This window comes from Myodes glareolus, chromosome 19 (assembly GCF_982192425.1).
Source record: "Myodes glareolus chromosome 19, mMyoGla1.1, whole genome shotgun sequence".
Classification (NCBI taxonomy): Eukaryota; Metazoa; Chordata; class Mammalia; order Rodentia; family Cricetidae; genus Myodes; species Myodes glareolus.
This window is the reverse complement of record NC_142044.1, coordinates 51,227,599-51,349,494: the sequence shown is the minus strand read 5'-3', so window position 1 is coordinate 51,349,494 and position 121,896 is coordinate 51,227,599. Positions and strand designations below refer to the sequence as shown.

Below are 121,896 nucleotides of genomic sequence, written 5' to 3'. Positions count from 1 at the left end.
GAGTCTCCTCCTCTGTATGTTCATGTCATAAACGAGATGTGTTCTGTTGAATTAGTTAGGGGTCTGGTTTAGTTCTAGATTAGATTTTTAAATTTTTTTTTAACTACATCAGATCTGTGAGTTTAATTTACACTCTTCTTGAGAGAATGGGAGAGAACATTTCTTTCCTTAAACATTTGGAGGCCTGTCATAAAGGCTTCCTCTTGGGTGTGTTGCTGGGGATACATGGGTAAAATGAAAAAGGACCTGAGAATTTATAGGGCTGGAGTTACCTTCAGAGACAAAGGCTGGACACACCACCAAGCTCCCTCTCACGGGGTATGGTAGAAGTACTGCCTTTTAGGACTGTTAGTGGATGTGGCCAGCCTGAGCTGCTGCCCTAGATCAGTCTCTTCTGCTTTTCCATGCCATTGTATCTGTCCATCATATCTAAAAGAAAACGTGATGTTGCTTCTAGACCTTTCTCCCTGATGGTCTAAATAGCCCACAGTACTGATCGCAAATGGGATGGATTGGCTCTTCCATATCTACCTGGAATTTGATCCCCTCTTGTCATTTTGGGTCACACCTCCTCCCCATCCCCAGCCTGTTCTCCATCCAGCATCAGATGTCAGTCCGCCTCAGGGTCAAAGTCAACCGGCTCCCATGCCCACAGATACCTTGTACCTGGATGGCCTCTGCATTCCATTTCCCGGAATCCTCAGTTCACCCCCCCCCCCCACATGCTTCTGCCTGCTCCAGGACACCTAGGAGACCTTTGGCTTTTCTGCCCACCCTCTGTGCCTTTAGTTCCATTCACTGTCTCCGTGAAGTCTATTCAAACTCACACAAAGTCAAATGTGTTGCCATATGACACAGAAGAACTGTGGCCTGTAAATATTTGGTGGGCAGAGGGAGGAAGGGCAGTTGTTTGAAGATTATACTGAAAAACAGGACTTGCTCTAGAAACTAGTGTAGGAATAACAATGAAAACACACTTCTGCCAGGCGATGGTGATGCACGCCTTTAATCTCAGCACTTGGGAGACAGAGGCAGGCGAATCTTTGTGAGTTTGAGGCCAGTCTGTTCCACAGAAAGAGTTCCAGCACAGCTAAGGCTGTTACACAGAGAGCCCCTGTCTTTTCTAAGTCACTGTAAGTTGGAGTTCAAGGAGTGTGCTTACCCTCTCTGATTCAAAGCAGCTTGTTTGCGTTTCTCAGTAGAAAACACCTTTGAAAGTCACAACAGTCATGCAATTTGCCCACCATTTTTTCCCCAAAAGAAAACACAGAAGAGTTCAATCCAGTTGGATTGATTCCCACAAATTATACTGATTTTAAAACTCGGTAAATTTGGGAGGTTCCTCAACCCATTCAAAAGAAGTTCCAGATGTGTCAGGAACAGTTTGAGTGAATTGTTTCTTGTTTGAATTTATTTTTATTTAATGTGTGTGGGTGTTTTGCTTGCATGTATATGCACAATGTGTGTGTCTTGTGCCCACACAGGCCAGAAGAGGGTGTTAGATTCCCTAGAACTAAAGTATAGACGGTTATGAGATGCCACGTAGGTGTTGGAGTTGTAACCTACTATGTGGATGCTGGGAATTGAACCCCAGATCCACTGTAAGAGTAGCCAGTGCTTTTAACCTCTGAGCCATCTCTCTGGCCCTGGGTAAATTGTTTCTAACCCTTCTTGTTTGGTTGAAAAACTAAGATAACTGAACATCCCTGATTAGAAACCAGTGATTGAACCCAGACTGCGTGTTGTTCTGCTGTTCAAGTTCCTGTTTTTTCCAAGTACTTTGGGCTGAGCCTCTTTGCAATGTGCGCAAAGAAATTGTTGCTGTAATTGCCGGGACACCAGTGTTTCCAGGCAAACGAAACACATTCATGTCCCTTTTCTCTGCCTAGTGGGCAGAAACAAAGGATGCAATGGGACAATTTTTGCCAACCCTTAGGGCTACCATGGGAACCTGTGGTGGAATTCCCAGCGGAACAGGGGCCAGCCTTGCCAAATCGAGAACATAAAGGTTTATAAGGCCTGACAAAGGAGATTTCCATCGCGTGATAATAGGAGACAAAGAAAGACTGCTCGAAGAGATGTATGATGTGACCTTGGAGCAATTTTCTGTTTCAGGTCCAAGGCTGGTCAGGACCCACATCCAGTGATGGACTCTGTCTTTAGCAGTACTTCTCTTTCCAAAACACCCTCCTGGCTATTATGCAGGGAGTGGAACCAGGGGCTCTTCCTCTCTGCTTGTGTTAGGAAAGCCCCAAGCCAGGGTTTATGCAACCAAAACGGACATTTCTAAGATCCACTCCCTTAATCTCATTGAAATTCAGGAAGCTGTGTGCCTGCTCCTGGCTGCAGCGCAGTTTGGCTGAGCTTTTGTTCCACTTATGAATAGTTCTTGCTGGAAGTCCATCACCCAGAGGCCAGCTCTCCCAACAACCGGACAGCAGCAGAGGTAAGCATGAAGACATTAAACTACAAAGTAAGTACATCCTTTGTAATCTCACATTACTACTTTGTGTTGCCCCTCTGGTTGAGACTCATAAAGTTGCTGGTGGAAGTTGGAACATACTCTATCTGAAGACTCAGATGAAGTCGAAACGCCCTGAATCCGGTTGGGTTTGGGTGGTTTTACCCACTTTGAGGATTAAATGCTTCTTCCTTTTTAAGTTCACACCCCTAGTGTATGAGCATATTTCTTTGTGTAAGAAAGTGTTTACTTAAGCCAGACATAGTAGTGTTTACTTGTGTAGAAGTTTAAGGCCAGCCTGGGCCACACAGTGTGATATTTTCTCTCTAAAGAGAGTTCTTAGAGGAATTTCTTGAAAGAGACTTATGACCAGAGGTTTTTCCCTTGTTGAGACTGTCCAAGATGGGGTCATTGTATAGGAGGGAATGGTGGTCCACGTCTATTATGAGTCTCAGCTTGGCTGAGTGTCACCCTCAGTAGTATGCCTGTTTCTAGTGCCATGACACGGGAGGGGCAGTTCAGGGAGGAACTGGGTTACGACCGGATGCCCACACTGGAGAGAGGCCGGCAGGACACAGGACGGCAGGACCCTGGCAGCTACGCACCTGACTCAAAGACGAAGGACCTGCAGCTGTCGAAGAGGTTGCCCCCGTGCCTCAGCTACAAGACATGGGTATTCTCGGTGTTGATGGGGGTGAGTAGCTCAACACTGTTTCAGAGGACTTCCGGTGCTGGCCTTGTTCTGTCGAGTATGTGACCCCGTAGACTGGGAATCAATCTGCCTCAGGTGGGCCAGGCAGGAACAGGTCTCATGTTGGTGGGGGGCCCCTAGAGTGCCGACATATTATTTTTTGTTTGTATTCTGTCAGTTACTTTTCTCAATATCTGCTAGGCGGAGGGTGTTATGTCCCTAAACCACACTTACCCTGAGCCCACAGGTCACCCGTCAGGTAGCTGGCATGAATGGTGGTCTGTGAAGGTTGGAAGCCATCTCATACTTCAGGGTAGCTCTGTGGAGTGAAGAGCTGTAGCCAGGGCTGGGGTCAGGACTATGGAGCAGGAAGAGCTACAGCCATAGGATTTTGGGGACCATGGGGGACCATGGGGAAACATGGAGAAGGCTAGGCTGGGTATAGCTAGAGAGCAGATCTAAGCTAGCCCAGGGTAGGGCAGTGCCATGTGGGGCCCCAGGACTCATATACACAGTCTTGCAGATAACCTGGGTGCTTAAAGTGTGCACAGTAGCTGAGGACCAAGCCACTGCATGCATTTCTCTATGACAGGAGCTGAGTTCTGTGCAGCCCTGGTCTGAGAATCTACATTTAGATGGGGACTTCTCCCTTTCCCCAACTCTAAACCCTTTCCAAATCCCAGTTTGGGTCAGTTTCTGCAGAGGCAGTAGGGCAGGCAGTTGTTTTACAAGTCTATGAACCTGCACATGGGGTAGGATCCTGAATCCCCACATATTACCCCCTACACACACACACACACACACACACACACAAAGAGTGTGGCAGTTTCTGCTCTGGCACCAGAGATGGGAAAGGAGAGGTCCATTCCTTGGGTTATGCTGGTCCTGCCAAGAAGAGCTGCAGTCATACAGGACCCATATATAGGCAAAATAAATATGGGAGGGTGTTGGTTAGTATGGGAACAGTTAAGTTGCAATCAAAGGGCTGGGTACTGCCTCCTTAGGTGTCTCATCATCTAACAGAGCCAATAATAATCTGAATCTCTGTCACTGTTTTGCAGAGCTGCCTTCTTGTGACTTCTGGGTTTTCGCTCTACTTGGGGAATGTGTTCCCCTCTGAGATGGATTATTTGCGCTGTGCGGCAGGCTCTGTAAGCACACTCCTCAGCCAGCATCCTAATTCTCCCAATGTGGGTTTGAACCTCTGTGACCTGGGGTTTATAGGTTGCTGGTAACTACTCATGTGACTAGTTTTGTTTCTGGTAACTATTCGTGTGACTAGTTTCCTCTTTGGTAACTGCTCATGTGACTAGTTTTGTCTTGGTAACTACTCATATAACTAGTTTCCTTTCTGGTAAATGCTCATGTGACTAGTTTTGTCTCTGGTAACTACTCATGTGACTAGTTTTGTTTCTGGTAACTACCCATGTGACTAGTTTCAGTAGCCTGACCCCCCATGTCAGAAACAGCACTTTTGATCCAGTGTGTTGTGGTGTCTTCCTGCTCCTACTGTCTTGGGTGCCACTAAACCTCCACTCTTGGTAGTTAGGAGACTGCACCCTTGCTCCTCCCAAATCCTGGTGCCATGTTTCTAGAATCTCATCCATTGCCAAAGGATACTGTCCTCAAGGAGGGAAGGAGAAAGACACTAACATCCCCAGACTCTGTGTCTCTTGCCTCCCCAGTGTCTGTTTAGCTTAAGCACAGGGTACACTATCATCTATGTGATAGCTGGGCTGTGGGGACCTTCTCATGGTATCTGTTAAGAGACTCCATGACCACAGAAACTCTTATAAAGGAAAACATTTAATTGTGATGACTCACAATTTCAGAGATTCAGCCCATTATTGTCATGGCAGGGGGTGTGCAGGCAGACACAGAGAAAGAGCTGAAAGTTCTACACCTTGATCCACAGGCAACAGGAAGTGAACTGTCTCTACACTGAGTGTAGCTTGAGCAGAAGAGACCTCAAAGCCCACCCTCACAATGACATACTTCCTCCAAAAAGACCACACCTTCTCCAACAAAGACACACTTCCTGTTAGTGCCACTCCCTTTGAGGGCCATTTTCTTTTAAATGTCCACACACCCTAAGGTCCTTCGAGGTCCTGGATCCCCAGGTTCACTCCCTATGCCTTTCCTATTCAGCTGGTGGCTGGCCAGCACAGGTCAAGGTCCCTGGGAGTCTTTGCTTCCCTAAACCCCTGCTAGGATCCCCTACCCCTCCCACAGGACACTGCTACCATCAGGGGCCTGAGTTATCTTAAAAGACAAAGGACCATGTGGGGCTCAGCAGTTAGGAGCATTTTCTGCTCTTGCAGAAGACCAGGGTTCACCTTCCATCATCTGTAATGGCTCATAACCATCTGTAACTTTAGTTCTAGGGGATCCAATGCCCTTTGCTGATCTCTGTGAGCACCAGGCATACACGTGGTACATAAGGACACATGTAGGTAAAACACTCCCACTCATAATATACAATAAATAATTCTTTTTAAAAAAGAAGAAAATAAAGACTGAAGACACCAGTTTCTTTTAGCGCCACACCCCAGCCATGTGTCCAAGCTATCATTGGCCTCTTTGCTCCTTTGAAAGAACGTGAACCCCTTCCTGCTGCTCCCTCTCTGGCTATGCTTACTGTGTCCTCATCATGGGAGCAGGATCACTGTGTTTCTGACAGACACTGCTCCAGGGTGGCAATGATCCCTCAGTCTCAAAGGTGGGAAAAACTCATGCCTGCCTTGTTACACCCCTGGCAGCTGTCTTCCCAGAAGCTGGGGTTTGATCTTTGGGTTACCTAAGTAGGTCCCAAGTCCTACCATGGGCCTCAACACAGGTTTCCTTTCCCTTCCACACCATCCACTATATGTGTTACGTAGGCATTCCCATTGACCACTGTCCCATGAGCCATATCCTTTTAGGTCCCATCTACTGTTCTAGGGGACTAGGATCCCATTGCCCACATGATTGACACCATAAGGCTTACCAGACCCAGACCGGTCGGTCCACCTCCAGCTCCCCTGACACTCTCACTAACCACCTCCCCTGGTTCTTGATCTGGCTTTGGGTCACAGCAGGGTCAGACATGACCTGAATGACAGCCACCAAGATAACGGGACCTCTAAATACAAGAGGACACTTTTGTTTTGACCACATAGATACATTTCCCTTCTGGGTAATTGTTCAACAATACCAAGTTATAGTATGACTTCTACTCTCTTCCAACTGAATGTTGTTTGAATTAACTTTTGAAGTATAACATTTTTGTAAATTCTTTGAGAATTTCACACACATGCATACAATGTATTTGGACTATATTCTACTTCCACTCCTTTCCCTATTCTCTCGGATCTATCTCTGACTTCCCTACTCCCCACCCCAACTTCATTTCATTTTTCTTTTTAGTAACCCACTGAGTCCAATTTGGGCTGAGTCAACCCACCAGGGGTCATGTCATTAAAACAACAACAACAACAAAAGACTCTTTCCCTTCCCCAGCAGTCAGCAGCTCCTCAGCGAGGGGTGGGGACTGGTGAGCCCCTTCCTCCTAAATACTGTTTTTAAATAAAGTTACTTTGAAATATCAAGGGACTTTCAGGGTTGAGGGAGCTCCTTGTATCAAGTAGACTGACTCAGATCATTGTAGAAACTTAAAACATTGTAACACATGGTTATCTTAATGATATGCTGAGCTGGAGGTAAAACCCAAGGTCTGTAGCGCCATAGGCAAGAGCCCTAGCTACCACTGAGCTACGCCCGGCCTGCCATGCACTGTTTGAAGGTTGACACCATGTCCAGGGCACAGGACTCAGGCGAACTCTTGGCTCATCCAGGTTCTGACTTCTTTTCAGTGCATCCCCTCCGCAATCGTGAGCTTTGCTGTGGGGAGGAGAAACATCAGTGCGGTAAGTAGGCTTTGTACTTTTTTAAAAAAAAATATTTAATTAATGCATATATGTGTGTCTTCATGAATTCCTGTGTACTGTGTGTATCCAAGTACTTGTGGAGGCCAGAGGATGTCAGCTCCCCTGCAAGTGGAGTTCTAGGTGATTGAAGGCACCTGAGGTGGGTGCTAGGACTCAAATCCGGTCTGATTCCTTGGTAAGAACAGTGAGCACATCTCTGCAGCCCCACACTGGACTTAAGCCACCGGGGAAGCCTCCCCTGCAGACTTGGAGAGCCCACAGCACTGCGCTGTAGAAAGCAGATGGCGTCTTGATTTCATTAGTATTTCTAAAGAAGGAAATGCCTTCCTGCTCTGTTTTCCAGATTCCCAACTTCCAGATCTTGTTTGTCTCCACGTTCGCTGTTACCACCACATGTCTGATCTGGTTTGGGTGTAAACTGATCCTGAATCCCTCAGCCATAAACGTGAGTCACATGGATTTCATGTTTTGACCCGAGTCATATCTTCCCACTGATATCAAATGCTGCTCCCACTGAGCAGGGGCAAGCCCTGGTTAGAGAGTCGCTGTAAGATGCCTTTGCTGGCGGGTGTTGAGGATTTTTGCCTATGCTTCTGAAGGAAAGAATCATCTCTATTGAATCCTGAATTTCTTCCATTGGACAAATCTATTGACATTTTAGTGTCTATTTCCCAATAGCAGCAGGCTTGGGTTGCAGCTCAGGGACAGAGCATGTGCTTCTAGTATGTGCAGTGCTTCACATGTTAGTCCAGTTCCACACATGTTAGAAAAGACAGTAACTTACTAATGTATCTTATCCAATCTGTGATATTGCTGTTTATGAGGCATTCTACCATCTTTTCGTGCCACTGAGAAAAGTGGGAAAATATTACATAAATTGTGATACTCGATCAGAAGAAAAATCTCACCAGAATTAAGGATGCTCTATCTACTCTTGTGAGAACACACAAGAGTTCAAGGACCATCCAGGCTGCTGTGGATAGAAGAAACGCAGCCGACTGGACACTGTGATTATTGAGTGCATGTGGTAAGTTGCTGGATATGAAAAATAAACATAAAATTTTAATTGTGTCACAAAATTGAAAATATTCTCTAAACACAGATGCTTTCTAGAATTACATGTGTAGAACTGGTTATGCTAACACCTGCCTGTTATTCCCAGCACTTAGGAGATGGAAATGGGGAGATCAGAGGAGTTCAGGGTTAGCCTTGGTTGTACAGTTAAGTTTGAAAACAGTCTGGGCTTTATGAGACCATGTTTCAAGAAACAAACAAAAAACAAAAACAAAACCCTAACCAACCAAACAAAACATATAAAGTTCCTGGGAATATGCCTAACAAGAGATTAAAAACTATTGCAATAATCTTTTTATTATTATTTTATGTTTACCTGAATATCTGTCTGTGCACTGTGTGTGTGCCTGATGCCAGTGGAGGCCAGGAGAGGGTGGATGACAGGTACACACCCCAGACAAATGGAGGGTGAGCCCATGAGACAATGCAGGACACAGTGAGAGGCTCCTCTCCAAAGTCTGTATAGGGCCTGGTTCAGGGGAGCACAAAGGACAAAGATCGCTCAAGGACAGGTGGGGACACGTCCTTTCACAGCCAAAGTACTGGAAAAGGGTAAGCTGGGCATGGGGTTACAGAACTATCATAGTCAGTCAGACCAGAGTCACATCGTGTTGGGGGCATCAGGCTATGATCTGAGTTACAGCAAATACTCAATTGAATTATCCAGACAGACCCCTTACCTCTTACCTGCCACATAGATGAAGCTTGAGCTGTGTGGGTGCAGCTAGGAGAGACTGCTCTCTTCCAAGCATGGAAGCACCCTGAGGGTGGGAATAGGAGATGCAGAAGTAGCAGAGGGATACCTCCAACACACTAGGATCCCCAAGAGAAACTGGTGCCCAAGGAGGAGGAAATCACACAGCAAAGTAACTCAGCATACGCCGAGAGAGCCTCTCTGATGACAGCAGCAGGCCCTTTGGAGGACTATTTGGTACTTGTACGTATTTTCTTAAAATGAAGACATTGCACTATACCAAGTGGAAACCTTGGAGAAACACTGGTACAGCATGGATAAGAAGCATGCATGAGGGGCTGGAGCCATGACTCAGCAGTGAGAGCACTGGCAATGGACCAGCAGCCCCAACCTCACCTGATGCTTATATCTGCAGAACTTCAATCCCACCTGGGCTAGAGGTCAGACTCCATAAGTAACTAGGCCCTCCACAGCCTCAACCACATTGAGCCCTGATGATTATTGAGCCAATAGTAAAAGCTACTTGGGGTAGGAGGAACCCGAGGAGCACAGTATTTGGCCCAATCCTGCTCAGAAACTATGTATGCCTCCTTCAGGGACATCCATGTGAATGGTGACGTTCAGGAGCATGCCTCCATCTGTGTGGGTTGTGCCACACTGTCCTGCAGGCCCTTCCTCAGATCCTCTGGGCTCTGCTCAGTGCTGGGAAACCTGCATCAACTCTGCCCTTGACTTCAGAACTTCAGTTTCTCCAACTTCACCTATTGTCTAGTATGGTAAACACTCAGTTACAGGTTTTTGTCTCAGCTATGCTATAGTCTTCCCTAGATTTTGATGAAAATTCTCATTTTCAATGCTATTTGGTTCTCCTTGGCCCTGAAGATCTGGGGGGCGGGGGTTAAGTGCGCTTGTCTACCAGTACCCTCTAGCCTGGCCTCAGAGACGGCTGGACCTATTTTTTCTCTGGCTTTGTCCTCATTGGTCTGGCAGGGCTGGGTCTGCAAGGCAGGTGGTCTCAGTTGTAACCACTCTGCTTGGAGCTCCCCGGAGAAGCTGCAGTCCCTGAGACAATCTGCTCTAACCGTCACGGACTCCTCTTGTCCAAGAACTCACTTTCATGAATTAGCTGCCATGGAAATGAGTGTCCTGACTGTTCATTGTCAAGATCCCTAGGAAACAGACAGATGGAATTATCTTTAAATACCATCTACATATTATTATTTCTGATACCATTATGTTACAACATGAATGCATAGTCCAAGTGCATTAATTCTTTGACATTTACCAAGGCTCACCATGTGGCAAAACAGATTTCTCTTAGTGTTCCATGTTTATCAAAGAATGAACTGTCTGTTTTATTTATACAGAGAATTGCATTTGTTTTTTAAATATTGGCTTTATAACTGTCTAGATATGGTGAAGACAGTAGTTCAGGAGACACTTTCCGTTGAAAAGAGAGTTATTGCTCACAGATTCTAATGGAGGAAACACCCACACCATCAGAGCCACCAGGGGAACAGCAGGGCAGTGTACAAACAGAGGTAGTAATGGGGAAACAGGCAAGCATTTCCATTGTGGCCTCCACAGAAAAGGAGAGGTCAGACGGGAGAGACAGATGACCCTCCAGCTTTAGCTTCCAAAGGTGCTGGACTCCAGGCCATCCCTAGTTGCCTGGATCCTGCCCTGGGGTGACAGGCAGATAGATAGTAGCCAAGTTAGGGGCCATACGGGGTTGGAGGGTTGTATAAACTTTTTTTTCCCAACTCTAGTGATTTACCCGTCCCTAGGAAGATCAAGGCTGTCCAGGGTCAGCATGACCACATCCAAGCATCAGAACACAAAAAACAAAATGTACTTAACATAGCACATTTCTGGTTTTAAGATGGTGTGTGTGTGTGTGTGTGTGTGTGTATTACCCTGTCTCACTGTGTAACCATGGTTGACCTGGAACTTGATTTGTAGACCAGGCTGGCCGTGAACTCACAGGGTACTGCCTGTCTCTGCCTCCCAAGCACTGGAATAAGGTATGTACCATCATGAATAAGAGTTTGTATGTGTTTGTGCTTTGCTTCAGTTTCTGAGAAAAGTAAGTTAAATTCATTACCTGCAGTTGTTGGTTTATCTATTTCTCCCTGAAAGTCTGTCATTACTTTGTATATTCTGATGTTCTGTTAGTCAAATATTAGTGCATAGTCTTTCCCTTACAAATTTACTTTCAAAGCTACACATATAGTATACAACTATCATCCCACAACTTGGGAGGCTGAGAGAGGAAGACTGTGAATTCTAGACTAGCCTACTACATACAGAGTGAGTTCAAGTTCAACCTGGTCAACTTGGTGAGACTATTTCAAAAGAGGGCTATGGCATAGTCAGTGGTAGAGTACTTATTTAACATGTAGGGGATCTCAAGTTCATCTCCTAGTACTGCATAGTGAGGGCGTCCATATCAGTTAAGTATTTATTTATTATTTATTTATGTAGGGCCAAGGCACAAATTCCAGTCCTTGTGAATGCTAGACTTGTGCTCTGCAAGTGTGAACATTTACGTAACTGCTGACACAGTCGCCCTCAACGTGGTTCTGTCAGCCTTCCAGCCTTGTATTTGCAGTTTCTAGAAACTGCCCGTGGAACTGAGAGCATGCTGTGGAAATCTGTGCTCGTGTTTTCTGTGTGCTTAGAAGAGCGTGGGAGCTTAGAGTGGGGTGGGGTGTACAGTTCAAGGGCTTGATATGAGGCAGTTTTGCTCCAAAACGGATCAAATGTAGTTTATCATGAGCAAGATAGAGGCAGCCAAGGCCCAGGAACACAAACTCAGGATACCTTGAATGACGTTCTACTGTGGAAGAGGTTATATGAGCCATTATAGACCCACAATAAGTGAAAGTCCTAAGTCAGTGCATTTACCAGGAAGGCAAGCGGTGGACAAGTGGGGGAGTCACTTTTATACCTTGCAGATGTTATAACATATTTAGCTTTATGGTATTGGAAGCTAGAGGTCTTTTACGTACACGTTCCAAATGTTTTCCCTCGGGGTCACGAAGATGTTAGGTCAGACACAGATATTGATTGTGAGGGGCTGTTCAGGGACTAAAGACAGGCCCATGTGACTGGGCTCTTTGTCTGCCACATTTCAGTTCTCCACGACCATGAGGTTCTAGTTATTCAATCCGTATGGGAGACTTCAGCCCAGGTGAAACTTCTATAGAGAACTTTGGCTTCCAGGCCCAGTGGCCTCTGTCATGTCTTTGCATAGCCAGTCACTAAGAGTAGTTTTAAAAACAAGAACTTGGGGCCAGCGATGTGGCTTAGCAGATACAGATGCTTGCTGTCAAGCCTGACAACCTGAGATCAATCCCCAGGACCTACAGGTGGAAGAAAGTAACTGACTCCTGACTCCAAGTTGTCCTCTGACCTCCACATGCATGCTGTGACTGATGCTCCCTCCCCCACAGTGAAGAGATGTAATTAAAAAATTTAAATATCAAAAAGTTTAACAGTGTGGGAGGGGGAGAAAGAGTGAGTGAGAGAGGGAGATTGAAAGAGAGAAAAATCAACCAAGCTAAAAACAAGACCCACACAAAAGAGAAGCAGTTTGTCGCCCATGGCTTACTCAGGCCTATGAGAAGGAAAGAAGGAAAGGAGAGCTGGGTTAAGCAGCCGAAGGAGGATGGTCGCTTTCTGGGGGAAGGACTAGGATGGCTGAGGCACATGCTCCCTTTGCAGATTAATTTCAACCTCATCCTGCTCCTGCTGTTGGAGCTCCTCATGGCAGCCACAGTGATCATCTCGGCCCGGTCCAGTGAGGAGTCCTGCAAGAAGAAGAAGGTGGGTCTCCCACAGCTATCTCCTCATGTCCTTGAGCTGGGCCTGGCTGCGGGGGAGGCCACGAGTGCGAGGGCACAGGTATGGGTTGGGGGAGCTGCTGGCTGAGCCTGGGGGCGAAGGTACAGCCCCACTGCCTTCCCAGTGTCCTTCCCCACCCGTACTGTCTTCAGGACTGTCACTGGAAGACCAATTCTGCAAAAATGTTGGTAAGCTGCAATTGCAGTGATTGGACACATCCACATGCAAGCGGAAATGTCGGCACTTGCATTGCTCCTCCAGACAGAAGGGCGCCAACACTGAGGCTTTTAGAAGTATAACTCTGCCCATGCAACCAGCACCCTTCTCCAGCATTCTATGGCTCCACAAGGCTTTCCTTCTTCCTAGGGTTCTATCTCGGATGGCACCAACATTCTGGATGAAGTGGCTTTTCCTGCTCGGGTCCTAAAATCCTACTCTGTAAGAAAAACCCCCTCCTCTTCATTCTCTTACTTTGACCTAGGGCTTGGCTATATAGCCTAGTTCGCACTGAGCTACCAGCCCTCCTGACTCAGCCTTCCATGTGGTAGATACAGCATGAGCACCTCTGTCACTATGTTGGGCTGGTGCTCCTAATGGGGCAGCTCCAGGTTCACCCCCCTCAGGCTGAGTTCTGCCCGTGAGCCTCACTGTGGGTCAGGTTGCAGCTCCCACCACCATCCACCTCCTTGGCCTTGTCTAGTGGTCTCTCCGTGGTCAATGTGAACAGGCCAAAGAAGGGCACCGACTGAGCCCATGGCCCCTTCCGGGGAGGTCTGTATCTATACACTGCATTCGGAGACTTCCAGAGTGTCTCTTACCCCACCACAGGGGCAGACCATTGGCGTGGTGGCCTAGCAAAGTGACTGTGTCGTTTTCCCCGCAGGTGGTAGAAGTAATTGCTGGTGTCTCCGCTGTCCTTGGTGGGGTGATCGCTCTAAATGTAGATGAAGCTGTCTCGGGCCCACATCTCTCAGTGACGTTCTTTTGGATTTTAGTGGCTGTGAGTACTATCTGGCTATCTGGACGGTCACCTTGTCTATGTATATAGCTGACTAGACATGGTTATCGCCAGTTTTGAGCTTCCCTCCTTAGACCCTACATGGCTGGGTTTCTTTTCTTAGCACTGTGTTGGTAACATTCAGACAAGAGGGTACACAGGAGAGTCCCCATCCCCCAAAGAATCTGGGAACCAAGGATTAAATGTGTTTCCATAAAATTTTATCTTAACTGTTGCCGTTATATTACTTTCATATTTTTCTAAGAAATCAAATTATATTAAATGCTGCTATGGTAAACATTTAGCACAGGTTTAGCATGTGGGAATGTGTGACACTTGGCCACTCCTTTAAACACGATCTTTTTGCCATTTTAAAACATTCTAAGTCTACCCGTGTAATTTATTGTCAAGAGTCTTAACAATGGGTTGGGTTCGGACGCAGCCAAAGCTCGTTTGAGCTCATGACATGCCCCAGAACAGTCAGCCTAAAGCAACTCCTCAACACTCAGTATTTCTACACATCTCAGAAACACATACCCAGGTTTCAGTGGGTATGCTGAAACCATACCCACTGTGGCTTGTGTTCCCAGATGTTGGCTAAATAGTCATTTTGCACCATGCCACTAGTAACTTGCTGTTGGCTGCTGGCTTGTTCCATTCTGTGTTTCTGGCTAGGCAGACTTTTAGATTAAGCTCTTGCCATCTTAGAGATGTGAACAGGGTCTGATGAGCATCCTCCACTTCCTCCATGGGCTTCTGAGTCAGAAGTGGGTTCTGAAGCTGCCCAGGGACCATGCCCTGGGCTTGGCTGCTTGCCTTCTGTGCCAGCTTGCTTTCTATTGCTGCGATAAGAACTGTAACCAGAGGTAGCTTGGAGAAGGAAGGGTTGATCTGGTTTGCACCTCCATGTCACAGTCCCTCATTGGGGTAACTAGGGGCAGGAACGTCGAGTAGGAACCTGGAGGCAGGAACAAATGCAGAGGCCATGGAGGGGCACTGCCCACTGACTTATACCCCACAGCTTGCTCAGCCTGCTTTCTATAACCCAGGACCACCTGTCCAGGGGCAGCAACATAATGGCCTTGGCTCTCCTATGTCAGTTATTAACGGAGAAACACCTCATAGACTTGCCTACATGACAATTTGGTAGAGGAATTTTCTCAATTTAAGTTTCCTCTTCTTAGATGGCTGAACTTGTCAAGCTGACAAAAACTAACCAGTACACCTTTTTAATCTTTTTGTTAAGCCATGATGAGGCAAAATGCCCACCAAAGCTGTGGTTCAGCTCCCTTCCAAGGGCCCAGGGCACCTGTGATCACCTCAGTGAGCTTCAGCCTTGGTTGTGTGCTCATTCTAGAGAGCCCTGGAGACAGGTGCAGAGTCATCCGTGGACACAGTTGCTCTCTGGAAGAGACAGGAATGGGCCATGACAGAGATAGACATCTCTTACATGTTCAGGGTGAGCCCTGAGCCTGTTGCTCTCAGGGAGACAAAACAAGGAAGACTCATCTGTGTGGTCTGCACTGCAGAGATGGCTAGAGAATTACACGCTGAGCTTCTTGGGGACAGAGAGTTAAACCAATGAGCACGACCTTCCCTTTAGACCTATCCTCCTCCAGGATCTATATGCTAGAATGCCCCTTTATCCTTCCTGGCAAAATATCCCAGGTTCTACCCAATGTTGACCCCCCTCTCCTGGCCAGTTATACCTCTATGCAACATGACCTCACTCCTCCAGGGTACAAGCAGCTTTGAAATGGGTATGGGGGACCCAAGAAGGAGGCCTAAGATTGGAGGGGAAGGAGAATTCCTGGAATGGTAGTGAGTCAGTGCTATTTTTCTGCGTACTGGCCAGAAGATGGTCAGAGAGACCAAGGATATAGACAGGAGTCTGGGATGGGGGGTGGGGTTGAAGCCTATCCTTGGGGTCCACATGGATGAAGGCAAGAGCCTTACCCCTGCTTGTTGGCTTGCTAGGGCCACTTCAGTTGCTTCCTGACTGGTGGCTTTGTATCCTGCTCCTGCTGTTGCCAGAGGGCACTTCTGGAAATGCCACCCTCAAAAGAGACTCCTGTGCTGACACATTGCGTCAGGCCCTGCTCACGCACGTGCAGCCACCTCAGCCTCTCTTGCCAGTTCCTCTGCCGTCTCCACTCACCTTTTCTCTAGGGCCTTGACAACTGCAGACCCCTTCTTGGTTTATGTAGACTCAGGTATCCTAGGGCCAGTGCTGTTATCCTGGGGCATGGGTATTTACTTTATAGTTGCTTATATGGATAAGAACCTTTGAACTGGGAGACAGTTCAGAAGCCCCTCAGACTGTTTAGGGTCCTTGGAACTCCTGGGGCCATGACCCAGAAAGATAGTCAAAGGGCTCCCTTTGGCCCCTGCCATCTCCACTGTCCTTGCTTATCTGGAGTTTGGAAAAGACATTTTGGTATCCAAAGGAAGAGTCCCACACTGTCCCCAGCCCAGGATAGGCAGACCTTCCTGTCTCATCTTGAAGAGGTACCCACCTAACCCAACAAAGGCTTGTGTGCAGCTCAGGATCCATGTCTCAGAAAAGTCTGCCAAGGTGCCAGAGGTTAAGGGACATCCCCGCGAATAGAGACTAACTAGGGGGCACAATGAGGAGGCCCTAGCTTCAGTCCTGGATCGCGAAGCAGATTCCTCTTTATATTGCTTTTGGGCCCACATTTGCATATGCTGCGCTGTGCTGCCCAAGTGTGTAGCAGATAGTCAAATAACCAGACTGGAAGCACAGAGCACAGAGATGACAGGTGTCAGCAAGGTCATCCCAGGGGACTTGGAGACTTGGCATGTCACTCTGCCATTCTTGCAGCTTTTCTACTTGGAGTCTTAAATGTTTATAAACAAATAGTTGAGGAACAAGAAGATACCAAACCTGTGAGATGCTTCCCTGAGCCGAGGCCACTTGTGTCAGGCAGTCCTGGCCTTCCTTCTACCAGACAGAAGGGCGCATGTCATAAGAGCAGGAGTACAAGGCTAGGAGATGACTTCCTGGACACCCATCTCTAAGATGTTCTCTTCTTTCCCCAGTGTTTTCCAAGTGCCATTGCCAGCCATGTGACAGCAGAGTGTCCCAGCAAATGTCTGGTAGGTGAGGCCCAGCCCTTCTATGGTGGCATGGATCACACTTGGGTGTGGCTGGACAGGAGCTGAGAAAGAGAGGCCCTTAGGGACCAGTGAGAGAGCCAGGGCAGGCACCACTGCCCTGGAGAGGATCCACAACTGTCCTGGGGCTCCAGGGGCCCAGTTACCCATCTCTGAAAACAAGACATAAGCACTTCATGTTTGGAAGCCAGAAATTCCTGTTGCTGAGCAAAGATGAAGGAAGAGACTAGTCTATCTTTGTCCCACCTCCTGTGAAAGCTGGTTAGATGTTAGCAACCACTGGTCTTTGGGCCTAACTGTTCTGAAAACGAGTATCCATGCTGGGTTGTATGGCCCTAATACACGGGGGCGTTTAGAACAGGGCTTAGAAGAGTGGGAGAAATGGATAACACACAAGAGCTGACTCTTCATCAGCTTTGATGGTCACAGGTGAAATTCAAAACCTCACATGCCATACACAGCACTGAGTGAATGAGCAGAGTTTGTCCGGGGCCACAGAGTGGTCCAGCCTCACAAATTCCCAGGCAGGTAAGCACTGGCCACACCTCCTGCCCAACCGCATCTGCTTGTCTGCCAGGTGGAGGTGCTGATTGCCATCAGCAGCCTGACCTCCCCACTGCTATTCACTGCCTCTGGATATCTGTCCTTCAGCGTCATGAGAATCGTCGAGATTTTTAAAGATTACCCACCAGCCATCAAAGTACGTATCCATTCTATTTTGAGACTCTTTGTTAACAAAGTCTGGGGAGGTGGCTCTGGGGCATGCACTATTTTCCTGACAGTGGCCGGGACAAATGGGCATCCACCTGAACAAAGTGGCCTTGCCCAGTTTGCTCTGGGTAGGGTGGGTTGTGTGTGGATGGGGGAGGATCTGATTTGCTTTCTCCATGTTGGTTCTATCCCCACGGGCTCAGAATCTGCCTCTATGTGCTCTCCCTGCTTCAGGTCCCTTCTGAGCCCTTTCCCTGAACAGAGCTGGAAAGAATTGTATGTTTACAGACAGGCTTTTGTATTGTTTCCAATTCAAGTTGAACATTCTCTGTTTTTCTTCCTGAAGTTCTTTTTATTTTATTTTTTAAAACAAACCATCTTTTTTCATTTTACATACCAATTGCAGTTCCCACTCCCTCCTCCTATTACTTCCTGAAGTTCTTTTCCTTGATGTTCTATAGACTGGGCTGGCCTCCTCAGACTCACAGAGATCCTCCAGCCTCTGCCTCCTGAGAACCAGGATTAAAGGCGTGCGCCACCACAACCTCCACTGAGGGTCATTTTTTTAACCCAATAATTTACCCTAGTGTTTGGTAAGCACCCAGAGGAATCAGGACTCTCCTGTACTCTTTCATTAATCTGTTCAAATGTTGCCCCACTGACCTGACAAGTCCCTAGTGATGGGAACTGGGTTATTTCCTCCACCTGCTGTTATGAATAGCTCCTGGTGACCAGCCTTTGTGCACATCTCGTATGAATCTGAGGATGAACACCCAGGAGAGGGACTATACAGACAACAGATGTATCTGGACCCCTGAGTCCTCACTAGACGACTTTCCAGCATGAGTTTTCCAGAGCACAGCAAAGCCATGCACAACAAATTGGATCTTAAGATGCTTCTCTTGTTGAAGCCACATTTGTAAAACACCCCTTGTTTCCATCAATCGTTTCATGTTCTTTCTCATCAACTATGCGTCTGCCTGCAAGGTCCTCTCTTTATATCCCAGCACCTGCTCCAACCTGTCGCTATGTACTGGGATTGCCCTGTGCTAATGGGAGAGGCTGTAAACTTGCCTCCTTCCCCTCCAGACAGGAGAGCTCCTCTCTGTGCAACACACATAGCTTTTGCTCTTATGCATGAATTTATATTTTAATTTTTGAGACAGGGTCTTGTTGTATAGTCCAGTTCACCCTTGAATTTGAGAGCCTCCTGCCTGAGCCTCCTGAGTACTGGGATCAGGGTCTCACAGCATCATGTCTATCAGCACTATGTCCTTTATGTGTTAACATTCAGTTGCTCTGTGTTTTTTGTGAACTGGTGGAAGGCTTCCATCTGGTTGCTTTGTGGATATTTCTGAAGCACTTCTTTCTGTGTGAAGTGCATTTTATTGCCTCTGGTCCCTGGGCTCCCAGGACAAGGACTCTTGCCCTTCTTCTTGTTCTCCCTTATTGCCTCCCCAACAACAGCAGCTGGTGTTCAGGTCTCTTTGCTAGTAGGTCTGGGCCCATGACTTTCCTTCAGCCGAAGGCCCTTCAGAGCCAATTGTACCAATCTCAGGATTGTGTTTCCTGCAGATATATAGAGGAAAATTTTGATTTTGCCTGCCCTTTGCACACCCTCAGCACGAGCCTCGAGAGTCTCACATGAGGCTCTTTAGCCTCCCTATGGTTGTTGGATCCGAGGGATGGAAGGAACACAACCTGGGGCCTTTTTATGCTTACTTGTTAAAAGCAAGCTGGCAGAATTGGTTGATCTGGAATGTTCTGATTCAGATTACTGAAACAAGAAAGCATGTTTGGGTTTCTAGGGCTCGGTGGTCAAGGCAGGGGCAGGTGTTTTGACTCTATGGAGGCCTGAGGCAAGGTGGAGGATTTGCAGTCTGCCTGTGGACCTGCTCACGTCTCTGTCTTTCATCCTAGTCCTACGATGTGCTCCTGCTGCTCTTGCTGCTAGTGCTGCTGCTTCAGGGGGGCCTCAACACTGGCACAGCCATCCAGTGCGTGAGCTTCAAGGTCAGCGCCCGGCTACAGGCTGCATCCTGGGACACCCAGACCTGTCCCCAGGAGCGCCCAGCAGGGGAGGTGAGTGGCCTGCCTCCTAGGATGCCCATTCTGGGTCCTCAGAGGGACCCTCCACTGATGTCCTTCAATATTTGTTGTGACATTTTGTGTCACATTTTTTTTTCTTATTTGCATTTTTAAACACCCAAGAGAAATCCTGGAGAAATAAATTTCAAACTAGGTTATTTTTTAAATGACTAAATGAGTATCAATCCATTCATGAAAAAATACCATGGCCATAGTGCTTTAAGCTCTGCTTTCACAGACACGGAAAGAGCCTTCCAAAGACTTCCACAGAAGGTGCCATGCTCCATCCTGTGCAGAGGAGGGCTACCCCTGCCTGGCATGTGGGGCTCCCTACAGCTAGACATTCCTATTCTGTGGTCAGTGGGCTGGGAGTGGCCAGTCCACAGTTACCTGGACAATACTCTCCCTGCCCCCACCCCATCTTAAGTTCTGACACTCCCACAACTGAGGTTGGGTCTGCTAATGTCTCCCTAAGCCATCTGACCCTGCAGTGTCTTCCTGGACAAATTTGCCCACTGCCATCACGGAAGTGACCACCAAGTGCCTAGCTGTTCTGTGCCCAGGAAGATGTCCCCGCAGGTCCTGCCTGGCAGGTCTTTCTTTGTCTTGGGCCAAATGAAGTCCACCTTGGTCTGTGTCCTGACCAGCAAGCCACAGAGCCAGGTGAATAAATTGTTCTTGCCAGATTCTAGAACTGTCCATCTACGGAGCTCTGAATAAGTGTGCAAGCGAGAGTTACCCCATCTCAGGCTGGAGGTGTGTCTCTGCCTCAGTTGTCCACTTCTTTTGCTGCCAGGTACACCCCCATCTTAAAGCCTGTCCCATCGGACACCTACAGAACTGTGGGAGGGTGTGCAGGCATTTCTAAGATGCGCTGTCCCTATTCTAGCGTCCACTCCCCTCAGATTGTACATGTAAAGAAGCTTGCATACAAGAACACAAGACGCTGCACAGGCCGAGCTGAATCTGCCTTCCTTTCAGGTCTGGCCCTGATGAGGTAACCCTGTCCTTGTCTCTTACCACAGGTGGCCAGAAGCCCCCTGAAGGAGTTTGACAAAGAGAAAGCCTGGAGAGCCGTGGTGGTACAAATGGCCCAGTGACTACAGCATGAGGAGACGGAGTCTCAGTGTCTGTCTGGCCTCCGGCATGGTCAACCGTACAGACTCTATCCTGCAACAGCTGCTTTCTAACACATGCTTTTGCTCCTGCGGCAGCCAGGCTGCAAGGCGGTTCTCACTTTCTGTAGTAATTTAACTTTGGAGCAGGCAAGCGTTGAAGGTTGCGCCCTGTCCAGCGGGTCAGTTCTGTGTCTCTCAGATGACCCTGCTGGCCTGGGTAAACCCTTGTTTTCCAGCCCTCTTCACTTCCTGATTTGATCCTCACTCACTCATAGGATCTGATGTTTTGGCCTTAGGGCACTTCCATGCCTCTGCATGCTTGCCATAGTGTGGGGATAGTTTGATTGTGAGAATTACATTGGCTTTGATTAAAATCATGGCCAAGAGATGGTGTATATGCCACCTCCCCAAACGCCAGAGGACACTTGGATTCTCTCAGCTGGCAAGAGCACCAAGGAATCTACAGTAGGTTGGGTACCTTGTGAAACAGGGAGCCATTTTAGGAATTATTTTCACTGCATCTGTTTGTCACAGAGGTTTGGTTCCTCCTCCGGGAGGTGAGCTGCAGTGTTTCTTTCCTGAGCTGGGATGTATCAGTGGGTTCTAAGGAGGCTATTGAAAAGACCAGAGGTGCATTTTGTGCCCCCGAAGAGCTGCCAGGGTCAGAGAGATAATAAAAAGCCTTCTAGGCTTCTCACTTCTAAATGCCCATGACTCTGGCTACCAGGAGTTGTGAAAAGTGCGGTAGTTATTTTCAGTCAAACGGAAATGCAAGTAAGATACGTGGAAGGTGGAAAGTACCCAGTAAAGCAGCTCCATCTCCAGCCTCGGGGAGTCCCCGTCCTATCTTCATCTTCTGCGGCTCCAGAGGGCTGGAGCCTGCACCAATAAGTACCATGAGAGGTCATTTTTGACTGCATATGTGCAGAGCCCTATAGGCTTTGGGCTTACTGCAGCTCTGCTACACAATATTGAGTGGGAAGGGAGCCATGAGTAAGCTGGGATGGGAGGCCATCTGCTAGGAGATGAGAGACTTGAATGTTCAGGACCAGAGTGAGGCAGCAGGGGATTGCTGCGGACTTGCACTTTCTCATTTTAGAGAGCTTAAAAAAACCAACTCAAATAAATGGGGTCTTAAATTGCCTCTTGTATACTTTTGTTTGGTATAGTTTAATATGCTTGGGCAATAAATGCTAACATGCAAATGTGGTCATAGCCTGTTAAATGCTTCTGAAAAGAAAGAAAACAAACCAAAACCAAATCAAAACAACAACAACAACAACAAAAACCCCAGGGGTAAGAAATAGGACCCTAAAGTGGAATGCCATTTTTAATTTATTCTTTGGTTTGTATGATAAAAGTTGGGTCACCAGTCAGGGAGAAGCCTCCTACACCCATGAAATAAAGATGCCTTTGATCCAGTGGTTCTCAACCTTCCTAATGCAGCTCCTCATGTTGTAGTGACCCCACCCATAAAATTATTTCACTGCTACTTCATAACTGTAATTTTGCCACTGTTATGACTCCTAATGTAAATATCTGGTATGCAGAATATGAGATACGTGACCCCTGCAAGGGGGTCATGACCCACAGGTTGAGAACCACTGCTTTAAGCCAAATGAAACGATCTGAAGTTTGGGCTTTAAAATAATGACTCTGTGGATGGGTGGGCCTTCCTCACCACTGCCCAAGGCGTCACATAGGAAGGCAGCCTGGAGCAGCAAGGACACAGCATAGGTACCCCACTAATGAGCCAAGGGACAAAGGCCCCTCTATGTTCCTCTGGGCACAGAGGACTTCTTTGGCCGCCCTGATCTCGAGGAGACACTTTTAGCTGACAAACGGACTGGGGAGAACATGCGCCTGGAAGCACCGTGGGACTCGGTCTCCACCTCAGGCCTATGAGGAGGCATCTTATGGACAGTAAGGGAGCCGGGAGGGAGGAAGTTGAGGGTGGGGCAGGGTGTGACTCCCTGGTCTTTGTGACTTGGAGTAGTCTGTAGTCTGAGTGCCAGGTTGTCTGTGTGATCCTGACAGGTGCGTGGGACATGTGGAGCAGGAGCTCATGACCCTGGCGTGGGTAGAAGGCACTTAAGAGGTAACCCTGACTCATGGCCCGCCCCCGTACCCGCTCCGGTACTGGCCACTCCCTGGAACGCAGCATGGGACTAGATCCAGAACCAAAGCTCAATAAAAGTTCCAGCAACTGTGTCCGGACTATGTCTGCTCCTCGGGTATCGACTGTGCACCGCAGCCGGCGGCCTCTCCTCCTGCGCAGCCCTCCGCATCCCTCACCGCCTGCGCGTCCACGAAGCCCCACACCCCGAGTGGGGCGCCGCTCAGCATGCCTCAAGCCCCGCCATCAGCGCCACGGGTCTGCACAATGCGCCGCGCAGCCAAGGCCCGTTGCCAGGGGCGACCACAGGACGCCCAGTCGCGATGCCCACGGCTGGGGCAGAGCAGCACGCGCTTCAAGGCGGGTCCCAGGTGAGCAGTTTTCCCTCCGACACGCCAGGCCTGTTCTCGCTGGCGCCCAGGTCCCCCTCCCCATCCCGCGTTCCGAACCCCGCCCCGCCCCCTTCCGATTGGAACCCCAGACCTCGCTCCTTAGAACCGCAGAACTTCCCCAGCCTTACTCTGACACCTGTCCACTTTCACCCCACCCTGCCCTTTCAACCTTCTTTCCCTTACCTTCCCACCTTCCTCCAAACTCCCTAACTGCCTCCCTTCCCTGACCCCAAACCTGTATCCCAGTTTTTGACCGGTCTACCTACCTTGACCTCCCCTTCTGAGCTCCGGACCCGTATTCCACCTCTGACTCATTCTCCCACTCGGAGGCCCCTACCTCTGCTCTAAACCTATCTTTTCAACCTCAGACTTATTTCCTTGATCCTTAACTGTCCCCCTACTCTAACTTACTCATCTCACCCTCAAACCTGCCCCCCACTGGCCCTTTCTTCTTATCTGACTTCTCACCCCCAAACCTCCTGCTCATGACGTGTCCCATTACCCCAGACCTCTTCCCCAGACCTCCTTTCCACACCTTGGGTCTCAGAACCCCACCCTTGCTTCCCTGGGTGTGTCTGACCTCTCCACCCTTGTCAACAGGGGCTGGGGGCCAAAGGAACCAGCTACGCGAGGCTAGCATGGAAAATGGCGAAAGGAAGAAGCTGTCTTTCACTTCGCCGGATGAAGATCACAAAGAAGAAAATAGTCCGTACCGTTTGTGTTCCACGTTTGCAGTCAGTCTTACTCAAAGGAGCAGGCATGGGGGTTTAGGGATAGAGGAGGAACCCAGACTTTACCGCCCACCCCGGGGTCCTGGAGCTTTTGAGGACTGTGTAAATCAGTTTATGTTGGTCCTGGGAAACTTCTGGGAGTAGAAGGGAGAGCCCTTTATCCAAGCGGATTCCTGCGATTGCCCTTCAGACTTGGTTCACATTCATCATGGTGAATACCTATAAGTAAAATCACGTGTCATAGATGGGTACACATTCAGTTTTAGAAGATATAGTTCATGCTTACCAGCTGGGGCACTCCCCATCTGCCACACAGCTTGTACTGGCCTTGTCATTTGGACCATTCTGTGAGTGTTACCAGTCTCTCTCTTATGGCCATGATGGTGGAATGTTTACTTCAGATCTTGGCCATTATTGATAGTGAGTCTTACCAATTCTGTGTTAGAACAATGTATTATAAATACTCAAGATCTGTGGCTGGCCAGCCATTTCGGTCTTAATGATTGCTTCCATAATCTTAAATTCTAGGAGTTTGGTTGATTGGTTTTGTTTTTCTTTTGGTTTTCCATGGCAGGGTTTCTCGAAGACTGACTGTCTTCGAACTCATTCTGTAGACCAGACTGTCCTCAAACTCAGAGATCCACCTGCCTGCCTCCTTAGTGCTGGGATTAGAGGTGTGTGCCAGTCCCCCCCCTTTTTTTTTGAGACAAGATCTCACTACGTAGCTCTGGCTACCCTGAAACTCTCTGTAGACCAGGCTGGTCTAGAACTCACAGATACCCTCCTATCTCTGCCTCCCCAGTGCTGGGATTAAAGGTGTACACTATATATATTCTGGCTGGCCTGGAACTCACTATGTATCTTAGATAGCTTTGAACTCACATAAATCCACCTGCCTCTGCATCTCCAGTGCTGGGATTAAATAATGAAATCACAACTACCCAGCCAGTGAATTTCTGTTTTTAATGAGACCTACTCACCTGGCAGTGGTGGCACACACCTTTAATTCCAGCACCCGGGAGGCAGAGAAATGATCTTTTCATATATCATGAGAGCCCTTGTATCGTAAAGACTCTACCCACCTTCCTTTCAGAAGGGCACACCCTTTTGTTTCTCTTTTCTTTTAGAAGCCTTGTCACTTCACTTTGTACATCGCAGGTCCGCCCCCTAAGGGGATTGAGGAGGACAAGGCTTGGAACTCTCCGCCCAAGTTTGACTATTCAGTGACTCAGCTTCTGCCTGGCAGGGTCTCTGGGGTCAGCCAGGTGTAGGTCTTCTTTGGGGCTTTCCATTCTGCTCTCCTGGTCTTTCCGCTAATTCTTTTTCTATGCCACTGTTGTAATTCCAGGGGCTTTATAATGAAGTACTTTGAACTTGTCCTTCAAGGTTGCTTAGGTTCTCTTGGACATGCTGGGTAAATTTTAGGACCTGATTAACTTATATACGTGTATCTATCCTGCTGGGGCTGTAGTTGTTGTCTGTGTTGAATTTATGGGTCAGTTTGGGGGTGAATTAACATCCTAATATTAAATGTTCTAAAACAGAACATTTAGTTATTTCATTCTTCTGAGCACTTGTGTATAGTTTCCACTGGACACGCGCACTGTGTGCCTTTTGCTAGATTTAATCCTATACACTGGAGTCTTTTAAATGCTGCCATAGATGACATTTTAACTTCATTTTCTTTTGTGAATGTACGTGTATGTACATGTACATGTTCATGCGTGCATGCACTGTATGGAAGTCGATGTCTGTCACAGAACCTAAAGCTCACCAGTTCAACTTCACTGGCTGGCCAGCAAATCCCAAGCATCATCCTGTCTCTGCCTTCCTCGTGCTGGGATTACGGATGTGTGATATTATGCCCAGCTTTTAATGGATGGTGGGGACCAAACTTGGGTCTTCATGCCTGCACACTAAGCACTGCACACTAAGCCATATCCCCAGCCCTGGAGTTTCATTGTCTAATGATTTCTTCTATGTAGAACTACAATTGATTTTCATGTACTGACTTGCTATTTGGTGATCTTGCTAAATATATTTTCTATCTCTAGCAAGATTTGGATTTTCCATATAATCACCCTATAATATAATCTTTCAGTCCTTAGGTTTTTTTAATTTGTCTCTTGTGTTATTAAATCAGCTAACACATCCAGTAAAACACTAGAAATGGTATATTAGATATCTTCATTTCCCTCCCCAATCTCAAGGGGGAGAGTATGATGTTCTATGAGCATCCAAGGAAGTTTCCTTTCATTGCTGCCTTAAAAAGCGTGCATGTGTGCATACGTGCATGTGCATGCATGTCTGTGAGAGTGTACAGAAGCCAGAAGAAGGCATTTGATCCCTCAGAGTTTGGGTTACAGGCATTTGTGAGCTGCCTTGTAACATGAACTCTGGTCCTCATGACCGAGCAGCAAACACTCTTAACCATGGAGCTGTCTCTCCACCCTCTCCTTTTAAAGTAAACCACTACCAACTATTTTGGTATGTTCTCTTCTGCATCTTTTGAGGTCATAGTGTTCATTTTATTAGTTAATTTATGTTGTAGAATATTAACTGGAAAATGTGTTATATTTGTTTATGCTACAGAATATTTTTCTGCGTAAAAGTATGTTACTTTTGTTTATGCTGTGTGTGTTTAAGGATGTAAGGATGTGTGTTTAGTTATGTAAAGATGCGCTGCATCTGTTTCGCCTGCCTGTCTAAGGCACCTGACGGGTCTGAAAAAGAGCTGAATGGCCAAGAGCTGGGAGAAAGGACAGGTGGGTCTGACGGGCAAAGAGAATAAATAGGAGGAGAAATCTAGGCTTGTAAGAAAATATGAAGTGCGAGAGGAGGAGAACAAGAGATAATCCTGGAGCAAGAAGCCAGGCAGAAGCCACCCAGACATGGAGCAGCAGTGAAGGTAAAATATACAGACGTTTGCTCTAGGGCAAAAGGTAGAAAAAGAGAAGCAGGTTAAGTTACAAGAGCTAGCCAGAAAAGAGCTAAGCTAAGGCCGAGCATTTAAAACTCATAAGAAGCCTCCAGGTCGTGATTTGGGATGGTTGGTGGCTAAAAGAAAAAAGCCTGGTACAGTTTTACATATTAAGGTGGTGGATTGTGCTGACAGCTTTTCAAACACGAAACCAACTTTCCATTCCTGGAACAAACTCCATCTGTGTGTAGAGTTCTTTTTTCTCCCTGTCGGATTTAATTTATGAATATATTAGGACTTGTGTCTGTCGTTAGGAGTGTGCACTATTCCTTCCTCGGAATGTACTTGTCAGGTTTTGGTGTTGAAGATATAGCCTCATGGTTTATATAAAATTTTTCCTTTAAATGTTTGGAAAGACTGACTTGTGATGCCATCTACAGCTCAAACCTTAATCTGGGGCAATGTTTTAATTGTGGAATTAATGCCTTGAACAGAAATGAGCTGATCTGGATTTTTCTATTTTTGTTAGTTTTCATGTGTACTTCAAAGAAAATGTTCATTTCATATGGGCTGTCGAAGTGTTGATAAGTATATGCTAATAAAATTTTGTGAATACCTTAATATCCACAGTCAGTGGCAATAGCTCCTTTTCCAGTTTGATGTTGCCAATTTGTGTTTTAGATATTCCTTCTTAACCTGTCTAGACAAAAGTTTAAAGTTTTCTTTTTCTTTCTTTTTTTTTTTGAAAAATAATATTTTACAATCCAACAGATGCTTCCCCTTCTTCCTCTCATCCCAGTCTTTCCCCACTTCTCCTCTGCCTCCCCCATCCACTCCTCCTCCATTTCTGTTCAGAGGAGGGCAGGCCTCCCATGGATAGCAAGCAAACATGGCATATCAAGTTGAAGGCTGGACAAGGCCGTCCAGTATGAGGATAAGAATCCCAAAGCCCAGCCAAGGAGTCAAAGACAGCCCTTGCTCTCACTATCAGGACTCCCACAAGAAGATCAAGCTACATGACTATAACATGTGTGCAGAGGGCCGAGGTCAGTCCTGAGCAGGCTCCCCGGTTGCTGATTTAGTTTTTGTGAGCCCCTGTGACCCCAGGTTAGCTGATTCTGTGGGTTTTCTTGTGGTGTCCTTGACCCCTCTAGCCCCTACAATCCTTCCTCCCCTCTTCTGCAGGATTCCCTGAGGTCCACCTAAAATTTGGCTGTGAATCTCTGCATCTGTTTCCATTAATTGCTGGTTGAAGCCTCTCTGATGACAGCTGGGCTCAGCATCAATCTATAAGTATAGTAGAATATCATTAGAAATCATTTCATTGATTTTTTTTTCCAATCGTGTTTGGTTCTAACCTAGGCCTCTGGGTCCTGGCCTTCCAGGCAAGTGTCAGGTGGGCTTCCACTTGTGGCACGGATCTTAAGCTACACCAACCATTGGCTGGTTACACCCACAATTTCTGCTCCACCTGTACCGCACGCAGCATATCTCATAGGCAGGACAAATTGTAGGTTGAGGGTTCTGTGTCTGGTTTGGTGTCTCAATCCTTGCCTGGTTACAGGAGATGGTCAGTTCAGGCTCTGTATCCCCTGTTGCTAGGAATCTCAGCTAGGGTCACCTTCATAGATTCCATTGCGCTAGGATTCTAGTTTATCCCCAAGATACCCCACAATTCTAGTCGTCTCTCCCAGGACTCTCCCCATCCAATCTCCTACCAGATCCCTCCTGGTCCCATTTCTCCCACCCCCTCCTCCACCTGTGATGTCCACTTTCCCTTCCCAGGGAGAGTCATATATCTCCCCTTGAATCCTCCTTGTTTCTTAGCTTCTCTGGGTCTGTGGATTGTGTGTAGCATGGTTATCCTTTACATCTGATATCCTCTTATGAGTGAGTACATACTATGTTTGTCTTTCTGGGTCTGGGTTACCTCACTCGGGATAATCTTTTCTAGTTCCATCCATATGCCTGAAAATTTCATGATGCCATTGTTTTTAATAGTTGAGCAATATTCCACTGTGTAAATGTACCACAATTTCTTTATCCATCCTTTGGTTGAGTGACATCTTGGTTGTTTCCAGGTTCTGACTATTATGAATAAAACTGCCATGAACATAGTTGAGCAAGTGTCATTGTGGTGGAGTATCCTTTGGGTCTATGCCCAAGAGAAGTATAGCCGGGTCTTGAGGAAGATCGATTGCCCATTTTCTGAGAAACTGCCATATTGATTTCCAAAGTGGCTGTACAAGTTTGCACACCCACCAGCAATGGAGGAGTGTTCCCCTTGCTCCACATCCTCTCCAATATAAGCTGTCATCAGTATCTTTGATCTTAGCCATTCTGACAAGTGTAAGATGGAATCTCAGAGTCATTTCGATTTGCATTTCCCTAACAGCTAAGGATGTTGAACATTACGTTAAGTGTTTCTTGGCCATTTGAGATTTCTCTGTTGAGAATTCTCTGTTTATATCTGTACCCCATTTTTAATTGAATTATTTGGTTTGTTAATGTCTAGTTTCTTGAGTTCTTTATATATTTTGGAAATTAGATCTCTGTCAGATGTCGGGTTGATGAAGATCTTTTTCCATTCTGTAGACTGCTGATTTGTCCTATCAATAGTGTTCTCTGCCTTACAGAAGCTTTTCAGTTTGAGGTCCCATTTATTAATTGTCGAACTCAGTGCCTGCACAATTGGTGTTCACTTCAGGAAGTGTCTCCATATGCGTTCAAGGCTATTCCCTACTTTCTCTTCTGTTAGGTTCAGTGTATCTGGCTTTATGTTAAGGTCTTTGATCCACTTGAACTTGAGTTTTGTGCAGGGTGATAGATGTGGATCTTTTTGCATTCTTCCACATGCCAACATCCAGTTAGACCAGCACCATTTGTTGAAGTTGCTTCCCCCCCATTGTACAATTTTGGCTTTGTCAAAAATCAGGTATCCATAGTGTATGAATTTACATCTGGGTCTTTGATTTGATTCCATTGGTCCATCTGTTTGTTTTTATGCTAAAACAATGCAGTTTTTATTACTATAACTCTGTAGTAGAGCTTAAAATTGGGGATGGTTTTAGCTATTTTGGGTCTTTTGTTTTTCTATATAAAGTTGAGTATTGTTTTTTCAAGGTCTGTAAAGAATTGTGTTGGAGTTTCTGATGAGGGTTGCATTGAATCTGTAGATCGCTTTTGGTAAGATGGTTATTTTTACTATGTTAATCCTACTGATCCATTAGCATGGGAGATCTTTTCATCTTCCTATATCTTCTCCGGTTTCTTTATTCAAAGACTTGAAGTTCTTGACATACAGGTCTTTCACTTGCTTGGCTAGAGTTACACCAAGATATTTTATATTATTTGTGGCTTTGTGAAAGGTGTTGTTTCCCTGATTTCTTTCTCAGTCCATTTATTGTTTGTATATAAGAGGGCTAGTGATTATTTTTTTTAGTTAATCTTATATTGGGCCAGTTCACTAAAGGTATTTATCAGCTGTCGGAGTTTCCTGGTAGAGTTTTTGGGGTCGCTTATGTATAGTATCATATCATCTCCAAATAATGGTACTTTGACCTCTTACTTTGCAATTTGTATCCCCTTGATCTCCTTTTGTTGTCTTATTGCTCTAGCTAGAACTTCAAGTTCTATATTGAATAGATATGGAGAGTGGACAGCCTTGTCTTGTTCCTAATTTTAGTGGAATTGCTTTGAGTTTCTATCCATTTAGTTTGATGTTGGATGTTGGCTTGCTGTATATTGCCTTTATTATGTTTAGGTATGTTCCTTATATCCCTAATCTCTTCCAAGACTTTGTATAATGAAGCAGTGTTGGATTTTGTCAAAGGTTTTTTTTGGCATCTAATGAAATGATCTTTTTATTTTCTTTTAGTGTTTAATCATTAACAGATTTTCATATGTTGAACTATCCCGGAATCTCTGGAATGAAGCTTACTTGATCATGGTGGATGATTTTTTTTTTTGGTGTGTTCTTGGATTCAGTTTGCCAGTATTTTATTGAGTATTTTTGCATCAATGTTCATGAGCGATATTGGTCTGTAATTCTCTTTCTTTGTTGAGTCCTTGTATAGTTTGGATACCCGGGTGATTGTGGCCTCATAAGATGAATTTGGCAATGTCCTTTTTGTTTTTATTTTGTGGAATAACTTGAGGAGTATTGATGTTAGCTCTTCTTTGACAGCTTGGTAGAATTCTGTGCTTAAAAACGGCTGGTCCTGGGCTTTTTTAGGTTGGGAGAGTTTTAATGGCTACTTCAATTTTGTTAGGGGTTATAGGTCTATCTAGATTGTTTATCTGATCTTGATTTACCTTTGTCAAGTAGTATCTGTCAAGAATATTGTCCATTTCTTTTAGATTTTTCCAATTTTGTGGAGTACTTTTTTTTTCTTTTAATTTCCTTGGCGTCTGTTGTTATGTCCCCCTTTCTGTTTTTGATTTTGATAATTTGAATATTCTCTCTCTGCTTTTTAGTTAGTTTGGATAAGGGTTTGTCTATCTTGTTGATATTTCTTTAAGTTCTTTGTATTATTCTCTTTGTTTCTACTTTATTGAGTTCAGCCCTGGATTTATTTTCAGCCATCTCTTCCTCTTGGGTATTTGCTTCTTTTTGTTCTAGAGCTTTCAGGTGTGCTGTTAAGTTGCTAGTGTGAGATGTCTTTTAATTTCTTTATGCAGGCAGTTAGTGCTGTGAACTTCCTGCTTAGCCCCATATGTTTGGGTTCATTGTGCATCCATTTTCATTGTATTCTGGGAAGTCTTTAATTTCTTTATTTCTTTCTTGAACCAGTAGTCATTCAATAGAGAGGTGTTCAGTTTCCATGAGTTTATAGCTTTCTGTTGTTGTTGTTGTTGTTGTTGTTGTTGTTGTTGAAATCCAACTTTAATCCATGGTGGTCTAATAAAATGCAGGGGTTATTTAATTTTCTTGTATCTGTTGAGACTATCTTTGTGACCAAATATGTGACCAATTTTGGTAAAGGTTCTGTGAGGTGCTAAGAAGACGGTATATTCTTTTGTGTTTGGGTGAAGTGTTCTGTAGATTGTTAGGTCCATTTGAGTCTGTTAGTTCCATTATTTATTTAGTTTCAGTTTGGATGACCTGTCTATTGGTAAGAGTGAGGTGCTCGGGTCTCCCACCGTTAATGTTTGGGGTTCAATGTGTTATTTAAGCTTTAGTAATGTTTCTTTTACAAATGTGGGTGTTCTTGCATTTGGGACATGGATTTTGAAAATTGAGATGTCATGGTGGCTTTTTCCTTTGGTGGGTCTGACGTGTTCTTCCCCATCTTGTTTGATTAAGTTTGATTTGAAGTCTATTTTGTTAGATATTAGAATAGCTACATCAGCTTACTTCTTGAGTCTATTTACTTGGAAAATCTTTTCCCAACCCTTTACTCTGAGGTAATGTTTATCTTTGATGTTGAGGAGTGTTTATTTATTTACTTATTACCTCCCCACCACAGTTTCTCCGCTCTCTTCCTCTCCTCCTAGTCCCTCAACACCACTTCCCCTCTGTACTCCCATCCACTCCTCCTCCATTTCTGTTCAAAATCAACCAACCTGGACTCATAGGGGCTCACAGAGACTGAACTAATAACCAGGGAGTCTGTATGGGACTGACGTAGGGCAAGGAGGTTCTCTGTCTTACTGCAACTGGACATGCAATGTTTGGTTGATATTCATGGGAGCCCTTCCTTTTCTTTTTCTTCTCCTCAGTACTGGGATCTAACTCAAGAGACTTGTGCATGCTAGGCAAGTGTCTGGCCACCGAGATACAGCCCCAGGGCCCCCCAAATAGTTTTATTTATCTAACTTTTGCTTGTGTTAATTTTCTCTAGAATATTGTTCACTTAATTGAATTTTACTCTTACCTATTATTTCCTTTTCTCTGTCTTGAGTGGAATTGTCTTCTTTCTAGCTTCTTGGGATGGCAGTAAAGATAACTTTCAAAATGTTTTCTTTTTCTGAAATCTGCATTTAATAATCTACAGTTTCTTATTACTATTTTAACTGCATTGAAATGCTTTGACATGTCATATTTTTATTATATTTAATGTATATTATTTTCAAATTTACCTTTAATTTTTCCTAAGTGTGCTAATAATTCTGGGGCATTTAGAAAATTTTGACTTGTCTTTATATACTCCTGGTTCGACATGACAATTGACGAGAAATTCGGCCTCTGTTTATTGTTGCAGTGACAACATATCTAACAAGACAACTTAAAGGAGAAATTATTTGTTTTGGCTCAAGGCTTAAGAAGATTCAGTCCATCATGGTTGAGAGTGTCAGGAGGAGACAGAGAAAGGAAGTCACAGAAAGGGAGCCAGGCAAGATATAGCCCTAGAGACACTGCCACCACAGATACTCAGAAGTGTACTTCAGAAATGTAGGCATCTCTCAACCCAGTCAGGTGACAATCACAGTAGCCATCACAAGCTGCATGGTTGTATATTCTTTTAAATGTGTTGGAGGCTGAGCCTACGACCTCTGTGTGTAGTTAAAGTGTCTAAGTACATCGTTTAGGTCTATGCATCATGTCCAAATTGCTGAATTATACTGCTTGTTTGTTTAATCTTCCATTTTCCAAAAAAGCATACTAAAAATGCTCCAGGACGCCTGTATCTTTGGTCCTACCAACTTGTGTTTCTATTTTGAAGCTGTTATTAAGTGCATATGCATTTAGAACTGTTATATTTTCCAGGAAAATTGTTTTATTAAGTTTGTTGATAGTTTGATATATGTATAGAGTGCTTTCTGAGTACTCTTGCATCTCTGTCCAATGCCTATCAACTTCCTGCCCCTACAAGCTCCTTTCCCCGATTCAGCTATCTTGATTTAGACTGTGATCCACTAAGTTCAGCCCGGGTCATTTATGTCATCACCAATTTGGAGTCATTCACTGGAGTCTGATGGGACCACCAGTTGGTAAACAACCAAGGGAAATAACTCCCCATCCTCCAGAATCTGCCCATAGCCAGTCGTTGATCTGTGAGGTGCAGGACCCCTGGCACCTGTCCCTGATTGTTCACAGGCCCAATTCTGGTAACCCAAGATGATGTGTGTTTGTGATTGTTGTGTCTTGCCTCCCAGATGGTGACAATCCCATCCACAGTGTTCCTTGGGCCTTGGGATGGCATAAATGTTGTCACTTATAAACATTAGATAACTGTCACTTATCAGCCCTCTGAGCAGCCAAGAGTCCACATTATCAGCTAGTCACTGACAAGAGATACTTTTCTGATTAATATCAAGAGTAGCATTTGTTTATTCCTATTTTTTAAATTTTTTGTGTGTGAATGTTGGGCCTGTGTGTGTATATGTCCACCATGTGTGTGCAGTGCCCACTGAGGCCAGAGCGTATCAGATCCCAGGGAACTATGGTTATGAATTGTTGTGAGCAGCCTCGTAGGTGCTGGCAATGAACTGGACACAGGTCCTCTGGAAGAAGAGTGAGTGCTCCTAACCACTGAGCCATCTCTCCAGCCCCACTGTGAGTGCTCCTAACCACTGAGCCATCTCTCCAGCCCCACTGTGAGTGCTCCTAACCACTGAGCCATCTCTCCAGCCCCACTGTGAGTGCTCCTAACCACTGAGCCATCTCTCCAGCCCCACTGTGAGTGCTCCTAACCACTGAGCCATCTCTCCAGCCCCACTGTGAGTGCTCCTAACCACAGAGCCGTCTCTCCAGCCCCACTATGTCTATTTTTAGGGTTTCAAGATATCTCTCTTTTGTCTTTAGTAATGATTTTCACTGTATCCTCGCTTGTTTTCTGTTGCTGTCCTTAGGGGTCGCCCCACAGTGTTAGTATCTCCAATATGATAGGCTCTCCACTGAAACTAAGGTTACACCTCACCAAAGGCCTCTCCTCTCCTCTCCACCTCTTCAGAGTGACTTTGACCCTGCCACACGGTGCCTAATTTCAGCCGCTCTCCATGACACTTCAAGCCTTCAGCACTATCACCAAGTGGGAAACTCTGACACGTTACGAAGTTCAACTGCCAGCTTGGGTTGCATCCTTGGCCCTTGTAATGATTCTGAGGAAAGGCTTCCCAGATTTTGCCTCAACAGTGCTGGTTTCTTGTTAGCTACAGCTCAGTTTTGAGTCCCAGCCAACCCTCCTCGATTGTCCCAGTAAGGCAAAGTTTTCACCTAAGTGGTGCATGTTAGTCACGGCCGAATCCTCAGCTCCAGATGGCCAGAAACCAGATTCTTAACTTAAAATAGCACATGAGCTCAGCGTGGTAGCACATGCTTTAATCTCTGCACTTAGAAAGCAGAGGAAAGTGGATCTCTGTGAGGCTAAGGCTAGCCAGGTTACAATAATGACTTAAAAAAAAAAAACACCCAAGATACATAGGTAGAGAGACCATGTCTCAAAAAACAAACAAACAAACAGGTCACACGAACATCTCTGGTAGATTTTTGCTTCCCTCTGAAACTTCACAAGTCAGGCTTCTGTTGTCTGTACTGCTCTCAGCATTTGCTACACAGCTCAACAACCCAACCCTGAGCACTTCCAACTCTAAGTTTCAAATGTTTCCACAATCCTGTATCCCCTCCCCCCCAAACAACCCGGTCAGATCCGGCAGCAATCCCCCACAACCCTGGCACCGATTTCTGCCTTTGTTTGTGTTGGCTATGATAAAATACTTGACCCAAACAAACTTGAAGCACAACCTTGGAGGTCACAGTTGATCCAGGAAAGCCAGGGCAGGATCTCCAGGTGGCAGCCTAGAGGCAGGAGCTGAGCACAGACCACGCAGGATTTCTGCTTCCTCGCTTGCTTCCATGGCTTTCCCAGCTTGCTTGCTTGGACAGCCCAGGACCACCGAGCCATCACCCAGAATGAGTTGAGCCCTGCCACATCAATCATCAACCTAGAAAATGCCCCATATGAAGAGATGGTTCAGCAATTAAGAGGACCCAGGCTCTATGTCCAGCACCTACCTGGCAGCTAACAACCATTTTAACTCCAGTTTCAGGGAGAATTGAAAGACATCTTAACTGGCCTCTTTTGGTACTGCACACACACACACACACACACACACACACACACACACCATGGTATATAGACATATGTGCAGGCAAAACATCCATATACATAATTTTTAAAAATGTGCTTTAAAGAAAATGCTCCCACAGACTTGCCTATAGGCCAGTCTGATGGAGTGAGGTCCCCTCTTCCTAGAGGACTCTAGTTGGTGTCAAGTTGACAAAAACTAACAGGCACACACCTTTACATGGATTCCAGAGTAGAAATTCCAGTTTCCAGGTATTTGTAGCAAGTGATTTTACCTATGGCACTACCTCGCCAGCCAGGCTGGCTGGCTGAACTTGTACTCAGCCTACGTGTGTGTCACACATTGCGATGCCCCAAGGGATTATTTGTTGTCTCTACCCTGCCTCCGGGTCTTTTGGCTATAGCCTGGTAGTCTTTTTTTTTTTTTTTTTAAGAAATCGCTTACTAGTTTTATCAGTCTGTACATAGAGAGATTCTTTCGGAACATTTGCATGTACATATGTGTATATGTATGAGAGTGTATATGAGCGTGTATGAGAGTGTGTATGAGTATGCGTGTGCATGTGTGAATGTGTATATGGGTGTGTGTGAGTTTGCATGTGTGAATGTGTATATGAGTGTGTATGAGTGTGTGTGTATGTTTGAATGTGCATATGGGCGTGTATGAGAGTGTGTGTGTGAGAGTGTATGCGTGCGTGTGCATGTGTATGAGAGTGTTTGAGTGTGTGCGTATGTATGTGTGTATGCACATTAAGGCCAGAGGCTGCTATTGTGTGCAATACTATCACTCTGCACCTCATCCTTGAGACTGGGAGAAATCTGGATGAGCAGGAGCCCTTGTCATTCTTATTATCTTTGTGGCCAGGACTCATCACTGGTTGGCTAGACTGCCAGTTAGCTACCAAGCAAGTTTAGACCTGCCCGACTCCATCTTTTACAGTCAGGATTACAGAAAATCATGACTGCACCCAGTTTTACATGGATAATGGAGATCCAAACCCCAGTCCTCATGCTGGGTGGCAGGCACTTTGCCAACCGCATCATCTCCTCCGTCTGTGTGCTGGTCTCTAAACGCCCCCAGGACACCTGAAATCACTGGTAGTCAGTCTCTCCTGGCCCCATTTCTCCTGTGAGTGACCTTCCTGGCTTGGAGTAGTTTGACAACTGAAAACTAACGATTAGTATTGGTTGTTGGACTGGCATGACCTTGTGTCATCTAGGAGGCAAGTCTTCAGGCACAACTGTGAAGAATTATGTAGATTGGGGTAGCCTCAGGGCATGCCTATGAGGGAGTGTCTTGATCAGGTTTACTGAAATGGGAAGACACACCCTATCCATGGGTGGCATCCTTCCCTGGATTCCCTGAACTGTATAAAAAAGAGAAAGCTAGACAACTACGGTACCTGTCACTCTTGGCTTGACATCTCAAGCAATGTGCTCAGCTCACCACGATGGTTTCTACCCTGGAAGTATGAACTAAAATAAATCCTCCCTCCATCCCTTAAGTTGCTTTTGTTGGGGTATTTTATCATAGCAACAGGAAAAGCAACCAAAAAAGAAACCAAAACACCAGGATTGGAGCCAGGTTCTGTGTTTCCCACGGAGCCAAGAGATTTAAGCCTGAATGGAAATTCATTTCTAGTAGTGATTTTTTTTCTTTAAACTTGTGGATTACGTGAATGTGTGTCTGTGTCTATGAGTGGTGTTAGCAGAGGCTAGAAAAGGGCATTGGAACTGGGGTTATAGGCGGTTGTGAGCCATGGGATAATGTACACTGAAACTGAACACTAATAAGTAGCAAGCTTCTTAACCCCCGAGGAACCTCTCTGGCTCCTATTAACAGTGTTTCTATACCTAGGAGAAGTAGCTATTGGGATTTCATTAATGGTTCACTGTATCTATTAAACCGGAATGAAAGCTAGTTTTCCTTACTGACGTCTCTGTTTTATTTCTCTATCAATGTCTCTTTATCTATGGTGTGCCTTTTCTTCATTCTCTTCGTGTGGCCCATGGCAATATTGACTTTCTTTTGATTTTATTTTTTATGAATTACATTTTTTCATGTAGTTTGCATCCTGATCACAGTTTCACGCCCAACACGGGAGGCCCCCTGGTGGTAATGGCACCTTTCCATGTAGCCAGAAATTGCTCAACTCTTCTGTCTGATCTTGGCATCTATGGCCAATAAGCCTGTGATCTTATTTTCTAGTCGTCTCTAGGCAGGATTTGGGCACCACAGACAGGGCAGGTTGTGGGCATGCTTCTCTCGGCAAGAGTTGTGTAGGCTGAGAGGTGGGAGGAACCTTCCTTAATGCGTCAGGCAGCCATGAGCCATCTGACTTGGGTCCTGAGAGCCAAATTTAGGTCCTCTTGAAGAGCAGTATATGCTCTTAATCGCTGAGCCATCTCTCCGGCCCTGGGAATTTCTTTCTAGACAGCTATAACTATATCACACCAGTTTTGAAATTTGGTGTTTCAGTTGTCTTTGGTTGAACAGCTAAAGACCTCTACATCTTGGATCATTTTTCCTGACCCACAGATTATTTAGAAGTACATTTGCTAATCTACACATATTCAGTAGTTTTCTGTAATTTTTTACACTTATTCCTGACTTAATTGCTCTGTGGTCAGGAGAATTTTTATGACTTTCAAACCTTTTAAAATCAGCCTAGAGTTTAAGATGAACTTTAACGACTATTCTAGAATAATGACTGTCAGCATTGAGTGAACTGTGAGGTGCTGCCGGTCATGCGTGTTCCCTTGACCTCTGTTCATTCCGTCCACTACTGAAAGCCACGCACTAACTCTGACTACAGACTTAGGGGTTTCTTCTTGTTTGATAACCTCTGCTCCTTGCATTTAGAGGCATTATTATTTGAACATCTTTACGGACTTGCCCTTGTACCCCGTCCTATGCACCCCTGTCCCCTATTATGGTCTCCACTTTCATAGAGGACTTTTGGAGCTGGTCAGGGCTTGTCTGAATGGAGTCCATCACTCTACACCTTTTTGTGTCCCAGTGGTGTATTTGTAAATATGGCTCCCAGTCTATGGTTTGCCTTTGCATTTTCTTTTTCTTTCTTTTTTTTTTTCTTTTTGGTTTTTTGAGACAGGGTTTCTCTGTGTTACAGTCCTGGCTGTCCTGGAACTTGGTTTGTAGACCAGGCTGACCTCGAACTCACAGAGATCCGTCTGTCTCTGCTTCCCAAGGGTTGGGATTAGAGGTGTGCATCACCACCACCCGGCTTCATTTTCTTAATAAAGCAAAACATTTTCATTTTTGTGCATGCTGCATATGCTTGTGTATGCATTTGTGTGCACATATACATGGAGAAGGCCGGAGTTCAACCTTGGGTATCGTTCCTGAGGAATTATCCACCTTGTTGTGAAGCAAAGTCTCCCCCTGGGACTTGGGGCTCACTGATAGGCTAGACTAGCTGGCCAGCAAGCTCCAGGGATCCTCTTGTAATTCCCGGTGGAATTACAAATGCGTGAACATTATGTATCAGTGCCGGCGATGGGGCTTGTGCTCTCACACTTGCAAGGGAGGCACAGTACCAACTGAACTGTAGCCCCAGCTCCAGAACACGCACGTTCTCGCAGTTCCAACTTCTATTTTCTGTGCGTAGGTGGGGTTGTGATGTTTCCCTCCTGTGTGTTCTCCTAGGAACTTTGTGTGGCTTTCACACACTTTAGAATAAGCTCTGAGCATCCTGTGGCAGCTAGGGTTTGCCCTCTCTGCGTGGGCGTACAGTCCTTCACCACCACCCCCCCAAGTTGCTTTGTACTCTAGTTTAAGTCCATGTATCTGGTGCCTGTGGATTTAGGGTGAAGAGAGCCACAGGAAGAGCGGGTAGGCAGGATTGGACTGATGTTTCCTGAAGCTCTTTGGCGATCAGGGTAGTCTGGGTGGAATCTGTACATTTCAGGGAAGCCGTAGAAATGTACTGTGAAGACTACATTTAGCCAGGTGTGGTGGTTCCCATCTTTAATCCTAGCACTTGGGAGGTAGAGTTAGAAGCAGGTGGATCTCTGTGAGTATTGGGGTCAGCCTGGTCTACAAAGCAAGTTCCAGGACAGCCACCGATGTTATGTGGAGAAACCCTGTCTTGAAAAATCAATCACACACACACACACACACACACACACACACACACTTAGGGCCTGGAAAGAGAAGGGGAAGCAACAAGGGGTGTGGGGAGGGGAATGTTGTCAGCCCAAAGCCTTGCTGCCTGGAGGGAAGACTCACTGTACACTGCAGGCATAGCCTGTGGGAACCCAGCAGATACTGGGGGACCAAAAGTGGGCCCAGGACACTGTGGTATGTGGCGTGTGCCCTTGGGAATGACTGGCATCAAAAGGTTGCCAAGGCAGATGTTGATGTTAGGGAGGACATCCAGAGGAAAGGGAGATGTAGAGGCCTTTCCTCCATGGAGAGGGAGGATAGCCCCTGAATAAAAGCCACGGACTCAGACGCAGATAGTGGGAGGCTGTATATTCTCTCGCCACCCATCAGACATATCTAGAGAGGATCAAGACTACCCAATGCAGGCTAGGCGTGGTGATGTACGCATTTAGTCCCAGCACCTGGGAGGCAGGGTCAGGTGCATCTTTGTGATTTTTAGGCCAACCTGGTCTACATGGTGACTTCCAGGATAACCAGGGCTATAGAAAAAGACCCAGTGCCAGAGTGGCCTGGGACAGGCAGGGAGGAGGAGAGCACTTGGGGTGGAGGTGGGTCAAAGGCTCATGAAAGGTTGCAAGGGCATAGACGACTGCAGGGGGCTGGGGGGCAGAGTGGGCAGAGGCAGGTGGCGATGAGGCCTCCCCGTGTGTCCTGTCAGGCTGGATGACTGTTCCTTTGCCTCTATGTCTGTTTCTCTCTTGCAGAGTTTAAACAAGAAGTTTCCCAAGATTTGTCTTTTTCCCCCAAATTAGACAGATACAAAATAGCAAGACAATTAACAGAAAAGGCCATCAAGGTAAATATGTTTCAGTACTCGTGGGTGGGGGGTACTGTTTAAAACACGGGAAATTAGTTTGGAATTTCATTTTGGGTACTGGCCTGGCTGGATGACTTCCTCCCATATGGAGATGGTGCAGGATTACTTTTGACTTGGTCTGACTTTCTTGCTTAGCTCCTGCTGGCAGCTAACTCGTCCTTGTTCCCTGTGAGCTTATACAGCAATGCATGGCAGTTTAATGGGGCCCTCTGGCCCACATATCTCGTGTGAGTACCAGGACTTAGTTCTAGGTATCTCCTGAGCATGCTCCTGAGTAGAGCCAGATCTTCCAATAGGACAAAGTTAGGTGTGTTGCCTAGCAACATAAACGTATCTATAGAAAATAGCACTGCAAGCTGCCACCTGAAACCATGTCAGTATCCATGGGCCATGTAACCACTGGAGGCCATGCCGATGTCTGTGGTCAGTACCGCCACCAAAGACCACGATGGTGTCTGTGGTCCCTGCTATAGCCAAGGACTGTGCTGATGTCTGTGGGCTATGCTGCTGCCTGAAGCCACGTTGGTGTTTATGGTTCATGTTAACACTAAAGGCAACGTGGATGTCTGTGGCATGTGCTGCTGTCTGAAACCATGTCGCTGTCCATGAACCATGCTGCCACCAGGGACCGTGTTGGTGTCTGTGGCCATCTTGCCAGTGGAGGACATGTTGATATTCATGGCCTACCCTGCCACTGAGGGCCATGAAGGTGTCTTTGGCCCATGCTGTGGCCAGGACTGTATCGGTGCCCATTGTCTGTGCTGCCACCAGAGACCATGCTGAGGTCCCTGGAACATGCCAGAAGCCATGGAGATGTCTGTCATGCTATCACCAGAAACCGTGTGGAAGTCCATGACCCATGCTCCTGTTGACTGTAAAGGGCAAGGAAGCTCCTTTTGCAGTGGTGTGGATGACTGCAGATTCACAGCAGAGAGAGACCTAGAAGGCTTCTCTGACAACCCCAGCCCTGCTCCCAGCTCCTTAAAATAGTAACAGCCTAGACAGGAAGCCATTGAAGAGAACTCCCAAACAACTGGTGGCTTCTGGCGGAGGTGGAGGGGAAGGACTCAGTTTTCTTTAAGGGGCTGGCCACTGGGGGTTTGACCATGCTCCAGTGACTATATGGGCAACATTAATTGAGCTTTTTTTTCCCTTGGGAGGTGGGGCGGTCACAAGGGTGGTGGTGGACCTGGGAGGACTGGGCAGTGAGTATGATGGGGCGCATTATGTGAAATTCCCAGATAATCAATAAAATATTATGTTGGGGAAGAGTAAATAAACGAAATTACTTTCAACCCATATAGGGTGCAGAACACACATATGTACATGTACACACACACGTACACACACACACGAGCACTTCAGTGTGACAGGATCTAGGCTCAGTTTGTCTCTATTGATGTCTGTGTGATGGAATCTGAGTCCAGCTTGTGTTCCTATCTTATCTGTGATAAGGTCTGAATTCAGATTACCTCTGCTTGGACTCTGGGCTCAGTTTATCTCTATGTCTCTGTGACTCTGGGTTTTGATGGTACCTTGGTGTGCTGACCTCAAGATCTCAGGCTGGCTAGGGTCACTTCCGGAGTGTCTATCTGCTTTCAGCTCTTTGATAGTCAGTCAAATCCCTCCCCTGTGGTATTTTTTACAGCCCTCAGTGGGGTACATCCTGAGCTTCAAATCTCCATTAGGGACTTCCTGATGAGGTTAGATCCCCCAGAAATTGGCTGCTTTTTCATCAGAGTCACTGATTTAGGACCTCGGTGACATTTGCAAAACCCTGCCACATTTGTGGGATGATGCCAGGGACTGTGGTTTGATGTTCTGTCACCCTGCTGCTTAGCGTCCAGGGAGGGTGTCCCGTTTGTGTGACCTGTCAGGTCTATACGTCTGCTACAGTACTCGAGTGGCTCCCAGTCGCTCCTCCTGCCTGACTCCAGCTGGCTCTGCTCATCCCTGACCTGGCTAGTGACTGACTACAGGCCCTGTCACTGCGTTCACTTAGGAGGTGGCTTAGGGTGCCCATATGAATATCAGCTTCTTTTCCGCAGCTGCATAAAATACCCGCAGCTGTGTCTTCTATTAAGAAAAGAAATGTATTTGCCACCCAGTGTTAAAGGCTGAAAGCCACGGCTTGAGCAGCCCCACCTGTTTGGCTGTGTCAGCTAAGTGGCAGATGGCATCGTCGGAGGCATGCGTGTGGGAGGGAGAACACATTTGATGGAGGAGACCAGAGGGAGATGGGGACTTGGCTCGCTTTCGTAACTTCTCACTGTGTGAGGCATGTCCCCACTCTACCTCCATGCTGGTGACCTTGCCTCAAGCTCGGGAGCCTTTGGGGGACAAGTCACCATCAAGTCCTGTCAATGGCAGTTCCTTCCCTGACCTTGCCCTCAGCTGGGAAAACTGAGGTAGCACAGCTTAATTCTCCCTCTAGCTGCCAGCCACCTGCTCATCCACACGTAGCTAACCATCTGCAAGTGATGACTCAGGGTTCCAGCAGCTTCTAGGCTGGCCCCACCCCTTCCTCCGTTAACCATTAGTTTCTTCCTTCCTGCCATTCCAACCTCAGGCACCCATAGCTCTTGTAGAAATACGAGGCATGCTCTCTGGCCTTAGTGTTTTTCCTGCTGTGATAAGACACCGTGACTACAAACAACTTGGAGAGGACAAGGTTTATTTCATATTACGGGCTTGTTTAGGGAATTCGGGGTAGGAAGCCAAAGAAGGAACCTGCAGGCAGACCCTGAAGCAGAGGCACACTCCTCATTGGCTTGCTCCTATGGTTTGCTCAGCCTTCCTTTCTTCCTTCCTTCCTTCCTTTCTTTCTTTTTCTTTCTTTCTTTCTTTCTTTCTTTCTTTCTTTCTTTCTCTCTCTCTTTTTTGATTTTTTATTGATTTTTATTGAGTTCTACATTTTTCTCTGCTCCCCTCCCTGCCTCTCCCCCACTTCAACCCTCTCCCAAAATCCCTATGCTCCCAATTTACTCAGGAGATCTTGTCTTTTTCTACTCCCCATGTAGATTAGATCTATGTATATCTTTCTTAGAGTCCTCGTTGTTGTCTAGGTTCTGTGGGATTGTGATTTGTGGGCTGGTTTTCTTTGCTTTACTTTTAAAAACTACTTATGAGTGAGTACATGTGATAATTGTCTTTCTGTGTCTGGGTTACCTCGCTCGAAATGATGTTTTCTAGCTCCATTCATTTGCCTGCAAAATTCAAGATGTCGTTATTTTTTTTCTGCTGTGTAGTACTCCATTGTGTAAAAGTACCATATTTTCCTTATTCTTCGGTCGAGGGGCATTTAGGTTGTTTTCAGGTTCTGGCTATGACAAACAATGCTGCTATGAACATAGTTGAGCACATGTCCTTGTGGCACAATTGAGCATCCTTTGGATATATACCCAAAAGCGGTATTACTGGGTCTTGAGGAAGGTTGTTTCCTGATTTTCTGAGAAATCTCCACACTGACATCCAAAAGGGTTGTACCAGCTTGCATTCCCACCAGCAATGCAGGAGTGTTCCCTTTTCCCCACAACCTTTCCAGCATAAGTTATCATCGGTGTTTTTGATCTTGGCCATTCTTACAGGTGTAAGATCTCAGAGTTATTTTAATTTGCATTACTCTGATGACTAAGAATGTTGAACATTTCATTAAGTGTCTTTCAGTCATTTTAGAATTCCTCTGTTGAGAGTTCGCTGTTTAGGTCTGTTCTCCATTTTTTTTACTGGATTATGTGATCTTTTGGTGTCCAATTTCTTGAGTTCTTTGTATATTTTGGAGATCAGACCTCTGTCTGATGTGGGGTTAGTGAAGATCTTTTCCCATTCTGTAGTCAGCCTGCTTTCTTATACAACTCAGGACTACCTGCCAAAGGCTACCACCTACAGTGGGCTGGACCCTCCAACATCTATTGTTAATCAAGAAAACGCCCCCTGGCTTATCCACAGGCCAGTCTGGTGAGGGCTTTTTCTCGGTCGAGCTTCCTCTTCTCAAATAACTCTAGCTTGTGTCAAGTTGTTATAAAACTAGCCAGGCGGGCTGGAGAGATGGCTCAGTGGTTAAGAGCATTGCCTGCTCTTCCAAAGGTCCTGAGTTCAATTCCCGGCAACCACATGGTGGCTCACAACCACCTGTAATGAGGTCTGGTGCCCTCTTCTGGCCTGCAGACTTACACACAGACAGAATATTGAATACATAATAAATAAATAAATAAATAAATAAATAAATAAATAAAACTAGCCAGGCCCCTCACTCTTGTATAGAAGAGACTCACACAGGGAGTCCCTCGGTTATCCTCGAGAGCTACAGGTATTACATAGGTATGTATTCCATCTTTGTTCTAAGTCCAGAACTCCTGAGTGGGGGCCACTATGATAGACAGCTGCTCAGGAAGTGTCGGCTTTCTTGGTTGTGTGTTGGCTCCTTTTTGCGTGTCTGAGTGTGAACGAGTGTGTAAAGATCATTGTGTCTGTAATCCTGACCCAATGATATAAATACACATAAGCAGCAACTGTGAGGGCTACATTTTCAAACCCCCAATACATGTGCACACATGTGTACATACACACACACATGCACACACACACACACACACACACACACACACACACACACACACACACACCTCTGTTTGCCAAAGACGTTCCTGTGCCCTCTGGGCAAGCTATGCTGTCTTCCCATGGTGTAGTCTGTTCTATCCTACTTTGGAAACTCTCCTCAGGTTGACTCTATTCCCTCGTTGCTGAGCGCTTCAGTTAAAACCCTACTGTTTTTAGGAAAAGAAGATCTTCTCCATCTACGGACACTACCCTGTCATCCGGGCCGCACTGCGGAGAAAGGGCTGGGTGGAGAAGAAGTTTCATTTCCTGCCCAAAGTTCTTCAGAATGTTGAGAGCGAAGACAAAGGGCGCGAGGGTAGAGTATCAGACTCACCTTGTCACACGTAGGATTTTGTATATGTGGTCAGTAAGTCAGCCAGCCATCCTTGGTGTGGCGGCTCTATACACTCACTGGCTCCCTTCATGTTTCCACCACTGTCCCAAATGCACACATCCCAGGCAGCCACACTCCTACCCTAGTGCCAGTCACTTTCTGGTGTCCCCGTGTTCACACAGCCCTAGCCGTTCGTCCTCTAGCGCCTTTCCCCACCAAGGCCTTTCCTCAAGTTCCCATAATTCAGGCTGGTCCTCCTAAGGCTCATGCCTCAGCCTCTGCTAAGGATCATCTAGGTTGCAGCACCCTTCAGTCCTGACCTCTCACAGCCTATGTGGGGCGCTGCACAGGATGTTGGAGGGATGGGCATGTGTGGCCTCCACAGCATTGCCCTCAGAGATTACCTCCCACCCCAGGGGTCATTCCTCTGTAGTGGGACCCCATCAGTACAGGGAGTCTGGTGAGGTCCCCGAATACAGTGGCAGTAATGTCTTTCTTATGTTTTGCCTGCAGATAATAAAGGTGCAGAGACCAAAGAAAATCAAGAAATACCCTTGGAGAGATTGGATGATATCCATGATGTGATGGTAGGCCCTGTGGCCTGGTACTGGGGTGTACCATGGTCTTTCTAAGATAGAGCACACTGGACAGAGGGTGGAGTGAGATGCCTGTATAGGAACTTTAAGCATCTGCCTTTCCTGTTTCCTGCTCCCGGTTCCTGCATCTCACACTGACTAGCATGAGCAAAGGCTTATGTGACTATGGACAAGGAGGTGCTGAGTGGTTGGGCTGAGGGTCTAGGCATTACAGGATGGAGGCAGAAGGGGCCTGGCCAATGAACAGATGGGGTCTCCAGTAACGCAGCACTTGTACCCCATCCACCCCTAACCTGGCTCCTCTGATGCTCTCCTACATCTTTTATAAAGAGGACAAGAAGGTTAGTCGCAGAGTGGACGTCTTTGCATACGTGTAATTTAAAAGAACAGATGTGTCCAGAATGTATCTGTGTGAGATCTCATAAATCAGTGCTCAAACAAACAAACAAATAAACAAACTGGCCAGAGTTAGCTCCCAGGTGCTCAGTAAAGCATATTACGTTTATGGGGTTAATTCCATTTTTATAGCTCGCTGTGCACTTCGTCTAACTTATTCTGCTGTGAGTGCCAGATCCTGGGATCTTCCCCTGCTCTGAACAGTGGGAAGAAGCTGCCTCCTAGGGGTTCTGGGAATAAGCAACCTCTGGACCACACTCCCAGGCTCCAGAGTAAGACATTCGTCTCTAGGCAACAGATAGTGTGTCTCTGAGTCCCACCTAAACACCAGGGTGGGAAGAGTTCCAGTATGCCCTCAGCCCTAAGTCAAGGAAAGCAGCTGACTTCTGGGCAGGCAGACACCCCATGTGGTTGGGGTTGTTCCCATACCAACACATCGAGCCTCGGGAGCCATGTGACCTCTGCTAAGACGGAACCTTCAGCTGTAATTGTCAGAGTATAGTCTAGCTTCCATCCCACCCCCCCAGTTCTCAGCTGAGTCCTAGCACCTCAATGGAATAAATTCCTGAATGCTGGATGTTGATAGAGGGCTCTTCTTGCCAGTCCAGGTTGGTAAAGAATGAGATACCATACCTCCTTTGGACTATCAAGAGGGACGTCGTGGACTATCACAGCCTGACCTGTGACCAGATGCTGAACCACTACGGGAAGACAGCATCATTCACCACCAAGGTGGATGGGAGGCTCCGCCCAGGGGTTCATCCAAGCGGTTGGGACACTGTGTCTGGGAGAACCACAGGGACCGGTCAGGTTCCAGCTCCTCCCGCAAACACCAACCACCTCATGTCCCATATGCCCACCCGCACGCACCCCTGTTCTTCCCACTCTGGGTACTCTCATGCCATGGAAGCCCCCTTCTTAGGGAACATGGATCAAGTCAAAGCCTTGGGTCCCAGTGGAGTTCACTTTGTGTGAGGCTGCCCACTGAGGTCCCTAATGCACTGCTCTCTCTGGAGATTGGGCTGTGTGTGAACATGAGAAGCCTGCCTTGGTACGTCCAGGCCAACCCTAACACCTTCTTCCCACGTTGCTATGGCCTTTGCACCGAGAGCGAGAAGCAGGAATTCTTGGGTGAGTGACCAGCGCCATTCTGAGGCACCATGTCACACTTCCCGAGTTCCATGACTACGATCCCTGGTCCATTTCATAAGGGCCAGGCCAGACATAAGCAATGTTGACAGTGTGGGAGGAGTCACCTGGAGCTGACAGACCTTTAAGTCTGTTCAGGTCTTGGCTCTGAGGGGACACAGGAGGCCTCAGGCAACACTGGCTCAGAGGTTCACCGCCTACTTCCAATCTGTGTGGACACCCTGCTTCTCAGAGCCTGGACTCAACTTGAGCCTGGGTCTGCAGGATGCTCAGTTAAGCTGCCTGCTTATGTGCTGGGTGAGTTCAGGCAAGACCCCTCAGTAGAGGAGGGCTGCATTCTAGATGGTCCAGGACGTCCAGAGAGACCCCTTAGATCCCTCAGAGGGTCCTGGGAATATCCCTCAGGTCTCTGAGGGGTTGTGGGGCAACAGAGAACAGAGGAGAAGGGGAGAACGGTGGCTGGAAGGAAGAGCTGTCGGGGACTGGGTGTGGACAGGTGGGTGAGCAGCTGGGGGAAGGTGCGGAAGCACCCGTCGAGGGTGGCAGGCAGACCCATGTGGCGTGCTTTGCTGCCTCTCTACTCTGGGTGGGCAGTGGGAGCGAGGCCTTGGTGTCCTTCCAGATGACTTTCGGCGCACAGTGGCTTCCAGCATCCTCAAGTGGGTAGTCAACTACCAGAGTTACTACAGCAAAATCAAGGCCAAGAGTAAGAAGGAGGAGGCCAAGAATGGTGACCCCAGCCCCAAGAAAGGTACACACCTATGGGGCTGGGCTTCTGTGCCTTAGTGGGGTGGGGTGTCTGGTCAACAGCACAGATCTTTAGCTGGCGAGGCAGAGTCTCTGTGGCTGATGGACAGGTTGAGCATTGTTGCTTTGGTGGTTAAACAAGCATGAAGAAGAGACGTTGGTGCTTCTGGTTCAGCTCTGATTCTCATGGCCACCCTGTTCTCATTTTGACTGTAGGCCGAGACCTCAGTCACTCTATTTTCACAACGTATCAGCACCAGGCACCCCTATTTCATGATCATACTAAATCCTGTCCCCTGGGTGTGGTTCCTAACCAATGGTCACTGCTGTGACCTTCCATATGCTCCCTGGAAGAGGACCCCAGTAGTGGCAGTTCTGTGTGAGGTGGACACAAGCAGTGGCCTGGCTTAAGGGTTTTTTGTAGTTTGCTTTAATACAGTTTGTTTGTTAGAACAGATTCAGGCTAACAGCAAAATTGGCAGAAGGCATATTGGTTTCCTATGCACCCTGAGTCCCTATGCCTCCACTGTCAATGTCCCCACGCCAGTAGTACATTTATTAAAGCTGTTGGAAAGTAAACTTTGGCATGTTAAAAAAATTTAAAGGATGTATTTAAAAAGTGATTTGTGAGTAAGGCAGCTTCAGTGTGTGAGTGGAGGCTTTTGTGGGGTGATGTGAGTTGCTTACAGTTGAACTATCTTGGTGGGGACAGTTAAGACCTGTGATGAAGGACCCCTTGCTGCTTATGCTTGGCTGAGGTAATTCTTGCAGCTCCTGGCCCTTTCTCCTGCCTCTGTGGTTCTTCCTTTTTCAGGATGTCTACAGTGGGGACCTACAGTATGCAACCTGTTGACAGTGGTTTCATTCACTTAGCAACAGGCTTTGAAGTTTTTCATGCTTGCTGCCTTATGATTAGGGCTGAGCAGTTCACTGTCTGTACGTGCTTGGTTATATATCCACTCGCCTGCTAACGGACTCTTATCATGGATCAAGCTGCTATAGACCTCTATGCTCAAGTTGTTTATGGGAATTCTTTCACTGGTCTGCTAGCCAATTGAGAGGAGCGTTTTGGTCTAAGAGACAGGGTTTTCATTGGGGATGGATGTGACTGAGAAAAAAGGCAGAGCAGAGGAGGGTAAGGGCCTTTTCAAGCAAGAGGCAAGTGACTATGGGTGTTAGTGGTGGCTTGTGATTTAGTTCAGGCTCCCCTTTTGTTCTTTAATATTTGTGCACAGATTTTGTTTGTTATTAAATGGTAAAGAAATCTTGCAACTCCTGGAGCCCCATGTTGGGCACCATATATATGCAGAGTTTTCCTGTCCCAGCAGCCACTTCCAAATAACCACTCTGAGGCTTATACTAATTTTAAATGCTCAGCTCATAGTTCAGGCTTATTACTAACTAGCTCCTACATTTTAAGTTAACTCATATTCCTTATTTACGCTCTGCCACATGGTGGTACCTTTATTAGTATGACACGTTCATCTCCTGCTCCCTCTATGCCTGCCACTGACTCCTCTGACTCCACCCTTCCTCATTCCATAATTCTCAGGTTAGCTTTCCCACACAACTATACTATATCCTGTTCAGCTATTGGTCATTCAGCTTGTTTATTAAACCAATCGCAGCAACACACATTCACATAGTATAAAAGAATATTCCACAACAGCATTCCTTCACCAGATGTGTGCAGATGTTACCTCCCAGTCTTTGGCTTGTTTCCTCATTCCGTTGAAGATGACTTTCATGCAGCAGATATTTTTAGTTTTTGAATTCTAGTGAAGTTAGCTTACCAGCGGTTTATTTCTAGGTAAAGCCTTCAGTGTTCTATCTAAGCAGACAACAGAAAGCTCAAGATCCCCCTGAATTTCTTCTGTGTTCTTCATCTTCATCTAGGAGTCTTGTAGCCTCTCATCTTCCATATAGACTGATCCTTTAGGAATCAATTTTCTTGAAGTTGAGATCTGTATCGAGATTTGTTTTTGTTTTGTTATCTTTCTTAAAGATTTATTTTTATTATTTTTAATTTCGTGTGTGTGTGTGTGTGTGCACATCCACGGGTGGAGATGCCCACAGAAGCCAGAGCTGCTGCCCTGATCTGGAGCTGGAGTCACAGGCAGCTGTAAGCCTCCCAACAGAGGTGCTGGTAACCAAATTCTGGTCCTCGTGAAGAGCAGACTAAGCCCTAAACCACTGAGCCATTTTTTCCAGCACCACCCATCACTGCGTCCACTTGCTGCCCCACCATGAGTTGGCTTGGTGCAGGGGAGGTAGCTAAGAGTTCCACATCTGGATCTGAAGGCAGCAGGGTGTGACAGGGCCACCCTGGGCCTGGCCTGAGGACAGAGCTCAAAGCCCACCCCCAGCAATATACTTCCTCCAACAATGCCACGCCCACCCCAACAAGGCCACACCTCCTAATAGTGCCATTCACTACCAGCCTATGAGAGCCATTCACTTTCAAACCGCCATAGGGCTCATTTGTATTTTCTCTTGTTTACCTGTTTTCACTGTCTTCCCTAATTTTTATTATTTACTTTCTTCTATTTATCTTGAGTTTTTTCCTTTTTCTCACTTTCTGGCTGGACCTGTAATTTTATAAGCAGTCACTGATATAAATATTCTAAGTACTGCTCTGGGTCCATTCCACAAATTCTGTAAGTGGTGATTCCATTTTCACCTAATTGAAAATAGTTTATATTTTCTTTTGTTTTTTTTTCTTTACCCTGTGTATTATTATTATTGCTGTTATTGAGACAGACCATCACTGTGTAGCCCTGGCTATCCTGGATCTCATTGTGTAGATCATCTGGTTTTCTTGATTTCTACCTTTAACCTTATTGTAGTTTGAGAGGGAACATGTTATGATTTCTATTCTCTTGACTATGTTGCCATGTGTTTTAAGGCCAGGCTGAGATTTTTCTTCATTTATTTATTAATTTTGTTGTTGTTTGTTTGTTTTGTTTTGTTTTTTGAGACAGTGTTTTGCTGTAACTTTGGAGCCTGTCCTGGAACTAGCTCTTGTAGACCAGGCTGACCTCGAACTCACAGAAATCCACCTGCCTCTGCCTCCAGAGTGCTGGGATTAAATGCATGCACCACCACTGCCCGGTTTAGTACCATGAGTACGCTGCTGTTTGTGGATGCAGTAGCATGTAACATCCGTTACATCCGGTTGACAGATGGTGCTATAGAGTTCTGCTGTCTTTGCCTATCTTCTTCCTGCTGCCTCTCTCCCTCACTCCCTTCCCAAGCTCGTCTTAAACTCATCTGGATCTAACCACTTGTTCCTTCTTTCTCTCTCTCTCTTTCTCTCTTTTTTATGTTTACTTTTCTCTGTAGTGCTGTGGATTAAATCCAGGGCCTCACACTTAGGGGGTAAATGTCTTGCCACTTACAGCCCAGCCCTCATTAAATTTTGAGAGTTTTGGTTAGGCTGATCTTGAGCTCACTCTGTAACTAGCCAAGCCTTAACATGTGGTCAGTGTCCCTCAACCTCTGGCGTAGCTGAGATGGCAGGCCTGAGCCATGGGCCCATCTGGGTATGGGGGTATTGAAATCTCTTTCTATGATTGTGGGTAAATTTCAATTGTCCTTTGAGCCGTGTCAGGTTTTGCTAAAGGTCTTTTGACTAAAGGTCTGTTGTTAGGTACATGTATATTAATTATTGTTATGTCTTTCTGGAGAATTGACTCTTTTTCACTGTACAAAGCTGCTTTTACCCCTGATGGTTTCCCTTGCTCTGTAGTCTGCTTTGCCTGATAACACAGATTTTCGACTTTTCTTTTGATTGATGTTAGCTTGTTATATTTTCTCCTGTCTCTTTACTTTTAATCTAAGGTAGTTTTGTATTTGATGGAAATTTCTTAGAGAAAATAGTTGTATTTAACCTACTCTGATCATCTTTTAACTGATATGTGTAGGCCATCGGTGTTGAAGCTGCCATAGTTGGTACTGTTTTCTCTGCCTTCTCTCTCTCTCTCTCTCTCTCTTTCTCTCTCTCTCTCTCTCTCCCTCTTCCCCTCTCCCCATTGTTTCCTCATCTCCTTTTCCACATTTTATGGCATTGGCTTCAGAGTTCATCCCCACAGCCAGGTTTCCTATTCTCATTCATCCCATGAAGGTTTGCATTCCAATTAGCCATGATTCTCCATCTCTCTCTCTCTGTTATATGATGTTTTACTCTTTTGCCTTTTTTTGATGGGAGGAGGCTACTACCTAGCTCCCAAATAAATCATACAGAGGCTTATTCTTAGTTATAAACGTCAGCTTTCTTAACTTATATTATCCCGTTGCCTCTGGGTGTTTCCCATTCTCTTACTTCTGTAAGTCTTACTTTCTGTGTAGCTGAATGACTGGCCCCTGATGTCCTCCTCCTCCTCTGGCTCCTTCTCTTCCTCGTTTCTCCTTCTAGTTATACTCTTGCCTGCCAGTCCCACCTATCCTTGTCATGCCTTGTTAATTGGCCATTCAGCTCTTTATAGACCATCAGGGTTTTTTTTTAGACAGGCAAAGAATCAGCTTCACAGAGTTAAACAAATGCACCATAAACCTAAGTCACACATCTTAAAATAATATTCTCCAACCTCTCTCTCTCTCTCTCTCTCTCTCTCTCTCTCTCTCTCTCTCTCTCTCTCTCTTCCTCTCTCTCTCTCTCTCTCATTTTTGGGACCTTGGTTTTGCCTTTGACCTCTCTTCTTTGGAAAATCAAGAACTGTTCATTGTTTAGCTCAACTTTTTACTTAGCAGAGTAGTGACATTCGCACCCCACGTTCACTTTGAAATGGTTAGTTTATATTCTGTGAGTTTCACAGGCCCCTTGTACTCTCTGAAACTGCCACATAAGCTTCCTGCTCTGGCTTTGCAGCATGCTCATTGAGCCTCCTGTGCCCATCACAACACCCCTCAGTGCCATGTCTCTACCGACACTGTGCCTGAAGCTCTCAGCCATTCCCTGTCTATGCTGCAGACCTGCTACCTCCCTGGGCAACCTACAGCTACCAGGAGGGGGTCTCAGCCCCCTGGCCACATTCTTGAGGCCACTTGAAGTTCACTTTCAGTTTGTACTTCCCGAGACTCAACAGTGGTCTTGAATCATGGGGTTGAGAAGAGGTGAGACACTGTGTAAGGCTGTGTCCAGGTGCCAGGACCCACCAACGCCCCCGTGTGTGTGGTACAGGAAACTCTGTGGCAGTAGGAATTAGCAATCATAGCTGCTCAAAGTGCTCACAGGTGTCAGCAGCACAGGTCTGGTCATGCTTTTTGTGGCAATTCAAAAGGATGGTCACCTCCCTGTCATGCCCTCCAAGTCTAGTTTCAGAGCGTGACCTCCTGGTGGCAGCAGTGATGCTGAACCGTGAGGTTGACAAGACTTGTGAAGGGGAGGAGTCACCCCCCAGGGGGAGAGGTAGGAACGGGAGGCAGCCTCCATGCCCTAGGTGTAGCTCACACTCAGTGCACGGGCTTGAATTCCAGATCCAGATACTAGTGAGCCCAAGTCCCAAGGCCTGTCAGGACAGCTTGTGGACACAGCCTGCAAGGTTTGCCAGGCCTACCTGGGGCAGCTGGAGCACGAGGACATTGACACAGCAGAGACCAGCACGGAAGCCTTGACTGAGGAAGAATGGAACAACTTGACAAAGCAGTACTACTTATTGGTTCAGTAAGATGACACCCCTCCACCTTGACCCCAGAGGTGTCGCCGTGCACACACTGGGATGCATGTCTGGGTGCTGGAGCACCTCTCTGGGTGTTGAGGGCACTTGCCTTGATGTTGGGATGTTTGTCACATGTCTGGGCATCTGTGTAGGTATTGGGGTGCTTATCTACCTCTGTCTGAGGTTGGGATGCCTCCCGAGTCTTGGAATATTAGGATGTTGGAGCACCTGCCTTGGGTATCATGGGTGCCTATTGGCTATTGGGGTACCAAAACTTTCTGTTATTTGTTTACAAACATGATACCTCCTATGAGTGTCTTTTGGGGACAATGTCTCATTCTGTACCTTCCCAGCTTCTATCATGCTTGACCCCCCGTGGACCCACAATAACCCCGGTAAGTTTGTACTGCTCAGGGCCTGGCAGGCTCTGATGAGTGTTAGCAGGCCGAGATGCTTCCCAGGCCTTCAGTCCGTCAAGATGCTGGTCATCCCTCACTGCCAAGGCCCACAAAATAATGCTATGTCCCTACCTTCCTCAGCCTCACACCCCCTGTGATGACCATCAGGAACAAAACAGGTTGAAAGAAGCCCAGATACTCTATGGGGACAAAATCAGGGAGGCAATGCTTGTTTCAGGGGGCCACTGTAACCCCCACATGCTGCCATGGGTGTTTTCACCCTTTGACCCTTCCTTCCCTCTATTTGGTTACTAAGCGTTTTCCTTCTCTTCTCCCCTCTCCTCAGCTCTCCCTTCCCCTCCTCTCCTCTGCTTTCCCCACTCTTTTCTGTGGACTTATGCCTGTAATCCCAGCACTCAGGAGACTGAGGCAGGAAGGGCTTGAAATCAGGGCCAGACTGGGCTATGCACTGAGTCTTGGGCAAGCATGGGATATATAGCAAGACTCTTTATTTTTTAGGCCAATCCTAAAAGTTACAATATTGGTTTGGTTTTTTGTTTTGTTTTGTTTTTGTTTTGAGACAGGGTCTAGCATGAGCCACTGCTCCCAAACCTTTCTTTATGTTTTATTACTCATCTTTAATTAACACTATTATATATATATATATATATATATATATATATATATATATATGCTATGTCCCTACCTTCCTCATATATATATATAATATTATATATATATATATATATATATATATTTCCTAAACCAATCATGACAGTGTGGCGTGACGTACTTCCTCCTATTCTGGATACTCTTGTCATTCATTTCTGCCTATATTTGTTTTATTTATTTTTTATTTATGTGTATGTATGTGTCCCTGAATGAATGTGCATCAGGTGCCCACAGAGTCCCTGGACCTGGAGTTACAGGTGACTGTGAGCCTGATGTGGGTGCTAGGAGCTAAATCTGGGTTCTCTGCAAGAACAGCCAATGCTCTTAACCTCTGAGCCAACTCTCATCCTCTCTCTTCATTTGAAAAGCACGTAACATGCTTCTTGTTGCTTTGAACAATCACTTTCATTTTTTTTGTATATCAGCCATTTTTTGTTCATAAAAACATCTCTTAATATATTTTCCTGTAAAGACAAGAGGTGGTAAACTTTCTCCATTTTTTTTAATCTCAAAGAATTAAAATTTTTCATTTTTGAGAGATTTTCTCCAGAATAGAATTCTCAATTTGCAAAGATACGTTGATGTTCGGATGTTGTTCTGTCTTCTAACTTGTGCCGTTTTGATCAGGAATTTCCTGCTGGTGTCTTACCTCTTCTGGAGGGAAGTAGTATCTTTTCCTCCAGCTGCCTTAAGATTGTCTTTGGTTTTAGTAGTTTTCTTGTTATGTTTGTAGGAGTGTCTTTCTTTGTAATTATCCTTGTTTGAGTTTGTGTGGCGTCTTTGAACCAGGGGTTGACACTTTCCCCTCAAATTCAGACTCTGGTCATTACTTCTACATCTGTTGCTTCTGCTTCCTTCTCTCTTTTCTTCCTGGGACTCCAGGTGCATGTGTGTTATGCTGTGTCCTGTGGGTCTCTTACCTGGGAGTCCTCCTGATAGGCTTGTCTGTTCCTGGTTGTGTTCTGTGTACCGTTTGTCTGTCTATCTAACACTAGTAGGCTGCTTTAGTCAATACATGTTCATTATCTAATCCATCAAAGGAGGAGCATGCTCTGTTTACTCTCCCTCACAGGACAATTGTTCCAGACATAGTTCATTCCTGGTCAAGTTGGCTGCATCTTTGCATTAATCAGCCACTAATAATTAACAGGGGAACATTGATCAAAATGCTGTGCATTGGCTTAAGAACTGTGTTTCTCAAAAAGCATTGTAAAGAGGGTGAAAATAGAAGCTACAAACTAGAGGCAGACCCACTGTCCTCACACCTGACGGAGGCTCAGATCCACTGTTCTCACACCTGACGGGGGCTCAGATCCACTGTCCACACACCTGACAGAGGCTCAGATCACTGTCCGCATACCTGACGGAGGCTCAGATCACTGTCCGCACATCTGACAGAGGCTCAGATCACTGTCCGCATACCTGACGGGGGCTCAGATCCACTGTCCACACACCTGATGGGGGTTCAGATCCACTGTCCGCACACCTGACAGGGGCTCAGATCCACTGTCCACACACCTGACGGAGGCTCAGATCACTGTCCACACACCTGACAGGGGCTCAGGTCCACTGTCCGCACACCTGATGAAGGCTCAGATCACTGTCCGCATACGTGACGGGGGCTCAGATCCACTGTCCGCACACCTGACGGAGGCTCAGATCACTGTCTGCACACCTGACAGAGGCTCAGATCCACTGTCCGCACACCTGATGAAGGTTCAGATCACTGTCCGCATACGTGACGGAGGCTCAGATCACTGTCTGCACACCTGACAGAGGCTCAGATCCACTGTCCGCACACCTGATGAAGGCTCAGATCACTGTCCGCACAGAGTGAACTACAGTGAGTTAGAGAAAAGAAGTTAACCAAATGAAATGTTCAGTTGGTAGAGTGCTTCTGTATCATATGTGAAGCCCCAAGCTCCATCTCCAGCACCACACAAGCTGAGTGCTGTGGCTAGTGCTTATAACCCCAAGCACTCAGGATAGTAGCCAGGGGATCAGAAGTTCAAGGTCATTCTCAGGTTCACAGCAAGTTCATAGCTACTCTGGGCTACATGAGACCCTGTCTCAAGAGAAGAGAAAATGGAACAGACACTTGATGAAAGGCAAACTCAGCTGTCTAATCAGACTAGATAAGTGCCCTGCACCAGAGCTTCTCAGAACTACAGTGAACCGTTGGTGGTAGCTCCTTTCATCCCCGAAGGATCTTGAACTCAAAACTAGCCTGTGCTATAAATGAGACTGTCTCAAAAGATGAAAAAGGAAAAAGAAACACAAAAAAAGAAAGAAAGAAAAAGAAAAGAGGAAAAAAAACCCACCCATGATGGATCCTCTGCACACCAGGACACCAAGTGTTGGCCTAAGTCAACAGCTCTAGTGCAATGCTGGTGGAAAAGCAAGAACTGTGTGCCCTATGACCCAGCAACTCCATCCCTGGAGAAATGGAAGCACCCAGCCTCGGAAAGATGCAGTGAGCCCAAACCTGACCGACCCTCGCTGTGTCAGAGCAGGGACTGCAAATGGCACAGTCACGGACCGAACTCCCAGCTGTGAGGCTAAAAGACACCCCTCAGGGAAGGGGGGATGTGCAAGAGGGAGGGAGAGAGTGTGTAGGTCCCCGTGTTCCTGACCATGAGCGTGAAGTTCTCGGAAGGCAGAGCCTGTCCCTGTGACAGTGATAACAAGCTCCCATCGACCGGGACGAAAACCTGGAGAACTTTCTGAGCAGCCCATGCTGTGTGTCTTTTGAGCAGGTGATACACAAGAGTACACACAAGCAAAAAATAGCAAACTTGCTTTCTCTGTTGTGTACTCAGCCACATTTTTCTTAAACCTCTAGGAAGGAGAACCCGAGGCTTCACCACTGGGTGGCAGCATTGAGTTCCAGTGTGGTGTGAAGTGACCCTGTCAGGAGAGCAGGTTCTCTGTCCCTTTGCTGTGACTCTACCCTTAGATGCCTTACAGCCTGCTGAGAGCCTGGGGGTGGGGGTGAGGGCGGGGGTTGATCCTTGTCGAGACTGGCAGGTTCCCACATGGGTGTTCCTGTGTCGGGACCCAGAAGGCCAAGAGGCTACACTTCCTGGGACCTGCATGAGCCCTGTCTGTTCTTTGGTGAGTGTGAATATGTCCTACATCTGAACGTTGGTTGAAACAGGCCAGGTTCCTGCTCTGTTTTCAGCTTTCTCCTAACTTTCCACAGTTTCCATTCTCTCATTATGTGACAGAGGCATAATGGCATGGTGACACGTGAGTCCAGTGCTGGCTCACCTTCAGGGATGACTTCCAGAGCCCAGGCTCCAGTGTCCCGCAGAGATCATAGGCGGTTCCTTCCCACTGGATGGCAAAATGCTTGTGCAAGCGTCCATGTTGTCCGGCTCTTGCTGATATTACATTAGTCACTGCACTAGCTGGGCCATCCTCCTGGACCAGACAGTGTTTTGAGGACCCTGGGGGTTGTCTGTACCTGTTTGCGTTGTACTGATTCTGGCAGAGCTGTCCTATCATTGTGGAGTTGATCAGCGTGTAACATTTGTGGAGGAAGACCACATCTGCTTGGTAACTGGCCAGTAAGGGAAAGATCACGTATACGCCAATCTATTCCTGCTCCCAGGGGTGGAAACTGGCAATAGTTAGACACACATGTCTCCTGTCCCCAAGCCCTTGCTCCCACTTCTGGGGCTAAAGCCAGAATTGTGGCTCAGCAGCAGCTCCAGGACAGTGTGCAGGGAGCCTGCACTGAACAATCCCCATTGTCCTGCGTCTGCCCACATAAGGAAATTCTCACAAAACCTGAGATGGGCTGTGGGTGTTGTTGTGGATACCTCTCTCCCAGCTGCCAGTAGTGTACCCTCAAACTCTGAAAGGTGCTCAGAACATCTCTCCTGATCCCTGTCCTTAGACCCTGGGATTATGGTGGCTTTCTGAGTTAGGTCTTTCCCTACAAGTCTGAAGTCACCAACAAGGTCCTAGGGTCAGGTTGACAGTCCAGGTCACAGGACAATATCCTGGCTGCTACTGTGGGGCAGGTAAGTCTGCAATGCAGTTTGGCTTCCTCTATAAGGATCTTTCTGGCAACAGCAGGTACAGGCAGTGTCTTGGCACAGGGACCCACCCATCTCTGGTTTCCCCTTGGTACAGGATCGGTATTCTTGTCCATATAGGCAATCCAGATCCATGTATCAGGGTCTCTCTCTCTCTCTCTCTCTCTCTTTCTCTCTCTCTCTCTCTCTCTCTCTTCCTCCCTCCCCCCTTCCTTTTTTGAGACAGGGACTCTCTATTATGGAATCTTGGTTGTTCTTGAACTTGCTATATAACCCATGAAGGCCTAGAACTCACAAAGATCTTCCTGCCTTTGCCTAAGTACTGGGGTTTGAGGCATGCACCACCATGCCTAGTTAGGGTCCTTACTTCTTGATATCCCCTGTCCAGGTACAGCCTCTAAGGTCCACTCCAGGTATCCTCAGTTGGTAGACATCCTGCTGCCCCTAACCCTTTCTTACCAGACAGCCATTCACCTGTCCTAGAGCAGAGGCACCCACCAATCAATGGGGCCTCATGCCCTTTCTGGATCTTGCTTTTTAGTGGCAATGCTTTCATCCCTGATTCGAGAAGTTACTTTTCACAGTGCCAGACTCTGTTGAGTAAGATCAGTTCTGTGAACCCTCAGACAGAGATCGACGGGATTCGGAACATTTGGATCATAAAGCCTGCAGCAAAGTCCCGAGGTCGAGGTGAGTTCCCTGGGCAGATGCTTCCCATCATGCAAGTCTCCAGCCTTGACAGCGCCTGCTCTGTGATGGAGAAAGAGTCAAGCAGTGCTGCCGAGGTCGGACAGGGGTACCCAAGCTGGGCTGGAGGAGGAGGTGTCCGTCAGTGCTGCTCTGGAGTCTGCTGATTAGCTCAGGTTTCCTCATTTGTGTCCATCCACTAAACAACCACAGAGTGTTATTTTGGGGGTGTTTTGTTCTGTGTGTGTTACCTTGCAATAACACACACAATAATTGCAATAAGCCTCTTAGCAATAGGCTTATTCTGGCCTCTAAGAAGGGTGGAGGATCTTCATCTCAAGCAGCATACTTCCCATCCCATGGATCCACTGTAAAGTTCAGCTGTAAAACCTAGAACGGTTAGAGGCAAATTCTGAACCCCTCATAAAATTTGCCTGTGGGTTATTCACCCCTTCACATTTTCTGCCTCATCTACCCAAATTGCAGTCAGCATTACATTCCCTTCTTTCTTAATGCTGTGGGTGTACATGCGTGTGCATGTGTGCTTGTGCGTGTATGCACATGTGTAATGGTGTGTGCATGCTCATGTGCATGTATGCAGGTGTGTAATTTCCTAATCTTGTGGCTCCAAAGTCAATGATCTCAGTTTTCCTATGAGAGATTTCCTCTTCTCTCTGGTTTAAATATTAAGTTGGTTTATTTCCAGGCTTTCCTGTGAAATAATAAAAAAATTAAGGCTACAAAATTTCCTTGGTCGCTGGCATTAGCTATATCCTTCTGTCTCTGTTACAGAACAGCCTATTTCTCTCTAGTATTTAAACAGGTTTTTTAGTTTGTCTAGCCTGTTGGTCTCTTGAGCTCTTCTGAAATTTTTTTAATTTGTAGGTTATTTATGTGATTTTTTAAAAAATATTAGATTTATTTATTTTATGTGTATGAGTGTTTTTCTTGCATGGATGTATTGCAGCATGTGTGTGCCTGGTGGCTGTGGAGGCCAGAAGTTGTCAGAATCCCTGAAGTTATTGGGTGGTCATGAGCCCCATATGAATGGTTGGAACTGAACCCAGGTCCTCTCTAAGAGCAACAAGTACTCTTAATTGTCAAGCCATCTCTCCAGCCCTATATATGTGATCTTTAATTTTTTATTAATGTTATTAATCACATATAAGCCTAAAGGTCTTCTGTCCTTAATTCTATTTTCTGGGTGTGTAGTGATAGGAGCACGGGCTGTTTTTCGTCCTGCCCGGCTCCTGGCCAGCTTTACCTGAAATAATTACACGGAAACTGTATTCTTTTAAACAATGCCTGGCCCATTAGTTCTAGCCTCTTCTTGACTAACTCTCACATCTTGCTGTAACCCATATCTAGTAATCTGTGTATCACCACGGGGTTGTGGCTTACCAAGAAGATTCTAACCTATGTCCATCTCGGGCCAGAGCTTCTTGGCATCGGCCTGACTCTGCTTTCTTTCTCCCAGCATTCTGTTTGGTCTACTCCACCTATCTAAATCCTGCCCTATCAAAAAGCCAAGGCAGTTTCTTTATTTAGCCAATGAAAGTAACACATAGACCCACCTACTCCATGGGTGTATGTGGTCCATTCCCTTCTGGCGTCCTGCAGATGGTCAGGTCTTCCTCCATTCTCCTGTAATGTGACCTTGATTGGCAGCATGTGCTGTGTCCCTCTTGGGCTTTGTGCTAAGCCTCCTTCCCTTCCTAAGAAATCTCTGCCTCCTCTCAGCTGTTGGGCCACACCTCCTCCCCACGGAAGACGCAATCCCCAGGGATACTCTGTGGGCTGTTCAGATACGCTCTTCTCAATCAATGTCCCTCTCTCTGCTGGTCAATGCATATGCTCTTGCAGCCGCTGGTGGCCATTGGTTATTGGTCCAAGGTGACCTCAGCGGTTTGTTTCATTTTAGGCAAGATCTCAACTTGCTGTGGCCAAATAAATGGAAGCCATGTGCTTTGTGAGAACTAACCTGTGCTGGAAGGCCCTCTACCTTTTATCAACGGAATCGATGACCAGATGGTGCTGTGTAACTGGCCCCCAACTTTCTGCAGAAACTTGTGCCCCTTGACCTGGTCATGGGTGCTCTGCCCATCCTGTGGCCTTGTTCCTATCCTACATTGCCATGGCAGAGAAAAGAGAGCTGCAGGGTCTGTTACCCTACACCGCTCACAGTGACACACATCACTCCTTCCTGTATGTCCCACAAGTCATGGGGCCTACTTTAGGGCCCAAGGTGGGAAATTGTCCTCTGCGTAAAGGAAAGCCAGTGGGGAGAAATTAAATGCCTCCTACCTGTGCCCAGCTTATCTCGTTTGGCAGCTCGTTCCTTTAGCACTAACCCTCCCTGGTCTCCAGTGACCCTTCTCTGAGGACACACCAGGCCCTAAAGCGTGCTCTCGCGTGGCTTTCTGCACTGTTTTTCCTTTGATATCTGAATGCCCTCTGGAGTGTGGGGTTGGCCCCATGGGGCAGTAGGTGGGGGGCTGAGCAAGTGGCTGGCACCAACTGTAACTTTGTCCACTGAATACACACCCATCCATCCTGCAAAGCCAGGGTGGGTATTGGGGCCTATTATGACTGCGGGGGGTGGGAGGCTGTGCTTCACTGAGCCAAGGTGTGACCTCTTGTTCTTGGAGATATTGTGTGCATGGACCGTGTGGAGAACATCCTGGAGCTGGTGGCCACAGACAACCAGACCACGAAGGACAACAAATGGGTAGTCCAGAAGTACATCGAGACTCCAATGCTCATCTATGACACCAAGTTTGACATCAGACAGTGGTTCCTCGTCACAGACTGGAATCCCCTAACCATCTGGTTCTACAAGGAGAGCTACCTCCGTTTCTCCACACAGCGCTTCTCCCTGGACAAGCTGGACAGGTCAGCAGGGGGAACTCCGTATTCCTCTACGTACCTAGCAGGAGACCCTTGGGTTTGTGTAGATGAGGGACCCTGGTTGTTTGCCACTCTGAGCCCCCGAGATTGCTCATCAATGCCAAAGCATCAGGGCATTAGGGCTGCCAGGTTCAAATACTCAGGGGTGCTAGTGATGGACAAACCACATTCCCGTTCATAGTGAGGGCCTACCTGAATCCTCAGGGATGACCCAGGACTTTCAGTGGTTTAGTGATTGTCATTTGGCAGGCAGTGTTGAGGGCCTGGATGCCCTAGGGGACTTTGAGAGGGAGAGTCGGATGGGAGGCTGAGGGTTGCTCAACAGAAACTTTGCCGAGTGAATCCTACGTCCAACGCACTTGGAATCACACCTGTTAGGCCACAGTTGGAATGGGCTGGGTGTAACTGAAGGCAACCACCCCTGTCTGTGTGTTGCTTCTGGACAAGAGCCTATAGCCAAGTCTAGAAACTCACTGAAATGGAGTCTGGGAGCTGCATGCAGCCTCTTTGCATGGGCTCAGCTGAGCCATCAACTCTGTGCGTGGCAATATCATGCACCCTTCAGCTCAGGCTGATGCAAGATTCCCAGAGATGGTTTCTGAATGGGGGATAGCCCAGTTTTACAAATGGAAGCTAAAGAAGTAGATGGGGGGGGGGGCTGTATCTTTTAAGTGTTCACCTTTCTTGCGTGTGGCTGTGAGGCAGGCCTCACTCTAGAACTGGATAGAAATTCCCAGGGCCACATGTCTACCCCATACCTGCAGTTCAAATAAAAATACCGTTTAGCTCCAAACAGTGTCATACAGTCTTCTAAAAGGTGCTGCTTGCTTTAAATCTGCAGAGAGCAAGGCAGGAGTACAAACTAACTCACTGGGAACTTTAGGTAGGGGCTCACATGCTCCTACTGACGTACACGTGGGGAAACTGAGGCCTGGGCAGATTACTTTTCCTCGTGGTTGGCTCTGCATTGGTGGACTTCTGCTATGTCTTGGTACAGTCTGTGCTGTTCCCTTGGCTGGCTGATGAGTCCATGACTACCCCTGGGGTAGCAGAAGTAGCAGTCCAGCCCCTACCCCAAGCCTTCTGCAACAGCCATGCACCAGGGAAAGTGACTTCAGGGCAAGCTGGGCAGACAGCGCTGGCCCCGTAGGATGGTTGTTGGCATACTCCAGTCTCACAAGCGCCTTGCCCACAGTGCCATCCACCTGTGTAACAACTCCATTCAGAGGCGCCTCAAGAACGACAAAGACCGCAGCCCGCTGCTACCTGGCCATAACATGTGGACCAGCACCCGCTTCCAGGAGTACCTGCAGAAGAGGGGCCGAGGGGGAACCTGGGGCAGCATCATCTACCCATCTATGAAGAGAGCAGTCACCAATGCCATGCGGGTGGCCCAGGACCACGTAGAAGCCCGAAAGAACAGCTTCGAGCTCTACGGAGCCGACTTCATCCTGGGGCGAGACTTCAAGCCCTGGCTCATCGAGATCAACTCCAGCCCCACCATGCACCCCTCCACTCCCGTCACAGCCCAGCTCTGCGCCCAGGTGCAGGAAGACACCATCAAGGTTGTGGTGGATCGCAAACTGGACCGAAACTGTGACATTGGCAACTTTGAGCTTCTGTGGAGGCAGGTAAGGATAGGAGCTACCCTGCCTTGGCTGCTAGTGTATGTCCACGAGGTGGGTGGGCCTGGGCTTCTGTGTGGCAGCCACCTCATTCCCAGTCAGTCAGGTCCTGACTGCTTGCCGAACTGTCAGGAGCTTGGGTCGGCCTGATCTGCTCCAAGCTCAGCCTCCTGTGTGCATCAAGCCAAACATTTACTCTAGATGCAGCATCTAGACAGCCCTGTCACTTAGGCCCTGTGGCCTTCACAATCTAGTCTTCTTATCTGTCATTTCTCCATGTTCCAACTATATGGGTAATGGGAGAGGCCCTTGCCTGAATAGCTGGGGAGGCTCCACGGCCCCTTCTAGACTGCTTCTCTCCAAAGCCCCTTATCCTCTTTCTGAAATCTCTCTAGTGGCCTCCCCTCAGGGATGATCCAGCAGGTTACACGTCAGTGCTGAGGCTTTTGCCTCTGAACTCCTGGGGGTTGAGTCCCAGGACCTGGAGGAAAGGAAGCTGGGCTCTGCCTGAAAGAAGGGCCCAGTGAGTACCAGAGCCTTGAAGAAGCACAGGCAAAGCTTCGGAGGCATGGCAGGTGGCTTAGCGTGGGGCCAGCCAGGTGACTCTCTGAGTCAGGGATCCTGACAGGCTCCATTTCTTCTCACAGCCTGCAGTGGAGCTGCCACCGTTCAATGGATCTGACCTCTGTGTGGAAGGTATCAGTATGAAGAAAGCCAAGAAGCCAATGCCTCCCATTACCAACCTCAACTTCTCGGAATCGCTCTCAGATACTCCACTCAAAGTGCGGAGCCCCCGGGCCCTACTGGATCCAGCTACCGGGCCCTCCCGAATGGCCCTGCGGCAGGACTGGAAACGGGAAGAAGCGAAGGTACTTTCAGCCACCTGGTCTGTACCAGTAACAGCTGCTGAGGGCAGAATTCGAGCAAAGCCTGCGTATGCCTTTCCGGTTAGTAACTACCAACATGGAGACAGTAAGACCCCCAAAAGCACTTTTACCAGAACTCAGTCCACCAAACACTCGGATCCAAATTTAACAAGCATACAGAACCTTTCCCTGGTGCTGCAGAATACGAAACCCGTGGAGAGGCCCCGATCTCCACCCAGAGCCTCAGGTAACCATGGGGAGCCTGTGCCTCTTTGTCCCACCGTATTTGAGGAGTTCTGGCTCCTTCCCAGTCCTCGAAGAAGACCTTCGAGCTGCATTCTCCAGAGCAGGACACAGGGCTGGATCAAGGGTGTGCCCTGAGACCATCTTCAGTCTGAACTCACAAGCACGGGGCGGGGATGGGTGGGACACACCAGCAATGGCCTGTTCAGCTGTTCAGACACTAGGGTTTCGGGGTGAGGTGAGCAGCATAGTGGGGTCCTGTCGCAACAGTCCCAGTGGGAACCCCTCCGTAGTACTTGTTTCTTCTTGGGGGAGCAGGGATCTGGGGGTAGGTTACAGTGTTCAAACAGCATCACGTAGCAAAGTGGAGGGGTTCCTGGGCTATTGCACACAATGTCGTAAAGATTCTGATGGATGGAGCTGACACATTTGTGATACAGGCTGTGTCTACACCCAGGGCGTCACATGCCACCTGTTACCTGGCATTGGCTCAAAGAGTGTCAGGCCAGGCCCCCACCTTTTTCTGTTCAAGTATCCTCCTGCCCCATGGTGTGTCCCTCTATCTAGTTAGTCTATCTCTTTCACTGCCTCCCAGCTACCTGGTCCTATCTGTAACCCTCCTTGCCTGCTTGCTCTCTGTGTCCCTGGGCAGGAGGTTTGGAGCACAGTCTCTCCCTGCCACCTCTACAACTGTATCCTAAAGCCAAAGATGATAAATGTGTCAGCTGCTTGGCATATGCTGGACGCAGGTGTGTGCTGCCTGTAGAGGCTCTGGGTGGGAAGAACATCCACGCCAGCTCCCATGCTTACGCCTGGCCACCCTGTGTGGGTAACTCTGTAAAAGTGTCTCTAGGAACCATGGGGCTACACACCTAGAGACCTCTTTCTGTGGAGAAATGTCAACAGAAACAATAGCTCTGACAAGTTGTAGAGTGTCTCTCACAGTGAACCACACACTGGGAGCTAAAAAGGGAAGTTTATCTCTAACAGCCTGGTCAGCGAGACCATGCTTCTGAGGGAGGTCTCCTCTCCTCTAGTTCCTAGTGTCCACCAGTGATCTCTGGTGAGCACATCACTCCCATGTGAGTCTTCACACAGGCATATGCCTTCCGTGGATCTGCCTAGAATTCCCTCTGATAAGGACGGCAATCCTTGGGTTAGACTCCCACCCACACTTTAGTATGACCTCATTCGGTGATGACATCAGCAGAGAGTCTAGTCCCAAACAAGAAAGAATCTAGGTGGACATAAATCCGGAGGATGTTTCACCCCATTTCACCCCATTGCAGGTGTAGACTGTGCTGATTCCCACTCTGGCCGATACCCCCAGGCAGCTGTTGCTCCAGGCCCTGCTGCTCTTGCCTCTTGTCAAGTGTTAGTAGGCTTCTCGCATGTTTCCACTTGATAGTGAAACAGAAATTAGCTATTGTCACATATTTAGCAGCCCCTTCAGTTTTCTTTTCTGAAAAGTTCTGGCTCGCATCTTTGGTCCCCTGTCTGAAGGATCATGGTTCCCATTTTCTCTTACTTGTCATAGTTAAACCTGTTAGAGACTGCCCTTTTTTCTAGTTTTTGTTGTTGTTGTTGTTGCAAATTGCTTCCTACCCTATAATTTGTCTTTTCCCTCCTTTGTGGTATTTTTATTTTTTTATGTAAAACCATCTTAACTATAATACAATCGATTTAATCAGCATCTCTAAATTTGGTGACTTTTTTTAGTTTGTTAATGAAGGACTCAAGATCATAACAATAACCCAGGAATATCTGCTAGCAATGCATCTCCTGGAGTTGGGTCATCATTAGCATCAGACAAGATCAAATAGATTCCCAACAGACCCTTCTGTTGTGGTCACTTCTACTACATGGTCTATGCCTACATACACAGGCCTGTGCCTGTATGTGTCAGTCTGCCTCACGGATCCACAGTATCTTCATGCTGTGGCCTAGCTGCGTTACGCAAATCTCTTTATCTTGTTTCCTTGGAAACGGCTGAGCTGTCCTGGAATGGTACTTCCATCTTCATTGTAGAATCACGCTATCAATAGCAAACAAACACCAAGAGTAAAAACTATTAGAACTTTTGGAGAGCGTTAAGGTGGATTTGTATATCAGTTTGGGTGGAGCTGGCTTCTTTATCATGCTGAGCCTTACAATCCAGGAATGTGGTATACCTCTTCATTTGTATTCTTTAATGTCTTTCTTTAAATACCTATACTTTAAAAAATATTAAAAGATGACTATTTTATATATTTGTTTTATGTGTAGAAGTGTTTTGCCTACGTGTGTGTGTGTGTGTGTGTGTGTGTGTGTGTGTGTGCGCGCGCGCGCGCGCGCAGCATGTGTGTGCCTGATGTCGGAAGAGATCATTGGATCCCCTAGAACTGAAGTTCTGGGTGGTTGTAAACCATGTGGGTGCTGGGAACTGAACCACCGTGTGGGTGCTGGGTCCTCTGCAAGAACAGAAAGTGCTCTTAACTGCTGAGCCATCTCTCTAGCCCATAAACTCCTAAACTTTTAAAATGACATTTATGGGCTGGAGAGGTGGCTCAGAGGTTAAGAGCACTGACTGCTCTTCCAGAGGTCCTGAGTTCAATTCCCAACGACCACATGATGGCTCACAACCATCTTTAATGAGATCTGATGCCCTCTACTGGCCTATAGGATATATGTAGGCAGAATACTGTATACATAATAAATAAATAAATCTTTTAAAAAATGACATTTATGTGTGTGTGTGCATGCATGTATTAAGGTCAGAGGATTCTCTCCCTCCATCATGTGGGTGCTGGGGATCAAACTCAGGCCATCAGGTTTGGTAGCAAGTGCCTTTACCCTAAGACACCTCTCTGGTCCCTAAACTATAATTTTCTTTGCTCTTTTTTTTTTTTAACCTTTTCCTTCCTCTGTATATTTTCGTTGTAAATGTTATCTTTTGATAGAATTTTATGCCCATTTTATAGAAATACTACTGACTTTTAAAGGCATCATCTGAATAAATCTTGTTGATTCTATTAAGTTATTCAAAGATTCATTGGGCTTTTGTCATGAGCTTGCTATGTCAGAAAGACGTCAAAATTTGTTGAATAACAAACCATTAATTTGGACTGGAGAGATGACTCAGAGGTTAAGAGCACTGGCTGCTCTTCCAGAGGTCCTGAGTTCAATTCCCAACAACCACATGGTGGCTCACAACCATCTGTAATGAGATAGGGTGCTCTCTTCTGGCCTGTAGGCATATACTGTATACGTAAATAAATAAATCTTTTTTAAAAACCAACAACAACAGTAAATTCACAGAGTGTGGCTGCTTCACTGACTGCACCCCACTAGATATTTCTGTTTTCCTTGGTAACCCTGGTCAAGGCAAATATGTGTTCTTTTATTCCAACCTTAATTGCCATATTACCTCTCCAGTCACACCCAGTAAATATATCTGCATGTGTGTGTCAGTATACATGTATGTCACAGGATGGCAGGAAAAGGCTCGGAGGCGCAGTCGGTTCAAGAGTTTTCAGAAGCCTGAGAGCAGTGGGGCGTAAGAGATGCGCAAGTCTGTGTTAGATACGATAAGAAGCCAAACAAAGCTGGGGAAGGATCTGGAGTCCGGACACAGGGTGAGAGCTGAGTGACAGGAGTGAGTCCAGCTGCAGAGGTGAAAGGGCAAAACTGGGTCCAAACAGGAAAGCAGGAAGATGAGCCGACGGCAGTTTAAGTAGGTCATGTCAACAGTGGGGAGGGAACTAGGCAGAAGCCCCTGAAACCCGAGACAGTCTTTCTCAGCCTGTGCAGCGAGGGTGGAACTGGACAGATGGTGTGGTTCCTGGGGCCACTTGTGCCGAAAGTCGTCTTCCGCCCTCAAAATGGAATCAAAGCTGCTTGTGAAATGGAGTCTCCCATAGGAGACATAACCTGAAATACCAATTTTACACAATAGGGAGTGACTTATGGCAGGGCACGGCCTAATAATTTTTGGATGTTGAATTACATTGTCTATTATAGTTCAAATATTTAACTATATCGTCCTTTTCTTTATCCTCAAAATTATCACCCATTTCTTTTGATTATTTTATAGCACTGTCCAGGATTTTATCCATCTATTCGTTGTCCTTAGGCATATATAAGCCGGTCAATCATAATTCTTATCCTTGCGCAACTTCTTGTATTTTGGCTCTTTTTTAAAGCCAGGGTTGGGGTGAAACTTCACACCCACTTGGTGTTCTAGCTTGTTTCCCTGGCGCTGTGATAAAACATTGACCTAAAGCAACTTGAGAAAGGAAAGGGTTTATTTGGCTTACAAGTTCCAGTTCCATTACCAAGGGAAACAGGAACTCAAGGCAGGAGCCTGGAGGCAGGAACTGAAGCAGAGTCCTGCTTACTGGCTTGCCCTCCGTGGCTTGCTCAGATATTTTCCTTATACAGCCCAGATCCACCTACCCCGAGATGGCACTGCACATAACGGGCCGGGGATCCCTCCTACATCAATTAGCAATTAGGAAAATGCATTCCCCACACACATGCCCACAAGCCAATCTTAATGTAGGTTTCTTCTTAAGCGTGTCAAGTTGATAACTGACGCTTATGTGAACCTAAGGCAAGCACTCTACCACTGAGCTATATATACCCTTAGCCCTTGGGTTATATATTTTTTAATATTTATTTATTTATTTATTATGTATACAATATTCTGTCTGTGTGTATGCCTGAATGCCAGAAGACGGCACCAGACCTCATTACAGATGGTTGTGAGCCACCATGTGGTTGCTGGGAATTGAACTCAGGACCTTTGGAAGAGCAGGCAGTGCTCTTAACCGCTGAGCCATCTCTCCAGCCCCCTTGGGTTATATTTATAATGTAATAAGGAGCTGTAAACAGGGAACTCACCTCCTCCTGTCCTCCCATTTCTTCCTCCTGAAGCCCTCATGATTCTGTGTGTGTATATGCATGTGTGTATGCATGTGTGTGTATGTGCACATGCGCAGCTGAGGATTCAATCAGCATTTTAAAAAATTATTACATTTTTCTAAGCAGAGGGGCATGTGAGTCATGACATGAGGGTGTGGAGGTCAGGAAAGAATTTGCAGGAACTCTCTTCCTACTGTGTAGGTTCTGGGGACCCAAGTCAGGATATAAGGGTTAGCAGCAATTTTGTGTGTGTGTGTGAATACTAGAAATGCTAGCTTATAGAGATAAAAGAAGAAGAAAATAACTGGTTTGATAGTGCTTAAAATAATGCACACCCCCAAAGGTGGTGATACAACCTTTGATGCCAGCAGCAGAGACGGGGGAGCTGTGTGACTTCAAGGTCAGCCCTGTCTATATAGCAAGTTCCAGAACAGCTAGAGCTACATAGTGAGACCCTGTCTCAAAAAAACAAACAAACAAAAAAAAACAAAACAGAAAGAAAGCCAGAAATGAATATACAGGAAAGTTTACCACGTCACCAGATCACCTGTGATCTAGTAGGCGTAAGAAAGTGGGCTGTTGGTGCCACACATCCCTCGTTCTTCTGCAAACTGTCCCTTCAGGGATGCTTTGCGTGTTTCTATGCGGTGGTTTGTACTAGTGTACCCTGAGGATATCTTCTGCGAGATTGTGATTCTGATCCTCCTGCCTCCACCTCCCAAGTGCTAGGATTGCTGCTTGTGCCACATTGCCCAATTTATGCTGTGCTAGAGAGCAAACCCAAGCAAGCTACCAACTAAGCTACCCTAGAACCTAAAAACCTCACTCTGTGGACCAGGCTGGCCTGGAACTCACAGAGATTCTCCTGCCTCTGACTCCAGAGTACAGGGATTAAAGGTGTGCGACACCACGTCCAACCTTTATTTTGTTTGTTAATTACGTGTGTGTCTATGTGGGTGTGTATGCATGCGTGTAGGTGCTCACAGAGGCCAGAAGAGGGCATCATATCTCTTGGAGCTAGAGTAGTTGTGAGTCATCTGACGTGGTTGCTGGGAACCAACTTTTATGCTCTGTAAAAGCAGTATGCACTTTTAATCAATAAACCACCTTTTTCCAGTCCCTCTACTTGAGATCTTATGCATCTCTGATTAGATTGAGTCTTCACTAATATGATGTTCTGATAATACTACATGCAGGGTCACCCTCGTGATAATGTTCTCATTGTTTTTTATTGGTATATAGAATGCAACTGGCATTTATTTGCTATGCCCAGCTCTCCAAATTGATCACTGTCTATAACGACTTTTATGTATATTCTTTGAGTTTATTATGTAAACAGTCCTGTCGCTCTTCTCTTCCATTCCGGTCTCCATGCCCCTGAAGTCCTTGTCTTCCCTGATTGCTTTACCATGCCGCTAATCCTTGTTGTTGAGCTACCGGGTTTAACAGAAATCTACCAATCCTCACGCATAGTGAAATTTCCCCTGAGTTATTTATAAAGACTTCTGTGTAGCTGAAATACAAGTGAGAGGTAGAGCACTTGCCTAGCATGTAAGAAGCTCTGAATTTGGCTGGGCGATGGTAACGCCTTTAACCCCAGCACTCGGGAGGCAGAGGCAGGTGGATCTCTGTGAGTTCAAGGCCAGCCTGGTCTACAGAGCAAGTTCCAGGACAGGTAGGGTTGTTACACAGAAAAGCCCTATCTCAAAAAAAAAAAAAGGAAGGAAGGAAGGAAGAGAAGATGAAAACTCTGAATTTAAGCCCCAGTACCACAAAAATGGAAGGTTTTTTTGTTTTGTTTTCTGCTGACAGAATGTAGTCAGTTTGTCTGTATGTGTATTTGTCAGGGGATTCCCATGTCCAGCATCTTCATGGTTTGGCCTGCTTGAATTTTGTGTTGGATGTGTACAAATCATTTGCATAGCCGAGGTCAATCTGTTGTTCCCCGCTGTCATTCCTTTATCCGAATCAGTATGTTCCCGTGACACTGTAGTCCATTCTTTCTCCAGATTACACTCTTGCATTGAAGTCACCCATAATCATTAGTATGTCATCTTATGTGCCCTGCTGACCTCGTTCTGTAGATCTGTGTAGAAACTGTGGATGACATTCTCTTCTGCTTCCTCTGTTGGAACATATACCTGTGTGATAGTTACTGGATGTGTCATTGTCTGAGATCTGGCTGATAAAAGTCGGTCATTGACAGGTCTGTACCCAAGCGTGCGTCTTGGGCCAAACTGGATAGCTCTAAAGTTACACCTGCTGCGTGTTTTTCCCTCCACCTGAGTTTATAGTCTTGCATGCATTTATCACAAGTCCTTGCGTTCCTGTCGAGTGCGTTTCTGCCAATCCAGTGGCATCCCACATGATGGAATGATAACAGAAACGGACACAAATATGAGCATAAATCGCTGGGTGAAAATCCCAGCACTCAGGACGCAGAAGCAGGCAGATCTCTGGGGTCAAGGCCAGCCTGGTCTACATAGCAGTTCCAGGACAACCAAGGTTACACAGAGAAATCCTGCCTTGGGAAGAAAAGCAAACAAAACAAAACTAAAACTAAAACCAAAAAGAAAAAGAAAAATGACACCTGAGGCTGACCTCCAGCCTCCACATGTGTATGCATACATGTTCACACATGCTCAGACACACATACACACACACTTATAAGCAGAATTTTAAAATGCAGACTGAATTTCTCTTTTTTCTAAGATTTATTTATTAGGTATATAGTGTTCTGTTTGCATATATAACCACATGCCTGAAGAGGGCATCAGGTCTCACTATAGATGGTTGTGAAACACCACATGGTTACTGGGAATTGAACTCAGGTCCTCTGGAAGAGCAGCCAGTGTTCTTAACCTCTGAGCCATCTCTCCGGCCCCCAGACTGAATTTCTTATATAGCTTTTGTATCCATGTAGTTAACATATAAACCTTTTCTCTTATTAAGTGAATGAATGATGCCATTTAATTTTTGTGTATGCCAGAGTAATTATCAATAGTCTGGGAACAAAGAAACTTTGGTTTGATGTTGGGTAGTTGGTAGCTGGATTTGACTTATTGGATATAGCTAAGAGTTGGCTCTTAACTACAATGTATTTATTCATATCATTGTTAGTTATTTCTAGTCCAGGTTTGCAAATAAAACCTCTGCGCTCTCCTCCAGCAATAGGAATCGCATTGATGGGTTGTGTCCATCTCCAGTTATGGCCCATCGTGGATGTGTTCCATCTGATCCATATGCTACAAAATGTAGGTGCTCTCTCTAGCTTAGCTGTTCTAGTCAGTGTGCAGGCGGAGTCACCTAGTGCTTCAGTTTGCATTTCTCTGATGCTAATGAAGTTGAGTATTCCATAGTCCATTTGAACTTACTTTTATAAAGTGCTATTTTTTTATTTTTGAAGATGTATTCATTTTATTTTATGTGTATGGATGCTTTGCATATGTGAATGCCTGTACACATGCATGTCTAGTGCCTGTGGAGGCCAGATGAGGGCATCCTATGTTCTGGGACTGGAGTTACAGACAATTGTGAACTGCCTTGTGGGTTCCAGGAATTGAACTCTGGTGCTCTGGGAGAGCAGCCCATGCTCTTAAACTCTGAGCCATCTTTCCAACCCACCCACTCCCACCTGTTTTGTTTTTGTTTTGAGAGAGGGTCTCACTCTGTACCTCTGCCTGGCTTGGAAGTTGCTATGTAGACCAGGCTGTCCTTGACATCCCAGACATCTGCCTGCCTCTGTCTCCCAAGTGTTTGGATTAAAGGTGTGGACCACCACAGCTGCTCTTTTGGTCTGGACACATTTTCTGTTAACCTCTTCTTGTTGATTTATATGAGTTCTTTACATATTCTGGACACAAACTGTTGGTGGGTGCATTACTTCCCCCTTTTTTAAAAAAAACAATAATAAACAAGAACTCTGAATATAATATCATTTGTTGAGCTTTTCTCCTGACCATTAGCCATAACAACTTGTAACCAACATTTTAAGTAAAGGAAAATATCCATAGTTCATTTTTTGGGAATGTGGGCATAGTTTTTCAAGCTACTTCCTGCTGTTTGGGGGGTGCTGATAATCTTATGGGGACCTAAAGAAAATTTAGAATTATGACTGAAGTATTCTGTGAGACTTGATCATCTCAGGCAGCATCTTGAATCTGCTCTGGATGTAGAACTCAGACGTCTGGGCCATCTGTTCCTACCAGAGATTTTTTAGGTGATTTTTCTTAATCAAATCTGATTATTCTTAATTATGAATGAATCCACATCCGCTCATTTCCTGTGGAAACAAAAGAAAATCCTCTTCTCCAAAGTAACATACCTTTTGACTTCAATTTTGAAGTCAGGGTATTTTCAAAATATCTATCTTGGATTAATTTAGCAGTATTTATAAGCAAATATATTTTAACAGCTGTTTCTCCTTTCTTAACATTTAAACAATTTAAAGAGAGTATAATAGCATACAGTATCCAGACTCTCTGTGTAGTTTTTATCTTTACATGACTTTATTTTAACCTCTATTTCTTTTATTTTTATTTCTAATTTTTGGCTTTTTGAGACATAATTTTTCTGTGTGTCTTTGTCCTGGAATTTACTCTGTAGACTAGGCTGTCTTTGAACTCACACAGAATTGTCTGTCTCTGCCTCCCAAGTGTTGGGATTAAAGGTGTGTGCCACCACACCCAACTACTCTCTTTTTTTTATTTTAAGGACTTTAACCTTTTTTCTCTCAAGCCTTTATATATTTTTAACACACTGTAAAACATTTAGAGGTTTTCTTTGTCTTTGCATCTCTCTTTACTGTATAGCTCTCTTTTTCTGAGCACATGAGTCTTTAATTTGCTAAGCAATATGGAGAGGATTAAAGCTGTGGCTTTAATGGCTGGATCCAGTCCATTCCTTAGCTTTTTGAGATTTTAGCCTCATGGCAGAGGCACCAGGCTGGAGCCATGTTTATTGCCACAACACTATTGCCTTTCAAGGTCCGTGCTGCCACCAAGAAACTGTTGTAGGCTATTCATAAACACCATTGAAGTGTTTTGTGGCAGAGCCTCTTAAAAGGGCTGCAAAGTTTTTGCAGCTAAAACTGATTCAAAAAGCCTCTCTTAAATGAGACGCATTTGCCTCTAGCAAACAGAGCCCACCTGAGAAGATGCTGCTATTAAGAAGCCATGCTTAACTCTATTCTTTTTTATCTAGAATTACTTCCCAAGCTCTGTCAGGCTTTATGTGGATGCAGTCGCCCCACGTTGGGTGCCATTTGTTGTTGGGGTTTCTGTCCTGCCCAGTTCTCGCAATCATTAAGTCCCAAAGAAATCACACAGAGGTCTACATTAGTTAAAAACTGATTGGCCCATTAGCTCAGGCTTCCTATTAACTCTTATAATGTATTTTAGTCCATATTTCTTATCTGTGTTAGCTACATGGCTCAGTACCTTTTTCAGCAAGGCAGTCACATCTTGCTTCTTCTGTGGCTGGGCAAGGACTGCAGAGGAATGGGCTTCCTCCTTCCCAGAATTCTGTTCTCATTGACCCGCCTTCCTGTCTGGTTGTCCCGCCTATACTTCCTGCCTGGCTACTGGCCAATCAGTGTTTATTTAAAATATAATTGACAAAATATAGACATTTGTCCCACACCACTATTGCCTTTTGCTGTTTTAGTATTCTAGGTCCTCCCCCGCCCCTTTTTCTTTTCTATGTAGTGCAAGTGTGTATGTTCTTTATATATGTGCACATGTAGGTGTATATAAACATGTATGAATGTAGAGGCCAGAGGCTGACCTTGCATGTTTTCCTCTATGACCCTCTATCTTATTTTTTGAGGCCAGGTATCTCAATAAACATATCACTCACTAACTGGCTAGGCTTTTTGGTCAGAGAGCTCTGGAGAGCTGTCTCTTTTTCCCTACCCTACTTCCAACCCCACTTTAAGGCTGTAAGACACATTCCACCATGTCTGGCTTTTTACCTGGAATGGTGACTGGGGCATGAAGTTGACCTGGGGATCTGAATTCGGGTCCTCACACATCTCACCAGACACTTTGCCAGTAAAGCCATCTCCCTCAATATCTACTTTGCTTATGATTTGCAGTTTACACTTAGAAAGTGTCCCTATAATCCAGAGTTTTGAAATACTTCTATTTTCTTCCAAAAGTTATATTGTTTCATGCTTTACACTTAGATCTGTATTTCATCTCTCTTCAAGTGTCTGAGTGGAGTACAATATGGGAATAAACATCCATTGCTTTTTCTCTGTGGATAGTCAACTAATCCAGACATATAGGCTGCAGCATGTGCCATGCATACGTTAGTATTCCAAACTGCAATGTTGCATAAAGCCAGGAGCTGTGTATTGCGGTTATGCCTACATAATGGGTATCTGATTTCCCATCTGTTTTATTAGCCAGGCTGCTTTAGTGCTAATGCTACCCAAAGACTGTGACTTCCAACAGCTGCTTCTAGTGGGCCAACTGTACCTCTTCTGGTTCTCTCAGGGAAGACTGAACTGGGCTCCAGGTGCAGTCTTGACCCAGCTACTGTTGTCTGACTCTTCCTTCTAGAACTGGTGGTCCCAGGGCCATGCTACCACTTTCTGCCATTTTTCCAGGCTGGCATTGCATCTGCAGGAAAAAAGAGCGAGATGTGTCCTCTCCACCTCTCTGAGGCTCTGGAAGTCCCTACACTCACAGCTACAAAATCAGCCTCCTCTTCAGTCACCCACTCACAGCTTCCAAGTGAGAGACTGCATATGAGATGGGCAGAGGCCACTGAAGCTAGATGTTGGGCCAGGAGCCCAGCCTTCACCCTCCAGGATCATGTCAATCAGTCAGAGCACACAAGTGGCTCAGGGAGTTTGTGTACAAGTTAAAAGCTCACTTGGAGAAGGTGGGTGATGTGGCACCAACCCCTGAAGAAACAATCCCAGCACCAAACAATGCTGAGAATCCCGTGGGTGGCTGGGAGCCTGGAAGTCCCCTTGAAGACCTCAACTTCTGACAAGTTCAGGCAAGCAAACTATAGCTGAGGGCTGGTTCTATGTCGTCTGTGAACTAAGGATGTTTTCTATGTTTTTAAAAGGTTGGAAACAAAACGAAACAAAATGTGTAACTGAGTCCACGTGTGCCCCTCCCCCCCAAAGCCTAACATAGCTGCTGTCATCCTTGATGTGGATGTTTGCTATGCTGAGCAAAGCCAGATACCACTCAGGTCAGTTTCAACTCAGAGGTCCAGACAGACGCTGCAGTGTGTCTCCTGACTAAAACGCTCACAGCACGGCATCTCCCAGTCACCCCCATGTTGTCAGAGTGCCGCAGAGGTCAGTATGGCCTCCCTGTCTGTAAGGAGTGCAGTAGGAGGCTTGTATCCAGGGACTCCTGTATCTTCTTAAACTCTACTGAGTACCAGCCTGTGATGGTACCAGGCTGGAAGGTGGCAATTCTGTCTAAGCCCATGACAGTCTGATAAATGGTGATCCCTCAGTCGGCAGGTCTTCTGAAAGACAGATTAGCGCCAACTGGAGCTAGCGAGAGCCTCTCTCACCATGAGCTTCTGCCTGCGTTACCAAGACGTGAGCAGCCAAGATCTATTTTCATCAGCCATAGCCCCTCCAATTAATTGTCGTCTTTGGGTCACGAGAGCATGTGAGCTCCTGGAACCACAAGCCAGTCATTGACCACGTCTAGCCCTGATGTGGTGACGCTCTAAACCTCTCAGGTCCCGATGGAAGCCAGCCCATTCAGAATGAAGCCAAGCCAAGGCACTTTGAACCTGTGCTCTGGGCCAGGAGAAGAGTGGACATAGTTTCTCTCAAAGGGGTGGCTGACCAAACAGCTCACCCTGCATGTGACTGTGCATTCCTGTTGGCAGATTCTCCTCCTGGCAAACATCAGAACTGACCCCAAAGTGGAGACATTATAGCATCCTAGTAGTAGATGACAGGGTGACTTATTTGGTGGCTGCCTTAGTAGGTAACATGGATGCTTAGGGGACTCAGCCCCACCACCTTGGAGTCTAACCAGTGTGTGATTTTCCCTACCGAGCCAGAGGACAGTGAAACAAAGTGAGGTCTTCAGGTCCCCGAGTCCCCTCTTTGGAAGTAGCAGCCCTGAACGGGAGACTGACACCCGAGATGAGAGCCTCCCAGTGAGGAACTCCTTCCTGCACCCTCATGGGGGAAGTTTCAACAGAGCCAGACCCCACAGTTCTGGGCCCAAGAGCCCTAATCGTGCCCAACACGACTCACCCAGCTCTGTCCTGCAGTTCTGAGTTCTGACTTCTCATGGCCCAGTGGGCTAGGGCAGGGCAGGTGCCCAGAAAATTCTGAATCCACTGCTCCCAGCTCCAACAACTACCTATATAGTTTTCATCTATGTAAGACTCACAGCCAGTCAGCAAGTGTTTGGCTCCCATCTTCCTTTGTCTCAGCCTCTGGCCTATTTGGCCCAGGCCTAGACCCAGCCATAGCTATACAGCCTTTCAGCCAGTGTACAGTGACATCATCCCTCAGAACGGGGTTGAGCCACAGACCAAGCCAGTCCACAAACTGTGTTCATAGGAGGGCTGCACTATCCTAAACACTAGCTCGCTCCTGCTGACAATGGGGAGCCCTCACCAAGGGACCAGCGGTGAGAATCCTGGTCCCTTCAGTCACATCCGCAGGACTGGCATTTGCTTTTCCCATCCGTATTTCTCAGCTGCCAACAGAAGACAGGGCTCCCACGTCACAGAGGAAGGATTCCTGTGATTCAGCACAGCACAGTGGGACTGCATCAGCCTTGAGGGCAGGGATCACTAGTTTTCAGTAGCGGTGAACAGCCTGCTTTTTGTCCCTTCTGCCTCAAAATTGCTTAAGGCAGATAGGGTCTTGGGAAATGGCCAGGGGAAGAGTGGTCAGTCTGACATTTGGGGTACCTAGAGGAACTATTTCCATCTAGGAGTACAGAGGACCCCAAGACAATATCTCCTTACCAGGACAGGCCATCTGCATGCAGACACATGATGCACACTGCCTCCCCTTCCTCCCAAGTATATATCACTCACTTTGTCTTTGCCTGGACTGAGGGAGTCCCCATCATGTGTTTTAGTGTTTCTGTTCAAGCACTTCTGATTGCTGCAGTGGCCTGCTCACCTTGCCTCTTGTGTGCCTTGTTGCTCCTGTTCTCCTGGAGCCGCAGCTGGAATTCGGACTCAAGAGGGTCCCTAGGCTCCTTCCAGCCTTCAAGGAACACAGGAAGTCAGCTGGATGACATCGTAGCTTTGCTAGTGAGCCATATTTGCCACCAATAGACACTGTCGTCTCCCAGACTGGATGAACTTTGCTGACCTGGAGCTTGTGACCCACAGAAGCTAATGCTCCAGCAGTGACTTCCCAACCAAGACTGCAAAGGCGCTCAGAGCCAGGCTCAGTTTCAAGGGTCACTTGGGAAGGCCAACCATGAAGCTCTCCACAAGGGCACCTGCACTCTCTGGGGTTCATGGCTGGCTCCCATAAGGCTGTTTCTGCCTACTGGTTCTCCATGCTTGCTTTCACCAGGAATCAGACAGAGAGCTGGACTGCCTAACTCTCCTATGGATGGGACCAATTTTCTCGACGCCTTCAAATGTACCAGCCAAGTCCAGAGCATCCTGCATCAAACCCTTGCGGTCAGCACTGGGCTCTACATACCCCATCTAGGCCTACTCTTCCTGGAGTTGGGGTTTCCCCACCTATCACTTCTTTCTTTTTAATTGAACTTTATTTTATGTACATTGATTTGAAGGTGTCAGATCTCCTGGAACTGGAGTTACACAGATGTGAGATGCCATGTGGGTGCTGGGAATTGAACCTGGGTCCTCTGGAAGAGAAGCCGGTGTTCCTAACCCCTGAGCCGTCTCTCCAGACTGCCGCCCATCATTTCAAAGTCAGTGCACAACTAGGGATAAATTTTACATGTGAGTGATGGGGTCCAGCACCCTACATGGTCCCTCTTCCTTGGACTGGTGCCAATCAGGCATGTTTGTCCCTTGAGAACTAACCAAGCCAGTGTGTTTAGACCCTCATAACAAAATGTCCTGGAAAGACAGTGAGTCGCCTGGCTCTTTCAGCCATTGGGTAAGGAATTACATGACACCAGCTGTTGCTTCTGTTTCCAGATGCATTTTACAGTCACATGGCTTTTTGGAGTTCAAACAACACATTGTTGGGATTTTAACTACCAGAGTCTTAAGCCTACAAATCATTTTGTTCTTGATTTTCCCCAGTAATGTGTTGTATTTTAAAAAGCAGAGGCCTAGCGTACCTTTCGTGAGATCTTTTCTGAGGCATTTGGTGGTTTTGTTGTTGTTCTTTTGGCCGCTGGCTATCCTGGAAACTCACTCTGTAGACCAGGCTGACCTCAAACTCAGAGATCCACCTCTGCCTCCTGAGTGTGGCAATTAAAGGAGTGTGCCATCACTGCTTGGCTTTTGGTGATTTTTAATGCCTAGGAAATGGCTTTCCTTTCATAGTGCATTATGGAACAAAACTCACATGGTAAGGACAGATCAATGGAGAGTTTGATGGGTTCCTATACCTTATGCCTACATGGTCACAATCAAGATAAGGGTAATTTCTTCCCTATTCCTCTTGTCTGGGAGATGGCTACGATATGTATCTCGGCAGCTGCTCCCAAATAACCACAAAGAAGCTTAATAATAATAATAAACACTTGGACGATAGCTCAGGCTGACTACTAACTAACCCTTACATCTTCAATTAACCTGTATTTCTTATCTTTCCTCTGTCACATGACTGTACCTTCTTTTTTCTTTTCTTTTTTTTTTTTCTTTTTGTTTTTTCGAGACAGGGTTTCTCTGTAGCTTTGGAGCCTGTCCTGGAACTAGCTCTTGTAGACCAGGCTGGCCTCGAACTCACAGAGATCCGCCTGCCTCTGCCTCTCAAGTGCTGGGATTAAAGGTGTGTACCACCACCGCCCAGCTGACTGTATCTTTTTTCAACACAACGGTTTACCTTGCCTCTCTCTGCGACTCCCACAACTTCTCAGGATGACTCCTCAGACTCCACCCTCCTTCTTCCCAGCATTCTCTCTGCCTTGAAAATCCTGCCCCGCCATCTGCTAATCAGCTTTTTATTAACCGTGAGTGCAATACAGATTTACAGTGTACAAAGATTGTTCCAAGGCAGGCTACTGTTTGACTTAAGCCGTCATCGATGGTTTTTTATTGTCCCTCACCTCTAATGGGAGGAGTCTCACAGCCAAACAGGACTGTGTTTTGTCTAGCCTCAAGTTGATGTGGGTGGGATATCTCCCGCCCCGTCCCATTCTCACTGAGCAGACTTTGTTCCAGTGGGTAGATCCGCAGTTTTTCTAGCCTGCTATGGATGGATCTATGCTGCTTCTAGAAGAGATGCTCTGGCCACCCCTCTAGGGCGTGTGACCTACACACTCACTTCTCTTAGTCGGACGCTCAGGGTTGCGAGGAAGGCTTGTATTTCACTTTTCGTAGAAACCCACAGTTTCCACAAAGTCACTGCAACGTTGTACACCCGCGCCCCTAAGCATTGTGGGATGCGATGGGTTTTGTCCTCCAATAGATATGTGTTGGTATTTCGTTGTGGTTGTACTTTGTGTTTCCTGATGTGCTAATGAATTTGTATCCCCACTAGCAAACTCCTGACATAAACCCCTTAAAGAAAAGAATTATTGAGTTTAGCTTGGGGCTTCACAGGCTTTAATCCATCATGGCTGAGAAGCCATGTACTGAACAGAGCCACTCACTTCACGGTGGACAGAATAGGCCCAAAGCAGGAAGGGCGGGGTAAGCTATAGCTCTGAGGATAGCTTCCTGTGACCTACTTCCTCCAGCCAAGCACCACCTTCCATAGCTGCGCCACCAAGATAATCTGTTTAACTCTCAACTGTGATACTTCTCAGCTGGTACAGTCCCTACCCCTGCAGAAACAAAGATCACGATGCCACACACCTCTAGACCTAGCACTGGAGTTCGAAGCCAGCCTGGAATAGCTGAGACTTTGTCTCAAAAAAAAAAATGACCTTTGACTCCAGAAATGGATTGGAAGGCTTATTGAATCAGAGTCTCCATGATTTCCTGTCTCTGCTAATCCCACTGTGAACATATCAGAGGTGTGTGTCACCACTCTGCTAGGTGGCTCTTAACCCTGTCAAGTTGACAGTCGTGATAGCAGCCACCCTGGCTGACTATCCGTGTTCAGTGTACCTTTCTCTGTGAAGTGCTTCACTAAGTCTTTTCTCCATTATTATTATTGTTATTGTTATTAATAATAATAATAATTTTGCCTCTTGGCTTCATCTGTATAGTTTTTATACATTCTGTATGTTTACTTAGCAGATATGTGCTGGCAACTGCCTTCCCACTCTGTGGCTAGCCTTTTCCCTCCTTCGTAATGTCTGTCCTTCCTTCCTTCCTTCCTTCCTTCCTTGCTTGCTTCCTTCCTTCCTTCCTTCCTTTAGTAGAGATCTGACCTGGGACCTTGCACATTCTAGGCAAGTTCCTCTACCACAGAACTACACCCCAGATCTTCTCTGTGATGAAGGCATAAAATATCCATCTGTGTGCCAGTGTCCCCTGGTGTTACTCGTGCTTTGGTGCTCCTTTGAAAATAACCCATTATGAGGACTCTCCTGTCCTGCTTTCTTGAAGCCTACAGCATTGACTTGCACACTGTGGTTTACTGACCCATTAGGAATGACTTTTTGTAGTTCAGGGCTTGGGCTCTTTAGTGCTCGGGTGTCTAGACACTCTGGCAATACTATAAAAAATTACAGCTTTCCTCTTGTGTACTGGGGCGTCTTTGTCAAGAGTAGATTCTCTGCAGACACCTGTAATGTTAGCGCTTGGGAAGTCAAGGTGGGAGGACTGCCAAATGCTTCCAGCTGGTCAGGGCTGCATAAGCCCTCCCTATCTTGGAAAACAAAAATAAAGTCAGTGGGGGGGATAGTTCAGTGGTAAAATGTTTGTTTTATGAGCATGAGGGCATGAGTTCAGATGCCCAGCATCAGGTAAAAGACATGCTTGTCACTTCAGTGCTGAGGGCTGCAAAGACAGGAAGATTTCCCAGAGCTCACCGGCCAGGCTGTCTATCAGAAATGGTGAGCCTCAGGTTCAGTCTCAAAACAAAACAAAAAGATAGTTCAATAGAGAAAGATACCCAACATCAACCCCGTCCTCTGCACATGCCCATATGGACACATGCACCTGTACACACACACACACACACACACTCTCTCTCTCTCTCTCTCTCTCTCTCTCTCAGACTCGTAACTAGGCATGATAGCATACACCTGTAATCCCAGCACCAGAAAAGCAGGCAGGATGATTGCTCCGTTTGAAGCCATCCTGGGATACATAGTAACCTTGTCTCCAAGTAGAAACAAAAACAAAAACAAAACTCTTGAATGAGTCCTGAATTTCAGCTCCTCTGCTCCTCAGTCTGTTTACCAATTTTATGCCAATCGCATGTTGCCTTAATTACTGTATTTTTATTTGTTTTAATTACTGTATTTTTAAAAACAGATCTTGAAATGTAATCTTAGTTTCTCAACTTTGTTTCTTCTTTCTTCAATGAGTCTTAAATTTTGACGTGAAGTTCAGAATCAGCTTGTCAATTTCAAAAAGACTTTGGAAATTTTTACTGAGATTGTATCAGATCCATAGCTCCCTTTAGGAAGAACTGGCGCCCCACAAGAGAGACGTCCACTCTATGACGAGCTGTATCTCAACATTGCTTAGTTATTAGTTGCTTTATATATACAGTATTTGGCTCATGGGCATTTTTTTCATTAAACTTGTTCTTAAGTATTTGATGTATGTTGATACTTTTCTAAATATACTTAATAAATAAATGTTGATACTTTAAAGAGTGATACTTGGGATTTCATTTTCTACTTGTTCATGGCTTTAACAAAGAAAGTACAGTTGGTTGTGTACATTGGCACCGTGGTCCCCGAGTCCTGGTGAGTCCACTTCCTAGTTCTGGTCCTTGTTCAATGCCTTTAGATGTCTAACCACCATGTCACCTGCAACTTGTCCTCCTTTCTTGATGACCTCATGCCTTTGTGTGCTACTCCAGCGTCGTAAGAGTAGGCAGACATCCACTGTGTGCTAACTGGAGTGACAAGCAATCCTCTGCAGAGATAATGAAAGAGCCTTGCAGGAAAACACCATGTAGGCTGCAATAAACTGTCACCAGAGAGGGTTGGGGAGACAGAGAGTTCCAAAGGAAAAGTGGGACGTTATGTCAGGACCAGAAATGGGTGGGGCCAGTTAGTTGAGAGACTAGACACACGTAACATTTTCTGGGAAAGGTCTCAGAGCCCTCTGCCAGCCCATGGTCCCAGCAAAGCATTCTGAAATGATACTGTACACAAGAATCCCTCCTTCACCGCATCCCAGCTTGATTGCTTTCTTTTTCCTTTCTTATTTTAGTTTGACACAAACGACTCCATTTTTGCTCTGACAACTTTCCCAGGTAATAATGACTGTGGGTTTTTCACAACTTGACATTAGCACATGGGGTCGTTTCTGTTTATATGCCATTTTCTGAGAGCTGGCTTTTGGCTTTGGTTCTGAACATGTCTGAGTTTATCCTGCATTCATCTTGCTATGGTTGTCCCTTATTCTCACAGGCATGAGGCACTGTCTGTTGTGCATGTGAAGTCAGCCTTGTACCAACTTGTTCCTCTACAGGACGAGGCAAGGCCTTCATTTTATTGTGCTTTCCACTCCACACCCCCTCTTGACCAGCTCACCAGCAATCTTGTCTAATTTAAGAGTATCTTGGGGAAAAAGTTAGTGCAGCGGTTTGGAGTATTATCAATTCAACCATTTTTAACTTTCACGACAGTGGTTGGTTTCTTTGATTGCTGGGTACTCTAGCTTCCCTCCTGTTGCTCTGACTCTGATCAAAAGCAAGTTCAGGGTTTAGAAAAGGGCTTGTTTGACTTACTCTTCCAGGCTACAGTCCATCGTGGAAGGAAGTCAGGACAGGAATTTAAGCGGGATCTTGAAGCAGAGACCCTGCAGGAGCACTGTTGGCCCTCCCGTTCCAGTGCACGCTTAACCCGCTTTCATATGTAGACCAGGACCGCTTGCTCAGGGAACAATACTGCCCCCACCCCCCACAGCAATTAATAATCAAAACAGTCTCCCACGGACTCCCCCACACGCCAACCTGTTCTTCAGGTGACGTTCTCCTAACAGATGACTTGAGGCTGTCTCAAGCTGACAAAGCTAACCAGGATACTGAGTTACCTGGGCTCTCTTTCTGAAACCACGTTAGCATGGGGTTTTACTTCCTTTAGCTTGCTTATTGCTTGGTCAGAAACCATTGCTTATGTGACTTCAATATGTGACCTTTGCTCTGCATTGCTTCATCAATGAACTTTTGTAAACATCTCATTCAGAGCAAATAACATGGACGCGCACAACAGCTGAGTGTCGTAAGTGGTGTCGTAAGTAGATTCGTCTGTTGTGTGTTAGATATTTTTCTACACTTGTGTTTCGTTTGGTCACCTTGTTCTGTCAGTTACTAAGCATGTCTCTGTGGACATGCCGGTTTCTTCTAACACGTCTGTTCATTGTCACTGTAGGGGAATGTGTTACAGTTGTAGTGTTGCAGAGATATCCTGACTTATCAGGAAACCAGGGTATATTTAGAGCCACGATAGGACAGCTCTGGAGGGGTAGAGCCATAATAGGACAGCTCTGGAGGCTGGAGCTGCAATGGGACAGCTCAGTCCTAGACGAAAGGTGTCCTGACTCTCAGGAAGCCAGGCTACCTGAAGCTGGGGTGCGGTGGGGGATGGTCTCCCCGCAGGATATAGGGATCCTGCTCTTCTGTAGAACAACTACAGCTGAGTTCTGCTCTCTTCCCTTAAGGGAGCATCATAGCAGAGTTGTCTGCTTCGTCTCCTTCGCAAAATGTTTCTTCTTTTGCTAACACTCTACTAAAGGGAACATCCCTGCAGAAATGTAGCCATCTCTTCCCACTCTGGAGAAAAGTTGTTACTTTTTTTTGCCCGGCCCCGCTCAGGCCCCCTTAAGGAGCATCCTAGCAAGATTCTTCTTCTGTTCGGCTCCACCTTGCTGAGGCCCCCTAGGGAGCATCTCAACAAGGTTTTTTAGCTCAGTCCCCTAAGGGGCATCCCCGCCAAGTTCTTCTTGTCTGTGCCTTGGGTCATCACCCAAGACTCTTTTGAGAAAGAGATTTATTTGGGAAGAAGGAGTCCAAGAGAGTGGCTGCCTCTGCCAGGGAGGGATTAGTGGAGGCATCCAACTGAAGGGGCAGAGAGGATTTATATAGGGCTTCTTAGGGGCGGAGTTTTCCCAGGGAGAAGAGGGATTGGTTAGTTTTTCCCAACTCAGGGATTGGTCAGTTTAGTTTATGCAGAGATGGCTCTGACTTTATGGGCAATCTGTGCTTCTTTTACCGGTTCTTTTTAGTCTTTTTACTCTAATCTTAGGATCAGGGCCTATTTCTTCCACTGACTCTGATTCTAAGTACAAAGTGTGTTTCTTTGACACTAGTTTCAGAGTCAGGGCATCTTTCTTTGGTCCTGGGTTCAGGGATAAAGATGTTTCTTTCCCTGGCTCAGGTCTCAAATCCAGAGTGTGTTTCTTTCACTGGCCCCGGGTTCAGAGTCAGGGTGCTCTGTAATTGCTTGGTTCCCTGCTCCAGTTGTCCCTTTTACCCTCAGTCACTTTATACTGATAATCTTTTACTTATTTTAGTTAGAATTTGCTTGTGTTTCTTTTCCTTCATTCTCTAATCTCATGCCTTAGACCAGCGGTTCTCCAACCTTCCTAACTCTGCAACCCTTTAATACAGCTCACCTTGTGGTGACCCCCAACCATAAATTTTTTTTTGTTACTACTTCACAACTAAAATTTTGCTACTGTTATGAATCGTAATGTAAACATCTGATATGCAAGATATCTGATACGTGACCCCTATGCCCACAGGTTGAGAACCTTAGATATTTCTCAATCTAAAATTGACGGTGTATTTCAACCTGTGCATTCAGTGTTCACATTCCCTTTATCAGCTGAGCTCTATTGAAAGCCAGTGCTAACAGACAATTTCAGCATAGCGTAGCCTCAAACAACACATGCTAACTTCTCCACAGGGTCTGCAGGTCAGGGCCAGATAGACCTCCTGGCCATTGCTGCTGATCGGCCTCCTCTGGTAGGCCATGAAAGTGCAGAAATACTTGGGCCTTGTGTCCCACAGCAGCCACCGTATTCAGTTGGAGAGCACACTGCTGCTCAGGCGCCAGGAGACAGGCCACAGAGCCAGTGGAGCGGGATCACCACATCCACTTCTGATTTCACTGATTGCCCTTCACCCACCTGTCCTTGAGTTCCTTCTTTCTCTGATGTTTGCTTTTGGTTTTGTTTTGTTTTTTGAGACAGGGTTTCTCTGTAGCTTTGAAACCTGTCCTGGAACTCTCACTGTAAACCAGGCTAGCCTGGAACTCCCAAGTGCTGGAGTTAAAGGCATGCCCCATCACCGCCTGGCTACTTTTTTCTTTTTTGAAATAGGCTCTTAAGTAGCCTAGACGGAACTCAAACTCTGTGTTAAGAGAACCTTAACCTCTGATCCCTCTGTCTCCTGGAGTGCTAGGGTTGTAGGCATCACACTTATGCCCGGTTTATGCAAAGCTGCACCCAGGACTTTGTGCGTATGAGACAAGTGCTCCTCCACCTGAGCCACGCCTCCAGACCTTTCTACTTTTCTCTCATCCGTGCTCCTCCTCCTGGTTTAGAGGTGGTGCAGTCTATCACTGGTGTTCTAGGGGTACCCGAAAATACTCCTTACCAGCTTCCAAAGCAAAGAAAGTTGTATTTTTACTTCCTGCCTACCCTGGTTGCCTAATAGCCTGGAGGCTCATAGCTGGTCCCCTGGCAGTGACCTTGCTTGACCTTGCTGTTGTTGTCAATTGACTAACATTTCTTTGTGTGCTGCGGTGTGGGGGGCCCGGCCAAGGATGGACAGTATCCCTCAGTGAGGATCTGCTGTAATCAGGTGCCTGCGTGGGCTCCAGTTGTGTTTCTCACGCTAGTGCCACACAGACAGGCACCAGCCACCTGCTCTCAGCACACCCTCAGCACACCATACCTGCAGAGCTCTGCCCGCTTTTCAAAATTGACATTTGCAGAGTAAGCAGGATGGTTCAGAGGGGGGCGGTAACAGAGCCTGCCATCGGTCGTGATGTCCTGAGTTCAATCCCTAAGACCCACACAGTAGAGGAGAAAACCGGCCCCTTTAGGTTGTCTTCTGACATCTGCACATGCGCCATGCACTTATGCCCACGTGTGTGCACACCAAAGAGAAAGCAACGCCGTCATCATCCCTTCCCACAGTAAGCTGTCAACCTGCCAACCTTCTAGTCATTCATTCATCCAGGGATGTGGCTTACTCATTCGTCCTGGATTGGCTGGGATTTTCTTTAAACTGTGCACTGAGCCAGATTGTGGTGGTGCATGCCTTAATGCCAGCACTCAGAGACAGAGGCAGGGGGATCTCTGTGAGTTCAAGGCCAGCCTGGTCATACATATACTGAGTTCAGGGCCATCAGAACTACAAAGTGAGAGACCCAGTCTCAAACCAACAGCAATAACAACAACAAATAACCCTGCACTGTCACTTCTGGCTAATGAGAAATCCATTTAAGTCTTGCCTTCAACCCTGCTGGCTCTCCTTCACTTTGGCCTCAGGCTAGCCTTTGCTAAACCTTCCCAGGGGCAGCAGGCAGTCCTAGCCTCCATTGTTTGAGCTGCCTGGTTTCTGTGTCGCCTTTTGAATGGTTCCTGGTTTCACTTCTGCTCATTCCAGGTCTGTCAATGCTACCAATCCACAGATGTTAATTTAATGCTACCAATCCACAGATGTTAATTTCTATCCTAATAGAAATTAACTTCTCGTTCTGTCTTGGGGGCTGAGGATGTCTTTTAGTTGGTAGAGTCCTTGCCTAACATGCGTGCAGTGCTAGGCTCAATCCCCAGCCACACATAAACTCCAGGATATTGTAGCAGGAGAATTAGATGTTCACAGTCACCTTCGGCTTTGTAGAAAGTTTAGTGACACAGGAAACCTTCTCTAAAGAGTAGTGGTAGGACCTGTGTTTTCATAGCATTAACTAGGCTGCATTGTAGCCCAGTGATAGAGGACTTGTCAGTGGCATGCATGAGGTCCTGAGTTCCAGATCTAACCACACACGTGCATGGCCACACATATGCATTACACACACACACACACACACACACACACACACACACACATCTACCTTGTGGTCGTCTCTATAGCTTATTTTTCTCTCTTATGCTTTCAACATTGCATTTGGAATTGTGGGGTTTATGTTCCATGCCTACTTGTCCAGCGATTCTCATTGTTTACCCTGCTTGTACTTTCAGCCCTGTCTACCTGAACTTGCTCATATTTTACTGTGAACTCTTTTCTTTAACAAATTCTTAGTAGAGGTCATTTGCATTCCTTCCTGAATGCATGTTCATCCTTCATAGAACAGAGTCTGCTGTGCTTGTACCCAGCCTCCTCAGGTGCCTCTCTACCCCCCCCCCCACCTCCCCCCCATCCCCCCACCTCCCCCCACCCCCTGCTTACCAGCCAGACAAGACTTTGTCTTGCAAATCCACAGGCAGGCTGACTTGGCATCATCCCCTTTTCTTAAGGAGGTCTGCTCCGAATTCTCAGGATCAAGGGTGAGGGTGGGCCAGGGTAGAGGAGGTCTAAATAACCTTTCCTGGTTTCTGCTTTCCTGGGGACAGGGATCTCTTTCCTCCAGGGGATGCCCCTGTCTCCCATACCCCAGGAGGCCTTGTAGCTGGCCTCTGGCAAAATCCTCAAAACAGGAACTTCAAGGTCCCTCTTCTCTTTCTCCTTTGGTCCTGCATGGCCTTCCTAGCTTTCCGCCAAGTCGGCTCTCTCTACGGCTTTCCAGCAATGCCTCTCATACCGTCTGCCCCACATTTGTTCGGTCTGAACTCCAGGAACCACTAACATGGATGCCTCCCCAAGTCCAGGGACCTGCCTCCTCCTTCAGTGCGTCTTCTCAGCCCCTACTAGGTCCCTCAGGAAGGCCCAGGTCTCTTGTGTTGCTCTGCCATGGCTCCTTGGCTTGGAGCTAGCCCACCCTTGTTTGCTACCATTCCCTGTCCAAGAGGACACACACGTTACAAGGTGCAAGGCCTCTGCCACTGAGCTGCCACCCTGGGCCTCGTTCCTGGTCACCTTCTAGCCTGGCACCCTAAGGTCAATGTCTTGGGCTAGCACATGGGGCAGGGACTTAACCCAAGATGACCCCGACTCCATGAGCTGGATGGACAGCTGCAGATAAGGATGGCTGGTTACCATTGCCCTCATACCATCTCTCAGTCCCCTGTGCCCATTCCCATCTTGGTCAATGCCAGGGCTCAGCATTCAGGTCCACCCAGGGAGTGAAGGTCTCGGGCTGTGTCTCCTGGAACAGCCTGGACACTAGGTCTCTCCTGGGCACCACCTCCAGGAAAGCAGGGTGTAGGCAAAGATCTTGAAGGAAAGCTAGAAGAAAAAGGTCAGTTTCAGGAACCTTGTCCAGGAAGGTAAACCTCTTGGAGGTAGGAGGATTTTGCATTTTGCAACCCTCTTGTGTTCAGTGATCCCTAGGTTCTGTGCTCTGGTGTCCTTGCTGCCTTGGCCTCCCCGATAGGGCCCAGCTTTCTCACACGTGGGAATTGTGCCTTCCCTTCTGTCCCCAAGACCAGCACAGGGACACAGAGCCCACACACTCCTGGCTGGCACTGTCTATGCATCGGCGTTGAGGGGATTAACAAGTAGAGAGGGACAAAACGGAATCATCCCCATCCGCTACGGCCTTCACCCCAGACTTCACCCCCCAGCTCCTCGGGCCCAGTTTGTACGTTAAGTCTGGATTTTCTGAAAGCTAGTAAAGGCGGCAGGTGGCATCCATGGCGTAGGAGTGATTGGGACCCTGATGGAGCTAGACTTTCGTTCTGTGGGCACAGACAGCGTGAAGTAGGTGTAGCTTATTACAGCCCTAAGAACATGGTCTCATGACCGAGGAGTCGAGTGTTTTGGATGATGGGCGTGGCCTCAGGGCGCGATGAGTATTCCTGGAATTCAGATTCACCCGGACAGACGTGGTTGGCGAAGGAGGCACAGTTCCCCACTGGCAGCATTGGTCAGAACAGGTTGGGTGGGGTGGAGTGGTAGGGAACGCGCAGTAGTAGTACCTCAGGCAGCCGGAAGGTGGAGACAGTGACTGTGGTAGTGGTTGTTGGAGCGTTGGAGATGGGCGAGTAGAAGGGGCTACGGGCTACAGGGCGAGACCTTAATTGAAGGAGCGCTGGCCTAGAGGTCCGGAGGCAGTGGGATTGTGCTGTGCGGGCACAGCAGTGGGCGGAGCAACTCCACTGTGTTATGGGAGTGGGAGTGAGGCGGTGGATGGTGACAGAGTAGTGGGGAAGTGGGATGGGGCAGTAGGATGAGGCACTGGGATCGGGTAATGGACACATCAGTGGGCTAGGGGAGTGGGAACAAGTTGATGAGTTGGGACAGTGGGATGGGGTAGTGGGGGAGCGGCAGTAGGCGCCGCAGTGGGCAGGGCACTGAGGGGCTGCTCCCCGTCGGACCAGCAGGGTGGGTCTCAGCGCCCCTTTCCTCGCAGGGCTTCCGTGGGACCTCCAAGCGCCGTGCCTAGTTTGCTGTGGCTTCCGCCCGCCCCGCCCTGCAAGCCTCTCACTGCGCCTAGATACCAAAAGGCGCCTTCTGCTGCCCGGGCGGCGGGCGGCCAGACATCTGTCGGAGCCCGTGACGAGGACCAGATGAGGACCAAGACTGGACCGAGACGCCCCCAGATCGTGATTCGTCTCTGCGGGAACCGACACATAGACGAGGGACCTTGTATACAGAGCTATTTTAGAGAAATTGCGATTGCCACCATGGTATTTCTTGTGGAACCCCACCTTCTCCTGTGCCCGCACCCCAGTCATTCCTCCTGCTTGGTCCCTGGGCAGACATTCATAAGCCTGTTAACTCTAACCCCTGTTCTGGCCACAAAACAGGAGAGGCAGCCACCCCGGCACCACGACGACCTTTCCTCTCTGAAGGTCGCCCCTTTGCTGCTGGGTTTCTCCCACCGGGGAGGGTCCCTTGCAGGACACTCATTCATTTATTCAACAAGTCTGACTGCGCTGGTCTGCATGCTTTGCACTCAAACATAGGTGCTAGACAAAGGGGATCTGAACAGGGTGTCCACCTTGGGATGGATCCCTCGACTTCTATCACAGGGCAGTATTGGAGCCCCCTGGTATTCAAGGCACCAGACAGTCCATAGACACCCAAGCATGGGCAAAGGCCCAAGTCTTCCCAAGACTAAGGCTGATGAGGCTCCTGACATGGTGACATTGGAACTGTTAGGGACATGGAGTTCTGCTATTGTATGAATAAGTACTCCAAAAGTTCATGTCCTGGAAACTTGGTCCCCAGCACAGCAGTTTTGAGAGAGGAGGCCTCTGCCAGAGCCTTTGTGATCAGATTCATCCTTTCATGGATTCACAGGTTGTCTTGTTTTAAGGGCAAGTAAAGATAACACTTGCACAGCCTGCACATACTATGACCCAGCACCAAGCCATCAGACACACACCAACATCCAGCATCAGATGCCTGCCCCATGCTCTTGAACTTCCTAGCCTCCAGAATCATGAGCCAAATAAAACTTCTTTATAAATGTACCAACGTGTGACATTTAGTTTTAGTTTTGACAACAAGAAATGAGCTGAGAAGTCGGGGGAGGGGGGGTGGGGGGCCTTTCTCCCTTGGCCTCAAGCTGCAGAGAGCGGCAAGGGGCAGAGAGATAAGGGTTCCTTGCGGCGGTCACTAGCCCCCCCCCCCCACCGCCCCGGCCTATCCCTGCCTCAGGAGGTCCACTTAAGGTCACTTGCAGCCCCTTCTTCACGGCGTTTGGATGATATGTTCAGAGTGGTAGATGTGTAACCTGGCAGCTAAATCTGGTCTGAGCTGGCCATAAAGGGTACAGTCCTAACAAGAGCCGACACATAGGTCTCCACCCTTCCCTTTACTCCTGTGGGAATGCCTATGAGATCATTAGAAGGCCTCTTGCCCGAGGTACCACAATTTCCACTGGGACCCCCAGTTTGTGCTGCTGCAACAGATCCCAGGGTATAGCAGGGTCTTTCAGAGCTGGCTTTCCTGGTTCCCTAGTCACACCCACGGCTGACCACATTTTCATACGGAGGCTTGTCCTGGACTTTCTCTCCCAGGGACCGAGGCCACAGGCAAGCAGGGCTCTTCCCTCCCTGTTTTCTTGCCTCACTCACAGTGCAGTGTGTGGTTCCAGCGGTGACCACAGAAATCCCCACCCACCAAGCGCTGGTCTGATCCGGGTGACTTAGGGCCTGGTCTGTGGGCTCTGGCACTTTGAACTGGGCTGACAGGATGGAGTTCCTTGACAAGGGTGAAGTCAGACAGTGAGTCTTAGCTGTGTTCCCTGCTTCCATCTCCACTCAGCATGTTTTGTTGATTCCCTCCTGATACGGGATATGTTTGCCCCTGGTCTGTGGAGGGGTGCTGACCTCCACCCTTAAGTATCTGCGGAACAGTCATGAAGTACTGAGACGTCCAGGCCCAACTTCCTGGGATTCCTCCGGCATTCACTCCTCTCCATGCCTCCTCTGTCTCCCTGACATGGTCCAGTGGCCTTCCAGGGTCAGAGGTGGGAGCAGGGAGTCCCTGCCCTGCCCTGGAAGAAGCTGGACATAGGGACTTGATCTGAGAGAGCCTGCAGGGTGAGAGATGTAACCAACTTAGTACCTGCTACCCGTCCTAGACTGGAACAGGCCTGACTCTCGTTTCTTTCTTTTTATTTTAGTGTTTGGAGACAGGGTTTCTCTGTGTTGCCCTGGCTGTCCTGGAACTCACTCTATAGATCAGACTGGCCTTGAACTCAAGAGATCTGCCTGCCTCTCTCGAGTACTGGAACAAAAGGTACGCAATGCCTTTACACTGAGCCAGACCTGACTCTTATTTTGCCACGTGACTTGGTAACCAGCAGAAACCCAGGGTCGTGATCATTAGCAAGAGCCCGTTTTTGACTAAGAATAGTCTGTTCCTTATTGATGGCCTTGGGATTGGCTTTCCTAGGGCCTAGATGTCAGGGAGAAGCCAGGGGTGGTGAGATGGGGTCTGTCACTAAGAAGAGAGTGGGTCCGGAAGTGACAGAGCTCTCTGCCTCTTAGAAGCACCCACCTCTCAGCCTTTGTGCTGTTTCCTCTTCACAGTGAGGATTCTAAGAGAGACAATCTGAACAGACAGAGTCAAAAGTTTGGTTCTTAAAAATCCCCATGTATGCCCTGTCTATGCCTGCTTATGTTTTTAAGTCACTTACTTGGGTACCAAATTGGCTTTGAAGTAAGTGTTCATGGAAGCTAAGTTAAATGGACCCAGCTCTCTCTGAGCTCACAGTAAAACTAAGCTTTTACGGGGAAAAAAAAGCCCTAACTCCAGCTGTCCCTAGGTAAGCTTAGCCACACCCCTAGTCTAGTACACCAATTAAAAGGGACAAAAGAGTGACAAAAGTGGGTATGGGATCAATATGACCACCTTGGGGAAACACGTAGAGGTGGCTAGTGGTTCTGTTCTTTGGAAGAATTACCATGAGTTAATTAAAATTGAAAATCTTTTTTATGATGTATTCATTTTCACTTTGTGTATTGATGTTTTGCATATTTGCATTGCATACAAATATTGCATGTTTTACGTATGTGCATTGTATCCCATGTCTGTGATATGTCAGATCACTTGGAGCTGAATTGCAGACAGTTGTGAGCTGCCATGTGGGTGCAGAGAATGGAACCCAGGTCCTCTGGAAGAGCAGCCAGTGCTCTTAAGCCATCTCTCCAGCCCCGAAAATCTTTTTTTTTCAAAGATAAGATATAAATAAATATATACTTCTGGTCAAAAGGGTATCTATTTGATCCTCATCTGGATTCTGGTTCTACACAATGGTTCCTATTGCTTGAGGGGATAAACTAATTTTAAAAAAATGACTGCCCCTGCTTCAGGAGCAATTTTTCATATTCACTAATGGACCCTGAGATGCTAAACTCCTTATTCCAGGATGTTCATCTCTGTTCTTTTAGGTATATTTTGTATGTACAAACATTTTAAATCTTTGCTTGTTTTTTTTTTTTTTTTTTTTTTTTTTTTTTTTTTTTTTTTTTTTGAGATAGGGTTTCTCTGTGTAGCCCTGGCTGGCCTGGAACTTGCTCTATAGACCAGGCTAACCTCAGACTCACAGAGATTCACCTGCCTCTGCCTCCCAAGTGCTGCATTTTGCATTCTAAGTATTTTACAGCTATTTTTAGCCACCACTAAAACTTTAAAAAACAAAAAACAAAAAACAGAGCCAGGCGGTGGTGGCGCACACCTTTAATCCCAGCACTCAGGAGGCAGAGGTAGGCAGATCTCTGAGTTTGAGGTCATCCTTGTCTACAAAACAGGTGTTTCAAGACTGGTATCTTAGCCAAGACTATGTAAGATACAACTCTAAATATTTTTTAAAAACAGTCATCTAAAAAGCCTGCTTCAAAGGGAAGAAGGATTGCAGGAGTCAGAGGAGTCAAGGACACCACAAGAAAACAACCCACAGAATCAACTAAGTAGGGCTCATAGGGGCTCGCAGAGACTAAAACAACAATCAGGGAGCCTGCATGGGTCTGAGCTAGGTCTTCTACATATATATCATGGTTGTGCCGCTTGCTGTTCTTGTGGGACTCCTAACAGTGGGAGTGGGAGTTGTCTCTGACCCTTTCCCCTGACCTTTGGACCCTTTTCCTCCTACTGGGTGTCTCATCCAGCCTTGATATGAGGAGATGTGCCAAGTCCTACTGTAACTTGCTATGCAGAATTTGGTTGATATCTCTGGGAAACCTGACCTTTCCTGAAGGGAAACAGTGGAGGAGTGGAAATGGGGGGAGGTGGGAGGAAGGGCTGGGAGGAGAGAATAGGGAGGAGAAACTGAAGAAGACAAAAAAAAAAACTGCTTCAAGGCTTACAAAGACATCTTGGAGTTTATAGATAATCTTCTTTTTTTAAGTAGCATAGAAACTGTATTAAAAGCAAGGCAGTAGAAAAGATCAGAATATACTGTACTAACAGCAGTGGAACACAAGAGGGAAAATCCTCAAGGGCCACATTATTGTTTGGGGGTTTCCTTTCATGGGAATTCCCATAAGAGAAGGAGGAGTTTGGTTATTATGGGTATAATGAGAGTGATTCTCTTTTCTCTTCTTTTTTCTTAAGGGAGGGGAAACTGCGGTTGGGATGTATTGTATAAGAGAAGGATAAATAAACCAGGCAGTGGTGGTTTATTTATTGGGAGGCAGAGGCAGGCGGATCTCTGTGAGTTCGAGGCCAGCCTGGTCTAAAGAGCTAGCTCCAGGACAGGCTTCAAAACTACAGATAAACCCTGTATCAAAAAGAGAGAGAGAGAGAGAGAGAGAGAGAGAGAGAGAGAGAGAGAGAGAGGGAGTGAAAGAAGAGAGAATAATAAATAAAAAGAAAAAAAGATAGTCTTAATGTGTTACATTACGCCAAAATAATATACTTAGAGCAATTACTTATCTCTGACTTTAGATAAAATACTTGTTAATGATTGACATACTACAGAGATAAAAAGGATTATTAATATGTTCTGCCTGTGTTTATGACTGCTAAATATCTAAAACATCATATTTTTCTGTGTTTTAGTTACCTCCTCTTGAATTTTCATTTAAAATTCTTATTAAAAATGTTTTTGCTGAGTGGTAGTGGTGGCAATGGTGCACGCCTTTAATCCCAGCACTTGGGAGGCAGAGGCAGACAGATCTCCAAGTTTGAAGCCAACCTGGTCTACAGAGCTAGTTCAAGGACAGCTGGGGCTATATGGAGAAGCCCTATCTCAAAAAAACAAAACAATACAAAAAAATCCAAGTTTCATAAAAATAATAACAATAATAAAGATAAGAAATAAATTCTCAAGTAAAAAAAGAAATATAAAAGAATATATATATATATATATATACACACACATTATGTTTTTGATAAAAAAAAAAGCTTAAGGGAAAAAATCCTTTTGGTTAAGAAAGAACTTTGTGTAGGTGGTGGTGGTATATGCCTTTAATTCCAACACTTGGAGGTAGAGGCAGGTAGCTCTCTGAGTTCCAGGCCAGCCTGATCTATACAGAGTGAGTTCCAGGGCTACACAGAGAAACTCTGTCTCAAAAAAAGAGGAAAAAAATGGAAACAAATGAGAATAATATTAGAAGATTATAAGATAAAGGTTACCATATTTTTAATATTTTATTTTGAAAATATTTTTATTATTTATGTAGGTGTTCACGTGTACGTCTGTGTGTGAAGAAATCAGAGGGGTGTGTTAGCCCTGAAGCTGAAGTTATAGTTCTGAACCGCTTGATACGGGTGCTGGAAATCAAACTCACGTCCTGTGCAAGAACGATATGTGCTCTTAACCACTGAGACATCCCTCTAGCTTTTAACTATGTGGTCTGTTGGTGGATCTGTTCATGGGAGTGGAGGGAGTGGAGGAAGCCCTGAGTGAGTGAAGTCCTGAGTGAACGTGTATTGTTGGCATGGGCACAGCCGTAACAAGGACCAAGGCCTCGACCTATGGGCGTTTGGCACAGCCATTCACCGTATGGCAAGGCTCAGGAAACAAACCTTCTTCCTCTGGTCCAAGTATGAGTGTTATGGGCAGTTGATTGGTGTGCACAGAAACAAGTAACTGCTGCTTCCTCCTCCTGGCTGTTTACAGCCTGGGAGTACTCACTACAGACTCCTCCTGCTAGCTGGCTGGGAGACTGTGCCATCCGTAATAAACACACTGAGGTTCCAGGCTGTCTGGGTGCTGCTTCAGCATGGCCCAGCTTTCCTGTACTTACCTGTCCTTTCCTCATTCCCTCCTACTCCTGACCCAACCTGGGCGAGTCACAGCATGGGGTGCAGTGCCCAGAGGCCAGAGGTGTCCGTTCTCCCTGGAGCTGGGCTTAGAAATGGTTATGAGATGCCCAATATGGATGCTGGGAATCGAACTCAGGTCCTCTACAAGAGTAGTTCAAGGTCTTAACCATTAAGCAATCTCTTTCGCTCTAAGTTATTAAAGTTTTTATGATCAAAACCAATAGCCCTGAGACAAAAATTAATGCTTGTTCTCTATTTGCAACAGTAAGGCTTTTGAAGTACTAATCTGCTCTCAGCAATATCTACCAAAAAAAAAGCTTTAAAAAACAAGAACTTTGTTTTATCCTGTCTCTAAATAATTTTATCTATATCTAGACTAAATGTTGTATCATTTTACTAAACTCTTAAAATTTGTGAATGAATTATAATTTAATTCATTTTGTGTTTTCTCATTCAAGTGTGTTGAATACCCACTGCACGTTGAATACCCACTTCTTTAACTGCAGACGTTCCTACTGAATTACATGGAACTCATTGATTGTAATAGACAAATATATAAATCTTTATAAAAATTGGCCCAGGGGCTGGAGAGATGGCTCAGTGGTTAAGAGCATTGCCTGCTCTTCCAAAGGTCCTGAGTTCAATTCCCGGCAACCGCATGGTGGCTCACAACCATCTGTAATGAGGTCTGGTGCCCTCTTCTGGCCTGCAGACATACACACAGACAGAATATTGTATACATAATAAATAAATATTTAAAAAAATTGGCCCAGTACATTAATAACACTAATAAGTATAAAACTGATCAAAGCTTTGGCTTCCTTCTAAAATTTACCTCTTTTAGAAACCATCCATTGTCTCCTCATAAGTACTTGACATCTTATGAAAATTAGGTAAAAACTGTATGAACCATTTCTATTAAAGGAAAATATGTATTTTTATAAGGACTTTAAACTATAAAAACTAACAATTCAAAAATAACCACAGAGTCTTCCTCCAAAGATAAAACCAGATGATTTCATTAAAAAAAAAGAGAGAGACATATCAAAGATTGCATTCTGGCTGGAGGAAAAAGACTTCATCCAAGTCCGTCTGACCAACTGCTTCTCTGCTCTAAGGTTCATCTGGCAACATATTCAGCGGTCTTCAAAAATGGGGGATGAAGGTTGACTGTGGTAATGCACAGCTTTCATTCTAGCAGTTTGGAACCAAAGGCAATCAGACCTCTGTGAGTTCAAAGTGAGTCTGGCCTACAGACGGAGTTCCAGGACAGCCACAGAGAGAAACCCTGTGTTGAAACCCTCACCCCAAAATGTCTACAAGAACTATGGAGTTATCGTGTTAGTTCTGTCCCTGGTATTAATATTTGGTACATAAAAAGTCAGTCTTTTGTCTGCTTTTGTTTTTTATTTGTTTTTGAGACAGCGTTTCAGTGTGTAACAACTCTGGCTGTCCTGGAATTTGGTTTGTAGACCAGGCTGGCTTCAGACTCACAGAGATCCACCTGCCTCTGCCTCCTGAGAGCTGGGATTAAAAGTGTGTGTGCCACCACGCCTGGGTGACAATCCTATTAAAATAAATTTTAAAAAAACACTACACTGTTATCTAATTTCTTCCGCAGTGTGACTTCCCACTTAGTTTTCCAAACTAAATCTGGTTTAATACCAATATAATAAAATGGGCCAGGTTTACCAACAGTTGACAACAGTTATATTAAAAACCCATCTTTTGGGTCTAGAGAGATGGTTTGGCCGTTAGCAGCGTGTTCTGTTCCTGCAGAGGTCCCAAGTTCAGTTCCTAGCATGCATGCTGGGTGGCTGGGTGGCTCACAGCAACCCACAATTCCAGCCCCAGCTGATGTGACATCTTTGCTCCTGCGCTCATTTGCACACACACACACACACACACACACACACACACACACACATTTAACAATAATAACATAAATAAGCCTTTAACAATATTTCTTTTGAACTAGCCCCTCCATATAAGGTTATAGGTGTAAGGTCAAACTAGAGAAATAAGTAAAAAAGAAAAGATGGCAGATTTGTTTAAATACTCTAAATATAAATAAAATAATCCATAGAGCAAAAATAATTGTAAACTCAAGGCGAAACATATAGTCAATCAAATTTATATATATATATATACATATATATATACAAACTTTAGTTGTTTAAATGATTTTCTTCTCTTATTAAATGTCTTCACACCATTGAGCCAGACAGAACTCTTTTTTTTTTTCTTAAAATTGACTTATTTAAGCCAGGTAGTCCATGCCTTTAATCCCAACACTTGGGAGGTAGAGGCAGGCAGACCTCTGTACGTTTTAGGCCAGCCTGTTCTACAAAGTGAGCTCCAGAACAGCCAGTGCTGTTACGCAGAGAAATCCTGTCTTGAACAACCACACACACACAAAAAAAAATTGATTTATTTATTTAGTATAGTGTTCTGCCTGCATGTATCCCTGCAGGCCAGAAGAGGGCACCAGATCTCATTATAGATGGTTGCGAGTCACCATGTAGTTGCTGGGAATCGAACTCAGAACCTCTGGAAGAGCAGCCAGTGAATGCTCTTAACCTCTGACCATCTCTCCCACCTCTCAGACTGAACTCTTGATTATTGATTATTTTTATTTTAGGTATATCATTCTTAATATAAAATACAATAAGGAAAATCAAATCCTGATCTTAATGACTAGTAGCTTTTAATGACACAGTCCAGGGATTCCTTTCTTGACAGATTCAGCAGCCATTCCTCTCTCCTGAAGACTGTTGTCCTGCCCACTGCTCAGACGCATCTGCACCCAGGGCACCCAGAGCCTCAGAACGAGCTTCCTAGCAATGCAGGACTTTTGTAAATGTCATAAACATGTGACCTCTGCATTCACGAACTATGACAGCCAACAAAGGGAACCGTAGAGAGTGTCCCCAGAAGCTGCACCCTGCCCTGAACCTCTGCCAGCAATGATGACTGGAAGTTCATTAACTGTGGGCAGGCTGGAATGGTTGTGGACCCGCCCAGAGCTTAGTTACATCACCTTGTGCTATGTTCAGCCCCCTAAATAACCACTCCTTGCCAACCTCCGTGTCCTGTCGCGCCCGCCTCACCACCAAGGAAGATGCAATACTTGACTCTACTCACTACGTGGGAAATGCAGATAGGTCCAGAAATGCGGAAGCAAGCCAGATCCTTAGCCTTAGCCATATATGGAGTTGTTTGTGACCGAGAGCACTCACCATCGGGGAGGTGGAGGGTGGAAACCAGCGCCATCTTTAAGGCGCGGCACTACGCAGCTCTCTACAGTGTCCAACTTCAAATCTAATGACTAACAGATAAAGCCGTTTGGGGTGGTTAACATCCTAGTCTCCAGCAGTCAAAAGGCTGTGCTATTAGAGAGCACTGGAGGTCAGCAGCTGAGATTTCCATACTTCCTGTGATCACTTCCTGTGAGCCATTGATGTTCTCACCAATGCATTTGAAAACTGACTTGACCTGTGACTTTGTTCTGTTCCTATAAGAGCTTCATCAAATTGTTACATGGATCTGAGGCGATCTGAATCTGTGTCCCTCAGACACTATCACTCATATTTGGCTTCAGAATGAGTTCTCTTTCATCCCTTTTGAGGTAAGAGTTGAGTTTTTGTGTTGATACTTGAGTGACTGGCTCTCCATTGATTTGTTATTTCTTTTTTATTTGTTTGTTTTCTCTAGACAGGGTCTTACTATGGCTCTCCTGGAAGTCACTATGTAGACTAGGCTGGCCTTGAACTCCTAGAGATCTGCCTGCCTCTGTGTCTCAAGCGCTGGCATTAAAGCAGTGGTTCTCAACCTTTCTAATGCTGTGACCCTTTAATACAGTTCTTCATGCTGTGGGGGCCCCAGCCATACGGTTATTTTTGTCACTACTCCATAACTGAAATTTTAATACTGTTATGAATCTTAATGAAAATATTTTTGGAGATAGAGGTTTGTCAAAGGGATCGCGATCTACAGATTGACACCCACTTTCACCAGTACATACGGCACCTTTGTGGCTGGTATTCCTTTCTGCCTCCAGTGTGTGGAGAAGTCTGGTTCGACAGAGATGGGTGCTGAAGTAGCTGGTCACTACAGTGAGGGCTCCAGTCAATGGAGGTGTATAAGAAGAGTTAATGCCATGGGCAGACAAAGAGCTTCATGGTGGAGGCTCTAAGGAAGATTCAGGCCCCTGTGATAGGGTGGGGAGTAGTGTCCTTTATTATGAGCAGTCCACAACACAGGCCTGCAGGCCAGCTTTGAATCCCTGGTAGAGGAGAAGTAGGTGTGTGTGTGTGTGTGTGTGTGTGTGTGTGTGTGTGTGTGTGTGTGTGTTAACATTGCCAAGAAGAGAAGGATCTTGCTAATGTGTGGGAGGATGTAGGGTAAATGAAGAAAGGTACGTTTGGTTAGAGTGTGCCCATTTTAAAGGTGGGTAAGGTGCCACTGAAGTCTGTAATCGTCCTTTGGGGAAGAATTAGTACAGCAATTGTGACAACAGAAGGAAAAAGACTGCTTCCGGTGGATGTGTCCTGGTTAAACCCTAGCCCAAAGCCTGACACTGGCTGGGCGGCGGTGGCACACGCCTTTCATCCCAGCACTCAGGAGGCAGAAGCAAGCAGATCTTCAGGAGTTCAAGGCCAGCCTGGTCTACAGAGCGAGTTTGAGGACAGGCTACAAAGCTACAGAGAAACCCTGTTTCGAAAAACAGAACAGAAAAGCGTAGCAGTGATGACAGGGCTGTTGCGGTCCTTATCAAAGGGCCTTCCTGTGTGGATTAAAGGATATCTACAATGGGACATGGACTGGAGAGACAGCTCCACGCTGCCTCCTGCACTACTTCCGGAACTCCCTTCAGAGACCTCCACTCCACTTCCTGACTCACTGCAGAGAAGAATTTCAGTGACTCCTCAGTTAAATCTCAAAGGGTTGCTAAGAGACCCCCACTGCTCCTGCTTCTTTTTGGCGAATGAGATTCTAGTGACTTCAGAGATGTCAAGGCTAGGATTGCACAAGATAAAAATCATAAATCACGGGTCACGGGAGTTGCACGAGAGAAGTTTAGCTATGCCTTTTACGGCGATAGAGGGGTCTCGGGAGAGTCCTAGAAACCTGCAGGTTTACGTTTGGGGAAGGACAAAGGCTGTGTGTGCTCATTCTTCCCGTGTGATTCACTGACACTTCAGCATTCTTACATGCGAAAGGAACACTGTCTCTGTGCAGGCAATCTTCACAGCAATTGTTCAGCCGGACTCCGGGGTTCTTTTCCTTCTCTGTGTTCCCGGCATCTTCCCTGATCTCTCTCCTACTGCAACGATGTTTTCCAGTGTGAATATCTGAGTTTAACCCACATGGAATTTATATATATACATATATTCATTATATAGATTCATATATCATAAAATTCAGGGAATTGGGAGATATTCTTCTTTCGAGTATTTTTCTGTGTATTTTTCCCCTTTCTCTTCCTGTGACTTCAGGATGTAGACGGAGTTGTGCTTCATGTTTTCATGGTGTCTCTTTTAGTTCGGTCATTGTGACCAAATACCTGACAGAAACAAGAAAGGAATTGTTATGTAACGCTCAGTTCCAGACAGTTCAGCCCATTGCTCTTTGTTTCCAGGAAAACTGGGCTGACTTCGGGGGTTTCTTTTCTCATTAATAAAGGAAGTGGGCTCGGAAGGAAGCTAGAAGACAATTTTATCAGAGGTCAAGAGGGTAGGGGAAAACCCAGGAGCCACCAGGAGCCAGAAGTCACGCCTTTTAAGTTAGGCGTGGGATGAAAGTTAACAGCCTAAACCAGGCAGTGGTGGCGCACACACCTTCAACCCCAGCACCCGGGAGGCAGAGGCAGGCAGACCTCTGAGTTCGAGGTCAGCCTGGTCTACAGATTGAGATTTTGGACAGTTGAGACTACACAGGGAAACCCTGTCTTTGGGGAAAGAGAGAGAGAGAAAGAACACACATCCCGAGGATGGGAGTGAGCTAGTGAGCTGGGCAAAGCTCCCAAAGCATCCACCTAGCTACTGGAATATGGTTTCGTGGGCCAACCACTGTTTGTATTTTTCAGGGTTTGTTTCAAGTATGTGCTGTTTGTTAGACAGCACTGGGGTCAGGAAGGGTTTCCAGGTATATACCCTGCAACCCTGCAAGTTCACTTTTTCCTCATGTCGATTTTGATGTAGCTCTTTTGGCGGAGGGGGGAGGGAGGGGGGGGGGCGGGGGGGGCGACACACAACGACAGGATCACTCTATGTAGCCTTGGCTGTCCTGGAACTACATATGTAGACATCCTAACCCATCATCAGCACAAAGGGTTCCTGAAATGCAAACAGGAAGGTTCAGGAATCAGGACTTAGCAGCGTGGGAAAAACAGTTGGGCAAAACCCCATTGTGAGCTACTGGGCCCTGGGCTTTCAGCCTAGACAGCCAGGTTGGCCAGGCTTTAGAGCAGAACGCTGAAAGCAAGGAACAATTAGGCTGTGTCCTGGGGCTGGTAATGGCGGGCAAGTGGAGTGGAGATAGATTCTGCCAAGTGGAGTTTTGCAAAGAGGACCCCTGGGACGAACTCGGGAGGGTGGCAGAGCACAGAAACCGAAAATCCGGACTATAGGATTGGCAGAAGGCTCAATCTGCAGGCGAGGTAGGGAGACTATGTCCCCACGAGTCTGACCCCACAAGCCCCCTCCCCCCAGCCTGTTTCTGACCCTCCCTAGCCTACCTCACCAGCTCTACAAAGAGCACTCCTGCCTGCTTCAGCCCCTTCCGGAGTCATCCTGGATCAACACAGCTTCCAATTAGAACTCAGTTATTTTAATGGTGGTTTTAAATTGCTGCTTATTATGTTGTGAGTTAATAGATTGGATTGCTTTTTTTTTTTTTAAGCTCTACCCTGACTCCATTTAAACACTGTTTTGAAAGGTTGGAAATCGTCTTGTTTGGTTCGTAGCCTTAACCCTATACCCAGCAAACCGCTCCCTCCCTTCCCCGGCCCATCTACCCCTCTCCCTGCTCCACCATGCAAATAAGTGAGAGTAAACTTCATTGTTTTTGCACTTTTTTGGCGCCAAGAACTATATGAGGACAAGACACCAAGATCATGGAGCACACGTGGAGCGTAGAAGGCAGTGGAAATGTGAGTTTCACAGGTGGAGAAGCAGATCCAAGGATTGGGCCTGGGAGATAGCAGAGAAATGGGAGCTGCCCTGGGACTGCAGGCGGAGCCGCCATGCGCGCGTGGTGGGCACACCACCTGGAGGCTGCAGGGCGGAATGCAGGCGGAATGTAAGAACTGGCTTTGAAGATAAATGGTGAACAGCGAGGGTAGAGGTCACCGAGATGTGGGAAGGGGCAGGTAGGTGAGGCACTCGTTGCCCGGGATCTAGGTGAAGTAACCTTAACCTTAAAGAAGGGCGCCAGTGCTGCTCTGGATGGGGGGGGGGGGGGAGACTGGACCACCTGCGTCTCACTGGAAACCATAGTCGCTTGGCGTCTTGGGCGGAAACCCTGGCTCCAAGCAGAAAGGGCCCCCTGGGGCGACTAGTCAGGTGCTGGCACAAACACGTCCCTGGCCCCACCTCCTCCAGATTGGAGGTCTGGTTTTCACCGTGTCCCTGAGGGCCAACTGGAGCAGGTTCACAGTTCCCCTAGGGCTACGCAGGAGGGCACAGGTGGGGACTAGCAGCAGCTGCAGGGCGGGTCCCCGAGACCTGAGACCATCCCGGGCGCACAGAGGAGGCAGCTGTCGCAGGGGGAGCAGACAGGGCTTGACTCCTCAGCCCTTCTGAATCGGGGGAGGGGAAGTTCGGGGGGGGGGGCGGGGTGTCACATCTGCAATGGGAGAAGGGCAAAGTCTCCCCTGGGCCTCAGGCTGCCTGGCTAAGGGAGGCAGCCAGAAGCACAACTTCAAGGCTCCCTGCTGGTGAAGGTGGCAGAGGAACCAGCAGCAGCTGATGACCCCCTGCATCAACGCTACTTCTTTTCCTAGGAGGAAGGCCCTCCTACGTCACATAGCCCACTCAGACACTCTGGGAAGCCGCCAGCTCACCCACCTCTGTGGTTCACTGTTTTCTTGGCCTCGGAGTCCTGATAGGTGACCCCCCACCTGTGTGACCCCCACGGAGCTTTGTAGGTCTCTGAGCTTGGGCTTCCTGGCTGCTCACGTGTGGGTCCTCTGGCCTCGATCCCTGAAGGAGTTAGGTCTCCAGCATCTGTGGATGTGGAGGCCACCAAAGTGTACTCCCAGCAAGCTCACCTTGCTCTTCCTGGGGAGGGGGGGGGGGGGAGGGGATGGTGTCCACTTCCTCCTAGTGTGCACACGAGTGGAGACATAACTACATCCCCTCGGGTCTGTTTCCACTGATCTGTACATCTGTCACTTTTCTGTCACCGCACACTGTCATGGCCCCGGGAGTATGAGACCTACAACTTTTTAAAGACAGGACCTCACTATCTATCTGTAGCTGGCCTGAAACTCACTATGTAGACCCCGACTGACCTCAGATTCGGGATGCTCATTCTGCCTCGGGGTACTGGGATTAGAAGCTCTCCCCAGTCATGGCAAATGATAGCTTGTCCTTACTGCTCAGATTTGGTCTTTGTCTTAGTCAGTGTTCCATTGCTGTGAGGAGACACCGTGACCAAGGCAACTCATAAAAGAAAGCGTTTAATTGGGGCTGGCTTACAGTTTCAGAGGTTAGTCCATTATTCTCACAGCAGGGAGCATGGTGGCTGGAAGACAAATGTGGCCTGGAGAAGTAATTTAGTGCTCTACATCTGAATCCACAGACAGCAAGAAAAGAGAACCACTGGGCCTGGCTTGGGCTTTTGAAACCTCAAAGCCCTCCACCAGTGACACACTTCCTCCAACAAGGCCACAGCTCCTAATCCTTCTCAAGTAGTGCCACTCCCTGATGACTAAGCATTCAAATCTATGAGCCTATGGGGCCATTCTCATTCAAACCTGTAACATGAGGGCCGGCTTGTTGGGGTATCTGTTCCCGCCCAGTACCCCACAGCCGGCAAACCCCAAAGAAAATCACAGACGGGACTCCATAAAATTATAAACTGATTGGTCCACTAGGTCAGGCTACTTATTAGCTCTTATAACTTTTGTTACCCCATTATCCTTATCTACGTTAGCACATGACTCAGTACCTTTTCCAGCGGGGCAGCTTACATCTTTCCTCTCCGGTGGTCTGGGCAGAACTGCAGAGGGAGCTTCCTGCTTTCCAGAATACTCCCAGTCTCTTTGTTCCACCTCTACTTCCAGTCTGGCTTTCCCGCCTATACTGCCTGCCTGGCCAATCAGCGCTTTATTAAAATATGATTGACAAATACAGACAATTCTCCCACACCATTTCCCTCTTTTTTTTTTAAACAAAGGAAAATACCCATAATCCATTTGTTGGGAATGTGGGCATAGTATTTCAGGCTACTTCCTGCTGGTTGGGGGCGCTGATAATCTTATGGAAACCTAAAGAAAATTTAGAATTATCATCAAGTCCTGACTGGAATATCCTGTGAGTCTTGATCATCTCAGGCAGCAGTCTTGAACCTCGTCTGGATGAAGAACTCTGTCATCTGGGCCATCTGTTCCTATCAGAGATTTCTCAGGTGGTCTTCCTTTATCGAACCTGATTTTTCTTAACTCAGAATGAATCCACAGCTTCTCATTTTCTGTGGAAACAAAAGCAAAATCTCTTCTCCAAAGTAACATACCTTTTGACTTCAGTTTTGAAGTCAAGGTATTTTCAAAATACCTATATTGGGTTAGTTCAGCAGTATTTACAAACAAAAGTCTTTTGGCGACTGTTGCTCCTTCCTCAGCATTCAAACAATTCAAAGAGAGCATAATAACACACAGTATCAAGATTCTCTGTATATTTTCCATCTTTATGTGGCTTTATTTCAACCTCTATTTCTTTTAATTTTACTTTTAACTTTTGACTTTTTGAGACAGGTTCTCTGTATATATCTTTGTCCTGGAATAACTCTGTAGACCAGGCTGTCCTTGAACTCACAGAGATTCCTTTGTCTCTGCCTCCCCAGTGCTGGGCTCAAAGGTGTATGCTACCACACCATGAACTCACAGAGGTTAATCTCTGCCTCTGTCCCTTGAAGTCACAAATGTCAATATGCCTCTGCCTCCCAGGCATTGGGATTAAAGGTGTGTACCACCACACCCTATTTATCCCTTTCTTTCTTTTTTATTTTTAAGAACTTTAACCTTCAGCCTGCATATATTTTTAACACACTGTAAACCATTTAGAGGTTTTCTTCCTCTTTGAATCTCTCTTTACTGCATATCTCTTTTTTTCTGACCACACGAGTCTTCAATGGGTAAGACTAAAGCCGTGGCATTGACAGTTAGATCCATCCCATTCCTTAGCTTTCCAGCCCCGTGACTGAGATACCAGCCAGAGCTGTGTTCACTGCCACAACTCTATGGTGTTTCAAGGTCCCTGCCAGCAAGCAAGCTTGAGCATTCTGCTCACAGACCGCACTCAGTCGGACTGCCTGCCTGAAAGAGTCAGAGATTACCCTGGCAGGACAGTCCAGAAAGCCAGCATTTAAAACAGTGCAGCTTTTTTTCCTGCTACGGTTGAAAACCAAAAAGCATGCGTTCAGCTTTTGATCAACACCGTTTAAGTGTTTCATGACAGGACCTCTTAATGAGCTGCAGGGTTTTGCAGCTAAAGCTGAGTCAGGAAGCCTCTCTTAGCTGAGAGCCTTGCTTGCCTCTAGCAAGCAGAGCAGACCTGAGAAATTGCTGCTACCATACCAAGAAAACATGCTTTACTCTATTCTTTTCCAAGCTTTCTCAAGCTTTCTGTGGATTCAGTTATCCACGTCTGGGCACCATATGTAGTATGAGGACCGGCTTGTTGGGGTATCTGTCCCGCCTGATACCCCACAGTCGGCATGCCCCAAAGAGAAAATCACAGACGGGACTCCATAAAATTATAAACTGATTGGCCCACTAGGTCAGGCTACTTATTAGCTCTTATAACTTTTGTTACCCCATTATCCTTATCTACGTTAGCACATGACTCAGTACCTTTTCCAGCGGGGCAGCTTACATCTTTCCTCTCCGGTGGTCTGGGCAGAACTGCAGAGGGAGCTTCCTGCTTTCCAGAATACTCCCAGTCTCTTTGCTCCACCTCTACTTCCAGTCTGGCTTTCCCGCCTATACTGCCTGCCTGACCAATCAGCGCTTTATTAAAATATGATTGACAGAATACAGACAATTCTCCCACACAAACCTCCATAGTTTTAATTCTTCCACTTCTGTTCCTTCCAAGTACATCTTAGAATCTGCTTGTCTGCATCTACAATAAGATCCTGCTGGAACCAGGGATGGTGGTGTGGAAACAGGAGACAGAAGGAGTATGAATTCAAGGCCAGTTCTACCTATGTGTCAAAGTCCAGTCCAGCCTGAACTACATGAGACACTGGCTCAAAACAAAACAAATCCTGCTGGATGTGTTAGAAAGATGACTTAGTGGGTAAAGTCCCTTGCAGGGTAAGCCAGGTGACCTGAGATCCATCCCCTGAACCCACATAAAGATGAAAGGATGGAATTGACATTCCAAAGTTGTCCCCTGACAGCCACATGAGCATACAGGCAACATGCACCCACACATGCACCCACATGCACTCACACATGCACCTACACCTTGCATTCACACATCATGCACCCACACATCGCACCCACACACTCATTATGCACCATATGCACCCACACATCTCACACACACACACACACACACACACACATCATGTACCACATGCACCCACACATTGCACCCACACACACATCATGCACCCATGCATACATCATACACCCACACATGCACCTACACATACATCATACACCCACACATGCACCTACACATGCATCATACACCCACACATGCACCCACACATACATCATGCACCCACACATACATCATGGACCCACACATGTACCTACACACACATCATGCAAGCATGCACACACACAGTAATAAGTAATTTTTAGAAAAATCTTGTTGGATCTTTGACAGTTTTATATTAAATATATAAATCACATTTTGAACATCTTTACTAGGTTGCCTTCATATTTCCTAGCACATAGATTCCATTTGTGGAGGTCGTCTTTGATGCTTTTTCCTAACAGTATTTTGTAGTTTGCAGCTCGCCAATTCTGCACGTGTTGTGTTAGATGTACACCCATGTGTTTTGCGGTGGGGTTGAGCATGGTAGCTTTTTAAGCATTTATGCCGATTCCTTCCGTATTATACACCAAGGGTTCTAATGAGGAAACACAGGCGTCTTAACTTGTGCACTGCATAGGTAACACATCCTATTCCCCTTATAGGCTTTAAGATCTCCTTGTCTTTAGCTTTCACTTTGACTGAAGTAATGGTATCTTAGAGAGGTTTTTCTGGCTTTCTGGCTGGGATTTGCTCTGCTTCCTGAATCTATAGTTTTGCATTCAATTTGCACAGTTTTATCAACTACATTTTCTGTTTGTGTCTGGAGGTCCGAGAACTCCTTTCAAGAGTTGGTTCTCTCTTTCTACCTTGTGGGTCCCAGGAACTGGACTCAGGTTCACCCATGGTGGGAAGTGCCTTTCCCTTCTACACCCCTAAATTATTATTTCTTCATATTGTATAGATTAATTTCTGTAGATCTGTCTTTCAGTTAACTGGTTACTTCTTTTGCGCCCATTCTGCTACCAACTCTGTTCAGGAAGGTTCATTTTCTTTTTACATTACTGGATTTTTCAGTTCTAAAAGGTCCTTTGGTTCTTCATGTCTTCCCTTTCTTTACTGAGCCATTCTACTTTGATATTTGCAATAATATTTATGCCATTTTTCTGAAATTTATGGCTGGAACATTTTCATAATAGCTCCTTGAAGTTGTTGTTTTCTTCTTATCTCTCTGTGTAGACCTGGCTGTCCTAGAACTCACTCTCTAGACCAGGCTGGCCTGGAGTTCAGAGAGATCTGCCTGCCTCTGCCTCACAAGTGCTGAGATTAAAGGCATGCACCACCACCCAGCTTTGTTGTTTTCTTAAGGAGATGTTGTTCCGTTGGTAGAGAGTTTGCCTGGCAAACATGGCTCCATTCCCATCACCAACCACATAAACTGGGTGTGGTAGCACATGCCTGTAATCTCAGATGGAGGCAGGAGGGCTAGGAGTTCAAAGTCATCTTCAACTATTTATCAAATTGAAGGTTAGCCTGGGACGCATAAGATCCTGTCTCAATAATACATCAGCTGGGTGTGGTGGTGAACGCCTTTAATCCCAGAACTCAGGAGGCAGAGGTAGGTGCATATCTGTGAGTTCAAGGCCAGCCTGGTCTACAAAATGAGTTCCAGTACAGTCAGAACTATACAGAGAACCTCTGTCTCGAAAAACAAAAAAAAAAAATGAACACACAAGTCCTTGAAGGAAAATGTAGATGTCTGAGTCATTGCCTCACTGACATCTGTGGTTGCTTATTTATTTATTTATTGATTGATTGATTGATTGTTTTTATTTGGTGATTTTTGAGACAGGATATCAATGTATAGTTTTAGCTGTCCTGGAACTCACTTTGTAGACCAGGCTGGCCTCGAACTCACAGAGATCCGCCTGCCTCTGCCTCCCAAGTGGGATTAAAGGTGTGCACCACCATACCTGGCTGATTATTGGAATTTTCATATGTCCAGTGATTTGGTTTCTAGTCTGGAAACTTTTCATATTCTGTTATGAGATCCCAAGCCTCCTTTCCCTAGCTGGAAAGCTGATGTCCTTGTCATTTGTACCATGGAGAATATGTTCCCAAGTCAGCTCGGTTTCCAAAGCATTGCAGTTCTGCTGAGAACCAGCCTGCCTGTACAGCGGCTCGTGGGCTCACAGGGACGTGGAGGCTGACCTTCAAGATCAGTTGTCCATAGTGTTTGGTGTTCTGATTGGCATCAGACACATGCACATGCAGATTAAGTGGGAACCCAGGAGTTCGAAACTTTAAAGATCTTAGGATCATTTCCTTAGGCTTCTTCCCCTCTGTTCTTTCGCTGATCCTTTTCAGTTACCTGGAGTTCTCTTTTCCTCAACCATCCTGATGCTGTGACCCTTTAATACAGTTCCTCATGTTGTGGTGACCCCTAGCCATAAAATTATTTCATTGCTACTTCATAACTAATTTTGCTACTGTTTTGAATCGTAATGTAAATATCTGATATGCAGGATATCTGATATGTGACCCCCAAAGGGGTCATAACCCACAGGTTGAGAACCATGGCTCCATTTGAAACTAAATACTTCTGCATTTGCGAGGCAAAAGGAGAAATGGCAGGAAGATATAGGGGGCTTCCGGGACCAGGACAGTTCACAGAGGTCAACTACATAGCGAGATGCTGGCAGCAAATAGATCAAAAATGAAATTGAGAAAACAAGTCCATTTTCAACAGCATCGAAAACAATACAATACATAGAAGTAAGCCTAACAGTAGAGCAACGGTGACATGCTTAAGTACTTAAAGCCAAGTGACAAGACTGGGGATGTAGCTCAATTGGTAGAGTGCTTGCTAGCATGCCAGGAGCCCTGGGTTTGATTCCTAGCACTGCCTAAAACCAGAAATAGTGGTGCACTCCTGTTATCCCAGTCCTACAGAGGTAAATGATCAGAAGTTCAAGGTCACCCTCAGGTGTCAAGTTGGAGGCCAGCCTGAAATGCTGTTTATAAATAAATAAATCAGACAGCATTTCCAGGAGATGCTAAAAGTCTAAATCAATGGAGAAACACTCCAGGTACATAGATTAAAAGGCTCAAAATGTGGAAGAGCTTCTTTCACTCGCTGCAGAAAATAGTAACCCAATCATAAAGTTTGTACGAAAATGTAAAAGATCAATCCAGTAGATCCAAAATAATTTTAACAAAAACAAGTTGGAGGACAGACACACTCTAACTCCAAAGCTTACTGTGAAGCTGCAGTAATAAAAACAGAACTGGCATGAGGCCCAACACAACACACAGATCCATGAAGCATCTACAAACGGTCCACTGATTTCTGATAAAAAATACTGACGTATCTGCTGGAAGAAAGTGTAGCCTTTCCAACACATGGTACCGTGACGATTACGTGCCCAGTCAGAAGATGAGCTTAGACCCTTGCCTCACACCATGCATGGAAATCAGCTCAAAATGAAGCACAGACCTAAACGAAGGAAGAAGCTTTATGTTGACCTTTTGGCTTCTACATATGTGTGAGTTCATCCAACACACAAAAACATCACCACACACACACACAAGACATAGGATCCAAGTAAAAAGGTAAAACATGTGAGCAGATGTTTTAACAAAGAAATACATGGAGCCTGGTAAGTGGTGGCACATGCCTTTAATTCCAGCACTTGGGAGGCAGAAGCAGGTAGATCTCTGGCTCTGATGCCAGCCTGGTCTACAGAGAGAGTCCAGGACATCCAAAGCTATACAAACAACTCCTGACTCGAAAGAGGAGGAGGAGGAATAGGAAAAGAAGAAAAAGGAGAAGGAGATGTATGAGTGGAACTGAGTGTGGTGGTAATTTCTGAAATCTTCAACACTTGCTCAGGAGGAGGTGGGAAGAGCAGGAAATTAAAGTTGTCCACAGTTAAATGTTGAATTCAAGTCCAGTATGAGCTACTCAAAACCATGTCTCGAAATAGTAGCAAGAAAAGATGACACATAAATATCTTTAAGCACGAGCACACAAGTGCGTGCGTGCGTGCACACACACACACACACACACACACAGAGGCTGCTGATATCACTAGTGTTTCGCCATTAGAAATACCCAGATTGATATCCAGGCTGTCACTCCAGCCCACTGGGCTGGCCCATCATAAGGAGTACAGCAGCAAGTGCTGGCAGAATGTGGGAACCGCAGAGCCCTTATAGCACGTTGTTAGGGATGTAAAATAATGAGTATCCAGTTTCTTCAAATGTTAATAAACTTGCCATGGAGCCCAGCAATGCTTGCTTTTTGTTGTTTCTTGTCTTTTGTATCTACCTGAGAAAAATGCTGTGTCCACACAAAGACCAAGCCACAAATATCTATCATAGCTACATACATGACAGCCAACGTGCAGAAACACCTGGAATGTGCGGCAGCTGGTGGAGAAGAAATCCAAGCGTGGTGTATCCCTGTAAGGGGACATTCTTGTCGAAGGAATTACTAATACCACAGTGCGGGCAAACCTTGAAATGACCGCCTGTGAGTGCGGCTAGACACTGAACTCAACAAGTCGTGAGACACCATTCGTAGTGTCCAGAAAATGTCCAGAAAAGGCAAATCTATAAAACAAGCAAGTGGGCTGGTGCTTGCCTGGGCTGACAGAGGGAAGAGGAAGTGACATCTGCCGGGTCTGGGAGCACGTGGAGGAGATGGAAATATTCTAAAATTGGATGATGCTGATGGCTGTGCAGCTAGATAAACTTACTAAAATCATAGAGTTGTGGGCGAACTTCTGAAACTGTTCGAAGTGGGTGGATTTTTATAGAATGTAAATCACACCCTAACGAAGTAGTTTTAAAAATACCTTTTTGCAGATTTTATTAGGTTTCTATTTAATTCTATGAACTGTTTAAAGTGACTCAGAGTATTAGTTTGGGAAGAATTTGCTTTAAAAATAAAAAAGTCAGCTATCTGAAAGACATAGCCATACTCTGGGGAGGGGAGAGGAGGGCGCAGTACTCTAGCGCATCCTGAGCAGCCCTTCGCACCTCGTGGCCACTACAACCATGTCCATTCTGGGGCTGGGCAAAGCTCCACGGCCCTTGGCCTTCCGAACCACCTCCTGCCTCGGGCCTCCAAACCTAAGCCTGCAGCTCTCTCCAACCTGGCCTCCATACCATACTCTCCTTTTCCCCGGATCCCGAGCTCCTCAAGGAAGAGTGGAGCATCTACACAAAGCTTCTCCGGGAACGTAGGGATGGGATCGTCTGAGAAGCCTGCAGGACTGAGGTCGTTGGTGCATTTCAGAGAAAGGCAGCTTAGAAGGAGACTGGGAGATACAGGGTGGAAAAAGAGAATGCACACCTGGGCCAGGTTTGCAAACAGCTGGAGCGTCTGTCGCCCCACAGCTGTCGGCCAGCAGGGGGCGCCGCTGCCAGCAACTCCGCGATCTGGGTACCCACGGTTCTAAGACTGGGGTGGCCCCGTGGGAACTAGAGTGGGCAAGGACGCGAAGTAACCCGGTGTCCTGACCACGCCCTAGTTGAGCCCTCTACTTTGCCTCAGACTGTCCCTCTACAAAGCGGTCCCATGGCTTCAGGCATGAGACCACGTTCTGAGCCCAGGATGAAAGAGAACCACCGCTCCTCCCCACCACCCGGGTGCAATATCTCATAGCCAGCCTCGGGCTAGGACGACCCGCACACCCTGTAGGCAAAAAATAAAGCTTTCACCTCCTTTTTATCCATGAGGGCATCAGGTGCAAGAAAGGCTGGAGATGAAGATCTGACCGGCCCGGCGCCTACAGCCTGTAGCTGTGCTGGCAGTTTCTATTGAGTGCCTTATACAGGAGGTAGGACCTGTGGGTCCCCCTCGCCACGCCCACTGGTGTCCTGGTGAAACCTGGACAAAGGGTCACTTTTGTCGGTCCTCCTTCAGGTCTCATAACAGGCTCAGGATGCCCACAGCTAATCTGGCCACCAGGGTTAGGTACCTGCCAGAGGAGGAGACCTGGCCCAGTTGACCACATAGTGGGGACAGAATGTCCCAAAGACTGGAGGACGAGGGGGGCGGGGCAGGGGAAGGCCAGTGGACCAGAGCCGGAATCCCCAGTACCACCCAGGCCTAGAGGACTAATGCCCCAGGATAAGAGAGTTCTCTGGCCCTAACCGGTCAACACAGCTCAGGCCTGCTCCCTCCTGCTCCCACACACTTGCCCAAGCGGGTGTTTGGGGGAGGGGCCTCACGTGTACGGGTATCACGGGGCGGGATCTTTCCCAGGCTATGCAGTCTCCTGCCTGGCTGGGTCAGACTGACCTCTAACTCCCAAACTATCTGAACCCTACTCCCTCCTCCCAGTCTTGGAGAACTGTGACCACTCAGCCCTCCCTCTTTGTCTGCCCCTGTCCCTGAGGCTGGGCAGGGTCTGTACATCAGTGCTATCCTTTCTACCTGCCTTGCTTCCTGCTTTGAAGATCTGGCCTGGTGCCCAAGCCCACTCTGCCTCTCAGGTTATCCTCAGTAGTCTGTCTGTCTGTCTGTCTGTCTGTCTCTCTCACACACACATACCCACACTCACATGTACACACACCACCACCACTCTTGGGGAATATACCCTAAATTTCCCTTTCCCCGAGTTCTCTGAGGGTAGGGCTACCAACTGTCCAAGTAGATGAAGTTCAGGATGCAGGGTCCTGAGATGTTCTTCAAGCCTGCACCCCACGGTGCAGAGAAGAGATGCCTCAGCGGGTAAAAACTTGTCAAGCGTAATGACCTGAGTTGGATCCCCAGGATCTTCATGGTATTAGAGAACTTACTGCTGCAAGTTGTCCCCGACCTCTGTACGCATACACACACACAAATTAGTAAATGTAATAAAATTTTAAATACTAAATTTTAGAAATGAAACCTGTGCTACAGACAGTCATCAGTGGCCAACTCTATCTCGGGATGCACACTCATGTGGCCCTACTGTCCAGAAGACTGGCCAGGGTGAGAACCAGGCTCTTCTGTGACAATGGCCCCCACTCTGTGCCAGCCTGTCTTTCTCCCAGCTCCAGCTGCTCCTCTATAGCCATCTTCTTCCTTCCCCTACCAGTTCCCTGGTTAGTCCCCGAGAAACTGCCACACAGGAGTCTCCTCCACATGCTACTTTGCCCTTTGAGTGGGGGAGGATGAGTCATGTGACAGCAGTGTCGTGTGGGGGCGGGAGTAGGAACAACACTCTAGTATGGACAGCAGGCTCAGCCTAGGTTAATTCTGCACAGATGCACACATACATGCATGTGCCAGCCCATATAAACAGTCATACTCGGGCACATGCACAAATATATTGAGACCCACTTAGAACTATACATATAGGTACTCATAAGACCCATTTTCATAGACAAATGAACTTATGGATACAAACATGTGCAAACACAAACACTCAGACATACACGCACTTGGTATTTCACACATTCACTGACACACTCATGTTTAAATACACACACTTTGCACATCTATGTGGGATGACACATACAGAGCACAAAGTTACATGCATCCTTTTTGTGGATTGACAGATCCCGCTGGCTTTTCCCACAGGAGGCCTCTTCGGGGCCTGAACTGAGACCCAGGTTCTCTCAGATCCAGGCTCTCTGCTTTAGGTAGGCTCTTCAGGAGCCCAGACACATGTGGTCACGAGCTGCCTGTTCTGCTCCGATCCCATCTCTCAGCAGCAGGACCCAGCAGGAGAAGGCATCCCTGGGCCCTGCTCAGCCTTTGCCTCTGAGGTCAGCCTCCCTGTCCTTGGACCCTTTCCTCAGCTACCTTGAGCAGAGCAGGCTATGCTACTGGAGCTCTAGACCAACCAGGAAAGGGTCCTCAGGCACATGGGCCTTATCCTTCTCTCTCCTTAAATCCTAAGCTATTCTTGGAGCTGTGTGTGTATATGCGTGTGTGTGTGTGTGTTGAGTGTGTAAGTGTGTGTGTGATGGGGGGGCTAGGTCCAGCTTAGTAGACCAGGCTGGCCTTGAACTCACAGCAATCCTCCTGCCTCTGCCTCCCAAGTACGACCATATAGGCCTGGGCTATTGTGACCACTGTCTGCTGGTATCCCTTCTCTAGATCTCAGCAAAGCTGCCTCGCATCTTCCAGGCCCCGTCTGTCACATCCGAAAGCATGGCACCAGTTGTGTCTCAGTTACTGCCCTTTGGCAGGTCCAGGTACTAGGAGGGCTATCTGCTTCCCTCCCAAGAGGAAAGAGGGAACATCTGGAGAGCAGACACGTGGTCAGTAGATGGAGCCCCCTCCCTACTCTTGCTCTTCAGAGACCTGACTAGCAGTCGTGTGTGTGTGTGTGTGTGTGTGTGTGTGTGTGTGTGTGAACTGAGCGCCACAGGGCACCTCTGGGTGCTGGCCCTCTACATCACCCACAACAGGAATAGGAAAAGGTCCAAGCAGAGGCTTGATGTTTTCAGGATGCCAAAGTCTTGAGCAGCATCCAGAGCCCAGGACCCCATTGGGTGTCTGAGTTATCTTTGCCCAGGACCCCGTTGGGTCCTAGTTAAGCTTTAACTGTCAACTTAACGTGGCTTAGAATCATCTTGAGGAACGGACCAGGCCAGACTGATCTGTGGTTCTGTCTGTGAAGAATCATCTTGATTGATGGTGGATGTGGGAGGGCTCAGCCCACGGTAGGCGGTACCATTCCTGGGCAGGTGTGCCAGGGTTGCGTAAGAAAGTTAGCTGACCTTGAGTCTCTGAGGATGCTAGAGAGAACTGGTCAGCAAGCACCAGACTCCATGGGTTCAGCTTTGAGTTCCAGCTTCAGCTCCTGTCCTGACTTCCATCGGCCGATTGTGACCTGGAAGTGTAAGAAATAAAAGTTGCTTTTGGTTAGAATGTTTTACCACAGAACTTTGGGTTCAAAGAAACCCCTGCCAAGCCTGGTTTGGTCTCTAGGTGCTAGGATCATGTACCTGCCACCCAGAGACTCTTTCCTGAAGAGTCTAGCCAGTGCTGGAGGAGCAGCCCCTGCTACAACCTATCACAGAGGAGAAAATGCGGGTCCATTGTGTAATCAAAGCTCGGGGTTCCACTAAGGCTGTCTGGCAGTCATGTGTGCCCATCCCAACAGAGCTTCCTGTTGAAAGAGCATTGGAACTGCCGAGAAATCCAGGGCAGAGTTCAGGGGTGAGCGAAGCCTCTGGGCTCCTATCTAAGCCACTGCTTGATACTCTCCCAGCCACTTGCCCTGGACTTGGGTCTAGCAACTTTTCTATAGTGCCATCCCCAAACCCTCCTGAGGCTGTGTCCAGAGTCTGACTACTCCATAGCTCTCGATGGAGAGTCCTGTTCTTCTCTCCAGCAAGGCCAGCAACCAACACCTTCTTCCTCAGATTCTCTTCTCCTGGGGCCCCCGTGGGGTATCACTGATAGGCCCGGGTATCTTGTCAGATGCCGAGGCCTTGAGGTCACCACAGACTGAAGCTTGTGACTGTGGATCAATGGATGAGGATTCAGACCCTCAACTCTCGCTTGTCCAATCCTTGCTGCCTGTCTGGGGGTACCCAGCCCCTGCCTCAGACAACCTTTTTGGACTAGGTGTGAACTACACGGCTGCCCCTAGTGTGTCTCTCTAGATCCTCTTCTCTCCTGTTCAGGGCACTTGTAGGCTGGGGTCTGGGTGCTCAGGAGGAGCAGGTAAACCCCCAAGGCCCCCAGGAATCACTTCCCTTTGCCCACACAGCTTTGGCACCAAAGCCATAGCAGGACTTCATTTCTGAAGCTACCTTGGGGACCATTCCTGTTCCTGCCTTCCTCTACGGGAATCATCCTGACTTTGGGCCCAGTAGGTGAGGAGACAGAGGAGGCAGACCCACAAGTGTCGGGAAGAACGTTCTTGGGGCCAAATTGCACTCCCTCATGGGCACCCAGTGGCTGGGCTGGAACCCGGTTGGGACCTAGTCATGTTCACACCAACCACCCTGCACAAACTGCCAAGTGTCCTGTAGACTCAACCTGCAGAACCTGACTGAACGGTCCTAAGGACGTCTTTAACTCAGTCATGTTGACTGAAAGTTTTAAGATGTGCAGCTTTAGGGACCCAGTGCCAAAGGAAACCATGTGAGCCACCAGATGATGCTAAGGAGGACCAGGCTAGGTGCTTCTGGGAAGTGGGGAGCTCAGAGCTTGGCAATTTTCCTGTAGGGAGAGAGGTGGGATGGGGAGAGGGAGGAAGAAACCCAGGAAGCTGTAGCCTAGAGGAGGCAGGGGCCTAGCGGGGCATTTGAGGCAGTCTGTCCATTCTGCTCCCACTCCCGAGATACTGCAAGGCCAGCAGTGCAGACTCAGGAAGGACTGGGGTCTAGTTGAAAACTGCAGGCATGTCCTGGTCCCCAGGAGTTCATTGTACCAGGCTTTAGACTCTGTGGATGGGTTCTGTCTCAACAGAAGAGGGCATCCTAAAAATATCAGGGGGCCTGAGCTGGCAATGACCTTCCTTCGCCCTTCGCAGAGCCTCCTACACTGAGGAAGAGATTGGCTAGGGAGGGTGTTGGAGGCCTGCTAGTTCCCGACTTCCCCCTGGGGTGTCCTACAGGTACAAGTGTAGAGGAAGCATGTACATCTTGTCTCTGCCCCAAACTGCCAAAGAGTTGCTGTGCTCTTTGGCAAGGGAGGAGGGCCCTATCTATAGGGAAAGGGCTCGAACACCCACAGCCAGCTATCCAGGACCTTAAGACAGTGAATTGAGCTCTGCTTTACTTTCTCCCTAAGGGAGAAACCAGACCTCACTCAGGGTCTCCAAGGTCCAGAAAGCAGAGGCTTAAGTCCATTGCAGCATGTGGGTTGCAAAGATCCTGAGAGAGCAATGTATTGGGAGCACCAGACAGAGCCCAAGGGTGGGGTGGTTTCTGAATCTTTCATTGGACCTTGTACACTGAGTAGTCTGGGGCAGCCAGACACTGCAGCAGGCCAGGCTTCCTGGACGGCATGTGCTATAGTTTGAATCTGGAGTGGCTCCAAAAGCCCTTCTGCTTAAGGCTTAGTCTCCCAGCTTACTCCCCACTGGGAGGTGGTAGAGCTCCCAGGAGGTGGGGGAAGTAAGGTTTCTGGACACAGGCACTTGAGGGGCTTTTGGGACCTCAGACCCAGTCTGTCTGTCTTGTTTCCAGGCCACCACAAAGTAAGCAGGAGCTATGTACTCCTCACCACCTGGCCACCATGGGCCCAAGAGCGGTGGGGCAGACAGTTAGGGGGCAGAACCTCTGGTGCTTTGTACTGGAAGCCAAAACAAACCTTTGGTCCTTCTGTTTATCGGGTGTTTTGTCAGAGTGATGGAAAGCTGAGTAACATTCCTGGCATTCCAGCTCCGGAATTCTGCCGGTCCTGGATCTGGACGGGAGTCCTGGTGGCTTCTCAGAATCTCATTGTGGGCGTG

At 46.8% G+C, this 121,896-nt stretch overlaps 2 protein-coding genes and 1 long non-coding RNA gene across 6 annotated transcripts; 2 read left to right on the top strand and 1 right to left on the bottom strand.

Annotated features, from left to right (window-relative positions):
- Positions 1–2,233: 2,233 nt before the first annotated feature.
- Mlc1 (modulator of VRAC current 1) lies at positions 2,234–21,950 on the top strand. 2 transcript variants are annotated; one of them, XM_048444896.3, is made up of 12 exons: positions 2,234–2,446; positions 2,942–3,155; positions 4,214–4,303; positions 7,004–7,057; positions 7,422–7,523; positions 12,573–12,674; positions 13,059–13,130; positions 13,576–13,692; positions 16,750–16,806; positions 17,402–17,524; positions 19,456–19,617; positions 20,649–21,950. In XM_048444896.3, exons 1-12 carry the CDS (start codon positions 2,379–2,381, stop codon positions 20,721–20,723), a joined length of 1,236 nt encoding a protein of 411 aa, XP_048300853.3. In that variant the 5' UTR covers positions 2,234–2,378; the 3' UTR covers positions 20,724–21,950. The 2 variants fall into 2 exon arrangements, with proteins under 2 accessions (XP_048300853.3, XP_048300854.3); XM_048444897.3 differs by having other exon boundaries at positions 2,238–2,446; positions 2,957–3,155.
- A 136-nt stretch (positions 21,951–22,086) lies between these two features.
- Ttll8 (tubulin tyrosine ligase like 8) lies at positions 22,087–68,096 on the top strand. 3 transcript variants are annotated; one of them, XM_085678858.2, is made up of 14 exons: positions 22,087–22,664; positions 22,779–23,228; positions 23,850–23,954; positions 40,820–40,911; positions 45,709–45,847; positions 46,379–46,452; positions 47,461–47,589; positions 47,874–47,988; positions 48,629–48,757; positions 54,229–54,415; positions 60,065–60,213; positions 62,859–63,102; positions 64,313–64,748; positions 65,390–68,096. In XM_085678858.2, exons 2-14 carry the CDS (start codon positions 22,853–22,855, stop codon positions 65,987–65,989), a joined length of 2,775 nt encoding a protein of 924 aa, XP_085534984.2. In that variant the 5' UTR covers positions 22,087–22,664; positions 22,779–22,852; the 3' UTR covers positions 65,990–68,096. The 3 variants fall into 3 exon arrangements, with proteins under 3 accessions (XP_085534984.2, XP_087755290.1, XP_048300852.3); XM_087899164.1 differs by having other exon boundaries at positions 22,087–23,228; XM_048444895.3 differs by lacking the exons at positions 22,087–22,664; positions 22,779–23,228; positions 23,850–23,954; positions 40,820–40,911; positions 45,709–45,847 and having other exon boundaries at positions 46,391–46,452; positions 47,466–47,589.
- Positions 68,097–101,188: 33,092 nt separating this feature from the next.
- LOC146891042 (uncharacterized) lies at positions 101,189–119,312 on the bottom strand. The gene is made up of 2 exons (XR_014997967.2): positions 116,210–119,312; positions 101,189–104,334 (listed from the first exon to the last, which is right to left on the bottom strand). It is a non-coding gene; the product is annotated as an uncharacterized LOC146891042 (long non-coding RNA).
- Between the last annotated feature and the right edge of the window lie 2,584 nt (positions 119,313–121,896).

Excerpts from the sequence above, each read along its gene's own strand:
- Mlc1 (XM_048444896.3), top strand. The coding sequence starts at position 2,379 with ATGAATAGTTCTTGCTGGAAGTCCATCACCCAGAGGCCAGCTCTCCCA. Across the intron at positions 4,304-7,003 it reads TGCGCTGTGCGGCAGGCTCT|TGCATCCCCTCCGCAATCGT; the intron begins GTAAGCACACTC and ends ACTTCTTTTCAG. Across the intron at positions 7,058-7,421 it reads GGAGGAGAAACATCAGTGCG|ATTCCCAACTTCCAGATCTT; the intron begins GTAAGTAGGCTT and ends TCTGTTTTCCAG.
- Ttll8 (XM_085678858.2), top strand. The coding sequence starts at position 22,853 with ATGGCCCGCCCCCGTACCCGCTCCGGTACTGGCCACTCCCTGGAACGC. Across the intron at positions 47,989-48,628 it reads CGAGAAGCAGGAATTCTTGG|ATGACTTTCGGCGCACAGTG; the intron begins GTGAGTGACCAG and ends GTGTCCTTCCAG. Across the intron at positions 54,416-60,064 it reads CAGTACTACTTATTGGTTCA|TGGCAATGCTTTCATCCCTG; the intron begins GTAAGATGACAC and ends CTTGCTTTTTAG.